Here is a 122,667-nt window from a genome sequence, read left to right on the forward strand (position 1 = left end):
ACCCTGAGCATTTTGGTTATTCAGAAGAAGTTGTTTAAAGGTTTTTTAATACAATTGACCCCTGTGACCTTGAATATAATTGAAGGTCATTCATTTGAACAAACTTGGTAGCCCTTCACCCAAGCATGCTACTGGCCAAATATCATCTCCCTGGGCATTTTGGTTATTGAGAAGAAGATGTTTAATGTTTTTGACATATTTGACCCCTGTGACCTTGAAAATAGGTGAAGGTCATTTATTTGAACAAACTTTGTAGCCCTTCATTCAAGTTTGCTTCTGGCCAAATATTGACACCCTAGGCCTTTCGGTTATTAAAAAGAAGTCGTTTAAAGTAAAATATTGACGCCGGACGACGGACGGACGGACGGACGGACGGCGGGACGACGGACGCCGCGCCACGGCATAAGCTCACTTGGCACTTCGTGCCAGGTGAGCTAAAAAGCAGGTTAACAAGATTTTTTTGTATGTAAAGTTACAGGATATTTTTAATAATCAGTAAGACATTAACACAATTTTGGTATAGTATTAAAGATTACTGAGGTCTCTTGATTGTATCAGATCCTAACACAATGGAGTAAATCTCTAAAACCTTTTTGTCCGCATATATTGGTATGATCAATAAATATGCAAGACCACACACTTGTGTTTTTCTAACGAATCAGAAAGCATGAGTTTATTGCGCGGACGAATATATACGTCCGTGCAATAAATGAGTGCTTTCTGATTCGTTAGCAAAACACAAGTGGGTGGTCTTGCTTTTATCACATTCCTTCCGTATTTGGTAGATATTGATATTGTTTGCCATGACAACGGGATTCCCATAAAAAGTGTTTCTGACTAGTAGGTAAATACAACATTCCGTATTGCACATATGCAATACAGAACGTTGTATTTAATGGTCTGAAAATTGCTTGTATTACTATAACAAGATTCAACAGGTATGTGATAAAAATATATGTATCATATGTTCAATGTAAAATTATTTTAATTACCCCAGCATCTGATTAAGAAATGTGAAATGTCATGATTGGCTCAACAAATAGCATACATATAATTATCTTCATAAAACAAGGTTATTGAGAAGAGAAAGTAATATGTCTGTGACAGTTTGGAGGACACAGTCTAGAAAAGACACACGAGTTACTACCCCTATCTTCTTATACTTACATAGCCGTTTTCTACTAGTTTGTTGAGCATTATAACAGCCTTAGATTTGTGTTCCCAAACCATCTGCCAGAAATGGCCAGATGTATGTTCTAATGGACCCTGTAAATATAAAAGTTTATCAAATTAGGAAAGAAACTATAGCTCCCACACATTTAAATTTCCAACAGCCCTTTCTCTGCTCTACTCCAATACTAAATACACTATAACTTAACAGATTCTAGCCTTGATTTATATCAATACTAGATACACAGCCTAGTTAATCACAGGTTAATTCATCACAGGATTGGACTAGATGATATATATTGGTCTATCAGTGTATAGACTGAAAACTGCTTCACCGTATACAGAGTGCACTTTGGTCTATGAATCAATAGAACAATTTTTTAACCTTGTCCAATCCTTATAGCTTAAATTAGAATGGCATACTTTTGTATAAAATGTGTGTTGTTTTCAACAAAAACAGTATTTTTTTATAAATGGTGCAATGATTTTTATGCAGATAAATCAAAGGCTGTGTTTTGACACGCCAATATAGTTAAGCCAGAGCTTTCAACAGGCTTCTTTTCATGTACTCTCTCAAATAATGATGTTTATAAGACCATGTCTGTATATATCTTTATTACTCGTCAGGAAAATGTTTATGTCATTTGTTCTTAAATCCAGTATAATGCTCAAATTTCCATTATCAATAGACACGGTTGCAGGTGATTACTCAAAGAGTGACAGATGACGTGTGGTCCTTAAACAGTGGTCCCCATACCTAGGTTAAATGTGGCCACCCCTATTCCGTCTTTGCTTATTGCAGAGCTATCTTCTCTTGTGAGCAGGTATTGATTGTAACATCATTGGTTTGCATGAGAAAATTACGTCATTTTCTCAAAAATTGATGACGTTACTCTTACAAACAAATGACGTAACAATCAATACCTGCTCACAAGTGCAGATAACTCTGCAATACGAAAAGACAGAATATAGTAGCCAGGGGTTGATCAACAGGGATCACTCTACACAGGTAAAACAGTGACACCCATAAATCAAAACCACTGGTCTATAAACACAGATCCTTTGTGCAGGAACATTACCTGGGCCAGTATGTAGTGTCGACTGGCCTCCGTCACCTCTATAAGGTTAGCGTTAATGTAGTCGGTGTCCCCACGGTGTAGAACGATTCGACTGTGGTCGTCTGTAAACAAGGCATTAATCAAACATATGAAACATCTATATATATATTAACACACATGTCAGAAATGTTAAAATACATGTACTCTTCTTTGCCTTAACTGACATCATAATACTGTCATAATGATAAGCCCATTAGGTTAATGTTGATGACCAAGATATGAAACCAACCTTTCCCCAAAGGTTGAAATCCCCCATCTTACCTCCAAAAGATGAATGATGCTTTTCCTACTAACATGATGAACCTTTCTTAAAGGCAATGTTGATGCTTCTGGACAATACACCGTTGATGTGATGTGTATGCCTTACTGACATTGACACCCCTAAGCTAGAGTGAAACAAGGGTATCTCACACTGGTCATAAATAGTGGATTCACCTTTATACCTTATCAGATGGAAATTTCAACACTTCCACAAGGTTAGACATTACCTGTTTTTTACTTGATAGATGACAGGACAGGACTAGTTAAATAGATTATTTACTAGTCCTTTGTCAATTTAACTGGTCCAAGATTTCCTGATAAGGAAACATCACGATCTACAGCATGAAACATCAAAATTGATTGACTGAAGGGGTCTTAAAATAACTACTGCCATAAAAATATGTTGAAGTTTTAGGAAAATTTTGACAAATATCATGCAATATATCTTATTTTAACCAGTTTTCTAAATTTTTAAAGGGAATATTCTTATTTTATGATCAAATTTTTCACAAGTCCAAAGGACCAGTTAGGTTAGGTAATTCACTAGTCCTTGCTGAAATCTACTAGTCCAGGACCAGCGGCCTAGTCTTAGTGTCGACCCCTGCATCCGGTCTGGGAGAGATGTTTTGTCTTTCCATAGAGTAAAGACCAGGGGATTTCTCAATCATAAAGTATGCATGTTGCCACATCAACAATCATGATCAGTGATTTTTGTTTGCTCAGTTTTAATGCCCAATACAGGCTGTTTCCCAATCTAGAAAGTGCTAGAAAACTTTCAATACAAGTAATTCTATATTTTCCGAATTCATAAAGCCATTAAATGAACAGGTCAAATTTAAGTAACAAAAACACTGATGATCACAGAAGGTAACTTTTTGGATTTGCTGGAAACTGTATACATGTGCAATCAACATTTGAGTTTCATGAAATCACCACTTGTATATAAGTGGGAGATCAACAATTGTTCCACAATTTTAGAAGAATTACAGAAAAAAATCTTCATTATAAGTAATATTCTTAAATATCTTGTCCTGGACAAAGCCTCAGGCTAGACATTTAAGAATCTTACCCGTCGGTATAAGATTTTTCTGTTTTACCTCCAAGGTGGGGAACGATTCTATTATTCCAGGGTAAAAGAAATACCTGTCAATGCTGACAGATTCTGTCTCTTGGATACTTGCCTAAACACGAATTGAGCTGACACTTACATGGACTAACATCCCGATACCGGTTTTTATTACGGTTCACAGGTTTCTTGGCTTCGAAAGTAGAGAAGTCTTCATCAATAGCTCGCTCAGCAGCTTCATTCTTTACTTCCTGAAATTACAGGAAAAACATATGCATATGTAATAAGATCTATAAATAAAACACTGAAGACTAATAATAGGCTTTTTCATGAAATATTTAGTCTTTTTTCTCTCCTTATTTGCAATTATTATGATATGAATTATTTATTAGTAAATAGTAGTGATGGATTCTATTATTTTTTTTTTCTTTTTTGATTTACAATTATTTACTTTCAAATATTCTTTAATTCCTGAAATCTGGGCCCGGATTTATCTGGTTCCCAATGTAACTTCCTGTTTGAAAAACAGAGACGTTTTTTTTCAGGCCGAAACAATGTCCCTCTAGTTAACTCATTCAATATCATTTATCTATTCCTATTTCATGTTTTAGCTATAGTTTCAGTTATTTTCATCAGCCTTTAAGTCTTAGAAATTGTCTGAATTGATATGGATAGACCACTAATATTCAACCAACAATTTTCCCCTCAAAACGAAGAATAAAGATAATTTTCGTGAATATTTGTTTGTTTATTAATTGTTTGAATGTTTCTCACTAAATTACAGCCAGTTAAGTAAATTATTCATTTTGAGAAACAGAGAAACACGTGCAAAAACATGTTTTATATACAATTCTAATGCACTTGTCCGGTCACGTGGGCTAAGATTTTGCACTTGCCAAAGTGCTAAAACTGGTTGTCCCGGGCGTCGGGCGAGTGGAATTTTACACCCCTGTAAAAGTGCCTGATGATCAAAAATTGGTCTGGGTGCTATACATCTAGCTAAAATGTAGATTAATGTTTCATATTTATATTTATGTAAAAATGATTAAGGCTTTACAGAAAATAGTATGGGAAGCTTGTTCTTATTTTGCTTATTAACCGATCAGGAACTACAGTTTAATGAGTTTGGAAATGTTTCACAAAACAAATGCTAGCACTTATAACATTTGTATTGTGAAACATTTCCAAACAATAGTTTGTGTTGCACTGTATATGAATACCTATTGTTGGGATGTAAACAGGAAACATAGTCATGTTTAAACACTTGATGTGCTATGCTTATTGTATATCAAATTAAGGAAGTTAAATAAATTCATTGCTTCTGTAACAGGAAAGGGAGCAGTGTGCTTCCATCGGGGATCGAACCCATATACTTCCCAGTCGCAATTAAAATCTGCAACATTTATTAAAAGCACATCCAGATGCAATTGTATAGAATAAAGATGGTGAATGGGAATTCGAATGGGTCAGTTTCTGTAATTAGTTTTAAAACGAAGTTAGGAACTTTATAACTTACCTGTAAATTATTGTATGGGATTATAAATTAATCTGAGTTAGAAATTATTTACTCTCTGACTTGAGAGAATGCGTTGGAGTTCAAGTGCATCCTACTTAAAGTCAGTACAGTATGCCCATAATTCTGTAAAAATGTGTGCCCACCGAAGGTGATAATTGACAAATGAGTTTGTTATCGTCCATCATTTACGTCAAACATTTTGTAACTTGACCCACTAAAGCAGATTTAATTCATTCAATATAAAAGTTCAACTGAGCTGGTGACCTATGCATATATATTATATGTATAAACACGTTTGACGATTGATCATAATCTTGGGCAAATCGCAATCACAGAAAATGTCTCGTATTGTATTTCAATGTTATACAGAAAGACCCATTAACACACTACATTTTACCTGGTATATCGGTTGCCAGAGATTGTGCTGATCATATTGAGCAAACTCCTTTTCCACTGTCGACAGCATACTTCACTGTTGTTGATAACTTGAAGATTTCGAAGAAAGTTATCACACCGGACGCGTCGCCATTTTACCTACAGCGGAAATAGGATTGGCGCATTGAATTCTCCAAAATTAACCAATCAAACTCAAGCAAATTCGACAGTTCCTTCTATTTGTACTTCCTGTTCTACTTTCACTTTCTCGGGATAGGAATACAAATGGTAGGGAGAGCCTTTATTTTGAAACGAAAGAATGCTGAATGAAGTATTTATTAATTTTCACTCTTCATGTATGGAATATTATGTTAATATATATGATTCAATATGATCATGCTTTGGTCGTTTTCATCAAAACACTGCGATTGACCTATTTAAAAATCCGGACTTGAGAAAGGCTAGGTAGTACGCGTATATATACGTTTACCACGAAATTAGATTAGTTATCTAAGTCCGTGATAGTACATGACATTTGGCTTATTTTGCACCATGTATATTGATTTACAAACAAAACTTACTGCCCCATTTTTTTCCTGAATCATACAAGATGTTTCAATTTATAAGATATGGTGTTTAGATTAAGTAATGACGAGTAGGCTAGAAAAAATGAAGACAAAATGTTAATTTGACATTTTAATTGCAACTTTTTATGGCTCCTTAAAGTCGCCATAAAACAGCCCCAACTCGCATACACAACAAAAAAACGCGAGGGGGGCACTCACCCCCAAAACTACCGCTTCCTCACTACTGCAACATTTCTCTAAAATATTCTTTATTTAACGTAAAATACCAAAATTTCAGTTAAAACATAATATACAATTGTGAAATATATGTTGAAGTCCTTTTTAAAATGCACAAAAACAAATTACGATGCTTTTTATGGAATTTTTGTTTTTTGAAATTTGAATGATTGAAAATAGGCATAAAAAGAAAACAGACTGCAGCTAGGAATCGAACTCGGGCGACCTTTACATTCCAAAGCAAACCTATTACCATTCAAGGTTTCCATCAAGGAATTATAACTGCATGAGTATCATAGAAAAAGTAACATGGATATCCTGGACCGCAAAGTCTATGCAAACCTGTACAGGTGTAAATTACTCCAAGCCAGAACAATCGTTTTGATTGCTTCATATCTATATATAGAAGGGAGAAGTAAAATATCAAGTGAAACTATACTTCGCTATTAATTATGACTGATGTAGTGATACCCTTACCTTTACTGAAAATAGGGCCAAAAAAGTACCTTCAATACGGATCAAATGCCTTTTGATGAACAGAAATTGTTCCGACTTTTTATATTTGATTTATTTATTATTTTTTGACGACTCTACTGTTGTATTTGACAATCCAATCGTGGCCAAGAGATAAAAATAGAAGGTAAAAAAAAACTAAAACAAAACTAAAAAAACACCCAAAGATTGCTAAACAGTTTCATTTTAGTCCTACAAGGTTGGTTCATTTAAACACAAACAAAACAAATTAAAATTAGTCGTCAAGCTACAAAAAAATCACTAGGGTCACCTAAAATAGTCAATTCTCTCATTTCGAATTTTTAAAATATACTTTGGAGTTCGGTTCTCTTTTAATATCTATTTAAAAATTATTGTATCACATCTGTTGATCAACATGTGTACTGCGCCGAACTTCTGACGCAAATGATGTGATACAGCTGTCACAGAAAAACATGGCAAAATACAAGAGCAGAACCACATCTACCGGGTAATGACATTTTTTTACACACACACAGTCCAATTTCGATAGGTAGTTCAGATGTATGTGGTACATGGTGTTAATTAGTTGATTAGGATTTTAGTTTATAATATGTTTTTAATAAGATTTTACCCTTTTTTCTCTCTTGGTGCTAAGGAATACTGTTCATATTTTAATTATTTATTCTTTCTGTTTAGTTTTCTTTTTTTCACAGTAAATATATGATTTTTTTTATAGCTGTAGCGGAACTGGACTGACCAGATGCAAAGGTGTCGGTCCGACGCTGTAGTTATCATTGTCAATGTAAGTGTCGGTCCGACACTGAAGTTATCATTGTCAATGTAGATGTCGGTCCGACGCTGTAGATATCATTGTCAATGTAGATGTCGGTCCTACGCTGTAGTTATCATTGTCAATGTAGGTGTCGGTCCGACGCTGTAGTTATCATTGTCAATGTAGGTGTCGGTCCGATGCTGTAGTTATCATTGTCAATGTAGGTGTCGGTTCGACGCTGTAGTTATCATTGTCAATGTAGGTGTCGGTCCGACGCTGTAGTTATCATGTCGGTCCGACGCTGTAGTTATACATCTAGATGTCGGCCCAACGTTTTACTGACGTTATTGAAACAATACGTCGGCCCAACGGTGCACCGACTTTGTAGAAAACAATACGTCGGCCCAACAAGGCACCGACGTTTTTGGTTTAAACATATTTAATTTACATACAATGGGAGCTAGGCACAAATTTAACAACTTATATTAAGCCCTTTCCCTACAATATATTACTATAAATTATCAAGATGGCATATTACGTATATATTTACATTGGCTTTAATTGACAGGCAGAGAGGTGGTGATGAGGGACAGAGAGAGAAGAGAGAGAGAGAGGGGGGGGGGAGTGTGGGGGGGGGGGGAGTAATCCTTAGAATAACAGCATAGTCCAAAATATAATAATATAAGCTGACTTCCGTAATTTATTAGGTAATAAAATATCAGTGTATCCCCGATCATGTGATTTTTCCTTCTCCAAGCAAACGGAACCAGTGATAGTCTCTTCACTATTCACAACTTTCTGCTATTCAAATGTTCATCACATCCCGTGCCTTGTAGCTTTCCCCTTTACACTCAGTTCTTGCTGGTACCTCCGTCTCCACTAGTCCGTTTGCACAGAGAAATATTAAGCACATGGCCTAAATTTCATTAATATTAGAAAGTCAGATTTGAAAAGAGAGAGAGAGAGTCGGATTTGTCGGTAAACATGAAGGAATGCAAGAAAATATACTCAAAATCTGTTAGTATCTAGAATAAGTTGCTGCGTCTGTTTGGCTATTAGGATGTACCGTATAGTAGTAGCTGCAAGTTTAATTCTCTGATTCGCATAATTATTACTAGTAAAAAAGAAGTGATATGTATCTTCGATAGGATGTCCACATTGACAGTGCTGAAAATCTATTAAATTAGCATTAAATAAGTGATTGTTTAAGGTACTAGATTTATTTCTTAATCTGGTGTGTAAAATATTACTTTTTCGATCACCAATGAGATAATATATAAGGACTTCTAATGTGTTTAGCCTAGGGGAAAAGACAAATTTGTTAATTGAAGTCGTGAATTAGGTATACAGTAATTTCCAGCAATACGGAGGTTATAATAACGTGTGTGTTTTCTGAAACTGTAGGGGGAAGTAGATTCTTATGGATTTTGTAAAACAGTTGTAATTTCCGCCGAGCTCTACGTTCAGATAAAGTTTCTAGACCAGTTTCAAAATAAAATGATTCTCTACCTGAGTAAGATGGTAAACCGATGATAATCATTACAGCCTCAAGCTAAGTTTTTCTAATTTGTCTGCGTCACCGAGAGTGCACCCATCCCATACCTCACAACCGTATTCTAATAGAGGAAGAATGTACGATTTATACATTTTACTTAAAGTTCTTCTAATCAACATAAATTTCAATTTAGGTAAATACAAATATTTTCAATATGGGTACTCCACTTACAATTTTCATCCTAAATTGCTCCAAAGTGCCTATGCCTGTCAACAAAATCAACACTTACGTTATTAAATTTTTAAATCGATAACATACTCAAGTTCAAAGTTAGAGGTCAGTAAAGCTTTCGTGTTTTTTTTGCAGGATTGAATTTAACCAGTCAAATTTCAGCCCAATTTTGATTTTTTCCCAAGTCATTGTTTATCTTAGTTTCGATATTCTGGGGAGATGCATTAGAACATAATAAAGACGTTTCGTCAGCAAATAATTTAGACAAGCTTTCAAGATTATCAGATATATCATCAATATATAAAATAAAAAGTAAAGGGCCTAGTACTGAGCCTTGAGGTACTCCAGCATTAGTAATTTTAATAGAAGACTTATCATTGTCATTAAAAGCTTGCTCTCCTCTATTACTTACACAATTACTTAACCGGGCTAATAACTTTCCCGATATACCATAACTAGCTACTTTCAGTCCCTTGTGCCATACACGATCGAATGCTTTAGAAATATCACAAAAAAATAAACTTTTTTTTTCTAAATTTTCGCATAAAGTGTGATAAATTTCTATTATCTGATGAACAGTAGAGTGACCAGGTTGGAATCCAGATTGGAATTTATATATTAATGAATTATCTAACAAATAGTTGTTTAAATATTTTACAATCAAGCGTTCAAAACCTTTACCAACAATGCTTAGTAATGCTATTGGTCTATAATTAGCAGATTCATGTTTATCCCCCTTTTTAAATAAAGGCATCACTAAAGCTTGTTTCCACTGTTTTGGAAAGATACCAGTATCCAAAGAAGATCTAAATATAATGGATAGAGGGAGAACTACTGAACTTGCTGTATTTTCAACATATTGTGGCTAATGGTGTCGCTACCCACAGCTTTATTAATATTTAAAGATTTTAAAATGTCTATGTCATTCATGTGGAACGGTATGTCAGATAAAGTTCTACTGTCGGTACGTCAATGTTAGTATCATCGATTGTCGAGATGGAAACAAAGTAATCATTTAGAATCTTAGCTTTGATATCGTTTGCCATTTCTAATTTTCCTGTTTTGTTTCTAAGGGGAGGTATACTATTGGAAGTTTTTATTAATCTGCGGACAATTTTCCAAAAGTTTCTGGTGTTCGAATAAGAGTATTGACCTAAAATGCCATTGATGTCCGCGTAAAACAAATCTTTTGTCTTTTACTTAAGATTATTCACATGATTCCATCGTTTCCGAAAGTTAGTCAAGTTATTTGGAGAACGATTAGATTTGAATACGTGCAATAGTCTGCTTCTTTTCCTGATTAACCGTAGTAAGTTATAATTAAACCGTGGTTTGTCATTAGGTCGAATCGTCACTAATTTTGTTGGTATGCACTCCCTAGCTAGGTTAAAAAAAAACCGTTGTAAATATTTCACACTTATCATAAAGGGAGTGCACCCGCGAAAACAAGTCTGTCCAATCTGTCTCATCTAATTTGTGGTTAAATAATTCGTAATTTGCGTCACTATAAAGAGTTATTTTCCTTTTATATATCCTTTCAAATTTGTCCCAACAGTCAATTCCACGGTCGTCTCTTGGTGGTCTGAAATGCCCTTGTCTATGTCTATTACGTCAGCGAAAGCAAAGGGTCAAGCAAGGTAGAGCGCGTGCGTCCAATGCGCGTCGGTTCGTTAATAATGTTTGACAAGTGATCGGAATTTATAATATCGTAAATTACATGAGTGTTTTCTACAACTGAAAGATAAACATTTATATCTGCCAACTATCACAACATACGGAGTTTCGTGTAAGGCAGTTTCCAGAGAGAAACGAAAATGATTCCAGAAGAGAATGTGCTGTTAGGAGGTCTATAGAGTGTACACAAGAGGTGTTCCTTATTACGAAACTGGATCTCTGTCCAAACCACTTCACCCACCGCAAATTCCAAGTCAGCTCTACGACGGGTGCATAAAAGACTGAAAGTGTGAACAGATATCCCCCCACCCGGAGACCCACGGTCTTTGCCTCGTCGTCTGATATAGATATATCAAGGTGAGTCTCGGTGACACAGACAATATCATAATCAGTCGCTACATGTTCTAAATACGACAACTTATTTCTTAGACTGCGAATGTTCAAATGAAATATAGAGATATCGTTACTATGATTTGTAGGGCCTGGGTTAGGATGAACGTCATGACAAGATAGAAGGAGGAGATGATGTAAGAGAAGGAAATTTGAGTGGCACCGACGTTGTAGAAAAAAAGGTTGCACCAACGTTGTTAAATACCAAATTTAAATGATAGACATTACAATGTATAAATAGTCTGCAACGGTATCGCTCCATACCCATTGTATCAATTTTGTTAAACGGACCAGGTGAATTAACGTTTTGTTGTTGGCCCAACGTGCTACCGATATTGTAGAAAAATGTGTCGGCCCAACGTTGTATGAACGTTTTATCACATAATGTATTGTGTTTTCCTGCGAATATGATTAACCCATGTAATATGACCTATCAGCCCTGTGATTGGTTGAAAATTGCAATTGTTTCCACTGTGACGTCACGCCTAGGACAAGTACATGACGTCATATACTTACGCACTGGAGTCAAAATGGCGGCTTTATTACATTTCAAGGTTGCATGAAAATTGTCATTTTACGCGAATAAATGCCACAAATCTTGATTATGTGATAAAAATAATCTTACACTTGTTTTCATTTCATATGAAATTTATGAAACTCGTCACGAATTTTTCATTTTAGCTCGCCAGAGGCTCGCTTAATTGAAACATTCTTAGACTCGTTTATGAAATCTCATATGAAATGGAAACTCATGTAAGATTCTATTTATAGAAAATAATGTGTCGGTCCAACGTGATAACGACGTTATAGAAAACAATACGTCGGCCCAATGCGGTACCGACGTTGTAGAAAACAAGCGCACTCGTGATATATTCCTCCGCCACCACAAACTCATGCGATCCGAATACTCAGATCAACACATATGTGTGGTATTGCCTATTTATTATACACTTAGCTTGAGGACCACTTGAAAAATGTATCATTAAATGCACTTGAAACTATTTTTAAACAGTACTTTCCAGATACACAAAATTTACATTCATAGCCATCGAGTATCGTGATAACAAAATTTCCTTATGTGGAATAACAAGTAAATCCCAAGTGATAAATTAAGACGTGGAACTGAAAGATTTTGAAACCTTAAGGAAGAATACTTATTATCAAGTCAATTATCATATCACAATTTAACCATCATTTTATCTCATTTCCACACCAAGAAGAATTATTTAAAAATAAATCATGGTTGTTTGTTTGGTCAGGGTTTAACGTATTCGCAACCGCCAGGGTGGTATGAGGACGGGCGCCGAAGGAAACAGAAAGAAGATGAAAAAAAGAAGACAGGAAAGATAGGAAACGAAACAGATCCTTAGTGTTGCCATGGGGACAGCAGATCAAGTTTGGCCTATTCTTTACCCTAACCTTCACGGGTTAAAACAAATTATGGAACAGTAAATCAGGCAAAACAGAAACAGGGGTTATTATCCAGAATTATTCTGAAAGGGAGGGGAGGGGGGCTTTCAAAACGATACATTTACAATTAATATATTGACCTGGATTTGGAAGGTGTATATAGAATAGAAAAGGAACCGCAGCTGGTTGTGGTCCTGACTGTATTTTAAAACGCCATTATAATTGTAAACCTTTTTTGGTGGAATATTTGATTTAATTTTAGGAAGTCTGTTTAAAAGGTTGAAAGCTTTGGAAATACTGGAAATACAAAAAGGAATTTGATTCTTTGAGTGAATAATGAAAAATATATATTAAACTTGGCCATATCTTTATCATGCTGCACCTCTCGGAACCCTGTGTTGTAAAGTTTGTCAGTCAGCACTCGACATCTACCACATAAATTGCGATATTCTGTGGAAGTCCATGTAAACCGTATGTAGAGGAATTAAGAATGCTACTAACAAGAAAAAGAAAGCTCATGATTGAAAAATCGAAATAGTCACATTTATAAGTCATGGTAATGTAAGCTGCAAGTTGTTGTCTTTAATTATTATCATGTACATTGTAGTTACACACGGTCAGAGAAACCAATACGAGATGGTACCGGACCATCTTTAGAAATTCGACATGACATTTCCTAACCTGTTACAAATACTTAAATCTATAATAAATATAATGGCTTAATAAACGCTGGAGGAAGCGGACTGTGAAAAAAATCTTTTAAAAATGAAGTTAATTTTCCCGTGAGATCGTTTCATGTAGTTATTGTCATTTCGGTGAAAAATAATGGTAATGTTAGATCTTAAATGGATACTTTCATTGCTTAGGTCGATTCTGAAAAGTTTGAGCGGGAATAACGTGAAACAGCTACAATAATCACAATGTTAATTTTAAATGTTAGCAATTAATCTCTATATTTTAAAACAGGATTGGAATCATTTTCTAGAGAGCAAGAATGAGCTGTCATCTGACTTTAAATTATCTATCAAGTTTATCCTCCTTACAATATGTTGGGACCATGTGCAAACTTTAATTAGATCAAAGAAAGATTTTGATTATACATTTTTATTACAGAATATTGACATTGATAGGAAATGGCTTCATAAATTGTAATAAATTGTGCCGAATCTTTTGTTCCCATTTGGAGATTTTTATATGTTTAAAGTTTAAAAAATACCATGAATGGTTCCAAGTTGTGCCGTAATATTGTGGGTGGTGCATCGTCCAAAGTAGTAACAGGTATATATATTTACATTCTTGATGTGTGTTCTGTACATGAATCTACCAACTGAAAACAACTGCCATTAGACTATGAAAAAATACTACAATTATGACAAATCTGATACTATCTGGATTTGTTTATGCAAGATTTATGAAAAGTGGGGAGGTACTCACTGTCCAAGAATGACATGAGTGGATCATTCTAAACGGATGTGTTAGTAGTACTTCAAGTAAGTATGACGGATCTGTAATCGTGTACTGTTTATAAGTTAGAGATGTACGTCAGCATTAATTGCGGTTTCGGTGATTCAAAGATGAACACCGGTAAGAAATGTTTTTTTATTTCTGACCTGGTTTACCTATATTATATTTAGAAATAAGGAAAATATCATTTTATTGATTAAAAGGTCGACCATTTTTTTCTTTCTAATATTGGTTCATCATGCCAGGCCGGTACACCATGCTTTTCTGTTATCTCCTGGCTGCATTTTTCGGAGGTAATTTATTATATACATTTTTTGTAATATATCGATTGATGTCTGTAATTAACATTGACAATCTACGAAAGTAAATGTTAACACAATACATTTCATTGGAGTTCTGTAACATTACATTATCATTGATTAAGTTACGCTCTTACTAATAACATTTTATTATTTCTTTAAACGTACTTTTACAACAGTTATGAAACATTTTTTTGGTTTGTAAATTTACATTAATCACTCTTGTTTGTGGCCACCCGACCACACATTAAACAGCTCAATAATGTTTTTATTGATAAGGTTTGACACTGTCATTTCTTCTTCCTTCGTTTTACCAAGACACTGTGGCTCATTTCCTCACTTTTGCCAAGGCATTGTACACTATGACTAATTTACTTATGCATTGTAGTTTGATTCCTTTAATTTACCAGGCAACTGAAGCTTATTTCTTAAATTTTACCTGATTTTACGTTATTTCCTTATTTTTACTAATGCACAGTAGGCTAGTTTCACTCTTCAGTTTTGTCAATCGGTTAAAGCTTATTTCAAAGATTTACCCGGGCATTTTACGCTATTTCCTATTTTTACTAATGCACAGTAGGCTAGTTTCACTCCTCAGGTTTGTCAATCGGTTAAAGCTTATTTCAAAATTTTACCTAGGCATTTTACGTTATTTCCTTCTTTTAACTAATGCATAGTAGGCTAGTTTAACTCCTCAGTTTTGTCAATCGATTGAAGCTTATTTCTTAGTTTTTACCTTGGCATTGTATCTTTTTTCACAAATGCATTGTAATTTAATCTGTTCTTTTTTGCCAATCTATTCTGGTAGTTCTCTTCACTTTATATAATGGTTTTGTAGCTTTCTTTCTTAGTTTTACCAAAGTATTTTAGCTTATTTTCTCTACTTAAACAAGATTCTGGTTTATTTTTTCCCATTGACCAATGAATGGTAGTTTATTTTCTGTTTTATCATCGTATTTCAGCTTATTTCTCTGATTTCCCTAGGCATTGTAGCTTATTTTTCATAACAGTAAAATGTGCTTTTGAAAATTGCACCATTTTATTTCTGCCCAGTATATTAAATTAAAAATTTATATTATTTTTCGTATTAGTATTTTGCAATATTTTCTTCCTTCAGTTATTAAAAATTCAATTCTACTGCAATCTGCTACTGCAGATAACAATAGTTTATCTAGGGAACAAGAAAATGGGACCGAGCACAGAATCTGAGATTGGACATGAGAGCGGTTTCATAAAACGGGACAAGATGACAAAAAACTAGTCATTAATTAACATGGAAGGTTTTTCGAATACGAGTAGCTATACCTGAAATAAGATAGATTCCATAAATAATATATTATATAAACAAATATAGCAGCCTATTATTTAGAAATAACTATACGTACTGTCTGTTATTACTTGAGTTATAATGTTGTTACTTAAAGTTGTATCTGTTATGAGGAGAGGTCCTCCCTCTATTATTTATTTGTGAAATATCCATTTATTTGGGACTTTTAATTTTTTTAAAGCAACACTGTCTACGGAACGGAAAATTTAAATTAAACACATAGTTTCCCGTATTGTCTTTCAAACTATTATATCTTGGATATATGGACTCTCAGTCTTCAGTATTGCAGATGTTTTCTTGAGCCGATACAAACATGTTTTCCAAATATGTTTATATAATGAATTCCTTTATCAATTATTTTAATAACACTTTGAGGAGAGACAGGAAATAAGAAATCAACATTTGGCGTAATTTAATCATTTAAGATGTCTTGAAAATTTTAAGAAGTTTATGTATATTGAAATCTTTCCAGAACAATGAAAACTAGTTTGATTCATTTTGTAATCTGAGCCTTCTTCATTACATTTGTGTTTACAATTATTTTTATTACGTTCAATCTTTGAAATAAGTTAAGTAAAGAGCATAAAAGGACGCATGCATTACTTTTTTAACTAGGGTTTCTAGAATGCATGATACTTATTCTCAAGGAATATCGAAAACACAAAGGACCTACACCATTTCTAGATATTATAGTTTTATTGTTTAATATAGAATGATTATGTTTATTTACTAAAGTTCAAATCAAAATGAATTTGATCAGTCCCTAATACTAGTATGGAGATATAAAACATATAAAAATCTCGTTCACTAAAATCACAACACTTAATTATGAAATTGTATGTAACATTATTGTATAATATCAGATTTAATAGGTATAGGATAAGATGTTGTATAGCAGTAAGTATCAAGATAAATAGTTACTTTCTGTTTCATTTTCCTTATACTAACTGCTCTCCTCAATAACTATGGTATCTTTTAGTTTGCAACAATGATGACTCATTCAAATGAAAAATAACACTACATTATGAATTCATGACCTAAAAATAAATGGGAATCACCATTATTTTAAGCTGAAATGATTCATTTCCCTATAAAAATCCTCTGATTCATTTTTTACACAAAAATATGATGAAAACGTTTTTCAAAAATTTGACTCAGTCACATTATTTTTCGAATATATATATTCTAATTTTTCATGTTAATATGAAACAAGCCACGCCACAGAAGTATATATATATATATATTTTTTTTATTTTTTTTTCTTTTTTCTTTTTTTCATAGAAGTATATTATTGAAATATTCTTTCTGTTGATTAAAAAGTGTGGATGTAGTGAGACTAACCAAATTATGTTTTGTTATCGCACCATAGCTGATGTGATGATAATGACAGAGATAACGTTACATATCTTCATTGGAATTGGCTCAGAGAAAATTTGGTATTACTCCGTAGTTGAGGATGTTGTTATTTCATAAGTTATGATTTTTGTTCTTCAGTTAACGATACACCAGGAAAATGTTTTAGCCGCCAACAAGTCCTCGTCTACCGTACATACCATTCTGATAAATATCAGTCATGGTTATAAACGTGGCACTGGTCCTATCCTTTGTTCTTCAGTATTCGGGGAGAAAACTCCTCTCAGATTATTGAATAAGAAAAGTGTATACTTTTCCATTATTGTAATAAAATAACTTGTAAACCTGCAGGACAGTTTTTTCACTAAAAAGGATTTTTTAAGTCTTTACATTGCACTGGGTTCAGTAATAAACGGGTTTCAACCTATTCTTTTGACATGTAAAATGTATTTATTATTTTCAACTGTTTCAACGGTTTGAGACTTACATTGGAAACTTATGAAGAGCATCTATTTTTTTCTCCAGTGAGGATGTCGGTCGGGCTAACCCATTTCTGTGATAAGACCAACTACAACTTAGACGAGCAGATATGCTGCGACTCCAAACTATCTGACCGTAAGCAAGATGGTCAAATTATCCAATGTTGTAATGGTAAGTTGAAAATGCCTCTCCTAGCTGAAATTCTGATATAAAGAGATAGAGTTCTTATACACTCAATGTATGTTTCCTATGACAATGGGGTACGGTTTTCGAGTTTGTCTAAAATTCAATACTGTATACATAGCAAGTAAGAAAATAAACGTGAAGAATTGAAATATAACTCTATATATCAGTGATGCCATAAACAATTACAGGGAATCTCACTTCGGTGAAACCGAAGGGATTCTTGGCTAGTACCTTCATTTGTTTGCGATATTGGTTAGCAATTGTCATACTGTATTTTACTATGCTAACTTTATATTAATCGTGTGTCGTCACTGAAACAACACTGACAAAACAACACTCTATGTAACGTAGCCTTTTTAAAAAAATGTGTCATAACCACTTCACGTGCTCTAGTTATATTCATATAAGCACAAAACTGCTTTAACATGGGAGCCAATAGGGGAAATGTTGATTTGCCGTTTCCGGTGTTCATTCAATAATTCTGTTAACTGTTTTCATCTATTTTGTAAATCTGTTTTTGGTAGGGTTATATAGTGTCAATGCTAATACTATCTCAGTTCATAGATACATATAGTCAACACGTGTTATAAGTTACTTATACTAAATGTTTTCGTGTGATATACTCTGATAAGTACATAGTATAATTGCTATTTTTAACTTTTACAGCCAGCGGCGAAACCTATAAAAATGAAAGTGAAATTTGCTGTGGAAGCGTCTACAATAAAACGGTGTTTGAAAATCAAAACTTATCTTGCTGTAATGGAACACGTTACCAGAAAGGAAAAGAGATGTGCCTCGGCGGTGAAATAAAAGGTTGGTTTATTTCTATACTCGTACTAGTAAATTCCAACACGACATCAGTCAGTTTTGGTGTTTAATATCTCCGTAGTTGAGGATGTTGTTATTTCATAAGTTATGATTTTTGTTCTTCAGTTAACGATACACCAGGAAAATGTTTTAGCCGCCAACAAGTCCTCGTCTACCGTACATACCATTCTGATAAATATCAGTCATGGTTATAAACGTGGCACTGGTCCTATCCTTTGTTCTTCAGTATTCGGGGAGAAAACTCCTCTCAGATTATTGAATAAGAAAAGTGTATACTTTTCCATTATTGTAATAAAATAACTTGTAAACCTGCAGGACAGTTTTTTCACTAAAAAGGATTTTTTTAAGTCTTTACATTGCACTGGGTTCAGTAATAAACGGGTTTCAACCTATTCTTTTGACATGTAAAATGTATTTATTATTTTCAACTATTTCAACGGTTTGAGACTTACATTGGAAACTTATGAAGAGCATCTATTTTTTTCTCCAGTGAGGATGTCAGTCGGGCTAACCCATTTCTGTGATAAGACCAACTACAACTTAGACGAGCAGATATGCTGCGACTCCAAACTATCTGACCGTAAGCAAGATGGTCAAATTATCCAATGTTGTAATGGTAAGTTGAAAATGCCTCTCCTAGCTGAAATTCTGATATAAAGAGATAGAGTTCTTATACACTCAATGTATGTTTCCTATGACAATGGGGTACGGTTTTCGAGTTTGTTTGTCTAAAATTCAATACTGTATACATAGCAAGTAAGAAAATAAACGTGAAGAATTGAAATATAACTCTATATATCAGTGATGCCATAAACAATTACAGGGAATCTCACTTCGGTGAAACCGAAGGGATTCTTCGCTAGTACCTTCATTTTGTTGTGATATTGGTTAACAATTGTCATACTGTATTTTACTATGCTAACTTTATATTAATCGTGTGTCGTGAGTTCTTATACACTCAATGTTTCCTACAACAATGGGGTACGGTTTTCGAGTTTGTTTGTCTAAAATTCAATACTGTATATAAAGCAATATCAGTAAGAAAATAAATGTTAAGATTTGAAACATCACTCAATATATCAGTGATGCAATGTAACGTAGCTATTTAAAAGGACATTCGTCATGACCACTTCACGTGTAGTTACATTCATATAAGCATGAAACTGCTTTAATACAAGAGCCAATAGGGGGGAAATTGATTTGTCGTTTCCGGTTTTCATTCAACCCGTTTAAATGTTTTCTTGTGATATACTATGATAAGTACTTAGTATAATTACTATTTTTAACCTTTACAGCCAGCGGTAAAACATATAAAAACGCAAGTGAAATTTGCTGTGGAAACGTCTACGATAAAACGGTGTTTGAAAATCATAACCTATCTTGCTGTAATGGAACACTTTATCAGAAAGGAAAAGAGATGTGCCTCGGCGGTGAAAAAATTGCAGTAGATGGTTGGTTTATTTCTATACTCTTACTAGTAAATTCCAACACGACATCAGTCAGTTTTGGTGTTTAATATCTCCACAGTTGGGGATGTTGTTAGTTCATAAGTTATGATTTTTTGTTCTTGTGGTAGCCGGTATATCTTATCAGGCTATTTGCCTAAATACATTTAACAAATATAGGATTGACCCGCATCCCATCGCATTTATGAAACAATATACCAATTATTTGAGATTTTATCAACGTTGTGCAGTGACTATTTATAAAGCATCTCTAGAAGAAAAAAATCATTAATCAAATATTAACTTGATAAATATGAATAATATGGGTTATTGTTTTACAGGTAATAGACCAGGCTTCAGGGATGATACGAGGATTGATATGATTGAACGACAGCTACAGAAAATTGACGAAGTCCAAAAAACACTACACTCATTGACTGGTAGTGTTAATTTGCTGAAAAACGAAATTTACAGCGTTAAAATCATTTGCAGATGGTTGAGTTATATTGGGTCATTAGAATACCACAAGCGCATTGCTCGTAAAAACTGAGATTGCACTAAAGATCAATGAAAAATAACATGACGTCGAAGACACCGAATGTAAGTTCGGCATCAACAAAAACACAGAATTGACAAATATCAACATTTTCCCGGGAAGAGCACTCCCTATGTAACAGTTTCTGTTCCCTTAATCATTTGTATTTGGCGTGAAACTGTTCCAATAATTCACACAACCTTAGGGGACGTAAATTTGCATTAAAGAGTTTTCAAAGTACCATTCATATTTCTACGACAAGGCAGGATACAAGTTTATATTGTTTGGGGCAACGTATATATCAACGGAGAATTGTATAGTGTCTACAGGTCCATATTCACACCAAACAAAATCCTCCAGCGGTGATGTCCAGACATCTGATACAAGACGATTTAAAGATCGCGTGCTTATTCTTCACCATAACTGCTTCTATTTAGTTCTATGGTTGTGTATGTTAAATAGCTGTGTGTATTATGTACATGTGGCACATTTAGATAATGATGGCAATATATGAAATTATTTTAATGAGAAAGGTAAACATCATTAGGAATGTTGAATTTGATAAATGTATGAAAAAAGATTTAATGATTTTTTGTAAATGCTCAATAGTAATGAAATAAAAATTCTAAGAGATAAACGATTTTTTCTCTCTCACTATTTTGGTTATTGCACGCTTACTAAACTATGTCTAGTACTGTGCATATTTCTCACTCGAGACTTTGATTGCATACGAATAGTTAGTAAGGGTACTCCTGGAGTAACCAAGTCGAAGGAGTTTTACATTGTATGTTACATTGTATATAGAAAATTGAATAAAATAAAGTTGAAATGTATGCTTCATTTACTTAATATTAAATCACTCACAAATCATTGGCTAGAACTGTATGCTAAATAGATGGTAGACCCTATACCAGACCCCGACTCATTATGTACGATAGATATACGCATGGAAGGTAGACCATATACCAGACCCTGACTTATTATGTACGATATTCATACGCATGGAAGGTAGACCATATACCAGACCTTAACTCATAATGTATAATAGATATACAAATGGATGGTAGATCATTCACCAGACCCTGACTCATTATGTACACTAGATATACACATGGTGGTAAACCATTCACCAGACCCTGACTCATTATGTACACTAGATATACATATGGATAGTAGACCATTCACCAGACCCTGACTCATTATGTACACTAGATATACACATGATGGTAGACCATTCACCAGACCCTGACTCATTATGTACACTAGATATACACATGATGGTAGACCATTCACCAGACCCTGACTCATTATGTACACTAGATATACACATGATGGTAGACCATTCACCAGACCCTGACTCATTATGTACACTAGATATACACATGATGGTAGACCATTCACCAGACCCTGACTCATTATGTACACTAGATATACACATGATGGTAGACCATTCACCAGACCCTGACTCATTATGTACACTAGATATACACATGATGGTAGACCATTCACCAGACCCTGACTCATTATGTACACTAGATATACACATGATGGTAGACCATTCACCAGACCCTGACTCATTATGTACACTAGATATACACATGATGGTAGACCATTCACCAGACCCTGACTCATTATGTACACTAGATATACACATGATGGTAGACCATTCACCAGACCCTGACTCATTATGTACACTAGATATACACATGATGGTAGACCATTCACCAGACCCTGACTCATTATGTACACTAGATATACACATGATGGTAGACCATTCACCAGACCCTGACTCATTATGTACACTAGATATACACATGATGGTAGACCATTCACCAGACCCTGACTCATTATGTACACTAGATATACACATGATGGTAGACCATTCACCAGACCCTGACTCATTATGTACACTAGATATACACATGATGGTAGACCATTCACCAGACCCTGACTCATTATGTACACTAGATATACACATGATGGTAGACCATTCACCAGACCCTGACTCATTATGTACACTAGATATACACATGATGGTAGACCATTCACCAGACCCTGACTCATTATGTACACTAGATATACACATGATGGTAGACCATTCACCAGACCCTGACTCATTATGTACACTAGATATACACATGATGGTAGACCATTCACCAGACCCTGACTCATTATGTACACTAGATATACACATGATGGTAGACCATTCACCAGACCCTGACTCATTATGTACACTAGATATACACATGATGGTAGACCATTCACCAGACCCTGACTCATTATGTACACTAGATATACACATGATGGTAGACCATTCACCAGACCCTGACTCATTATGTACACTAGATATACACATGATGGTAGACCATTCACCAGACCCTGACTCATTATGTACACTAGATATACACATGATGGTAGACCATTCACCAGACCCTGACTCATTATGTACACTAGATATACACATGATGGTAGACCATTCACCAGACCCTGACTCATTATGTACACTAGATATACACATGATGGTAGACCATTCACCAGACCCTGACTCATTATGTACACTAGATATACACATGATGGTAGACCATTCACCAGACCCTGACTCATTATGTACACTAGATATACACATGATGGTAGACCATTCACCAGACCCTGACTCATTATGTACACTAGATATACACATGATGGTAGACCATTCACCAGACCCTGACTCATTATGTACACTAGATATACACATGATGGTAGACCATTCACCAGACCCTGACTCATTATGTACACTAGATATACACATGATGGTAGACCATTCACCAGACCCTGACTCATTATGTACACTAGATATACACATGATGGTAGACCATTCACCAGACCCTGACTCATTATGTACACTAGATATACACATGATGGTAGACCATTCACCAGACCCTGACTCATTATGTACACTAGATATACACATGATGGTAGACCATTCACCAGACCCTGACTCATTATGTACACTAGATATACACATGATGGTAGACCATTCACCAGACCCTGACTCATTATGTACACTAGATATACACATGATGGTAGACCATTCACCAGACCCTGACTCATTATGTACACTAGATATACATATGGATAGTAGACCATTCACCAGACCCCGACTCATTATGTACACTAGATATACATATGGATGATAAACCATTCACCATACCCTGACTCATTATGTACAATAGATATACATATGGATAGTAGACCATTCACCAGACCCCGACTCATTATGTACACTAGATATACATATGGATGATAAACCATTCACCATACCCTGACTCATTATGTACAATAGATATACATATGAATAGTAGACCATTCACCAGACCCCGACTCGTTATGTACACTAGATATACACATGGTGGAAGACCATTCACCAGACCCTGACTCTTTAGGTGCACTAGATATACACATGATGGTAGACTATTCACCAAACCCTTACTTATTATGTACACTAGATATACACATGTATGGTAGACCATTCACCAGACCCTGACTCATTATGTACACTAGATTTACACATGATGGAAGACCACTCGCCAGACCCTGACTCATTATGTACACTAGATATACACATGGATAGTAGACCATTCACCAGACCCTGACTCATTATGTACACTAGATATACACATGATGGTACACCACTAACCAGACCCTGACTCATTATGTACACTAGATATACACATGATAGTAGACCACTCACCAGACCCTGACTCATTATGTACACTGGATATACACATGATGGTAGACCATTCACCAGACCCTGACTCGTTATGTACACTGGATATACACATGATGGTAGACCACTCACCAGACCCTGACTCATTATGTACGCTAGATATACACATGTATGGTAGACCACTCACCAGACCCTGACTCATTCTGTACACTAGATATACACATGGACGGTAGACCACTCACCAGACCCTTACTCATTAGGTGCACTAGATATACACATGATGGTAGACTATTCACCAGACCCTCACTAATTATGTACACTAGATATACACATGATGGTAGACCATTCACCAGACCCTGACTCATTATGTACACTAGATATACACATGGACGGTAGACCACTCACCAGACCCTGACTCATTATGTTCACTAAATATACACATGGACGGTAGACCATTCACCAGACCCTGACTCATTAGGTGCACTAGATATACACATGATGGTTGACCAGTCACCAGACCCTGACTCCTTAGGTGTACTAGATATACACATGGACGGTAGACCACTCACCAGACCCTGACTCATTATGTACACCAGATAAACACATGATGGTAGACCACTCACCTGACCCTGACTCATTATGTACACTAGATATACACATGTAGTAGACCACTCACCAGACCCTGACTCCTTAGGTGTACTAGATATACACATGGACGGTAGACCACTCACCAGACCCTGACTCATTATGTACACTAGATATACACATGATGGTAGACCACTCACCAGACCCTGACTCATTAAGTACACTAGATATACACATAATGGAAGACCACTCACCAGACCCTGACTCATTATGTACACTAGATATACACATAATGGAAGACCACTCACCAGACCCTATACACATGATGGTAGACCATTCACCAGACCCTGAATCATTAGGTACACTAGATATACACATGATGGTAGACTATTCACAAGACCCTGACTCATTATGTACACTAGATATTCACATGATGGTAGACCATCCATCAGACCCTGACTCATTATGTACACTAGATATTCACATGATGGTAGACTATTCACCAGACCCTGACGCATTATGTACACTAGATATACACATGATGGTAGACCACTCACCAGACCCTGACTCATTAAGTACACTAGACATACACATAATGGAAGACCACTCACCAGACCCTGACTCATTATGCAGACCCTGACTCATTATGTACACTAGATATACACATAATGGAAGACCACTCATCAGACCCCGACTCATTATGTACACTAGATATACACATGATGTTAGACCATTCACCAGACCCTGACTCATTAGGTACACTAGATATACACATGATGGTAGACTATTCACCAGACCCTGACTCATTATGTACACTAGATATTCACATGATGGTAGACCATCCATCAGACCCTGACTCATTATGTACACTAGATATACATATGGATAGTAGACCATTCACCAGACCCTGACTCATTATGTACACTAGAGATACACATGATGGTCGACCATTCACCAGCCCCTGACTCATTATGTACACTAGATATTCACATGATGGTAGACCATTCATCAGACCCTGACTCATTATGTACACTAGAGATACACATGATGGTCGACCATTCACCAGCCCCTGACTCATTATGTACACTAGATATTCACATGATGGTAGACTATTCACCAGACCCTGACGCATTATGTACACTAGATATACACATGATGGTAGACCATTCGCCAGACCCTGACTCATTAGGTACACTAGATATACACATGATGGTAGACTATTCACCAGACCCTGACTCATTATGTACACTAGAGATACACATGATGGTAGACCATTCACCAGACCCTGAATCATTAGGTACACTAGATATACACATGATGGTAGACTATTCACCAGACCCTGACTCATTATGTACACTAGAGATACACATGATGGTCGACCATTCACCAGCCCCTGACTCATTATGTACACTAGATATTCACATGATGGTAGACCATCCATCAGACCCTGACTCATTATGTACACTAGATATTCACATGATGGTAGACCATTCATCAGACCCTGACTCATTATGTACACTAGAGATACACATGATGGTAGACCATTCACCAGACCCTGACTCATTAGGTGCACTAGATATACACATGATGGTTGACCAGTCACCAGACCCTGACTCCTTAGGTGTACTAGATATACACATGGACGGTAGACCATTCATTAGACCCTGTCTCATTATGTACACTAGATATACACATGATGGTAGACCACTCACCAGCCCCTGACTCATTAAGTACACTAGATATACACATAATGGAAGACCACTCATCAGACCCCGACTCATTATGTACACTAGATATACATATGGATGATAAACCATTCACCATACCCTGACTCATTGTGTACAATAGATATACATATAAATAGTAGACCATTCACCAGACCCCGACTCATTATGTACACTAGATATACACATGATGTTAGACCATTCACCAGACCCTGACTCATTAGGTACACTAGATATACACATGATGGTAGACTATTCACAAGACCCTGACTCATTATGTACACTAGATATTCACATGATGGTAGACTATTCACCAGACCCTGACGCATTATGTACACTAGATATACACATGATGGTAGACCCCTCACCAGACCCTGACTCATTAAGTACACTAGATATACACATAATGGAAGACCACTCACCAGACCCTGACTCATTAAGTACACTAGACATACACATAATGGAAGACCACTCACCAGACCCTGACTCATTATGTACACTAGATATTCACATGATGGTAGACTATTCACCAGACCCTGACGCATTATGTACACTAGATATACACATGATGGTAGACTATTCACAAGACCCTGACTCATTATGTACACTAGATATTCACATGATGGTAGACCATCCATCAGACCCTGACTCATTATGTACACTAGATATTCACATGATGGTAGACTATTCACCAGACCCTGACTCATTATGTACACTAGATATACACATGGATAGTAGACTATTCACCAGACACTGACTCATTATGTAGGCTTTATATACACATGGATGGAAACCATTTAACATATGTGTATATGTTGTTCCTTTTTATAATCATGCACGATAAACCGATAAGTTGTAGAACCTAAGGAATGAGGAACTTTAACTTGAACCAGGTTTTTACTAATGAACCATTAGTATATATAAAATAACAGTTGACCAGTGACACAACTAGGGTAAGTATTCACATTATATGTTATACACTTGACAAAAATGAGATACATACATTTAAAAAAAAAAAAAAAAAAAGCTATATGTTATTCAAAATCTATCGATAGTAGAGCTATAATTAGAACATTATTCAATATTCAATATCATTATATCGCACATAACATTCTAAACATGAAACATGTCTTATAAACATCTGTTTATAACTTCCTGTTTCATATAATAAACATAGTATATGCAGACGTATTTCATAAACAATATGTCTATTAAGCGTCATTTTAGATATTAACAGAAAATGCTGAAAGCAAATATGTCTTATGAGCCACAGTTCTATATCTGTAATAAATACTAAAGCATAGTATATAAATCGTATCTCATATACCAACTAAAACTTCCTGATGTGTGTACTAAAGAATCTACACATAAACATGTCTTATTCGCCACATGTCTATATCTTCCAAATATGTCCTTGCTAACCACTTGTCCCTAACTTCCTTGTTCCTGGTGTAAGTACTAAACCTTGTACATATACTCATGTCTAATAAACCTTTTGTCTCTATCTTCCTTTACTTATATTATGATCTTTATTGAAAAGTTAACGTGAAAAAAACACCTTTTGTCTCTATCTTCCTTTACTTATTTTATGATCTGTATTGAAAAGTTAACGTGACTAATAGTATGAGCTATATTGATACGTTAACGTGAAAAAAACTTTTGTCTCTATCTTCCTCTACTTATATTATAATCTGTATTGATAAGATAACATGAGAAAACAACATTTTCATAATTGCTGTACAGTCACTCAGTCGGTGAGAAAACGTGTATATTTTGTATATGTATAATAGCTAAGCACTGGTGCAATTAGTATTTAAAATTGATCCTGAATGAAACGCGGTGCGACTTAATAGGATACCTACTTCCAAAGCAATGAAAACACATATTCATGTTGCACGTGACCATAGATAGTTTGTATACTTATTTAATATCGTGATATACATTTCCAGTAGGTCATTTTGTAGGTAAGAGTACGTCATCGTTGTATTAAAATTACATAGACTGTAAGGAGCAAGTCAAAACGATTGCATATATTCTATAGAAATAAAATGAGTGGGCAATTATACTGAAATTTGTTTAAATATACCGTATTTATCCGAGTCAGTCACGTATCACAACTTGTCGAAATAATATATTACAAATATGAAATAGTTCTAATTACGATAACTTAATTACATGTTATATATACATCATCAATATAGACATAAGTAAGATTCCGAGGACAAATATCATTGGTACAGCAAGACCCTGCTATATTGCAAAATAGTGGCATATGACACTAAGGGCTCTACACCCGAGGTATTACGGTATATATATAAACGATGTAGATGATATCAAAACTTAACTGTATATAAACATTGGTAAAGGGAAACAGACATTGGATTATGTAAGCTATAAGCGAGATGACAAATGAAACTAGGGACACTATAATGAGGTATTACGGTATAGTTATAAACGATGTACAAATGAAACAAGAGCTCTACACCGAGGTATTACGGTAAAGTTATAAACGATGTACAGATGACAAATGACACTAGGGGCTCTACACCGAGGTATTACGGTATAGTTATAAACGATGTACAGATGACAAATGACACTAGGGCACTACACCGAGGTATTACGGTATAATTATAAACGATGTACAGATGACAAGTGACACTAGGGGCACTACACCGAGGTATTACGGTATAGTTATAAGCGATGTACAGATGACAAATGAAACTAGGGGCACTACACCGAGGAATTACGGTAAGGTTATAAACGATGTACAGATGACAAATGACACTAGGGGCACTCCACCGAGGTATCACGGTATAGTTATAAACGATGTACAGATGAAAAATGACTCCATGAGCTCTACACCGAGGTATTACGGTATAGTTATAAACGATGTACAGATGACAAATGAAACTAGGGGCACTACACCGAGGTATTACGGTAAGGTTATAAACGATGTACAGATGACAAATGACACTAGGGGCACTACACCGAGGGATTACAGTATAGTTATAAACGATGTACAGATGAAAAATGACTCCATGGGCTCTACACCGAGGTATTACGGTATAGTTATAAACGATGTACAGATGACAAATGACACTAGGGCACTACACCGAGGTATTACGGTATAATTATAAACGATGTACAGATGACAAGTGACACTAGGGGCACTACACCGAGGTATTACAGTATAGTTATAAACGATGTACAGATGACAAATGACACTAGGGGCACTACACCGCGGTATTACGGTATAGTTATAAACGATGTGCAGATGACAAATGAAACTAGGGGCACTACACCGAGGAATTACAGTATAGTTATAAACGATGTACAGATGAGAAATGACACTAGGGGCACTACACCGAGGTATTACGGTATAGTTATAAACGATGTACATGGTATGAAATCACTGTATTTAAACGTGGGTAAAGGAACCTAAACTTTGTAATAATATGTCAGTTGTAAGATTGAAAATGAAACTTGGGTCACTATATCGAGGTATAATTGAATGGTGATAAACGAGGGTCACTATATCGAGGTATAATTGAATTGTGATAAACGAGGGTCACTATATCAAGGTATTATTGTATGGTGATAAACGAGGGTCACTATATCAAGACTTCGTTGTACATAAACTTCGGAAAAGGAAAAGAGACTTTGGAATATATAAGCTGTAAGTGAACTGGTGTTCCAGCGGTTTACTTATTAAAACGAGTGGCATACATTGATATTTTCCCGTCGGTTTGTTCAGAGACAATAAATACATTTTCAAGAACTATCAGATCTGTATTATTGTTAAAGAATCACTTAGCTTTCAGGGTCGTTCCGGCAGGTGTTAGGATAAACAAGCATGCCTTGTTAACATACCAGGGTTAAGCCGTACTTTTTGACGGCCAATATTGTTGCACTTTTGACAGTTCAATATATCATGAATATGATATTAATATATAATAACCACCCTGACCTGAACCAATGCATAATCTTATATTCTCAAAGGCCTCAGTGCTAAATCACAAGGATAGTTTGTACAGCGACACAACATCAATATACACATTAGCCAAGACACACGGTAATCGGAGCAAGTACTGAATATCCCATTCTGTTCTATATAGATAACCTATCTTGAGATCGCTATGTTAATTATACACTGACTGTATATGAAATGCTTAGCTCATTTCCGTCAACAGATTTCCCAGAAACGTTTTTCTTATTCCAAGTTTTCCCTGTACAAACAATAAGAGGCTACGGAAGGTTTATTATGTGTCCAAACAGGTATGTATCATTTCATAAACACAACGACAGTGCGTCCGGGTTATAACGTTACAGTTCCGTTGGTGAATTGTTTTTAAATTGTATTTACGTTTGTGGAGCACATGTTATAGATAATGACTATTTAATTTTGTATGTGATCATTCTCGTGGACCATCACGACATGTTTACAGTTAGTGTAAGAATTGTTTATCTCCTTTTATTTCCATTAACTCATTCACCCCTGAAGACACATTTGAACTCTTCCAATTCTAAGGTTAGAATAGTCCATTACGAAATTTCAGGGGCGAATGAGTTAATAGTTGATATATACTATGACGAAAGTAGAAGACAGTGTCATCATTGGGAAGATTTGTCTGTTTAGTCGGTTTAAAGTATCCGAAACCTTTCACCCTTCAATATCAATAGTTAATAATGACTAAGTCGGTGTAGGGTGTCAAAAGAATTATTTAAAAGACTTAAGAAACCTGAAAACAACACATGAAGATTTATTTTGAGCCACAAATCTATTAATTATATTTATAGAAGGCCTGTTTTTACTGGTAAGCTGATGTTAGTTAGATAAGAGCCCTATGCAAAACATATCATATATTGGAATGAAAGGTTCATAATATTGTTTTGTCGGTGATGTAATGTGTAGAAGAGGTATTCATATGTTGATAAGGGCGTTATTAAGGACAGCCGAAGGGGCAGAGCATACGTTTTGAACCATACAAAAAAAAAAAAAAAAAAAAAAAAAATTTAAAAAAAAAAAAAAAAAAAAAAAAAAAAAAAAACTATTCACATAGGAATATATAACATTATAAACAAACAGAACTACAACAAAATCTGATAAAATAAAAATAGCAGGCAATTTTATAAAACGAATATGCGATTTTAATAAATTTTCCTGTCAATCATTTAAACAAACAGGCAATACTGTTAACGCCCATATTTTAGAGGTAGCCTGATTTTAGAACTTTTTGCTCTTTAATCATTGCGCTAAACCATGAATGCTAATTGGGATTCTTGTATATTATTCTCTATTGCATATTTCCGGGATGCCACAATTCATAAATGTCCTGATCTATTAAATTTTGATACCGTGCTAAAATAGGTACGTTTAAAATATCATAAAAAAATAACATGTGATTTACAAAACGAAAACAAATTATGAATAAAAACATTCAATAATCTAATCAAACTGGATATTAACAACGGGCATTCTACATAACGAGCAGTGGACTATTTAAACAAAAAAGGTATATCATAAAACGAACTAGTGAATTTACAAAACGATTTTTCTTACATAGTAGTGTAATATCGACATTGAATTTTATTTCATCGACAGGGGACGCTGTTTTGTCGAATTGTAAGATGTTTCTGATGTTTCAGATTAACGTCGCAATGATGCTATTTCCGTGATGGTAGTGAAGTTATACATTTGGAATACCAAATCCTCGTGGGGTCATGTCTCCATGGCCCTTGGGGACGGGGCTTACATCAGTTGGAGACCAACGTATCAGCTGGAGAAAAGTCCAGTTTCTGTAAGTATACATTGCAATTATATTTGATAAAATCACAATTCCTATCTTTGTGATATGCATTTGGTAGACATCTGTCTGAAGCAATTTTCCTAGCGAGGAAGTGATTCGTGTAAAAGTATTTAATTGTAACTGTTTGACTAGAAGATCAGCAAACATTCTCTTCCCTTGAACATTTTGGATTTAGAGTTTTGAAGGTTTACGTGGATGTTACTGACAAAACTGATATATTTGAAGAAGAAAAAAATGCATCAAAAATTTAGACACAATATGTATAACAATATGTAGCCACATTTGCAGCCTTTATGTTTTCGTAGTCCATCTTTATGTCTTTGAGGTAGTTAAGGAATTGTTATGAGTCCAAGTTATCATATGCATATCTATACAATTTCTACTCTTCAATTTTAAAACTTCCTCATTGTTTCATATAGTATTTCGCTGCTCTCTATATATTTAATTGCAAATTATTGACGTTTCATGGTTGCCAATTTGCTGACTGCTAAATTGCAATGTCAAGCATTTTAATGTTTATAAAGACAGCGTGCTATCCTCCAGGTAAAGAACATTATTTTGATAACATATTTCGCGTCTATATATAGAAAATCCTCCTTTTTTATGAGTGATATTTCAAATAACCAATTTCAGTATTTTTCAAGCAGTTTTGATTCATATAATTTTGTCCACTCACAATGACATTACATGAACCTGGACTTAACTTTAAATAACAATAATTTGATCTTTTGTTCGGCACACATCTTACAACGTGATCTGGTGTTTTTCTTTCGGTAATGACCTTGGAGATACATTGTACTTGCATAACTTTTTACTTCTTTTACAGGCGACCGAGTGGGTGATAGCACGTGACCAACAAACGATACAGGATGATATTCGTGCCGAGTTCGGAAAACTTCCCGTCCATGCCATCAACATTACCGACGAAATATTAGATGAATATAAGGTTAAAAGGTGGTGGTTAAAGTTCAAGGCTAACAACAAGTACAACCTTCTCACGTGCAATAGTTCCACCGTCGTTTATTTCGCCCTGAGAGAAGGTGGGGCTCTAGATCACGTGATTGACCGCCAACCAAGATGGTGGACACCAGAAGATATCAGAGCTTTCGGAGAGGCAATTTGTTACGGGTACAGAATTAAAGTAAGGGTGGGAGTTGTGTTCTCACCGAGTGATCAACAGTTCGTGTCACACCTTGGAAAAGTGACGTCAGCTGGTATGGTGAACTCTTTCCTGTCTACGTAACAATAGGCCCCCGCCTAAACATATTGAATGGTACATTTCGTGACTGCTGTTAAATGTTTACTTTGCTTAACTCTTGGTATCTACGTACTATTGAATTTAATAGATGCCTCCATCTTCGTATTTCTAGCGATTGTTTTCTTTTCATCGAAATGAAAAAAAACATTCAACGTTTATTTAAAACCATGCTCATAGCTGCTGGTATCACATGTAATTTCAATATTTTTTACTTGTGTCAAATGTACAATGTATTTTCAATACAGCTATTTGTAGAAATGTGGAGAGCAATTGGCAACGACATTACCTTTTCTGTTGTCTGATTAGTGTAAAGAGATAAGTGTTCATATTACTGTATACCTGGACATTTTCGACGCAATTTAATTTTCGGATTTTTGCCCTCCGCAATAAGGGCGAATTTATCTTGACATCGAATATTAGTTGTAAATAAGGACCCGTAGTTATGAAACCATTCCCATATTTTAACTCAGATGCTGTGCTCATGCTCATATTCTCGTTCAGCTGGAAAAATATCTGTGAAAATTAAAGCTATTCCAATTTTTCTATACGGAGATCGACATTTGTTTGCGTTTTAAATTTGTTGCAAGATCTCAGTGAGTTTCAAGACCGTTAACTTGCACACATTACCTAAGTTTGGGCAAATGAATAGATATTTGGATACGGCGGCATGTTGTCATGGTGACCGTTGAATATTCTTTGCCTATGCTCAGTTGTCTGCGTTAAAAACTCAGCTTTTTAAATTGTTGGTCAAAAAGAGTCTCGTCCCGAAATGAGAACTAACTGAGTATGGAAACTCATACTCAATCTGTAGAGACATACTAATTTGTTTGTTTATTTATTTGTTTGTTTGTTTGGGGTTTAACGTCCCTGAAACAGCCAGGATCATATGAGGACGGGTGCCAATAAGGAGACATGACCCGAAACAGTTAGCAGATATAAAAGAAAGATGACGGGAAAGATTGGAAACGAAAAAGATCCAAGGCGTTGCAATGGGGGCAGCAGATCAACTTTGGTCTCTTCCACGTCCTCTTTGTAGAGGACACAAAAGAAAAAACCCGATTCTGCGTTATACGCCTTTGATATTAGCAGTTTTTAAAAGTAACCGTGAACTTTTGTTAGAAGTTTATTAACATGAATTTGTTTATTCAGTGTTTCTGCGTCCTCGCAACAACAAAGTCTAAATAAAACGTGAAGATAAAAAAAACATGACGACACACGTACCGTAAGGAGGATCGTTCCCGGTATCACATAAGTGGTAGTGAGAATCAGCCGAGCACGGAAGGAACATCCCCGGTATCACACAAGTGGTAGTGAGAATCAGGCGAGCACGGAAGAAACATACCTTGTATCACACAAGTGGTAGTGAGAATTAGCCGGGCACGGTAGGAACATATCCGGTATCACACAAGTGGTAGTGAGAATCAGCCGAGCAAGAGAGGAACATACCTTGTATCACACAAGTGGTAGTGAGAATTAGCCGAGCACGGGAGGAACATACCCGTTATCTCACAAGTGGTAGTGAGAATCAGCCGAGCACGGAAGGAACATACACGGTATCACACAAGTGGTAGTGAGAATCAGCCGAGCAAGAGAGGAACATACCTTGTATCACACAAGTGGTAGTGAGAATCAGCCGAGCAAGAGAGGAACATACCTTGTATCACACAAGTGGTGGTGAGAATCAGCCGAGCTCGGGAGGAACATACCTTGTATCACACAAGTGGTAGTAAGAATCAGCCGAGCACGGGAGGAACATACCTTGTATCACACGGGTGGTAGTGAGAATCAGCCGAGCACGGGAGGAAAATACCCGGTATCACACAAATGGTAGTGAGAATCATCCGAGCACGGGAGGAACATACCCGGTATCACACAAATGGTAGTGAGAATCATCCGAGCACGGGAGGAACATACCCGGTATCACAAAAGTGGTAGTGAGAATCAGCCGAGCACGGGAGGAAAATACCCGGTATCACACAAATGGTAGTGAGAATCATCCGAGCACGGGAGGAACATACCCGGTATCACACAAATGGTAGTGAGAATCATCCGAGCACGGGAGGAACATACCCGGTATCACAAAAGTGGTAGTGAGAATCAGCCGAGCACGAGAGGAATATACCTTGTATACATACCCGGTATCTCACAAGTGGTAGTGAGAATCAGCCGAGCACGAGAGGAATATACCTTGTATACATACCCGGTATCTCACAAGTGGTAGTGAGAATCAGCCGAGCACGGGAGGAACAAACCCGGTATCACACAAGTGGTAGTGAGAATCAGCCGAGCGCGGGAGGTACACATCCGGTATCACACAAGTGGTAGTGAGAATTAGCCGAGCACGGGAGGAACATACCCTGTATCACACAAGTGGTAGTGAGAATCAGCCGAGCGCGGGAGGAACATACCTTGTATCACACAAGTGGTGGTGAGAATCAGCCGAGCACGGGAGGAACATACCTTGTATCACACAAGCGGTAATGAGAATTAGCCGAGCACGGAAGGAACATACCCGGTATCACACAAGTGGTAGGGAGAATCAGCCGAGCACGGGAGGAACATTCCCGGTATCACACAAGTGGTAGTGAAAATCAGCCGAGCGCGGGAGGAACATACCCGGTATCACACAAGTGGTGGTGAGAATCAGCCGAGCGCGGGAGGAACACATCCGGGATCACACAAGTGGTAGTGAGAATTAGCCGAGCACGGGAGGAACATACCCGGTATCACAAAAGTGGTAGTGAGAATCAGCCGAGCACGAGAGGAATATACCTTGTATACATACCCGGTATCTCACAAGTGGTAGTGAGAATCATCCGAGCACGAGAGGAACATACCTTGTATCACAAAAGTGGTAGTGAGAATCAGCCGAGCACGGGAGGAACATCCATTGTATCACACAAGCGGTAATGAGAATTAGCCGAGCACGGAAGGAACATACCCGGTATCACACAAGCGGTAGTGAAAATCAGCCGAGCACGGGAGGAACATACCCGGTATCTCACAAGTGGTAGTGAGAATCATCCGAGCACGAGAGGAACATACCTTGTATCACACAAGTGGTAGTGAGAATCAGCCGAGCGCGGGAGGAACATACCTTGTATCACACAAGTGGTAATAGGAGGATCGTTCCCGGTATCACATAAGTGGTAGTGAGAATTAGCCGAGCACGGGAGGAACATACCTTGTATCACACAAGAGGCAATGAGAATTAGCCGAGCACGGAAGGAACATCCCCGGTATCACACAAGTGGTAGTGAGAATCAGCCGAGCGCGGGAGGAACACATCCAGTATCACACAAGTGGTGGTGAGAATTAGCCGAGCACGGGAGGAACATACCCGGTATCTCACAAGTGGTAGTGAGAATCATCCGAGCACGGGAGGAACATACCCGGTGTCACACAAGTGGTAGTGAGAATCAGCCGAGCGCGGGAGGAACACATCCAGTATCAGACAAGTGGTGGTGAGAATTAGCCGAGCACGGGAGGAACATACCCGGTATCACACAAGTGGTAGTGAGAATCAGCCGAGCAAGAGAGGAACATACCTTGTATCACACAAGTGGTAGTGAGAATTAGCCGCGCACGGGTGGAACATACCTTGTATCACACAAGAGGTAGTGAGAATCAGCCGAGCACGAGCGGAACATACCTTGTATCACACAAGAGGTAATGAGAATTAGCCGAGCACGGAAGGAACATTCCCGGTATCACACAAGTGGTAGTGAGATTTAGCCGAGCACGGGAGGAACATACCTTGTATCAAACAAGTGGTAGTGAGAATTAGCCCAGCACGGGAGGAACATACCCGGTGTCACACAAGTGGTAGTGAGAATTAGCCCAGCACGGGAGGAACATACCCGGTGTCACACAAGTGGTAGTGAGAATTAGCCCAGCACGGGAGGAACATACCCGGTATCACACAGGTGGTAGTGAGAATCAGCCGAGCCCGGGTGGAACATACCCGGTATCACAGAAGTGGCAGTGAGAATTAGCCGAGCACGGGAGGAACATACCTTGTATCACACACGTGGTAGCGAGAATTAGCCGAGCACGGGAGGACCATACCCGGTATCACACAAGTGCTAGTGAGAATCAGCCGAGCACGGGAGGAATATACCTTGTATCACACAAGGGGTAGTGAGAATTAGCCGAGCACGGGTGGAACATACCCGGTATCACACATGTGGTAGTGAGAATTAGCCGAGCGCGGGTGGAACATACCTTGTATCACACAAGGGGGAGTGAGAATTAGCCGAGCACGGGCGGAACATACCTTGTATCACACAAATGGTAGTGAGAATCAGCCGAGCACTGGAGGAACATACCCGGTATCACACTAGTGGTAGTGAGAATCAGCCGAGAACGGGAGGAACATACCTTGTATCACACGGGTGGTAGTGAGAATCAGCCGAGCACTGGAGGAACATACCCGGTATCACACTAGTGGTAGTGAGAATCAGCCGAGCACGAGAGGAAGATCCCTTGTATCACACAAGTGGTGGTGAGAATCAGCCGAGCACGGGAGGAACCTACCCGGTATCACACAAGTGGTAGTGAGAACCAGCCGAGCACGAGAGGAATATACCTTGTATTACACAAGTGGTAGTGAGAATCAGGCGAGCACGAGAGGAATATACCTTGTATTACACAAGTGGTAGTGAGAATCAGCCGAGCAAGAGAGGAACATTCCTTGTATCAGTGGTAGTGAGAATCAGCCGAGCACGAGAGGAACATACCTTGTATCACACAAGTGGTAGTGAGAATCAGCCGAGCACGAGAGGAATATACCTTGTATCACACAAGTGGTAGTGAGAATCAGCTGAGCACGGGAAACACCAGCGACAGAAGTAGGGATTGAATCAAGTCAGTAAACCAGAAAAAAAATCACAACATTACTCAAGTGATTGCATTCAATGGAACTTTATTTCTGTAGTGGATTGCTGTCGTACACAATAGGGTTCTAGGTCATATGATAATAACAAAGGGAAGCAATGGATACAATGAGAAGAAAATCACATGCTTACATGGAATCAATCGGGAACCGTAGGTAATTTCCGTATTTTCTCGTTTACGGAGAGTGTCGACGGTTCCCGATTGACACGGAATGCGATCAGACACCATTTTCACATACTACAAAGCTTGACAATCGTCGTTCGGTTAGACATGTATTTTTTAATGTGACACATGTAAAAGTATCATAATTAACCATCTTCTCGATTAATTATATAGCTCGGACCATCTTGACTCACATTCACTTTTTACCGTTCTGTTTCACATACAGCTTGTTACAATGAGTACTGGAAACCGGGATTTCAGTATCATCACATAAAATCTATAATTCCTTTGTTTTGTTGTTACTCTGAACTCGAACACTCATCATCAATACCTGAACCACCTCCTTTGTTATAATTATGTACCTGAAGGTTCATCTTCACATATGTAACCCCTGTCTTTGTCAGAGTTATGTACCCGAAGGTTTATCTCACATACGTTACTCCAACCTTTAGTTTTTGTTACTCTGTACCCGGTCGTCACATCCGCTACTCCACCCCTTTGTTAAATGTTTGGAAGCGTTTGACAAGTACACACTATCATTGCATATATACGTTTATTGACCACAGATGATCATATACATATGTTTCTTTTTTCAAATTTCTATCAAACCTTTTACAACAAATAATTTTACGGCAATGTAGCAATAGTACTTTATTGTCTATCTACCGTTAGTGTTGAAGAGATTTTTGCCCCGAGACTCTAATCATCAGCAGTCGTTAACAGGCTATACAAAGATAGATTTTTTCCTAACTAATTAAAAACAATTTCAGATTTTATCCTCAGCCAAAAATGAAATTATAAGTCCAAAAATATTAAGTTAAGGTTAAAAAACTGAACTGGACCTGATTGCCATGTGAATTTGGCGTCATTTTCACGTTAGGATATTTTTTCTTGAAGATATTTTGTCTGTGTATAGCTTCAACGTCAGTTTGAAATAAAGTCACAAATACTGAATACCAAACAAAAGTAGGCCTGCTTTCTCTGCTTCATACAATCCCGATATTCAAAATGGTAACGTTCACTTGTATTACCAGTGGAATTATGACAAACTAGAAGTTTAGCTGTTTGATTGGCTCCAGGTGAAAAAAACCTTAACGAATCGCAAGGCTGATACCCAGTCTTTAAGGATTACAGAGGAGCGACATCCACTTCAAAGTCAATTTTACCGTTACAGTGTTGCGCGATTCTTTCGATATTTGTATAATCCACAAGGCACACAGCATCTGATTTCGTGTTGACATATTTCAGAGGTGTAGAAAACGTAAGACAGCGTTACCTCTGGAGTGCCGAATATGTGGTTCATATAGGGGCAATGCTGTTATATTAACCTAGAAAAATAGCAAAACATTTACCAGCTCATCAGCTATGTATTAAGTACTGAATACTGATATATCTCTCATTAATAGCTCTTTTTAAAACACGTTTCAACACTAGTAAAAACGGCATGTTTACCATCGATGTCTTTTGAATTATTTTGATACAAGCAGTTCCTTCCAGCAAAGGTAATGCTTAAACATCTTATAAATTCGTTACATGCCAATGTACTATAGATAAAGAACTGAAACATAATATAACTTTGACTTAAATACTTTGTTGTTATTCTTCCGGAATGTTGACGTTCTGTCAGGCCAAACTTTATACTTGCACAAAGAAATGTTTTCTTCGTCCATACCGCTAGTAACACTCTCAAGTTACATGTAAAACGAAGATTTGAAAATGAAACCGCCAAATAACTTCTCTCATCACGTTTGTTCATGAATTAAACCCTCGATAACAACAGGTACTGTGTTTTACACTAAACCAGATCACAAAAGGTGCTTTCATGACTAAATTACTTGATTTCGACAATTGATGAACATTTCGGATATATCGTTATCAAGCGCCCACACTCGTACGCATTCACAACATGCTACACTTGTAATATCACGTGACTTTTTTTTTGAAAAAGGATTTCCTGTTGATTTAAATGATAGGATCTATGACTCTTGAACATCACACATTACAACGCAATTACACTAAATCCTAAACTCTACCTTAGCACATACAGGTTATGGGTCATTACAACGTGTCATGTGTCCACTTGGTCGTAGATGATCAGTTTCTTATTGAATTGAGTGGGTAGAAGTAACACATATCATAAACTTCATTTTTGGATGGCTGGGATAGATTTCAACCCTTTCATCCCCATGTAATTTTAATAGACTTTACCTTGCATTGATCTGGATGAGTCAATTATGGTCTAAAGTGGTGAAAGTGTTAGGTATGACATTGGATATTGACTTAAGATGACATTGGATATTGACTTAAGATGACATTGGATATTGACTTAAGATGAACTGAACAAGTATTGCATGAAAACAGTCATACATATATTGTTTGTTAGTCCTTAACATTTGCATTGGGATACAGGGCCTTGTGTTAACTTGGAAGGCAAATCCAAACATCAACTGAAAGTATATACAAAATGAGACTATTCCTCTGGACAAATGTAGAAAAACTATAACGAAACACAACAATTGGTTGTAGTTTTAATATAGGATGTATATATACATATATTAATTACAATGGCCAATGCAACATGGCTTATACACGAACTCTTCGAACAAAGGTGCCATGCCGAAACGGACCAAGTTTGCATGGCATATTTTCTTCGGAAACGGCGAGGGCTGAAGTGCATCCTCAAAATTTAAGAAGTTACGCTCACTTACGTTAACCCTTTCACCCCTATATAACTTAAGTAGTCTCAACCATGCACTGATCAGGACAAGTCTATTATGGTCTACAGTGGTGAAAGTGTTAAATGGAAAGAACGTTTAGAGAATGGCGTTCAGAGAATGGCTAAAGTCATGATTGTGTGTGATGTTACCCAACGATCATTCTTATCTGTAGTGAGTATATGGACTTTCAATAGAATTCAAGAATAATGTAAACAAACAATATCTTTTAACATCACCGATAAAGTATTTTCTTAACAACACAATTATAAAAAAACCCAACATAAATGACAACAATTGAATATAAAACGAATAATTTCATTGAAAAACTTAACACTCAATAATTAAAATCTATCAAACACAACAGTCTATGACATGGATATACCCATGCATTTCTGATACATTTCGAATAACGTCAGAAATAGGTCAAAGGTTGGAGAAATATATCATCAGAGGTTAAACAACATCATCATCGCAATCCTGTTGTAATGACCAACTGAACATGATCATTGATTTTAAATACATCTTTATTTCTAAAAAGAATTTAAAACATTTGCCACTATTTTTCTTGCATATGTAAATTACCAAATGTTCTTAAAATAACGTAATCATTTGATTATTATGTTGTTAAATAACGCAAAACCAAATACTTAAGACATCTTTACGAGTAAGGCAAATATGCGGTTAAGGAACCTTCAACTTTGCATTGTCTACGGCAATATAGTGGTATACAGTTGAGATCCGTTAATCCAGCCACCAATACGGTCGTTTTACTATACAAAATTGTTCACTCAGGTTTCACTACAATCAATGCAGTTTTTAGGCGACAGATTATCCTTTTTCTGTACAAAATTGTTTAATAAAAGTTTCACCGAAATCAATACAGTGTTTGAGGGGACAGATTGTCCATTTTTATCTGATCTATCCAAAATCAGTGCCGAATTTTCGCAGACAGATTTTCCCATTTCTTCACAACGTTATCACTTTCAAAGTTTATATCAATTTTTGCTGGAAAGGAATGTGGCTGGATCATCGAGACTCCCCCATACGTAATGTACACATACTACCTCTACATTTAAGGTGATACACATGGGATAGTAATGGTATCTGGTATATAACACTAATGTAACATGGTGATGATTACATAACAGCGTCAACAGGTATACTAACTACTCATACAAACATTCGATCAACCTTCATTCGTCAACAGACTCTCCGCTATACTATATACTAGGTACATCTCATAATCACTCTACTACTGTGTGTACAAGTTATACGTTCAGCACATTAAAATATGTTCGCGTTCGGCGACCTACTTTCATTTTACTCTTACTAATATTCGATAACGATCAAACCGTTTAAACATTGCACATATACAACAGTTATATAACTATATTGCACCAAAAAGCAATTTTGTTTAAACACCTTAAATTCTTGTGGAGAAAAAAGAAATAACTTTACAAACGGAATCTCAATTTTGTAAATAACTAGATATATCATTAAATTTTATTTCTAGCGAATTACTGGCAAAACTTTAAGGCCTAATAGCATAAAGTTAATAGTCTACAGTTAAATATTTTCATAACTATTACACTGACTATTTTCTTCAAAAAACTATTTTTATTATAATACTAAAGATGCTATGTGATAACGGTGTCACACATGTTGAGTATTTTTGCTTCCACTGCAACTTTTGCAGCACAAGAAAACAATCAGGGCAAGACAAAATGAAGGACATGGTACACATATATATTTTGTCTGTTTGTAAGGGGTTGAGACAGTGAGATACATTCTATTTGATATAGATATATATATGTAACAAGCCTGTCTACCTACACTGCAGGTACTATCACAAATATACAATATTGCAATGTCACCCTTTTCAACCAGTGTAACCAAACCGAGTGCTACATCGTCGAGTCCCACGTGGCTGATACCACATGCCTAGATGTATATTTGTGAGACCACATTGGAAAGGACCTTTATAGGCTTAGCCAATTTGTTGAAATGAAATACCTAGCTATCCCTACAATTTGTATAAACGTGTTCAATATTTACCGTTCGTATGAAACGTGTGTTGACCCCGAGTATTCTAACTACGGGAGATGAGGTTCATTGGTGAATTAAATACCAGGATGAGTATATATCAACAATGTTGTGTTCAGAAACACATACAAAAATTGCACCAAGTATTTACCCTCGTCAACTGTAAAGTCATGAAATCCTATTTACAGTTTAAATGGTCAAATCATGCTTCCTTTATATATTTTTTAAAATTACAGATCAACGTAAGACACATACATGAGACTGCACCTATACAAGCTGGTGATTAATACAGTATGTCAACAATGAGTACCACTGCACCATAAAGCGGTGTTGTCCTTGTAGGACGCATCAGTGATGTTAGGGCCCCGAAAGATGGGAAGTCCAAATCGGTGTAAACTACTGTATACAGCCATTGCACTGCACATGAACTAAGAGCTTACCAACACGTTGGCTGTATTTGGTCGGGGCTTAATAAACAATTATCTGAACGTGATATTTCGTGTATAGTAATCTATAATAGTTGGAAGGTTTTATAAGTTTTCAGCAAAAGACAGCTGTAAATTAAGGTACTCATTCGTTGGTGTTCATTGATATGTCATTACCTGCCTCGGAGAATATTTGATCGAGTATAAACTACATTTAATTCCAACGAATATCATGTAATCAAAACGGATGCATCATTGTTCCTCAATAGTACCCTAGATCAACTGTATTCTAGATAAAATGTGTTTCGTTTGTATAACAACTAGTATATATAATCGGTATAATTACCGATGCTATTTATAGGATAACTTGATAGGCAAAACTGCCTTTTTACGAGAGGTTCAGATTAAATTGTTAGACAATCTCTTAGATTATAAAAACAGCATTGAACACCCATACTCATGTAACTATGAATTACCGTGCGCGGTATAGCAGATTATAAATATACACATTTTAGTTAAATGTTTCAATGAACTTGACAAAATAATGTCCTACTCTTTGCTTTATTTATTTAAGTATTAACCAGTGTATATTATTTTACAATTATGATTAATTCATCATTGAATCTTTGTTTCAGAACAATATGATACTGCTTTTGATGCGAATCCTTCTTCAAAGCTTCAAAAAACCACCTTCAAAAACAGATCTGAACAGAAAAACTTTATACCCGACGCCAGGTTCACGAACATTTTTTTTTTTAAAGAAATTCCTAAACTTAAGTATTTCCATGGAAAACAATGCTAGAATTAAGGAGATGTTTTTTATCTTTTGTGTTTTCCTTAGCTTTGAACACCAGTATTTCCTTAAGTTCAGGAACTTTCATGGTACTAGAGAACGTCAAATCAGCTACAGATATGTTTTTGCCAGAAAACTGCAAGAAAATACACTTAGGGTATTCGTTCAATGTAAGCTGTAACCTTCATAATGCTACCAGGATATTTTTCTCATTCATCTACTGGATTACCCAGCTGATAGTTGAACAATCGGATTCCTGTTATGAAAGGAAGTTTAAAGATGACAAAGAGCTATGGCGGGTTGCTATGCCTATATCCCTAAAGTTGAGACCGCTAGTGCGCGCGTGCCACCGTGTACTGTTATGACGCGTCCTCGGGTATTTTTTTTATACAGTTAGCTCTATCGGAATCCGGTGTCTAAGAATTGATTAATGTACACAGCCGAATTCAGGGCCATGGCTATTGATACATGCGTGTCACGATAAAGACTCAACAAAAAGCTTATTTCGCGTTATTTCTAAGAATTCAACAAATGGTTTGCTGTATGTAACACAAGATGGTACAATCATTACCAACGAATTTTGAACGGATCTAATTTTCATTACTACTGCCTGCGTTAGTTTTTGCTTGGCCTTTTTTATTCTAACGCAACAATCCCACGTTTTTATGTTGTATTTCAGCATAATTTGTTCGTGTTTAAATAATAGAAAAAAATACTAGTGCCAATTGAAGGGTAAAACAATTCATAAATATATTTTAAAACGATGTTTTATCTACAAAGCGTAGCTGTATTGTTCACGTGTACAGTAATTTCTTGACATGATTCCATAGAAGATAAATCAATAGGTATGTAATTGAAATATAAATAAAGTGTACCATTGATTTGAAAAATATTTTATTACTTAATTAAGGAAAAAGATCACATGCCTAAATGTTAAAAAAAAGGAACCTGAACGTGGATTCGAACTTGCACCGTTCACTTCGTCTGATCACAAGTTAACTGCGTTATACATTCGGCTACTACATCGGACATAGACGAAGATGCGAATACAAACTGTTTCAACCCAAGAAACACCTGTCGCTTTTTAAGAAACTCGCTCAACCCTGTTTTTCATTATCTTAAGCACTTTCCCAAAGGAGGACCACTTTTCCTGAATAGATTTGTTTTTGCATATTACATAACGGAATAATAAAGCTTATTCAAAAGTTGGTCCTCGGATGGGAAAGTGTTGAAAGTGTTTTTTTGAAGTCTGGGGAAACCCCATCACTTTCATAGAGATAGTGAATATGGCTAAATTTGCGATATAATATTAAGTATATCTAATATTTCAACAGTTCAAAAATTCAGTTTCAATTGGTTTAATTCTATGCATTTTCGCTGCTAGAAATTATTTACTCATTAATATTTTTTCCGTTTTCATAAATGCCGACTTAGGGAAATATGGGCGGTATTCCGCCATAGCTCTCTTAACTTATCGTAATTTAGATTAATGCAGTATGAAAACAATCAGTCAAAACTAAAAATATATTTCTAACATAAATACTATATTCCTAAAATAGCATTATCTGAATAAACCGTCAGATATCTAACATGAGTCATGAGACGTATATCATACACATGAGATCAGTTACAACTTATACATCTGGGATGATTGCGTTGCTATAAGATGGGGATTATTTATAGGCATGAAACACCAGTATATACATATCTTTTAAGACCTAAATATTCCCAAAGTTTTATGTTTCCCTCAATTTTTCCACATTTTCTCTCAGCATTTGAACTTGTTCTGAAATGAAAAATAATAAACAAAATATAAGCTTTTGTCTTTTAAATGGTAGATTTACTATCAAAATTTCCATGTTCGAAAATCAAATACTAGTACTACAGATGGTGCATCATAAATATGTAATTGACGTGCATAGATAATCATATTTATTATGTTAACAATTATCAATTTTCTCTAAACTTAATGAATTTTAATATCATGGTATTGAAAAATAATACATTTATGTCATCACTACCATATAACTGTGGATAAATATCCTTTAGCATGGTTAGAGTTATACCCCCTTACCTTCTTTCAGATTGGCAATGGTCGATTGTTTCCTGAGGAACTCTAAGCACAGATCCTTGTTTAACCCAAAAGATCGCATGTTGCATGTGAATGTCCTGTGAGAAAATTATTAACATTAGAGATCCATCAATCAAACCAAAAGAATTATTTATATTGATTATTTAATGATAATGAAGTGATTTAAAATCATTCTAACTACTTTGATTCTGTGTCATTCGTACGGTTTGTTTCCATTAACCGGTAAAACCACAAAGCATTCATATCTGTGGTTTCTTGTACAATGTATCAATGATTTTAACAAATCAATGTCGATATTTTCATGCTTATGAAGGTTAAATTCCGGCAGTGACCTTGACAAACACTGAAGTTGATCATGGTTCTACGTCAGCCTTGGTTTATCATTGAATTGCAACATGATGACCATGCTTATCCAGATTACCATATTCTGAACTGACCATGATTGAAATAATTATATTAGAGATGAACACAGTTCATTATTTTCTTTCTACATGTGTTTAAATGGTGGTTAGCCATAATTCCAGAAAATAAATATATGAAATATTTAAACCCTTATATATGAAGAAACTGCCGATTTGATATTGCTGTAACTATAAACTTTATTTCATAAGTAGTGGTGATGATGACATGAAACGTGAATTATGAAGAAACTATGAAACAAACTATTGATCTTACTTTTGATACTGATATAAGGTATTAAAAATTCGAGTTAACATTGGAGACTTGCAGGATTTAAAAGAAAAGGCATTTTAATAAGAACACTTCCCTGTATAAGCCATTTCATATGGTTAAACCAACATATTACATTTTTAGTCATGGCCTAGTTTTTTTTCACATGAAAGCATTTTTTATATACTTTTCTTATTTATCAAGCCTCAAACCACGGTTTATGGACAAATATTGACCAACCAACATAAATTCCACTAGGATATATATTAGACTTCAAGATTTTTTAATTCACTCCAGGCACGCATATCATATCGTGTGTAACAGGAGGTCTATTAGGTGAGTGGGTCAGACCTTACCCAAGCTGCCCAAAGGTGATGTTCTCCTGAAACTCTTGGTCATCAGTTTGAGCTTGGTCTGTTCCTTGGCTGTCAATGAAACAATGGGAAATGTTACCATCACCCAATGGGTTTTTTATTCACCTCACGTCCCAGACACATACTTTTTGTCAGCTTTAATTAAACAGAGCTTTTATCAAATCCCCCCAGAAAATTTATTCAACAAATGATCTAGACCAATATTTCTTTTAAACAATGAGAGCTGTGGTCACGACCCTATGGAAATTTTATTCAACACACATTGCAGACACATAAGTTTTGTCAGTTTTCATTGAAACAATTGAGCTGTTATCAAGTCCAAAGGAATACTTAATCCACACAAATTCTAGACTGATATTTGTTGTTCATTTCAATAGACAATGGGAGCCATTGTCCCAACCCAACGTAATTTATATTCAACATGTTTTTAGATAGGTATGCTTTGATAAATCATGGGAGCCGAAAAAACAACCCAATGAAAAGATACATATATTTTGTGTTTCCTTCAATGAAAAACAGTAGCCATTATCATCACTACCAGACAGAACTTGTATTTAACACATGTTTTAGAGAGATATGTTTTGTTAATTTCAATAACTAATAGGAACTGTAATCACAACCCAACAGAATATATAATATCCCATATCTGTCAGGCTTAAGTTCCCATTCAATAATTGCCCTATCAACGGTCCGTTTTCAACATTTTGTATGCACATTACATAACAGCAAAGCCAGGGTAATTTTGATGGTTAATATGATAAATACAGATTAACATATAATTCATGAGGCTACGTCACTGGTATCCATGCAATTACTGTCCTTAACGCGGCTTGATTTCAACAAAATGTATTATGCATATCCATATTTTAATTTGCATAACATATTAGCAAGTCCTTCACTAATTATGACTATACCAAACCTGAAACATTGACCACAGCACCAACGTACAATGTCCTGGATTTGGTTTGGTTTGTTTGATGTTTTGTTAGCTTCAGTATAGTCTAAACCAAAAGATAGTTGATTTTTTATTATTTTTTGTATTTCACAAATTTAAAACGTCAACATATACATTCTTTGCTATTTAATGATCGTCATTAATTATGAATGAATTTAGACAACCCTCACATTTTGCCATTGGGTTTGATTTTTTTTTTTTTTAATTTTGATTTTTTAACATGTCACAAAAGATGGCCAGACTTGATCCTGGTTTTTGGAAGGATGGAATAAATAAATAAATGGGCAGTGTATTGTAACCACATTAGTCCCTACAGATGTCTGGATAAAACAGTGTGTATCAAACATAGATTCATAATAGACAGGAAAGTATATTTATAACATGGTCCTGATGGTCAATAAGCACAGGACACATGTTGTTCTGAGAACTTGCTTACAAATGGAAATTAAACGACCAGAGGAAATATAGAGGAAAGAGATGCCACACTTTAATGTATTCTCTTATCATTACAGATTGAAGTCCATCAGTTACATGACTGGTTTGACTCCACTTCTGGTTGTAACTCCATTAGTTTGAAGGACTATTGGCTATTTACCTTGTACACATGGGTTGCCGTGCACGCTCACACTGAACGGCATCAAAGAAGGCGGCATTCCAGAATCGTAATGACTGCCATATTGGTTGTTCTCGCAGAAAGCTGTACAGGAAGTTACGTCCACTCACATTACCATGGTGACCTGCATCATTATAAAAAGTCATTCAATTTAAATATATTTTTGTAAGATTTAGATGGAATTACAAATAAAAACAGTTTGGATGCAATTTCAAGGTCAGGTGATGACGTTAGCTGTAATCTATTAAACATCACTAGATAAGGTGATGAAAAATAAATAGTGGGCAATCGAATAAGAGTCCCACAACCATAAGATGCATGTAAAAATGTGTATATATATGTATATATAAGATGGCTATTAGTGTACCAAATGGCATGGCATTGCAACTGTATTACTGTAAAATTTTGGGAGATGTTTCTTTGATCTGTCTAATATCATTACTTTCATTTTCTGTTACTGTTACCTTAATTGACCTTTCTGATAATGTCACCTTAGTCTTTTCACTACTTTCACCTTTAACTTTTCCTTTCTGTTACTGTTGCCTTGACCTTTCTGTTACTGTTGCCTCGACCTTTCTGTTACTGTTACCTTGACCTTTCTGATAATGTCACCTTGGTCTTTTCACTACTTTCACCTTTAACTTTTCCTTTCTGTTACTGTTGCCTTGACCTTTCTGTTACTGTTGCCTTGACCTTTCTGTTACTGTAACCTTGACTTTTCTGATAATGTCACCTTGGCCTTTTCACTACTGTCGCCTTTTATTTTGACCTTTCTGTAACTGATACCTTGACCTTTCTGATAATGTTGCCTGTTACTTGATTGTTTCTGCTGCTGTTACCTTGACCTTTCTGATAATATTGCCAATAACTTGACATTTCTGATGCTGTTACCTTGACCTTTCTGATAATGTCACCTTGGTCTTTCCACTACTGTCATCTTTTACGTTGACCTTTCTGTGCCTGTAACCTTGACTTTTCTGATTGTCACCTAGTTCTTTCCACTACTGTCGCCTTTTATTTTGACCTTTCTGTAACTGATACCTTGACCTTTCTGATAATGTTGCCAATAACATGACATTTCTGATGCTGTTACCTCAACCTTTCTGATAATGACACATTGACCTTTCTGATAGTGTTGCCTGTTAATTGATTTTTTCTTCTGCTGTTCTTATAATGTTACATTGACCTTTCTCTTGTATAACAGTTGAATAATTTTACTATTTTTCTTAAAGATTTCAGCAGTAAATATAAGCCATACCCTAACAAAACAGTGTCCAATCTAAAGGTTGACAGTTGTCATTACAAGCTCTCCATTTGGAACAACAGCGTCTACTGTATTCAATTACAGAAGATGGATGGACTCGAGCTACAAAACTGACTACTGCGGTGGCCTTTGTGAAGGTATGTGACCACGACAGAGATCAATAATAGACCATTTTGATCAAATTTCTAGAAATAGTGTTGTATTCTCACTTTCATAGAAGAAGGTAAAGCACATGTTCATCAGGGACTTTGCAGGTGAGAAGTCTTCTGCCTCGTTACACTCGAACAGGACAACAGCAAAGTACTGCACCAACTGGAAAAATATCTGCTCCGATACATTCTTATTGTGTACTCTCTGAAACAAATACAATACAAAATTAATTGAACTTCAATTTAGTTTAACTTAGTTCATTCTGAATGCAGGCATATCTGCCTTTATATTCAGATGATTAAGTCCCTATTAAAGAATCAGAAACTTTTTCTTCAGATTAGTTGTAAGACTTTGTGTAACATTAGTAAGTATCAATTTATCATCCTTGATAATTGAACTTTGTCCTTATTTTAATGCCCAATATTAATGTATGTCCTTGTTTTTGAACTTTCACCTGACCTTGATACCCAATAATTCTCTATTATTTGTATAATACAGTCTAGGATCCATCATTAAAAATTATCAGATCTGTCTCGAGCCTATACGGGAAACATCTGTCATTATTGTCAGTCTGTTGGTTATAAAGTATGTATGAATCATGCTTTTAACCCATAATAACCCTTACTTAGAATAATCTTAGTCCATCAGCTTTGATGTAAAGCTATATAAAATAGGAATTTACTATCTAGATTATATATTAATAACTGAACAGAAATTTGTTAAAAATTGATGGCAATACAAACAAGAGGCCCATGGGCCTTAACGGTCACCTGATATATTTATACAGAGAGTTAATTTTTGTTTTTAGCATGAACAGAAATATTATTCAAAGTGACAAAAAACAATAAAAGCACCTTATTCAATATCTAGCATGCAGATTTAAGACTGAAAGTATTTGAAACTAGCACCTCTGATTCTAAACAAGGAAAATGAGGAAATTTTAGCACACAGACTCCATTGGGCCCCATCCTACAGCCCTTGGGGGTAGGGATGGCCCAAAATTTTCAAAGTATCAAACTGTCAACTAAGGGGTTATAATTCCAATCAAGTTATCGTTCAACATGTAATATTCAAAGTAATTCATTTGCCATTATAAACCATAACAAATTTTGCACCCCCCTCCTCCTTCCCCAGGGGAAAACGTGAGACCCTAGGGTCATAAAATTCACAATTTTGGTAGAGCACCTAAAAACCATTCCATCTATGAAGAGTATTTGATTCTACCATATCTGGTCTTGAGAAGAAGATTTTGAAATTTCAGTCAATTCGACCCTTTTTGGCCCCACCCATCAGCCCCTGGGGTTCAGTCAGGGCTGATATGTGCATACTATCAAACTGCTACCAAATACTGATAATGCTAACCTAAATTGAATTACTTCCAATGGCAATTAAACAAACGTTGGTCCAAAATGTGATTTCCCTATATAAACTATAGTAAAGTTTATCCCCTCCCAGGGGGAAACGTGAGACCCCAGGGTCAAGAAATTCACAATTTTAGTAAAGCACCTTAAGACCCTTCAATCTATGAAGAGTATTTGATTCTACCATATCTGGATCTTGAGAAGAAGATTTTTGAAATTTTAGTCAATTTGACCCTTTTTGGCTGGCCCCTCAGGCCCCTGGGGGCTGGGGACCATATAATTCACAATTTTAGTTGACCTTTGGCCATGGAAAGTTTCTGCAAAATTTCATTGAAATTGGTTCAGGGGTTTTGGAGAAGAAGTCGAAAATGTAAATTGTTTACGGACGCACAAGGACACCGGACGCCGGCGGACAAAAGGCGATCGCAATAGGTCACTTGAGACTTTGTCTCAGGTGACCTAAAGTCTCAAGTGACCTAAAAAACAACTGTTGGAAATGACTCTAGTCTACTTGTACAGTAAGCCCCCAATAGAATGTCCCTCATGCGACTTGCCAATCTGGTTTTGGGTAGGGTGATACTTCTATAGGGCAACAATTTTGTGTTAGAGTAAGGTTTATATGTAAGGCCACCATCTCGTATTGGATACGGTGCGGTTTATATAGGGCCATCATCTTATATTAGATAGGATGAGGATTTATATAGGGGGCGCCACCATTTCTATCATAGAGTGCAATAGAAGGAGAAAGCTGTAACACAAATGTCCATATATAAAAACATGAATGTCCATTTCTTCTTTTTCTTTGATTTGTGAAAGACACTGTTCTTTACTCTACCATTAAATTACCAAGCACGGAAAAAAGACATTAAATGACTCAATTTCCGTCGAGATGTTTTCTTCGAGAATCGGTATCTTGTATCGGTGACAAGTGATCAGAGGCGGTCTGTCTGTATTGTCTCAGCATTTAATTACATTGAGTTACAGAAAGAATCAAGATGGTGTGTTCTGTCTGTTTGGACTGTATCGTCAAGGAAATCTCTACGGTGTCCACGGCCACTAGTGCCCTTCTCTGTGGTCAGCCAAGGGATAACTTTCATCTTGGGAAACCATTTTGATTAGTTTAGCAAAATAAGGATACCATTCACAGCTGCCAACATTAATTATCCTTACGCATATACGCTGCCTTTCTAGACTACTGGGAGAAAATTCTTACTAAATACCAAATCACCATGGTAACGCACATCACGGTTGGTGCAAAAAGTATGAGATACTGCTTTTATTTCTATGATTCTTTTACAGCTACACTACAGAAATAGGATAGCAAGATTTAAACATTCTGATATATTCATCACCGGAATAATATGGGCCGTAGCGAACTTCCGGGATATACTGATACATGTACAAGTAATATCATATGCTAGAGAGCAACACTAGCCAAATATAAGAATCACCCACCTGTGAATTGACATATCTTGCAAACCACAAACGGCCAGGTGCAAACTGTAATGATAAATAATAACATACACCAATGAGAATATAGATAAAATAGTAGCTAACAATCAGTTAATTTATATATGAGTGATGTATTGATCCCCTGTATAACAAATATAATTACTATTAGTATAGGGGAGCTCTGTATGTGGTTCATGATGGGACTTCCCTTGGAAGCACTGGATACAATTTTTTCTTTTTAGTACAGTTCACAGACCAGTTTCTCTAAACAAGTTCTCCAATTAATTTTTACTTCCTACTACTGGTAGCTATTCAATAACACAACATGAGTGGTGACTTATCCTTTCTAATGACTGCTATGCAAGCTAGCTTGCTCTTGAAGTGCACTCCTATTCAGGATAAATCAATATACACACGACTCCCGAAAGAGACTGCATGGTTATTATATCCGGTCGTTTTAATTTCCAAGATAACTTTTTACAGTAATCAGAACCTGCTAACCTGTAGAAAGTGTCAGATGTTTTTAAAAATGTTTAACCTTTTCTGAAAGCCTCTAGTGCTGTCATTTTGTCTCAGTACCACAGGGCCTACAGCAATTAAGTGATGGTCTGATTATTAAAAGGCTTGCACTAATTAATGGAGACGTCAGTATTACAAGGTTTACATCAATTAAGTGATGGTCTGATTATTAAAAGGCTCCCACTAATTAATGGAGACATCAGTATCACAAGGTTTAAATCAGTTTAGTGGAGGTCTCAGTATTACAAGGAGAAGCTTACAATTTAAGTTAAATCTACCAGATATGTATCACTAATTTGAAATAATAATTGATAAAATCGCCTTCACAAACACCAGGTTAGGTTTAAAATTAGGTTAAGGTTTAAAGAGCTTATCTAAATACATGTATGACCTGTTGTACTTTTGGTTAACTCACCTAACAAAGCTAAGCATGACCTGTTGTACCTGTAATTAACTCGCCTGACAAAGCTAAGTATCACCTGTTGTACCTGTCATTCACTCACCTGACAAAGCTAAGTATGACCTGTTGTACCTGTAATTAACTCGCCTGACAAAGCTAAGTATCACCTGTTGTACTTGTAATTCACTCACCTAACAAAGCTAAGTATGACCTGTTGTACTTTTGGTTAACTCACCTAACAAAGCTAAGTATGACCTGTTGTACCTGTAATTCACTCACCTAACAAAGCTAAGTATGACCTGTTGTACTTTAGGTTAACTCACCTAACAAAGCTAAGTATGACCTGTTGTACCTGTAATTAACTCACCTGACAAAGCTAAGTATGACCTGTTGTACCTGTAATTAACTCACCTAACAAAGCTAAGTATGACCTGTTGTACCTGTAATTAACTCACCTAACAAAGCTAAGTATGACCTGTTGTACCTGTAATTAACTCACCTAACAAAGCTAAGTATGACCTGTTGTACCTGTAATTAACTCACCTAACAAAGCTAAGTATGACCTGTTGTACCTGTAATTAACTCACCTAACAAAGCTAAGTATGACCTGTTGTACCTGTAATTAACTCACCTAACAAAGCTAAGTATGACCTGTTGTACCTGTAATTAACTCACCTAACAAAGCTAAGTATGACCTGTTGTACCTGTAATTAACTCACCTAACAAAGCTAAGTATGACCTGTTGTACCTGTAATTAACTCACCTAACAAAGCTAAGTATGACCTGTTGTACCTGTAATTAACTCACCTAACAAAGCTAAGTATGACCTGTTGTACCTGTAATTAACTCACATAACAAAGCTAAGTATGACCTGTTGTACCTGTAATTAACTCACCTAACAAAGCTAAGTATGACCTGTTGTACCTGTAATTAACTCACCTAACAAAGCTAAGTATGACCTGTTGTACCTGTAATTAACTCACCTAACAAAGCTAAGTATGACCTGTTGTACCTGTAATTAACTCACCTAACAAAGCTAAGTATGACCTGTTGTACCTGTAATTAACTCACCTAACAAAGCTAAGTATGACCTGTTGTACCTGTAATTAACTCACCTAACAAAGCTAAGTATGACCTGTTGTACCTGTAATTAACTCACCTAACAAAGCTAAGTATGACCTGTTGTACCTGTAATTAACTCACCTAACAAAGCTAAGTATGACCTGTTGTACCTGTAATTAACTCACCTAACAAAGCTAAGTATGACCTGTTGTACCTGTAATTAACTCACCTAACAAAGCTAAGTATGACCTGTTGTACCTGTAATTAACTCACCTAACAAAGCTAAGTATGACCTGTTGTACCTGTAATTAACTCACCTAACAAAGCTAAGTATGACCTGTTGTACCTGTAATTAACTCACCTAACAAAGCTAAGTATGACCTGTTGTACCTGTAATTAACTCACCTAACAAAGCTAAGTATGACCTGTTGTACCTGTAATTAACTCACATGACAAAGCTAAGTATGACCTGTTGTACCTGTAATTAACTCACCTAACAAAGCTAAGTATGACCTGTTGTACCTGTAATTAACTCACCTAACAAAGCTAAGTATGACCTGTTGTACCTGTAATTAACTCACCTAACAAAGCTAAGTATGACCTGTTGTACCTGTAATTAACTCACCTAACAAAGCTAAGTATGACCTGTTGTACCTGTAATTAACTCACCTAACAAAGCTAAGTATGACCTGTTGTACCTGTAATTAACTCACCTAACAAAGCTAAGTATGACCTGTTGTACCTGTAATTAACTCACCTAACAAAGCTAAGTATGACCTGTTGTACCTGTAATTAACTCACCTAACAAAGCTAAGTATGACCTGTTGTACCTGTAATTAACTCACCTAACAAAGCTAAGTATGACCTGTTGTACCTGTAATTAACTCACCTAACAAAGCTAAGTATGACCTGTTGTACCTGTAATTAACTCACCTGACAAAGCTAAGTATGACCTGTTGTACCTGTAATTAACTCACCTGACAAAGCTAAGTATGACCTGTTGTACCTGTAATTCACTCACCTGACAAAGCTAAGTATGACCTGTTGTACCTGTAATTCACTCACCTGACAAAGCTAAGTATCACCTGTTGTACCTGTAATTAACTCACCTGACAAAGCTAAGTATGACCTGTTGTACCTGTAATTCACTCACCTGACAAAGCTAAGTATGACCTGTTGTACCTGTAATTCACTCACCTGACAAAGCTAAGTATCACCTGTTGTACCTGTAATTAACTCACCTGACAAAGCTAAGTATGACCTGTTGTACCTGTAATTCACTCACCTGACAAAGCTAAGTATGACCTGTTGTACCTGTAATTCACTCACCTGACAAAGCTAAGTATCACCTGTTGTACCTGTAATTCACTCACCTGACAAAGCTAAGTATCACCTGTTGTACCTGTAATTCACTCACCTGACAAAGCTAAGTATCACCTGTTGTACCTGTAATTCACTCACCTGACAAAGCTAAGTATCACCTGTTGTACCTGTAATTCACTCACCTGACAAAGCTAAGTATCACCTGTTGTACCTGTAATTCACTCACCTGACAAAGCTAAGTATCACCTGTTGTACCTGTAATTCACTCACCTGACAAAGCTAAGTATCACCTGTTGTACCTGTAATTCACTCACCTGACAAAGCTAAGTATCACCTGTTGTACCTGTAATTCACTCACCTGACAAAGCTAAGTATCACCTGTTGTACCTGTAATTCACTCACCTGACAAAGCTAAGTATCACCTGTTGTACCTGTAATTCACTCACCTGACAAAGCTAAGTATCACCTGTTGTACCTGTAATTCACTCACCTGACAAAGCTAAGTATCACCTGTTGTACCTGTAATTCACTCACCTAACAAAGCTAAGTATCACCTGTTGTACCTGTAATTCACTCACCTAACAAAGCTAAGTATCACCTGTTGTACCTGTAATTCACTCACCTGACAAAGCTAAGTATCACCTGTTGTACCTGTAATTCACTCACCTAACAAAGCTAAGTATCACCTGTTGTACCTGTAATTCACTCACCTGACAAAGCTAAGTATCACCTGTTGTACCTGTAATTCACTCACCTGACAAAGCTAAGTATCACCTGTTGTACCTGTAATTCACTCACCTGACAAAGCTAAGTATCACCTGTTGTACCTGTAATTCACTCACCTGACAAAGCTAAGTATCACCTGTTGTACCTGTAATTCACTCACCTGACAAAGCTAAGTATCACCTGTTGTACCTGTAATTCACTCACCTGACAAAGCTAAGTATCACCTGTTGTACCTGTAATTCACTCACCTGACAAAGCTAAGTATCACCTGTTGTACCTGTAATTCACTCACCTGACAAAGCTAAGTATCACCTGTTGTACCTGTAATTCACTCACCTGACAAAGCTAAGTATCACCTGTTGTACCTGTAATTCACTCACCTGACAAAGCTAAGTATCACCTGTTGTACCTGTAATTCACTCACCTAACAAAGCTAAGTATCACCCGTTGTACCTGTAATTCACTCGCCTAACAAAGCTAAGTATCACTTGTTGTACCTGTAATTCACTCACTTGACAAAGCTAAGTATCACCTGTTGTACCTGTATTTCACTCACCTAACAAAGCTAACTATCACCTGTTGTACCTGTATTTCACTCACCTAACAAAGCTAATTATCACCTGTTGTACCTGTAATTAACTCGCCTGACAAAGCTAAGTATCACCTGTTGTAACTGTAATTCACTCACCTAACAAAGCTAAGTATCACCTGTTGTACCTGTAATTAACTCACCTGACAAAGCTCCCCAAACTTGGCTTTCTCTGTCTGTGCTATGGAATGACTGGAAAGAAAAGATAACAATTACAACCTTTTCACCCAATGAGGGCAAATTCATCTTAACAGCGAATATTAATACCCAACATACAATAAAGAAATAACATGTGAAGGGCGAAGTTAACACAGGGAGAACCTGGCATTTATTAGAAAAAGGCGAATATTTGTCCTGGCACACATGTCCCAGTATTCAGCACAATGCTGCTAACAAAACACACCAGCATCTCTGGGATTGTTTGGAGTCAGAGAGAGAGACAAAAAAGTTAACCCAATCATTGATTATTCATTGAGTCTGACACTTCCTCACAGAAAAATGATCCAATTTGTTTGATGGTAACCCAGCAGCAGGGTTTTAGATGAGGGACCAACATAAAAGGTGTTGTGATTGCCAATATGAGGTGTTTTTTTTACACTGAAACTCACATTATGGTATTTTATTGGTGATAAGAAAAGGAGGCCTGTGCATGAAAACATTTCAATAGTAGGGGGTCACTGGGGCTTATTACCGGATATTAGCCTTTGTTTTACCAGTCATAGGCCCCGACTGGACATCGTGGTCCGCCATTTTGGTTCTGATATCACAGCTCAATGTAATATGTTACACATATGCTGTCTCTCTCCAAGAAATGTAGTACTTCTTATATTTATTTTCTTCAAAAGAGCCTAAGATTTAAAGGGGTTATATTAAGTAAAATGACAACCTAAAAATCCAGTCTATACTGAAAATATGTATCTCCTAACGAAAGTGTATGTGGTTGACAATGACATGACCTGAAGCCAACGTTCAGTGTGGTCAGTTTCATCTTTTGGGAAAGCCGTTAATAAAAATAGCTACGACCGAAAAAGTGCAACATCCGGGCCTTTCAGTGAGAAGTAAATTAACATGTACAGTACTACGCTGTCGGCCGACAACACAGCGTCTGTTTCGAGTCTGAGTCCACACAAAGTGCATTCTTGAATGTACACAATACATTGCAAGTAAGAATTATAAGTATCATAATATATACCTCTAATCAGATATTTCTGTTCATATTTGGAGTTGAATAAAAACGAACAGGTTTAATTAGAACATGCATGCACCGTGAGGGTGCCGCAGGGAGAATAACAGATCAATCGATAATTTATAACGATGTTTCAGATTAAGGTGATGTTGGAAGATGATTTTGATTCAGGATCAATGCATGTGCTTGTATTCCAGAGAGGCTAAGTGAATAAAGCGAGAAGTTACCTTCCCTCCTCAGCTGGAAAGACATTTTTGTTAGCTAGAAATACAGCTTTACATTTAAGGATTTCCCCATTAGATCTTTAAAGTAGCATTGTACTTCTTAGACATATTTAGATTTTGTCACACATTTCCTTCCCTTGAACATTTTTCAAAAATAGGCAAATATGCTAACCATACCTTTATACCAAGACCATAAGAGTATATCTTAACTCATTCATCCCTACATATTTAAACTGGACTTGCCCAGTCTTAGATTTGGTAAGGTTCAAACGAGACTTTAGGGATGAATGGGTTAAACTTTAAGTTCACCCGACCTATCTTCCATGAGAATTTCTTTAATTACGTTACATAGAATTGTCTTCCCACACTATAATATCCATTTAAATTTTATAAACACTACACTGCTACATAGAGTGCCCTCCATCCCAAACTTGCTGTGTGTGCATGTTTGGTAGTACACTAACTCATGCCTCAACTATGCTTTGCTCCACAGCCATCGACCAAAAGACACCAGAGGAGATTACATGTTATACAAAACATTACACTAGGATACACTAAAATTGATTTTATTACAGCCAATGGTTCTTATCTGGCATTAAACATGCAATTACTACATAGCTGTTTCTTCTCTTCATGCAATGCTCAACTTCAAAATGGCTGTTGTTTATATCAAGGTCAAAGCATTATTGCTAGCAATGTTACCGAGCAACATTAAAACGAGTTGGGGGTGTCCGATTCCTCGTCTTCAGTCCCACCTCTGCAGCCAATTATGCCTATTTAAATGGCATATTTGTAAAAGAAGTGTAGGGCAATTTTCTAAAACTGCAGATTAGTAGATCAATACACGTTTGAAATAATACGGCCATTTTATTCATGACTGCTTTTGGAATTTGAATATTTGGACAGTTATCCTAAAAATGTCAAGGAATACAAGAAATATCCTAGTTTCCAAAAGTCTCCAAAAGAATGTCAATACCCAAACCCATCCTGTCCAATCACTAAAGACGTTCTTCCATTGTCTGTAGTAATGGCCAACTAAGGATTCACAAAGATTTCTACTTTACAGAAATATCAGCCATACCATTACATCAATTAATTGGTCTCTATCACTACATATAATTTTTATTTGTACAGTCCCCTCCCTTACAAACATAATAGTAATTTATTGGCCCATCTCCTTACAGACATTAGAGCAATTAATTCAGTCCCTCACCTACAAATATTTTAGCAAAGCTATTGTTTGTTCTTTTGTTCATTTGATAAAGTGACGGTTAATGATTGTGTATAGGATCCTCCACAGTGACAGTAAATGATTGTGTATAGGATCCTCTACAGTGACAGTAAATGATTGTGTATATGATCCTGTACAGTGGCAGTAAATGATTGTGTATAGGATCCTGTACAGTGACAGTAAATGATTGTGTATAGGATCCTCCACAGTGACAGTAGATGATTGTGTATAGGATCCTCTACAGTGACAGTAAATGATTGTGTATAGGATCATCTACGGTGACAGTAAATGATTGTGTATAGGATCCACTACAGTGACAGTAAATGATTGTGTATAGGATCCTCTACAGTGACAGTAAATGATTGTGTATATGATCCTGTACAGTGGCAGTAAATGATTGTGTATAGGATCCTCTACAGTGACAGTAAATGATTGTGTATAGGATCCTCTACAGTGACAGTAAACGATTGTGTATAGGATCCTGTACAGTGACAGTAAATTATTGTGTATAGGATCCTCTACAGTGACAGTACATGATTGTGTATAGGATCCTCTACAGTGACAGTAAATGATTGTGTATAGGATCATCTACGGTGACAGTAAATGATTGTGTATAGGATCCACTACAGTAACAGTAAATGATTGCATATAGGATCCTCTACAGTGACAGTAAACGATTGTGTATAGGATCCTCTACAGTGACAGTAAATTATTGTGTATAGGATCCTCTACAGTGACAGTAAATGATTATGTATAGGATCATCTACTGTGACAGTAAATGATTGTGTATAGGATCCTCTACAGTGACAGTACATGATTGTGTATAGGATCCTCTAAAGTGACAGTAAATGATTGTGTATAGGATCTTCTACAATGACAGTCAATGATTGAGTATAGGATCCACTACAGTGACAGTAAATGATTGTGTATAGGATCCTCTACAGTGACAGTAAATGATTGTGTATAGGATCTTCTACAATGACAGTAAATGATTGAGTATAGGATCCACTACAGTGACAGTAAATGATTGTGTATAGGATCCTCCACAGTGACAGTACATGATTGTGTATAGGATCCTATACAGTGACAGTAAATGATTGTGTATAGGATCCTCCACAGTGACAGTACATGATTGTGTATAGGATCCTGTACAGTGACAGTAAATGATTGTGTATAGGATCCTCCACAGTGACAGTACATGATTGTGTATAGGATCCTATACAGTGACAGTAAATGATTGTGTATAGGATCCTCCACAGTGACAGTAGATGATTGTGTATAGGATCCTCTACAGTGACAGTAGATGATTGTGTATAGGATCCTCTACAGTGACAGTAGATGATTGTGTATAGGATCCTCTACAGTGACAGTAAATGATTGTGTATATGATCCTGTACAGTGGCAGTAAATAATTGTGTAAAGGATCCTCTACAGTGACAGTACATGATTGTGTATAGGATCCTCTACAGTGACAGTAAATGATTGTCTATAGGATCCTCTACAGTGACAGTAAATGATTGTGTATAGGATCATGTACAGTGACAGTAAATGATTGTGTATAGGATCATGTACAGTGACAGTAAATGATTGTGTATAGGACCCTTCACAGTGACAGTAGATGATTGTGTATAAATGATTGCATATAGGATCCTCTACAGTGACAGTAAACGATTGTGTATAGGATCCTCTACAGTGACAGTAAATGCTTGTGTATAGGATCCTCTAAAGTGACAGTAAATGATTGTCTATAGGATCCTCTCCAGTGACAGTAAATGATTGTGTATAGGATCCACTACAGTGACAGTAAATGATTGTGTATAGGATTCTGTACAGTGACAGTAAATGATTGTGTATAGGACCCTTCACAGTGACAGTAGATGATTGTGTATAAATGATTGCATATAGGATCCTCTACAGTGACAGTAAACGATTGTGTATAGGATCCTCTACAGTGACAGTGAATGATTGTGTATAGGATCCTCTACAGTGACATTAAATGATTGTGTATAGGATCCTCCACAGTGCCAGTAAATGATTGTGTATAGGATCCTCCACAGTGACAGTACATGATTGTGTATAGGATCCTCTACAGTGACAGCAAATGATTGTGTATAGGATCCTGTACAGTGATAGTAAATGATTGTGTATAGGATCCTCCACAGTGACAGTATATGATTGTGTATAGGATCCTCCACAGTGACAGTATATGATTGTGTATAGGATCCTCCACAGTGACAGTACATGATTGTGTATAGGATCCTCTACAGTGACAGTGAATGATTGTGTATAGGATCCTCTACAGTGACAGCAAATGATTGTGTATAGGATCCTCCACAGTGACAGTACATGATTGTGTATAGGATCCTCTACAGTGACAGCAAATGATTGTGTATAGGATCCTGTACAGTGATAGTAAATGATTGTGTATAGGATCCTCCACAGTGACAGTATATGATTGTGTATAGGATCCTCCACAGTGACAGTATATGATTGTGTATAGGATCCTCCACAGTGACAGTAAATGATTGTGTATACGATCCTGTACAGTGACAGTAAATGATTGTGTATGGGATCCTCTACAGTGACAGTAAATGATTGTGTATATGATCCTGTACAGTGGCAGTAAATGATTGTGTATAGGATCCTCCACAGTGACAGTAAATGATTGTGTATAGGATCTTTCACAGTGACAGTAGATGATTGTGTATAGGATACTCTACAGTGACAGTAAATGCTTGTGTATAGGATCCTCTACAGTGACAGTAAAGGATTGTGTATAGGATCCTGTACAGTGACAGTAAAGGATTGTGTATAGGATCCTGTACAGTGACAGTAAACGATTGTGTATAGGATCCTGTACAGTGACAGTAAATGAGTGTGTATAGGATCCTTCACAGTGACAGTAGATGATTGTGTATAGGATACTCTACAGTGACAGTAAATGCTTGTGTATAGGATCCTCTACAGTGACAGTAAATTATTGTGTATAGGATCCTGTACAGTGACAGTAAATGAGTGTGTATAGGATCCTTCACAGTGACAGTAGATGATTATGTATAGGATCCTCCACAGTGACAGTAGATGATGGTGTATAGGATCCTCTACAGTGACAGTAAATTATTGTGTATAGGATCCTCTACAATGACAGTAAATGATTGTGTATAGGATCATCTACAGTGACAGCAAATGATTGTGTATAGGATCCTGTACAGTGACAGTAAATGATTGTGTATAGGATCCTCTACAGTGACAGTAAATGATTGTGTATAGGATCATCTAGGGTGACAGTAAACGATTGTGTATAGGATCCTGTACAGTGACAGTAAATGATTGTGTATAGGATCCTTCACAGTGACAGTAGATGATTGTGTATAGGATCCTCCACAGTGACAGTAGATGATTGTGTATAGGATCCTCTACAGTGACAGTAAATGATTGTGTAAATGATCCTCTACAGTGACAGTAAATGATTGTGTATAGGATCCTCTACAATGACAGTAAATGATTGTGTATAGGATCATCTACAGTGACAGTAAATGATTGTGTAAAGGATCATCTACAATGACAGTAAATGATTGTGTATAGGATCCTCTACAGTGGCAGTAAATGATTATGTATAGGATCATCTACTGTGACAGTAAATGATTGTGTACGGAATGAAATTGTTCATAAGTGCTTTATCATGGCAACATGCACTCCCTCTATCTTCAAGTATTTGTCAATGGAAGAAAAACAATTAGTTAAAAATCATGTATTTCATTATAGATGAATTTATTCTTTTGATGACAATCATGTAAAACTGTGATTAAGATCATCTTGTATGTCTCTGACAATTATTTCTTGATATTACAATGAACAAATGTTAAATATATTGTGATACGGAAATTGTCATATCTGATGACATCTTGCATTGTGTGAACCTTTCATCAATTTTAGTCTTGATGAGAGTTATTCAGGTTTTATAAGCTGATATGGTTGTTATATAAAAAAAACACAATAGAATTTATAATATGTAGATATTTTTAGTTTTTCAAAAAAACTGTTTTGAATTTGAGTAAAAACTTCGTTCCATGAGTGAAGTTAAGGCTAAGATAACTAAACTGACAAAACATCACACCATGATACGTTATTCTATTCCACAAGGGATCGTGAGAACCCGTAAGTTACACTTTGTTGTCTTCACTGCTCTTTTGTTCCTCAAGAAAGCAACCATTACCTTTAAATTTGAGGTTTTTTTCCGTAGCCTATGGCTCATTGTATTTCAAGGTTGGCTTTCTAGTGTTTGACTTACACAAGTAAGGGGAAAGTAATCTCTTTACGGTTTTGTTCACGACAAATACAGACCTACAATAAAAAAAAAAACATACCGAAGATTTTCTGAGCCTACGTATTGTCAAGGCATGAAGCTTCTGGTGTTGACTGAGAAAGTAATGTAACCTTATTAAATCTCACCCTATATATAACCTGGAACCTGTATAAACTAAACTTCAAACTATATGCCATAAAGTTTTATTATACTGCCACCGTTTGTTTGGAGAAGGCATTATAAAGGATTTCCTCAGAAAAGAGACAAAGAGAGACTGAAATAAGATGGCAGTAAGTGAGATGGCCAATGAAACAAGGGACGTTATATTGAGGTTATGCTGTAAAGATGTTACTTTTTACAAAAACACTAATTTCAGGTTCTGCCAAATGGACAGAAAGGGTGTAAGTTCATCTATGTTCTACTGTATAGAAAGAATGGTGGTCGCCTTATGTAGGTTATGCTGAAAAGACAGATGTGAAAGGGTGGTCTTCACTAGTAAACTCCAGATCTACTGAGTAGACAGAAGGGGTGGCCTCTCATGGCAATTTCTATACTATTATTGTCTGCACTAATAAAGGACTAGGTTTGAAGCCTATGAAATATTTATGTTTTTTGCTTTCATGCTCAGAAAATGCATTATCAAGCCAACAATGGAAGAAGGCTATATTTGGCAAGATTGTTTGAATACATTTGGATAACAGTTTTTTTGAGCTTTCAACCCCCATATGACGCACTATATCCAGATGTAATGGGTTCCCCGTAGTCAGGAAGCTACACGTATGTAACACTGAGTCCCGACGGCAGCCTCTAGAGACACAAACATGGCTGCCACTGTCGTGTGCCTTCCCCATCAGATACTGCACCGACAACAAAAACCGCCTCAAAACTATTATACGCTATTCTTAATTAAACTCGTAAATGACAAGCACTTGATGAGCGAGCAGAGTTCCGCAGTGTCAATGCAGTCACTATCAGAGCCAGGTTGACGTGGTCTTTACTCTGCAGGAAGTGACTGTGCCACAGGTCAGCAAGCATCGTGGGTAATTACGGGGAGAGCAGTAATGACAAGGGAGGGGGTTGGCTTCTTGAGGAGATTCACATGGTCTTCCCTAGCAACTATGGGAGTTTTAGTGATCTCTAAATAGGGAAACCATATAAAACAGAAATTGATTAATCACCATAGTTCAACATACCAGCTAATTGTTATTCTATTATGGAACAGCAACTTGTACAGAGAGATCTAATTGAAGGAAAGTGCCAGATGTAGGGTGATATGCACCAGTTGTAGGGGGGTGATATGCACTAGTTGTAGGGTGATATGCACCAGTTGAAAGGTGATATGTGCCAGTTGTAGGGTGATATGCACCAGTTGTAGGGTGATATGCACCAGTTGAAAGGTTATATAATAATGCACAAGTTGAAGGGTGATATGCACCAGTTGTGGGGATATGCACCAGTTGAAAGGTAATATGTGCCAGTTGTAGGGTGATATGCACCAGTTGTAGGGTGATATGCCCCAGTTGAAAGGTTATATGCACCAGTTGAAGGGTGATATGCACCAGTTGAAAGGTTATATGTACCAGTTGAAGGGTGATATGCACCAGTTGTAGGGTGATATGCACCAGTTGAAAGGTTATATGCACCAGTTGAAGGGTGATATGCACCAGTTGAAAGGTTATATGCACCAGTTGAAAGGTGATATGCACCAGTTGAAGGGGGATGTGTGCCAGTTGTAGGGAGATATGCACCCGTTGGAGAGGGATGTGCCAGTTGTAGGGATATATGACAGTTGTAGGGTAATATGTGCCAGTTGTAGGGGAAATGTTTCAGTTGTAGGGGTATGTGTCAGTTGTAGGGTGATACTTGCCAGTTCTATGGGAAATGTAATAATAATAATAATTTGAGGTTCTTATAAACCGCTTTATCACAACCAAGTTCGTAGGTCGTCTCATAGCGGTTCACAAATCATTATCCATGGTTATAGTAAATATTCTTGCTCAAAGATACAAAACAGTGCCATGCTGTGACTCAAACCCGCAACCCTGTGGTCACAAGCCTGGGGTCCTACCACTAGACTACAGTGCCTCCTATAAATGTACTAGTTATAGAAGGTATGTGCCTATAGTAAGGTGATATGTGTCAGTTGTAGAGGGGAATGTGCCAGTTGTAGGATGATATGTGCCAGTTGTATGGTGATATGTGCCATTTGTAGGATGATATTTGTCAATTGTAGGGTGATATGTGTCAGTTGTAGGGTGATATGTGCCAGTTGTAGGGTGATATGTGCCAGTTGTAGGATGATATTTGTCAATTGTAGGGTGATATGTGTCAGTTGTAGGGTGATATGTGCCAGTTGTAGGGTGATAGGTGCCAGTTGTAGGATGATATGTGTCAATTGTGGGGTGATATGTGTCAGTTGTAAGGGGTATGTGTCAGTTGTAGGGGGGTGCCAGTTGTAGGGGGTGTGTACCAGTTGTAGGGGGTATGTGTCAGTTGTAGGGTGATATGTGAGTTGAAGGGTGATATGCACCAGTTGTGGGGATATGCACCAGTTGAAAGGTGATATGTGCCAGTTGTAGGGGGATAGGTGCCAGTTGTAGGATGATATGTGTCAATTGTGGGGGGATATGTGTCAGTTGTAGGGTGGTATGTGTTAATTGCAGGGTGATATGTGCCAGTTGTGGGGGTATGTACCAGTTATGGGGGTATATACCAGTTGTAGGGGGTATGTGTTAGTTGTAGGGTGGTATGTGTCAATTGCAGGGTGATATGTACCAGCTGTAGGGTAATATGTGTCATTTGTAGGATGATATTTGTCAGTTGTAGGGTGATATGTGAGTTGAAGGGTGATATGCACCTGTTGTGGGGATATGCACCAGTTGAAAGGTGATATGTGCCAGTTGTAGGGGGATAGGTGCCAGTTGTAGGATGATATTTGTCAATGGTGTGGTGATATGTGTTAGTTGTAAGGGGTATGTGCCAGTTGGAGGGGGGTGCCAGTTGTAGGGGGTTGATATGCACCAGTTGAAAGGTGATATGTGCCAGTTGTAGGAGGAGATGTGTCAATTGTGGGGTGATATGGGTCAGTTGTAAGGGGTATGTGCCAGTGGTAGGGGGGTGCCAGTTGTAGGGTGTGTGTTCCAGTTGTAGGGGGTATGTGTTAGTTGTAGGGTGGTATGTGTCAATTGCAGGGTGAGATGAGCCAGCTGTAGGGTAATATGTGTCATTTGTAGGATGATATTTGTCAATGGTGTGGTGATATGTGTTAGTTGTAAGGGGTATGTGCCAGTTGTAGGGGGTATGTCCCAGTTGTAGGGGGTATGTGTTAGTTGTAGGGTGGTATGTGTCAATTGCAGGGTGATACGTGTAGGGGTATGTGTCAGTTGTAGGGTGATATGTGTCAGTTGTAAGGGGTATGTGCCAGTTGTAGGGGGGTGCCAGTTGTAGGGGGTGCCAGCTGTAGGGGGTATGTACCAGTTGTAGGGGGTATGTGTCAGTTGTAGGGGGGGTATGTGTCAATTGCAGGGGGATATGTGCCAGTTGTAGGGGGGTGCCAATTATGGGGGTATGTACCAGTTGTAAGGGGTATGTACCAGTTGTAGGGGGGTGCAAGTTGTAGGGGGTGGGTGATATGCACCAGTTGTGGGGATATGCACCAGTTGAAAGGTAATATGTGCCAGTTGTAGGGTGATATGTGCCAGTTGTAGGGTGATATGTGCCAGTTGTAGGGGGGTGCCAGTTGTAGGGGGGTGCCAGTTGTAGGGGGGTGCCAGTTATGGGGGTATGTACCAGTTGTAAGGGGTATGTGTCAGTTGAAGGGTGATATGTGTCAATTGCAGGGTGATACATGCCAGTTATAGGGTGATATGTGTCAGTTATAGGGTGATATGTGCCATTTGTATGGGTATGTACCAGTTATGGTGGTATATACCAGTTGTAGGGGTATGTAACAGTTGTAGGGGGATATGTGACAGTCAATGGGTGATATTCAGTTGAAGGGTGATATGTGGCAATTGCCGGGGGATACGTGCCAGTTATAGGGTGATATGGATCAGTTATAGGGTGATATGTGACAGTTGTATGGGTATGTACCAGTGATGGGGTGGTGTACTGATATGTGTCAGTTATAGGGGGAGATGTGCCAGTGTTATATGCACCAGTTGAAGAGTGAAATGCACCAGTTGAAAGGTTATATGCACCAGTTGAAGGGTGCTATGCGCCAGTTGAAAGGTTATATGCACCAGTTGAAAGGTGATATGCACCAGTTGAAGGGGGATGTGTGCCAGTTGTAGGGAGATATGCACCCGTTGGTGAGGGATGTGCCAGTTGTAGGGATATATGACAGTTGTAGGGTAATATGTGCCAGTTGTAGGGTGATAGGTGCCAGTTGTAGGATGATATTTGTCAATTGTAGGGTGATATGTGTCAGTTATAGGGGGAGATGTGCCAGTGTTATATGCACCAGTTGAAGAGTGAAATGCACCAGTTGAAAGGTTATATGCACCAGTTGAAGGGGGATGTGTGCCAGTTGTAGGGAGATATGCACCCGTTGGTGAGGGATGTGCCAGTTGTAGGGATATATGACAGTTGTAGGGTAATATGTGCCAGTTGTAGGGTGATAGGTGCCAGTTGTAGGATGATATGGGACAATTGTGGGGTGATATGTGTCAGTGGTAAGGGGTATGTGCCAGTTGTAGGGGGTATGTACCAGTTGTAAGTGGTATGTGTCAGTTGAAGGGTGATATGCGTCAATTGCAGGGTGATACGTGCCAATAATGCACAAGTTGAAGGGTGATATGCACCAGTTGTAGGGTGATATGCACCAGTTGTGGGGGTATGCACCAGTTGAAAGGTAATATGTGCCAGTTGTAGGGTGATATGCACCAGTTGAAAGGTTATATGCACCAGTTGAAAGTTGATATGCACCAGTTGAAGGGGGATGTGTGCCAGTTGTAGGGAGATATGCACCCGTTGGTGAGGGATGTGCCAGTTGTAGGGATATATGACAGTTGTAGGGTAATATGTGCCAGTTGTAGGGGGGTGATATGTGTCAGTTGTAGGGTGATATTGATATGTGTCAGTTGTAGGGGGATATGTGCCAGTTGTAGGATGATATGGGACAATTGTGGGGTGATATGTGTCAGTGGTAAGGGGTATGTGCCAGTTGTAGGTGGTATGTGTCAGTTGAAGGGTGATATGCGTCAATTGCAGGGTGATACATGCGAGTTATAGGGTGATATGTGTCAGTTATAGGGCGATATGTGCCAGTTGTAGGGGGATATGTGCCAGTTGTATGGGAATGTACCAGTTATGGGGGTATTTACCAGTTGTAGGGTGTATGTGTCAGTTGAAGGGTGATATGCGTCAATTGCAGGGTGATACGTGGCAGTTATAGGGTGATATGTATCAGTTATAGGGTGATATGTGCCAGTTGTAGGGTGATAGGTGCCAGTTGTAGGATGATATGTGTCAATTGTAGGATGATATGTGTCAGTTGTAGGGTGATATTGATATGTGTCAGTTGTAGGGGGATATGTGTCAGTTGTAGGGTGCTATGTGTCAGTTGTAAGGGGCATGTGTCAGTTGTAGGGTGATAGGTGCCAGTTGTAGGATGATATGAGTCAATTGTGGGGTGGTATGTGTCAGTTGTAGGGTGGTATGTGTCAATTGCAGGGTGATGTGTGCCAGTTGTAGGGGGGTGATATGTGTCAGTTGTAAGGGGTATGTGTCGGTTGAAGGGTGATATGTGTCAATTGCAGTGTGATACATGCCAGTTATAGGGGGATATGTGTCAGTTATAGGGTGATAATATGTGTCAATTGCAGGGTGATGTGTGCCAGTTGTAGGGGGGTGCATGTTGTAGGGGGGGGCCAGTTGTAGGGGGTATGTACCAGTTGTAGGGGGTATGTGTCAGTTGTAGGGTGATATGTGTCAATTGCAGGGTGATACGTGCCAGTTATAGGGTGATATGTATCAGTTATAGGGTGATATGTGCCAGTTGTATGGGTATGTACCAGTTATGGGGGTATATACCAGTTGTAGGGGTATGTAACAGTTGTAGGGTGATATGTGACAGTCAATGGGTGATATGTGTCAGTTGTAGGGTGATATGTGTCAGTTGTAGGGTGATATGTGTCAGTTATAGGGTGATATGTGCCAGTTGTGGGGGTATGTACCAGTTATGGGGGGGTGTACCAGATTGCATATTGGTTACTTTTCTAAACTCCCTAGTTCACTGTGATTGAGGCAGGAATTTGACGAGCCTAGGATCAGGTGCATCTTGTTAAATAGATCTCTGATAAAATCAATCGTGAAACATTTGCCAAATATCAAGGACAAGGTCAAAAGTTCAATAATAGGACTGAAGGGGAAATAGAATTTTTAGCTCATTGATTAGTGTTTACAAGACAAGATTGGGTCTTTGTCTGCCACAAGCCCGTTTACAATAAACATTGCATACTCAGTGCCAACTTTCCCTATCTAGGAGGGAGACTCCCAATTTTGGACCCTTATATTAGTAATTTCAACAAGTGAATTTGCTAAATTATTCCTATACTCTAAAATTGAATGATTTCATCTGAACGAACAACTCAACATATGTCATTTTAAAGGATTATTTTGTCCCTAGGGAGTATGCTTTTGAAAATGCAGAATCTCCCCAATGGAAATTTCAAAAAGTTGGCAAGTATGACATTGAACTGTTGTTTCTGTAAAAGAACCAAGAGTGGAGACCTAGAATATTGTCATTCTGAGAACTTTAAGAAACTAGTATTATGAATCATTTTCTAACAAGGTGTCATGCCTTTATGGAGATTTTACCTGACCAAAGGGGAATGCATGTAAATCCCCACCCCATGGTGTATATTTGAACCATAATACATATACCCGGACCATGGGGTAGGGATCTGTGCCCTGCTCTTTTTTTCTTCCTTTGCATGCATTTCTATATAGACTGAACCTGCATATTCAGTAAACTTTAGAATAGAACTGGATGTCTACTACGACAGTGTTTGTTTTAGTTTTGGTTTGTTTGTTTGTGTTTTACGTCCTATTAACAGCTATGGTCATTTAACGACATGTTTTGGTGGTGGAGAAAAGCCGGAGTTCCCGGAGAAAAACCACCGACCTACTGCCAGTACCTGGCGACTGCCCCATGTAGGCCTCGAACCCGCGACCCAGTGGTGGAGGGCTAGTGGTAGCAGAATGTTAGACACCTTAACCACTTGGCCACCGCGGCCTTTTTTTTAGACAAGTTTTGCTGTTGCAGTATATATATATATAATTGTCATTGGAAAATTCTGGAAAGCAGTGTCTGCAAAGAATCATGTTATAATTTCAAAAATATCAAGATCACGCCAAGGTGAAAAATGACTTGCTTTGCTCTATCTGGCTGACAATGTTGTATAAACGCCTTCATTGAAAGGATTGCAGGCTTGCTGCATTTCTATATCAATTGTCAATAAGTCTCCGCTGAAGGAGTGGCCATCGTGATACTGTCGATCAGGACTTCTGTGAGAAAATCAGCCATTAAATGAACAACGTAATTGTCTCCTCAAGCAGCAGAACGGCATGTACAGCAGCATATAACGGCTGAGTGTGATGGCTAAGTGTGATGCATACATTGTTTCTATACTCTAATGGGAAATAATTTTAAACTGCTGAGGTTTTGGGAAAGTAACTGTGACCATGTATCCAGACAGAATTCTTCAATACATTATGGATTACATATCAACCATCCCCCGATCAATATTGGTTATGGTGTGATTAAAATTCCTCAGAAAATGACACGTGATTGTTTTTATTTTCCATCTATATTTAAATCTCTCCTGATGTATAAGGGAAACTTATAAGGGTCAAAATGGAGCTAACATACAGAATGTATTATAAAAACAAGAGGCCCAGAGGGCCTGTATTGCTCACCCGGATAATAATACAAAACATCCCTACAACAGTACTGAAGAAGAAGGACTTTAAAGATTCAAACCCTTTGGGCCCCGTAACACTGTACCCAGAGGGGCCACCCCCTATGTTTATACAAAATTGAGTCCTTTGGCCCAAGGATGCTCCAGACAAAATAAGGATAAAATCCCTTCATCCCCATGGTAGAAGAAGAATTTTATAGGTTTTACCTCTATTTCCCCTATTGGGCCCCACTCCTCTGCCCCCAGGGGGGGGGGGGGGGGGGGGGGCGGCACACCCATCGTTTGTACAAAATTAAGAACCCTTAGCCTAAGGATGCTCCAGGCCAAATTTAGTCAAAATCTACTGGGCTGTTCAGGACTTATTAGTAGCATTTTAAAGGAAAAGTTGACGGACGGACGCTGCGGTACGGCATAAGCTCACCATGGTCCTTTGGACCAGGTGAGCTAAAAATAACATGTTCAAATTAATAGTTATTTATAAACCAGCTTACATAAAATCAAGAGCCAGTTTTTCAAGACCAATAAGCTACATGTACCAGCAAAATCCTATTTTTGATATACATTGTATATCTGTACAAAGTGCTTCTCAAAACCTTAAATATAAAAATATACTCTGTTATAAATTGTCGCAATACCATTACAATAGGTGAGAGATATAATCAATGTTTTCTACTGATGATCTTCATACAAGCAAAATTAGGTCAAGAGTGCGTTTTTTGGAATAATTATGGTATCAGTAATGCCACACTCTTCCACCCCAGAGTGATCTGCCATGTCGATTTTGTGATGCTTCATTGAATCATTGAAAGATGTGCTCCAGACAATGTCCTTATTTCATACCCTAAATAGGTCAATAAAATCACAGCATCCTACTTTTGTTATGCCATATTCGGCCATAATCCAATTCCAGTATGTACAATCGTACCAGCTTTGTTGACCCAACATATCAGGTTCATAGTTATGCTCTTGACAAGATTGTCAATTGATTTTGAAAACAAATCAAGAAATAGGTCGCGCTGATTTAATTTTGGTATTGGATACTTTGTCATCTCAAGATAAAACTCCATACCAATTTTGGGTGATCTATATATATATAAAGCAATCCTACAGATTATGTGTCAAAAGGTTTTTTCTGATGTCCTCAACAGATCATTGAGTAGATCACTAGGAATCATTTTGTTACACGATACTCAGACATGTTATAATACCCTCTGGACAGGGTTTGCCTCTGATGTATTTTATGTGTCAATAAGTAGGTCGCATTGCCCTACTTTTGTTATGCAGCCCTTATTTCAACATCTCAAGATGTACATCCGTGGTATTCCCAGTATATAATAAATCCGGTCTCTTTAGCGCTCTGCCTTTCCGAACTTAATTTAAATATAAAAACTTTGATCAGTTTAACAGCCATCACTGAGACAGGGTGCAAGATCATTACTGTTATTCTAGAGGCAAAGCACACAAATTGTAGTATTGCCTTATCGTTTTATAGAAAATCAATATGAGATTGTAAACCAAATTTATCAATAACACACGTCATATAGAGACAAACAGTACCGTTATGACATCAATGAATTGTATAAGTTTCTACCACAAAAAGGTATCGGGAACACTATCCTGAATCAATACTTAAGAAAAATGTACGAACACATCTCATTCGGCAAACCTACCCATGACTAAAACATGTGCGAGGATCTGTCCATGGCGGAATCTCTTTATGGATGGCGTTTTATCCCAACTCCGGAAATGGAATATTTCCGATTATCCGTTTTTCTGGTCGTCACTAGCTGACAGCCAATATGTCCATGAACAGATTGCATTTCCAATAATCTTTTTGCGGACAATGATAAATATTAGCACTGATAGATGGCTTATATGTTTATTGTGTATCAGCAGTATATTGCTGAATATCAGCCTGAACATTGGGTACATCACATGATTAACACTGAAAGGTTTTTCTTCTTCTCAATCTTAGCATTCACATACAACTGTAGGTCCATATAAGTCAAGGAGCTTCAATGACAGTGGGGTTGTTTTTCTTTCAGCATGATATTGTATCAAATTGTTTTTTGAGACAGGAGCATTAATTCTTTTGACAGGATCCCTTATAGTCTGCATGCACACTCATTGGCAGGGAAATTTGATGTCAAACAAGAAATGATTTGATTTTCAATGTCCTTCTATAACAGAGGTTATTATTTTTCCAATGCCTCCCCTAGGACTCCAACCCAGAACCTCTGGTTTACTAGTATAACATTCTACTGAATTAGCTAAAGAGAATTCTCCCTAGCCAAGTCAGTAGGAAGTGGCTAGTTTTTGACTACAGTGACAATTTATTACTCCCCCTCCAGGAAAGAACTCGTCCAAGCTTTCCTAGTGTCACGGCGATTCTTGTGAAAGTTCATTTGTTCAATGGTATTCAGGACAGTGTATGACTTATATGACTGTAAGATATACAGAAAGAGGAAGTGAAAATGTAGTTTGGTTTGATGTAGAGAGGTGGAGGGGGCAGTAAGAGAGGGAAGGAGGCCCTCTGGATCTACCCCTGGTGTTGGTTTGTGTTTAATGTTTGTTTAATCGGTTTATAAAGGTATTAAGGTACACAATACCAGTAGGTAGACAGATGAATCCTGTGTAGCTGTAGAGAAGTGACCTCTAATCAAATGACCTCACTCAGATGATACCCCACTGGTCACATCAGTCAGACACAAAACACACCTGTTCTTAATGTTCTGGTACCACCAAGGGAAGCAACAGTTCAGTACTATATGTAGAACCCAGACAGGAGATCAATCAATTAACCTTAACACTCACATTGGTGACCTTGGTTTTCATGCTGAAGGTCTCTCAGATATTTGTAATGCAATCATTCTTACTAGAGCATTGTATCGAGGGAGGGGGCCCCGGGGTAGGCAGGTTTATGTAAGTATCCAGAGTTAAGTAGGGTTCAGCTTAGCATCCAGAGAAGGGTTAGTGTGGTTTTTATAAGTATCCAGGGTTGGTTAGGGTGAATGTTACTATCCAGTGTGGTGTGTAGGTTAGTATCCAGGGAGGTAGGGTTGTGTTAGGTAAGGTATCCAGGGTTGAGCATGGGTTAGTATGGAGGTTGGGATGGATACTATTGAAACAGGATAGAAAAATTCACAGCTAGACACAGAGATTTGAACCCAGGACCTCCGCAAACTCTAGATAGACACTCTAACAAATTGACTTAGCTACCAGGTCACCAGCAGTTGTCGAGATCTCCCCAAAATATAACGATCTCGGTACTTGAAACAAGGGGTTGGGATTACGTATACAGGAACCACTTTAACAGGAGAGAAAAGCGCACAGACTGAGATTCGAACCCAGGACCTCTGAAATCTAGACTGACACTCTAATCAATTGAGCTACCTGGTAATTTGTGGTCGACCCAGTCCAGTTCCACTACATTAGTATCTAAGGTGGTGCAAATGTTTGTATGCAGTATGAGTTAGGGATGTGAGTGGGTGTATATTAGAAAATAGGGTAACCACAGTACTTTGGTAAAGGTTATAGTCTCGGTTGAGAGCAATGTATGGCTGGATATTGTGAAAGATTACTAGGTAATGATGGATGGATGGAAAGGTGGAGGGATGGATGGTTAGTTTGATGTTCCATGGATAGATCCTTATTTGGAGGTATCGGGGAGGGATATTTCGGGAATGGATGGACTTTTGGTGAAAACTTTTGTTACATAATGGTCATGTAAGAATTACTCAGAACAACATGTTGTATGATACATGTGTATATGTATCATATAAACTTCATCAACATTCATGAATGTCATTAAACATGAAAAGAAATAAATCAACAGATTCATGTACACTATTGTCTGTTTCATGAATATACATTGTCCAGCAATAAAATTGCAAAATTATCTTTAATGTGGGGAAACAAAACTGGAATAACAGTGTTTTCATCACGGCACAAATCATTTGATATTTTTTTCAACATCCTCCAGCGTATAAATGTTTGGTTTGTGTTGCATAAATACATATTTACATAGAGAAGAAAGTTAATGTTAATGTTACTGTGTTTCTGTTCAAATCTGAAGGACAGAACCCGGGTGATCCCCAAATTCCTAGTCTGCCGCTCTACCAGCTTTCCAATTAAAACCAGTTATACATGTATATATGTAGGGATAAATACAGTATGTATAAATTCTCAATTGAGACTGTTAGATTATATCAGCGTATACCTGCTGACCTGGAACTTGACCTTCGTTATATAAAGTTTTGACACTCTCACTGAAATCACTTAAACCTGTTTTATCTGTCAAAATGCTTTTAACATTCTGAGAACGGCATGGAGTATTGTACCTTTAAAGTTCAAGGGTATACAGTATCTATGACCTAACCCTCTATATCATGTGCTCAACCATCTGTTACAAGACACAAAAGGTGAATAGCAGACGACACTTGTCGGCAAGTTTTGAAAATAGATCACATTCAACAGAACAATGATTTTACAACAGAGAAATTGATTAAAATTACCAGTAGTAGTGTTAACCTGTATACCTAGTCTGACAGACTACATGTACAGTGTATATACGTAGCTCAGAGAGTAAACTTTTAAAAGTTTTAGAACTAACACTCTTTATAGATGAATGGATCAAGACAAGGTTTTTGTAGTAATATGTGGCAAGTTGTATAAATTGTCATATCAACATGCCCTAGGCTCTATTTCAATGGATACATGGCAGTTTGTAATATTAATTGATCAAACAGCCTATTTTCTTTCATTGACAATCTAAAAATAACTACAAAAGCACAAAATATAGCTACTGAAAAGCAGTCTCCATTGATAAAACCTAGCTATTTTTCATGATTTTGCAAAAATTACTATCAATACCTATATTGATACTTTAAAAGGCGATCTGTGTATGTAAAATGTATATACCTGGATTTTACCTGTAGAACCTACCTGTCCAAATACACTAACATTGTACAAAACTTACCTGATGTTGAAGATTTTCTCCACAAATTGTTTCATAAAGCTCATGCATTCCAGTGTGATATCGTCCGGCTGGCTCTCTATACTGTAGGAGGAGCTCCAGGAGTTCTCTGACCCCATTGAGCCTGTCCTGTGTCGTACCTGATACCCTCCAAAGTCGTTCTCTGACGACTCAACACTGGTCTGTTGGTCGTAGCCTCCCCAGTCAGAGCTGTCTACACTACATGTACTCTGGTCGAGGGAGACTCGGTGGTTTGTCACGTCCTCGGTGTGGGTGGTGTTATCTCTGTTGGTGGGCTGGATCTTTTGTTTGTTGTTTAACATATCTTTTTCACTTTCCTGGTCATCGTCAAAGGACATCAGGTCTCCAAGAGGGATCAGACTCCTCCGATTTGCACTCTTTGAATCCGGTTCTACCAATGCCCCCACCTGATCTGCAGCCTCATCATTTTGTTCGACCTCCTCAGGAGGCGAAACGTAATCATCAAAAAGCATTTCATCCACTGTGCTCGACCTACGCTTTGTCGTCGTAAATTTTGGTGCTCTTTGTCGAGGTGCATTTTTACGAGAATTTTCTGAAGGTGTTGATTTTCCCGAATCAGGTGAAGATACACTTGCAGATGATGGACTTTTTATGTGTCCAGGGCTTACTTTTTGTCTTTCGATGAAATTTGATTGGTCGACATGTACATCAGCGACCACTTGGTGGTTGTTTCCATTATTAGATTGAATGTTATCTTTTTCGTTACGTTCATTTGCACTTTTTTCTATGAATTGATGATCGTACCGTGGTTCGGTGGTTTCCCCTGGTATTTTACTTGTCGGAGAGTAGAGTGGTTCCTCGAAGCTCATGTTTATATTCGATAAAGAGTGGTTATCAGCGTTTCCACTACTGTCGGAATATCCCGAAGAGCTGTCGTGTCGATCCCGCCCATATTGAATTTGAACACTCGGGTTTATAGTTGAGGCAATAGAAGTTACTGATTTTGTGTCATAGTTATCCTGTTCAGGAAACAACAGATCTTTTGATTTCTCTCTAGGTGGTGTCGGGAGAAATGTGGGACTGTTTTCACCACTGCTTGAATCATAACTACTACTTGAAGACTTCGTTAGACGTGCACCAACATTTTCGATCTTTGAGGAAATGTTGTTCAATAATCCATTCTTTTTTGCAACAACAGAGCTGAAAAATCTAGAAGTTCCCTCAGAGATACTTGACGACGAAGATCGCTGTTCTTCATCGCTACTGCCTCCTTGTGATAAACGCCTCCGCAGGAAATCCATGTTGGCAAATTAAGATCAAGTCCAACTGCTGTGTCTGAGCCTCTTTAACTTGTCAGCTTAGCTGTAGCAGACATCTCCCGTGTCATGTCTGTAAACAAAAACAGCAAAATTTCAGTCCAAAAGTGAGACATGAGCATTTCAGGAAATCAGACTACACATAACAGCTATCACATTCAAAATGAGAACTGACAACCTGTAGTATATATATCTGTCCCTTTGTCTATGAATTTTGTAACAAAACATCACAAACCTATAGAAACAGGAGAAATCCGGTGAACTGTAAATCAGTTTTTGTGAATACATATTTTTGTGATCATTCTTTACACAACTTATTTGTAAGAATTGTGAGAATAAATAACAACAGCTAAATGTCAATAATTGATTTTGCCTCCAAATTAACTTTCATGAGATACCCAAATTTAGGATTAACTCCCTTTGTGAGTTAAGGAGATAAAATATGAAAGATAAACAGTGAACGAGTTGTACACCAGTCAATGGTTATCACTAACCTGTTATTCAATACTTCCAATGTTTAACATAAACTTGACACTCATTCATCTACAAATAATCAATCTTTGATGTGAGATTTAACTTGATTTACTCCCCCCACCTTAGTTAGGTCATTTAATTTAACAAATTTGACTGTGTGTTATATCCCTCCAAGCTGCAAAACAAGAGCTGATAGAGAACAACACACCGTCACTGTACCAAAATCGGGACAGTACCCAAAACGGGACACTTATGGGAAAACGGCACAAGAAACTGTCATTCAATGCAAAGAAGTAATTTTATGTATACAGTTTTCATTTGATAATACTTTTATGACAATTTAACTGAATGTAAGCTTTATTGGCTGCTGATTATTGTTACATGGACAATTTACAGGTAAGAATAATGACCAAAACAAAACATTCCCGGTTTCCGTACCGTGCGACGCCATTTATTTTGATATCATTTTCAAAAGTCTATTTTATCAGAACTAATGCTAGTTTGGAGATGAAATTTAATTGTAACCCTGTTAGACTCTAAAAATATTTGAAATATGTCTGCTTTACTGCTGATATTGATTGTTTATCCTTAAATCTAAGCCGAAATACCGAAGTGTCCCTTTCAGGGTACAACTATGCCGGTTCAAGGGCCTATGTAACCCTGGTGGTGTTTCGCAGTTTATTTATAGAACCATGCACCTGAAATATCAACTTGTAATAGAAATGAAAAGTGGATAGTATCTATTTATGAAAAATGAACAAACATTTTTGGAACTGATAGTATGGTATAAAGAACATTGATATTTATCTAAAAAGTGTCCCAACTTGGGTACAGTGACGTTAGCTCTCCTTTTTATGCCCCCGCCATTAACTGGAGGGGCATATATAGTGTTGCCCATGTCCATCCCGTCCCCTCCCATCTCGTCGCATCGCGTCCCGATTCAATGTAAACACCCGTCCCATCGCGTCCGGTCCCGATTCAATGTAAACACCCGTCCCGTCGCGTCTGGTCCCAATTCAATGTAAACACTTAGCAACTTCATTCTTTGACAGATATTGGTCAAACTTTATACAAAGGTCAAATATGGGCATACCTCTGACATCCAAGTGTTTCAGGGTTCCAAGGTCAAGGACAAGGTCACTGTTGCTATGTATAGAAAATCATCAAGTGATTCAATTTAAACTCTTCACAACTTCATTCTTTCACGGATTTTGGTCAAACTTTATACAAAGGTCAAGTATGTGTTTCAGGGTTCCAAGGCCAAGGCCACTGTTGCTATATATAGAAAATCATCAACTGATTCAATTTAAACATTTAGCAACTTCATTCTTTCGCGGATTTCGGTTACACTTTATGCAAAGGTCAATTATGAGTATACTTCGGACATTGTTGTGTTTCAGGATGGTAATAACATACAGAAAAAACATATAAATATTAAAATCAACTTATGAAAGTGGTTGTAACTTTTTATAGAACACTGAAACTAATTTCACATGGCAGCGGGGCATTTATGTCTTACAGACATTTTCTAGTCTTGACATATTTTAAATTTATAAGTGTATCCGAATAGGTGAGCTCAAAATTGGTCAAGACAAACTTTAGAGCCCTTCCCACCAGCAAGATGCAGGCCCAATATCGTATTACTGTAGACCTCATGGATCTTCTTCAGAAGTACATTTCCTTTTAAGTCGAGGTCATCAATTTGAACAAACATGAAGCGCCATTTTAGAAAAATGAAATCAAGCTTTTCACTTTGTCCCTATGACAAACAGCCATTTGAGGATATGAAACAGCATTAATTTTGCTTTGTTGCAGCAAAATGCAAAAAAGCAAACATGGCCCTAATTAGCCACCATACAAGACACGACATACCATCTAATATGTTTTGATAATTATATGTAAACGTGACTTGCTTATTGTATGCTTGTGGTGCGGATGCAATATGACACTATTATACTATTTTTGGAATGTGTATAATAGATCAATGTTTTTTTACAAACCTGCTTGTCACTTGAGAAAGTCTATCACCAGCATAAACAAAACTTTACCCTTTATTCAATATTTCATGTACACATGCCCACATATAATCACATTACTTTATGATTTTTTCTGGAGGTCTTCATGTGGGAGGAAACCGGAGTACTCGGACAACACCCACAAGGTCCAGCAGGTGACCCGATACCTTTTACCATCCAATTAAGAAATCAAACCCTTGCCATCTTAGTTAAAAGCAAGTACGCTATCCACTGCGCCACCCAAAACACCCTATGGTCATGTGGCGCATGATTAGTTCACCTTATGTTTTCATTGTACTTAAAATATACTTAAAAGTCACAGATTCAGATTATAAAAAGGAATTTATTTGGACGACTGAATCGCCACTAATCCAACGCACCGCCGGGCTGCGGACCCTTGGTTAATGGTTCTTGAATTATACAAACAATTATTACCTTACCTGTACAACAGATGTCTCCGACCTGAATAAAACTAAAATCTAAGCAGAGAGTCTCCTGAATTCAATTGATTCTACAGAAGTGACAAATTCCATGTCTTTATAACCCTATATACCACAGACTTACCTGATACCTATATAAAGACTCCAATACTGACCTTTCTCCAGTATCCTATTGATTTTAGTGTGGTGTCTATTTATTCCTTAATCCTCCCGTGTTACTATTGGAAAGGCAAATGTCCTTACATGACCCAAGCACCTCAATATGCACTTACATTAAGACACACAATCACCATTATGATAATGATTACATATATATATGTAAGTCAATGGACACAGGATGTTATGAAATATGAAAGTGCTTGCTGTTGGCAAGATTTTCCAAGTTACACAGAAAGTTCACAGCACAAATTCAGCTGTATAAAACAAAACAAGGCAGGATCTTCAACTTTGTACATAATTAGGGTAAATGGTCTTTGTTTCCCTCACCAGTACTCATTAAGAAGTAAATAAGAGGCCCATGAGGTCTGTTACGAGCTGACCTGTTTTATTTGTATCAATTAACTCATTCACCCCTGAAATTTCATAATGAACTATTCCAACATTTGAATTGGAAGAGTTCAAATGTGTTTTCAGGGTGAATGAGTTAAATAGGTCAATTGGCTTAAGAAAAATTTGATTGTACCCCATCCTTTTTCTTAAGAGAAGATCAATTGCTCTTCATCTTATTCAAAGTGAGACTTTCCTTGGTCCAGGAATGATTCAAGCCAAATTTAATCAAATATACCTAACTTTATTTGATAGAGGTGGTTGAAAAAACAATCCCCCTTAACACACAAAGGTCTTCCCCTATTAGTTGTGATATTATGCCCAGAGAGGATCACACCTTTGATATACTAATGAATTCCCTTGGCCCTGGCTTCTTACCAAATAAAGTTATACTTTACTTCATTACTTTACTTTACTGAGTTGGCTGTTAAAGATTTGCCGCTATTTCCCTTTTCAGGCCCTGCCCCTCTGCCCCAAAGAGAAGCAACAGGGGCATTACAATTCATATATACATTGAAATCCCATGGGCCCAGAGATGCTTCATACATAAATCTGGTTAAAATTCCTTTACTCATACTTAGGAGTAGTCTTTTAAAGTTTACACAAAATCCCTTTATAAGGCCTCTCCTCTCTACCTCAAGAGGGCCACGTCACTCTTCACTTACACGTATGATAAAATTCCTAGGCCCAGAAATTATTAAATTCCTTTGCCCAAACTTGTAGGGTCACATCTGCCAATCTGACCCCATAAGATCCACATGATTCAATTGCACACAATGAAGTTCCTTGCCCTAGGGATGCTCCACACCAAATATATAATCAAATTCCCTCAGCCATCCTGGACTAGTAGTCTTTTTGCTCATTCACCGCTACATATTTAAACTGGACTTTCCCAGTCTTTGATTTGATAGGTTTCAAAGGTAACTTCAGGGGTGAATGGAATAAAGAAAAATTGGCATTGGACTAGTAGACTGACAGACAAACCGTTAAATTCTTGGCTATGGCATAACGTCACAAACACTTTGCGATAGGTGAGCTTAAAATGTGTCAATTTGATATCATGGAGACCATCTTAAATCCGACATTGAGCCAATAGCCATGACCTTGACCTTTAAACTGATGATTTTGTGATGAGATTTTGAGTAAGTTATTTTCGGTGCAGACAGATGAGGTGAGGACTATCAGAAACACAAACCACATAAATCGGATAGAGAAATGGCCGGAGGTATCAATAAGTCGGGCACTGAGACAAGAAACAGTTTCAGCCTGACTCATTGGTACTAAGTGTGCAAATAACAATAATTCTCATGGTCTACACCACGGGACCAGGATGGTCATTAGGGACAAACTGGTGATAAATGTAATATATGGATGAAGTACAAACACTCCCGGGCAGACAAGAGTACAAGAGTTTTTTCTCATCTGCCGCTTGATTAGGCTCTCTACAACTGGCCTGCTATAGCGCTCAGTTTAACTCATTCACCCCTGCAGACACATTTGAACTCTTCCAATTCAAATGTTGGAATAGTTCAATATGAAATTTCAAGGGTGAATGAGTCAAATCACAGCATCATCTACTGCTAACACATGTCATGAGTATTTTATTGACAACCAGAACTGAGTTGATTGTTTATACCCTCCGCCATGAAATGGGTCAAATTAAAAGATATATTGCAATGCATACTAAGTACAATGGGTATGAAAAGTCTGTACCAGCAGTTTTATAGATATATGGCAGATTCAAATTGTACACAGGATTACGGTCACCTTCTAGCTTTGTGCTAGAGGGAATTTCCCTTTAGCTCAGTAGTAGAGCGTCCAACTATAGTAAGTCAGGGATCGTGTGTTTGGGGATCGTGGGTTTGATCCCTGGTGGAAACACACTACTCTCTTTCCTGTTATAATTGGTGTCCGAGGCCCTTCCTGTGGTGACAGGGAGTTAAAACCTGGGATGTTGTGTTCGAGGGCAAACACATTTAAAAAGGGGGGAGTATTGTGGCGGATTTTAATTGTACACAGGATTACGGTCCCCTTCTAGCTTCGTGCTAGAGGGCTTTTCCCTTTACCTCAGTGGTAAAACGTCTGACTAGGAAGCAGGGATCGCAGGTTCAATTCCCAGTGGAAGCATATACCACTCTCTTCCCTGTTACAGATACAACAATATCTAACTATAAATGTCCTAGCTCACACTATTCCAATGAAAGATAAATGTATCATGCAATCATTGGCAGCTTACTTGAATCCTGAAAACCCCTGAAAGTGTGTTTTTTGCAAAAAGTCTGTCCCTTATCGGCCAAATAAAAGTTATAAATATAACTGTCTCAGCCAATCAGAGGCTACAGCAGTCATCTTGAATCATGATTGAAATCTAAAAGTTGGTAATTCAACATAAGTCAATAAGATTCAACAGTTTGGAAATATGTTTTATCAAAGTTTTACTTTATACACAACCAATGTACGTATAAAACGTGTAACAACGTTCAAGACCCAATGGTCCCTATACACAAAGGGCAATCACTCTAGATAAAAAAAGGAAAAGGAAAAATAATATCAGATGTACAACTACATGTTACCAACCATATACTTTAGGATTTCATTAATTTAGCTTAGCAGTTTAGGAGGTGTTTTCTGGACAAATTTTTATCCAGGAATAGTTCGACAAACAAATGGACCGATGGACAGATGGGCCGATGGACAGATGGGCCGATGGACAGAAGGACAAGCTGATTTCAGTCACATCGCCACTAACTTAATTTGGGAGGGGGAGAGGGGGGGGGGCAAAACTTACCATAGGTTCGGCTCTGTTGAAATTTAGATAATGTCCCCTGTGTCTTCTGAAACTGAATAGGCTTCCATGGAAACTGTACCGCTATTGACTTTAAATAGAATCTGTTTTACTTTGTCTTAACTTTTGCTAAACAGATATCTGACTCTGTAATTTATTTTGAGAAATTAAGAAATAGATTTTTCCTGTTATAAACATCAGTAAAGGAACACTTGTAATAAAATACGACATCTAAAAGTTACTTGTGAGTTCTGAAAAGATTATTTATTGATACTCTATCCAAAATAATCAGGACATTTTAAATATTCATACAACTCTTTGTAACTCAGTTGATGAGATAACACAAGGAATTAGAAACCTAGTAACTAACACACGGAGACAAGTAGGTGTTACAATGAATATTGTATTATTTTGAAAGGTTGCATGTTCTTTCATCTACTAGCAGATTCTTTGTAAGCTGAATTGCTGCTGTGTCATGTCATTGCCGATTGTTATCTTTGTACAACAATGTTTAACAGATCATCTCCGTGACCTACAAAGGATATGATTCGACCTCATTTCAGATATACTTATATATATATATCCCAACACATGCTAACAAGGTGAAGGTACCACCTCTAAAAACATTCTAGAAAACTCACGCCCTAACAATTATCGTTGTTTTATAAACCAATATTTTTTCAAAGGCAATTAAGCAGTCAAGAACCAATGTAACATGTTGCATAACACTTTAAAACAATTTGATTGGTCAAGTTACCTTACGATGGTTCTGAAAGCAGGCTCTATCATGCCTCTATGTTACATACCCATATGTGTGGGAAGCAAATTAGTTTTTATTATGATAATGGCGGCTAGGATGAACATGAATTTCAATGTAGTTGATTCAGCAATGATCAAGATGATATAATATATAAAAAAAAAATGCAGGCAATTCCAGATATCCTAGGCACAGTTTATAGGTGCCCTGTTAAAATGTATAAGTCATATAGTTTTGTGTTTAACAGATTAGCTGATTACTGTGGACCAAGCGATCCATTAATTCTTACGCTGCAACTCACAATAAACAACTGGACATTGTGAAACAGCTAGGTGCTCATGCAATGGTCGATGGTGAAGCTACCCATCAAATGCAAAACAAGTCTCAAACAAAAGGTTTCCTGTCAGACAAAAATCGAATTACATTAATCGTAAACGCTTGGTTCAAGAAAGTCCATGAAAACAAGATTATGCGGATCACTGGGAATCGTTTATCTTCAGAGCATAAACAACTACCGCCATTCTTTTGATCTACAGCTACAGCCATTGAGAAAGCAATGACAAACACACAACACAAACATTTTTAGACTCATTTTAGCTCCTTCCATACTAGCACAGAATGTCTCCCCGTATTTTCTGAAGAATAACTCTGTTACATTATTTATTAATTTGGAGATGTGGACAAAACAACTCCTTTGAGAACGATGTCTGTCAAACCTGTCATCCTACGCCAGTTTGAACATTTCTTGGTGGCAACATCTTCGGTGGAACATAACACATCACTGCAAGATCCAGAAAAGGCGCTGTTAAAGGTGCACAACCACCAAATGCTATTAAACACATCAAATTAAGTGTTAAAATATCCAAACTCTTATTAAAATTAGTTATCATTCCATTTTTTGAATGAATCGAAAACAAGCCGTTAATCGTATTTAGTGGAAAGCAAGGAGTGTGTATGCAGTTATTTCCTTCCCTTGGTAGTGATAATTTGTGACGACCAGAAAAGCGTGCCAGCTGTCAATTTGTCCGGAAAATGTAAACAAACATGGTACTCTAGCTGTGCTGCACTGAACTGTAAAAGAACTTCCAACAATGGACGGGAAATCAGTATGTTCCTTGTTCCCTCAGGACAAAAGTGCTGAGGACAACATCCACCATCCACAGGCCAGGACAACATCCACCATCCACGGGCCAGGACAACATCCACCATCAATGGGCCAGGACGACATCCACCATCCACAGGCCAGGACAACATCCACCATCCACAGGCCAGGACAACATCCACCATACACAGGCCAGGACAACATCCACTATCCACAGGCCAGGACAACATCCATCATACACAGGCCAGGACAACATCCACCATACACAGGCCAGGACAACATCCACCATCAACAGGCCATTTATGACAAAAACCCTGACTAAATTCACCGTGAGAAATCCTGATGTATGTGTGTATAACATCAGCAAAGCATGACGTCAGATGTAAACACAAATTAGCAGCACAATTCAAAACACTACTAATTTATTGATTTCTTAGAGATGTTGGTAATGAAGAATTACTTAATGCACTAAACATGGATATTTGCATATTACTAACAGACTTTTTTATTTTGCAATTTGGTTGTGTATTTGGAAATCTTGTGGACATGGTACATTGCTGCTTTAAATGATTTTTGAGGGTCATTATAAAGACGCCTTGCATTTATTGTCATTTTATGTCATTTTATATGACATTTATGAAATGAGTTAGGAATGTTTCAATTTTGCAAGGCTCAAACAAAAAATTCCTAACTCATTACATAAATGTCACATCAAATGGAAATTAACGTGAGATACCGCAATATGCTGAAGCAAGTCGTCAACATTAGCAGTTCAATATTTTTTATCACAAAATGTACTGGTAATGAATTGCATGACTCTCAAATTTGTGTTATGAAATATTTATTATTGTGCTGAAAACATATAACAGAACATTTTCTACACCTCATACAAAATCATTAACAAGCACCATTCTCCTTACTGTACAAGTACAAATGTTTACACAATGTAAATGCTAATATTTTGACTATTTAAGATATTTGTTGTGCAAAGTTAATATTGAAAATGCCGCTGCAATAGATATATTGTGTTTACACGTTTGTGTGTGTACTAGTATCAAGGTAAGGAAGGCAACATCATAGGATAATTCCTAGTATTTTTTACAATTTCTATGGAACATATACAATGTGTGTGTATTAAATTTTGCAATTTCAATGTGATATTTCAATGTTGACTGTGCAGTATAAGCTAATGGCCCATATCCTTTTTAATCACTGGTGTATATAAATTTATAAACACAAAATTGTGAAAATTTCCTCATTCAGAAAATTTCCACTGTATGAAAAATTCCACTTTATTCAAATACTTCAAATTCTCTTTTGCTTTTAGAATTTTTAATTTTATTTTAATTCTCCAGCAATAGTTATGAGGGGTTGCCAGGGTTGAAGGGTCCTGGGTTCAATCCCCAAACAATGAATGCCCTCAACATGGGAAGGTTTCCGCTTGCTATACCTCTTTCACTCAGTTTTTACTCATAATTGGGTTTTTTTTGTTAAAAATTTCATTAATACGACCATTGAATTCTTCATGTCGATATGATGATGAAACAACTTTTGTCAGACTTGCTGATGCCATCCACATGTGCACAGAGACAAAGCAGGATATTCAGAGGACCATTTAACATTAAAATGTATTCATGAACTAATTGTACCATCCCAAAGTACGTCATTACCCAGTCATTTATACAATACATTGTCGTAGGACGGTAGAAAGACAGGACATGTGGGCGTTACACCTCCGTATCTACAGTTGTTCATTGTGGACGTCACAGCGATGATGTTCACATAGTACCATTTCAGAAGTCAAGTGATCTGCGTCCATAACTCATTCAACCCCAAAATTTCATAATGAACGACCGACCCAGTGGTGGAGGGCTAGTGGTAGCAGAATGTCAGACGCGTTAATCACTTGGCCAACGCGGCCCCGATTTAGTGTTACAGACCCTATACAAACATCTGAGTAAGGTTATATTAATAGATTAAGTGTGACCGACCCTGGACAAGGACCATGAACACTGAGTTAGGTAATATTGATGAGTTGAGTGTGACACTAGGACTATGAGCACTGAATTTTGAAATATTACTGTGTCATATGTGATTTACCCTGGACAAGGACGGGACCATGAGCACTGAATTAGGTAACATTGATGAGTTTAGTGTGATTTACCCTAGACCAGGACAACAGCACTGAGTTAGGTAATATTGATGAGTTTAGTGTGACTGACCCTTGACCGAGGAACACAGCACTGAGTTAGGTAACATTGATCAGTTTAGTGTGACTGACCCTTGACCAAGAACCATGAGCACTGAGTTAGGTAATATTGATAAGTTTAGTGTGACCGACCCTTGACCAAGGACCATGAGCACTGAATTAGGTAATATTGATGAGTTTAGTGTGATTTACCCTAGACCAGGACAACAGCACTGAGTTAGGTAGTATTGATGAGTTTAGTGTGACTGACCCTTGACCAAGTACCATGAGCACTGAGTTAGGTAACATTGATGAGGTTAGTGCGACTGACCCTTGACCAAGGACCATGAGCACTGAGTTAGGTAACATTGATGAATTTAGTGTGACTGACCCTTGACCAAGGACCATGAGCACTGAATTAGGTAATATTGACGAGTTGAGTGTGATTTACCCTAGACCAGGACAACAGCACTGAGTCAGGTAATATTGATGAGTTTAGTGTGACTGACCCTTGCCCAAGTACCATGAGCACTGAGTTAGGTAACATTGATGAGTTTAGTGTGACTGACCGTTGACCAAGGACCACAGCACTGAGTTAGGTAATATTGATAAGTTTAGTGTGACCTACCCTTGACCAAGGACCATGAGCACTGAATTAGGTAATATTGATGAGTTTAGTGTGATTTACCCTAGACCAGGACAACAGCACTGAGTTAGGTAGTATTGATGAGTTTAGTGTGACTGACCCTTGACCAGGTACCATGAGCACTGAGTTAGGTAACATTGATGAGTTTAGTGTGACTGACCGTTGACCAAGGACCACAGCACTGAGTTAGGTAATATTGATAAGTTTAGTGTGACCTACCCTTGACCAAGGACCATGAGCACTGAATTAGGTAATATTGATGACTTGAGTGTGATTTACCCTAGACCAGGACAACAGCACTGAGTTAGGTAGTATTGATGAGTTTAGTGTGACTGACCCTTGACCGAGGAACACAGCACTGAGTTAGGTAACATTGATCAGTTTAGTGTGACTGACCCTTGACCAAGAACCGTGAGCACTGAGTTAGGTAATATTGATAAGTTTAGTGTGACTGACCCTTGACCAAGTACCATGAGCACTGAATTAGGTAATATTGATGAGTTGAGTGCGATTTACCCTAGACCAGGACAACAGCACTGAGTCAGGTAATATTGATGAGTTTAGTGTGACTGACCCTTGCCCAAGTACCATGAGCACTGAGTTAGGTAACATTGATGAGTTTAGTGTGACTGACCCTTGAACAAGGACCACAGCACTGAGTTAGGTAATATTGATAAGTTTAGTGTGACTGACCCTTGACCAAGGACCACAGCACTCAGTTAGGTAATATTGATGAGTTTAGTGTGACTGACCCTTGACCAAGTACCATGAGCACTGAGTTAGGTAACATTGATGAGTTTAGTGTGACTGACCCTTGACCAAGGACCACAGCACTCAGTTAGGTTATATTGATGAGTTTAGTTTGACTGATCCTTGAATAGTGGCCCACGAGCACTTTGTTTGGTAAAATTGATGAGTTAACCAAACTTGGAAGGTTAAATCAATACGTCTCTAAAGGTGGAGTCAGTTAAAATCCTTTACAATGGAGTTATTCATTACAGACCTGCAATGTCGCAGCTAACGATTTTAACTTGGTTCAGGCAACAACCAAAAAAAAGTAGAGATTGTACGACTTTTTCACTCACAGCGTGGTACTAAATAAATAAATATATACACAACATTTCATATAGCCCCCTATCTAGCAAGAATAAGCCACTCTAAAGCGCTAAACAGTACACAAATATACAATATATACAATCAATACAATTATTATATACATCAAATAATATATTTACCATTACAATTTTGAGGAATTTGCAGGAGCTGCCTTGTCAGGTGCTTACTACTCATCCTATGCCACCTAGCTAATATCTCCCAATGTGTGTATGCCTGCATGTGTGCTGGAGATGCATTGCGTTCTGTTTGTAGTGGGACCATATGCTTCCAATGGCATCTTTTATAGTGCCACCTCACTTGAATGTGAGATAGTAAACTGTCATACCAGATTTTTTATTGTAATGAACAGAAACTGATACCTTGCTGTATAGAGTACAGTTTCTATAAATCCTTTGCATTAACTGTAGTTACTGATTGTAGCAGTAACATTTTTTAACATTTTCAGCTGAATATCTTCAGTATATAGCACTGTGTTAACACTGTTAGCTAAAATCTTCAGTATATAGCACTGTGTTAACACTGTTAGCTGAATATCTTCAGTATATAGCACTGTGTTGACACTGTTAGCTAATATCTTCAGTATATAGCACTGTGTTAACACTGTTAGCTGAATATCTTCAGTATATAGCACTGTGTTAACACTGTTAGCTAAATATCTTCAGTATATAGCACTGTGTTAACACTGTTAGCTGAATATCTTCAGTATATAGCACTGTGTTAACACTGTTAGCTGAATATCTTCAGTATATAGCACTGTGTTAACACTGTTAGCTGAATATCTTCAGTATATAGCACTGTGTTAACACTGTTAGCTGAATATCTTCAGTATATAGCACTGTGTTAACACTGTTAGCTGAATATCTTCAGTATATAGCACTGTGTTAACACTGTTAGCTGAATATCTTCAGTATATAGCACTGTGTTAACACTGTTAGCTGAATATCTTCAGTATATAGCACTGTGTTAACACTGTTAGCTGAATATCTTCAGTATATAGCACTGTGTTAACACTGTTAGCTGAATATCTTCAGTATATAGCACTGTGTTAACACTGTTAGCTGAATATCTTCAGTATATAGCACTGTGTTAACACTGTTAGCTGAATATCTTCAGTATATAGCACTGTGTTAACACTGTTAGCTGAATATCTTCAGTATATAGCACTGTGTTAACACTGTTAGCTGAATATCTTCAGTATATAGCACTGTGTTAACACTGTTAGCTGAATATCTTCAGTATATAGCACTGTGTTAACACTGTTAGCTGAATATCTTCAGTATATAGCACTGTGTTAACACTGTTAGCTGAATATCTTCAGTATATAGCACTGTGTTAACACTGTTAGCTGAATATCTTCAGTATATAGCACTGTGTTAACACTGTTAGCTGAATATCTTCAGTATATAGCACTGTGTTAACACTGTTAGCTGAATATCTTCAGTATATAGCACTGTGTTAACACTGTTAGCTGAATATCTTCAGTATATAGCACTGTGTTAACACTGTTAGCTGAATATCTTCAGTATATAGCACTGTGTTAACACTGTTAGCTGAATATCTTCAGTATATAGCACTGTGTTAACACTGTTAGCTGAATATCTTCAGTATATAGCACTGTGTTAACACTGTTAGCTGAATATCTTCAGTATATAGCACTGTGTTAACACTGTTAGCTGAATATCTTCAGTATATAGCACTGTGTTAACACTGTTAGCTGAATATCTTCAGTATATAGCACTGTGTTAACACTGTTAGCTGAATATCTTCAGTATATAGCACTGTGTTAACACTGTTAGCTGAATATCTTCAGTATATAGCACTGTGTTAACACTGTTAGCTGAATATCTTCAGTATATAGCACTGTGTTAACACTGTTAGCTGAATATCTTCAGTATATAGCACTGTGTTAACACTGTTAGCTGAATATCTTCAGTATATAGCACTGTGTTAACACTGTTAGCTGAATATCTTCAGTATATAGCACTGTGTTAACACTGTTAGCTGAATATCTTCAGTATATAGCACTGTGTTAACACTGTTAGCTGAATATCTTCAGTATATAGCACTGTGTTAACACTGTTAGCTGAATATCTTCAGTATATAGCACTGTGTTAACACTGTTAGCTGAATATCTTCAGTATATAGCACTGTGTTAACACTGTTAGCTGAATATCTTCAGTATATAGCACTGTGTTAACACTGTTAGCTGAATATCTTCAGTATATAGCACTGTGTTAACACTGTTAGCTGAATATCTTCAGTATATAGCACTGTGTTAACACTGTTAGCTGAATATCTTCAGTATATAGCACTGTGTTAACACTGTTAGCTGAATATCTTCAGTATATAGCACTGTGTTAACACTGTTAGCTGAATATCTTCAGTATATAGCACTGTGTTAACACTGTTAGCTGAATATCTTCAGTATATAGCACTGTGTTAACACTGTTAGCTGAATATCTTCAGTATATAGCACTGTGTTAACACTGTTAGCTGAATATCTTCAGTATATAGCACTGTGTTAACACTGTTAGCTGAATATCTTCAGTATATAGCACTGTGTTAACACTGTTAGCTGAATATCTTCAGTATATAGCACTGTGTTAACACTGTTAGCTGAATATCTTCAGTATATAGCACTGTGTTAACACTGTTAGCTGAATATCTTCAGTATATAGCACTGTGTTAACACTGTTAGCTGAATATCTTCAGTATATAGCACTGTGTTAACACTGTTAGCTGAATATCTTCAGTATATAGCACTGTGTTAACACTGTTAGCTGAATATCTTCAGTATATAGCACTGTGTTAACACTGTTAGCTAAAAATCTTCAGTATAGCACTTTGTTGACACTTTTAGCTGAACATCTTGAGCACAGCACTGAGTGAGGTATTTTAATCAGACCAGATGCATTTTGTCTTGAGAAGTCCGAGTATCTTCTGACTCTTCCAATGGACCATACACTATAACAGATAAGTGGGTAGTGTAGTCTCAATATCCTCTGACCCCTACCACCAAGAAAGGTTAGAGATACTACGATTGGTCAGGTATTACTGTCTGTCTGTCAATGTCTCTCTGGTCAGGTTACTCCGAAAAATTTAATCATATTACATATATGTGAAAGACATAATGCTCTCAATCTGAGTATGATTTTCTGTAGTGTCACAGACTCCATGCAGTCTCCTTTGTGATTGACATTACAAAATGTATCCCTCAATGCCGTTATTCATAACAGCAGCCAAATATGTTCTCTTCTCTCCTACCCGATAAAGCACCTATTATGACATCGGATTAAAATACAAAAATGTATATTCACTCGGATATGAATGAAATAAATGCATATTTTTGGGTGTTTTATTTTGTCTTTTGTTATTTATAAATCAAAGCAATGCATGGCAGCAAAATAGAAATAGTAAGATCAAAGCTCGGAGTACTAAGTATTGATTACAGTGGCTGAAAATTAATATCATCACACAAACAGCTCCCAAACAAACATATCCCTCACAAACCTCATAAACGTCTCTCTGTATCAATAAGGCTGAAATGGAAAACAATAATCCCAAATGCAATAAAGTCAATAAAACAAAATACCATTGACACCCTATACTCAAACACCACAAGTGATATTGGCTTCTTCCATCTAAATCAATTCATAAAGCTACGTCGCCACCTCCACTCATATCAAGGCTGCAGCCATATCTACGATTATTTCAATCAATAGGTACACGACAATTAATTGGCAGGCACCAGCCAGAGTGGTATGGGTCGTTAACAAATACGTCAGCATTAGACAATGATTAATTTCTGTAGCGTATAACGCGATAATTGGTCCATAAAACCTTGCTTTATCCAATCACTGATTACCATGTTTTCAGCCAATCAATGCTTGAGGGCCATTTTGTCAGCAAACGGTTTGTATAAAACAAGTCTCTGGTAGCAATATTATGTCGCCCTGAAACTTAATGAAGTAGTCCTGAATGGGAATTAATGAACGTCTTAACGTCATGTGTTCAAATAATCCCGTAACTTGTGCTTCGGTATCATGAAACTGATATTGATTTTTGATAAGGTTAATGAGAGTATTGGTGTAATATTGACAGTTCAGGCGGTTGTGTCAGTTAGCTCGCACGTTACATGGAATCCATTTATAAAAGATCGCCATGGAGATGGGTACGATTACAGTAAATGTAAAATCAACATTGTGTCTTGGTAAATGCAATCATATTTCAATAATAAACAATATTTATTTTTTATTAATGTAAGAAAAATTACTGTTATACCTTCAGTCTGAAAATGAATGAGTTTGTTAAAGAAGCACACACAAAAATGTCATTCATTACATTTTGATGGACACATGGTAGCTGAAGAACGGTAATGGCCTTTCAAATGATATAAAACACTGCCAGCAACCTGACTTTAACATGTAATTTGTTTACATTTTATCAGCAATTCTAGTAAATTGAGATTAATTAAAACCAACCAGGAAATAAAAAAAATAGAAAGCTGCTCATTTTCTGATGTAACCATAACAAATAGGTGTTGGCAGTGATTACATGGTCAGGTCTAATACATTGGTTACAGAACTCTCTAATGTATGGAGATAAAAACACTTGACTCATTAGCCGAAAGCCTCTACAGATAGATTGGACCACTAGTAACGCGCCATTGTTCGTTTGGCCAATGGTCAGTTGTATAAATCACAGCGAAATGTGATCAAAACAGAATTAGCTCTGCAGTAAGAGTAATTGTCCATTAACAAGGTTATCTAAAACGGTGAACGTTTATGGAAATAAAAGGGCAGAGGTGTAACATTTGTAATTTTAAGAGTTCACTGCATAGAAACTCATACTAATAATAGTATGGTAATCTCATACTTTTGGCAAACATATGATTATAAGAGGTTGATCCATTCTTTTACAAATGATATAATTGTTTACTGAGAAACTTTCTATTACAGCAAAGCAATTCCTTAACAAGTGTAGTGGACCAGGACTTGGTCGTTTGTCAGCGACCTGATCGTTGGTAGAGCTTCTGTCTAGAGTTCAGAGGGCAAATCCCGGTCTGGCCATGCATTTTTCATCTTCTGTTACGTTTCGCACCCAACAAAATATACCCACAAGAGGTGGCATAGAGTCTTGTGTGTCTTCAGGGTCAAAGACTTTAAATATAAACTTTATTCATTTTACAACTATTATGAAACAAGTTATGTCAACTTATATTAATCACTCTTGTTGGCCCGGATGTTAGCATTTGGAGGGTCTTTGAATGCGGTAGGAAACCCAAGTACCCGGAGAAAACTCACGTGGTCGGGCAGGTGCAACCCCATACCTTTTCACATCCGATCGGGGAATTAAACCCCGGCAACCTTGGTGAAAGGCGTGGGAGATATCCACTTAGTGCTACCATACCACCTAAGATGGCTTTGTTGAAGGAGGAATGCAGCTGAACTGGACTGGGTTGTTTGGCGGCAACCAGGTAGCTCAATTGGTAGAGTGTCCGTCAAATCCTGATCTGGCCGTGCACATTTCTCGTCTGTTACACGAGGTATCAGTCAGCAAAAATAATTCCCCCATCAGTAACAAAGGATGCAATATGGCTTTTATTTAAATGCTGAAGTATTACGTTGCTTGCAAAAACAATTTTCTATTTATAGTACATTGTAACAGTGACCTTAACCTTTGACCTTCGTACTTGAAAAGCAATCCCAAGCAAGCACTTTTGGTACAGAACCAGTGTTTGAATTGAAGCGGAAAACACATTTTCTATTATTGATAACAGCGAACCTAATCTTTGGTGAGGATCAAATCACTTTATGAAATTTGAGTAGATTTGATTTGGCCATCAGTAACTTATTGACAAGTTGTTCAGCAAAGTTTGGACATACGAACAGATGAGTGTTACAATAACCCCTCTTATCTTGGTCAGGGTTAATAAGCATGTTTTAAAATCATGCTTTTTGCACATTCAAGCATAAAGAAACCTGTCTTACCTAACACCCAGTACAAAACACCTGTCTCACCTGACACCCAGTACAAAACACCTGTCTTACCTGACATCCAGTACAAAACACCTGTTTAACCTGTCATCCAGTACAAACACCTGCCTTACCTGACATCCGTGCAGTACACACACCTGTCTTACCTGACACCCAGTACAAAACACCTGTCTAACCTGACATCCAGTACAAACACCTGTCTTACCTGACATCCAGTACAAAACACCTTTCTAACCTGACATCCAGTAAAAACATCTGTCTTACATGACATCCAGTACAAAACTGACATCCAGTACAAACATCTGTCTTACATGACATCCAGTACAAACACCTGTCTAATCTGACATCCAGTACAAACATCTGTCTAACCTGACATCCAGTACAAACACCTGTCTAACCTGACATCCAATACAAACACCTGTCTAACCCGACATCCAGTACAAACATCTGTCTTACATGACATCCAGCACAAACACCTGTCTAATCTGACATCCAGTACAAACATCTGTCTAACCTGACATCCGGTACAAACACCTGTCTAACCTGACATCCAGTACAAACACCTGTCTTACATGACATCCAGTACAAACACCTGTCTTACCTGACATCCAGTACAAACACCTGTCTAACCTGACATCCAGACAAACATCTGTCTTACATGACATCCAGTACAAAACTGACATCCAGTACAAACACCTGTCTTACATGACATCCAGTACAAACACCTGTCTTACCTGACATCCAGTACAAAACACCTGTCTAACCTGACATCCAGTACAAACACCTGTCTTACATGACATCCAGTACAAAACACCTGTCTTACATGACATCCAGTACAAAACACCTGTTTTACTTTACCTCTAGTACAAATACATGTCTAACCTGACATCCAGTACAAAACACCTGTTTTCCTTTACCTCTAGTACAAATACCTGTCTAACCTGACATCCAGTACAAAACACCCATCTATAACCTGACATGTAGTAAAAAATATATCTCTCAAAGCCAATGTCATTTACAAGAAAACCTGTCTAATGAGAGGTCCAGTACAAAGTAACCTTTCCAATTAATCTAATGCCAAGTACATAGAAACTCTCTTGACCAATGTCCACTACAGATTATGCTGATAATAATGTGACAGAGGTCATTATTTTTTCAAAGCCTCCACTAGGAGTTGAACCTTGACCTCTGGTTTACTAGTCTTATGCTCTACCCAATGAGCTAAAGAGTAATTGTCCCTAGCCGAGACGATAGGAAGCGGCTAGTATTTTACCAGAGTGACATTGAAATTTGCAGAAATGAAACCAAGATAATTGTTTGTAACATGAGTAAGGCATATTGACTTGGAGACACTGAATTGAATTCACAAGTACATTGTAAATAAATAAGCCAACAGGATGTAAATGGTTGTTTTTACAAAGTATACTTTCTTTAACTGCAATACAGAACTATTTGAGACAAGAAACGGATAGTCATCTCAACTTCAAATCCTGACAACCACAATCCGTTGCAAAGTGGGTAAAGTTCCATGGTACTCTTGGTTTTCAAATCAAATGAAATTACACAATACTTTTTTTCACTTTCTCTCCTAAAACAGCAACTGTGATCCCTATATGCAGAAGCAGTGAGATTTAATCAGTTCTAGAGCTGTGCTATCGACACATTTTGAGTTAATTTGAGCCTTTTCTATCCGATTTCTCCAAATAACGTTTAACTTCAGGCAAACATTGCCAAAAATGTAAAGTATGTTGATCTCCTTCAATGGCATCGATTTTCCCTTCAGCTCATTATCACAAACAGTTGACAAAAGTGGCTCAATGTAAGAATATTACATAACAGATTCACATGCCAGTAATTGTTTTCCTATGCAAGACCATATACCACATAGAAAATAATATTTAGAAAAGAATACTACTTGTACAGGACCGCGGAGTAGCTAACGCGTCTGAGTGTTTACGATCACTATAGCCCTCTCCTAATGGGTTGTTGATTCCAAGCCTATGTGGGGCAATTGCCAGGTATACGTACTGGCCGTAGACCAAATGGGATTTTCTTCAGGTACTCTGGTTTTCCTCATCTACAAAAACCTGGTACATCCTTAAATGACCATAGCTGTTTATAGTATGTAAAACACAAGCAAATGAAACCAAACCACTTTGTACCTTTAAGCAACGTTTTAACATCAGCATGATTTTTCATCCTCCTTTATAACGCTAGCTGTTCAAACAAAGAAACTGTTGAAGAAATTAACATGGAAATGCTCTGCATCACAAGCTAACATCTATCCATGACAGAGAGTGCTCAATAAGATCATCTCAACACACAGTTAATACTACGCTATGGCAGTGATATCATATCGTTCTCAGTCCTACTCCGTGATAATCTCACTCTGTGAGTGTGATTAGTCCTATGCTGTGATAACATCTTGCTCTGTGATTAGTCCTATGCTGTGATAATATCTCGCTCTGTGATCAGTCCTACGCTGTGATAACATCACACTCTGTGATCAGTCCTACACTTTGATAACATCTTGCTCTGTGATCAGTCCTACGCTGTGATAACATCTCGCTCTGTGATCAGTTCTACGCTTTGATACCATCTCACTGTGTGATCAGTCCTATGCTGTGATAATATCTCGCTCTGTGATCAGTCCTACGCTGTGATAACATCACACTCTGTGATCAGTCCTACACTGTGATAACATCTTGCTCTGTGATCAGTCCTACGCTGTGATAACATCTCGCTCTGTGATCAGTCCTACGCTTTGATACCATCTCACTGTGTGATCAGTCCTATGCTGTGATAACATTTCGCTGTGTGATTAGTCCTATGCTGTGATAACATCTTGCTCTGTGATCAGACCTACGCTGTGATAACATCACACTCTGTGATCAGTCCTACACTGTGATAACATCTTGCTCTGTGATCAGTCCTACGCTGTGATAACATCTCGCTCTGTGATCAGTTCTACGCTTTGATACCATCTCACTGTGTGATCAGTCCTATGCTGTGATAACATTTCGCTGTGTGATCAGTCCTACGCTGTGATAACATCACACTTTGTGTTCAGTCCTACTCTGTGATATATCCCGCTTAGTCCTATGCTGTGATAACATCTCGCTCTGTAACCTGCGCTGTGATAATATCTCGCTCTGTGATCAGACCTACGCTGTGATGTAGGGATAGCAGCACACTCTGATGAGAGGTGTAAATATTTGATATAATAATCTCCACCTGCAGAAAATCTGTGAAGCCTGCATGTCTATCGCACATTGATCTCAATTAGGGGTCTCCGAGTCACCAACATCACCTGACAGTGAGGAGGTTCCCCTACATATCAATAGGACATGGGTATACAGAAGGTTCTTTATTGATTTGTAATTTCTTTCCATTTTCAAGAATTATACAGGAAGTTCCCATGTCAGCATGAAACATGTACATTACCTTGTATGTATAATTCATAGAGCTCCTACTGTGTTACGATATACTGATGTACGTAGTGGAACAGGACTGGGGTCGCTAGCCCGCGATCAGGTAGGTCAATGTTACAGTGGAACAGGACTGGGGTCGCTAGCCCGCGATCAGGTAGGTCAATTGAGTAGAGCTTGCATCTAGAGTTCAGAGGGTCTGGAGTTTGAATCCCGGTCTGGCCTTGCATTTTCCCTCTCCTGTTATGCCCTGGTTTGTAAATAGTGTTGTATGAGAAAAAGGAGGGAGGAATGTAGGGAAAGTGGACTGTGTTGTTTGACAGCAACCAGGTAGCTCAATTCGTCAGAGCATCTGTCCAGAGTTCAAAGGGTCCTGGGTTTGAATTCATGCATTTTTTCCTCTCCTGTTACACTTGTTTGATAACATCTCTCAACTTTCAATGTATGCTTCCTTACCGTATGTGGCATACATCTACTTTGTAAAAGCATTTCATGCTATTTCAAAGTCTATTTAGACTTTTGTTAAATTAAGTGATGACAGAAATGAATGGTATAAACCACTATGGATTGGTATAAGATCCAGTAGTAGACACTTAAGGAGAATGGTACCACTACACCACTTTTAATCACATGTAAGAGTTCCACTACAGAACTGTTTTTTAAATCCCTTCTATACAGAGCATGGGACTCTAGCTTTATTTTCACACCGAAACAAATATTGAGGACAAATCCAGGTTATCTCATAATTTTTTTTTGCGAAATAACATGACAAACTGCAAATTTTGAATGAGTGATACATTACTTTTGCGGCAGATTTTGAATGTACAAAGGATTACAGTCGCCTTCTAGAGAGGGAATTTCCCTTTAGCTCAGTGGTAAAGAATCCGACTAGAAAGTTTGGGATCCCAGGTTTCGATTCCTGGTGGAAGCACCCTTAACTCTTCTTCCTGTTACACTTTATTGTTGAACACTCTGAATATTAATGTACATTTATTTCCCTGTAACAATTGCCTTATTGACGAAACTGGCAAACTACCATGCATTCATATTGGTATTATTCAGGCCATAGGATACGCATGCAATTTCATGACGGAAGTAATTTGTCAAAAGTGAGTTATTATATTAGGACAGAAAGATTTTTTTTTTTTCATTGTCATGTTGATGTAACAGGAAACAATTAAAACCTGCCACACTACTTCTGTCCCTCTTAAACATGTGTACCCTTTTAACATCAGAAAAAAAACAGTTTTAACTTCCTGTCTCCACAAGGAGGGCCATGGATGCCATTTCTACCAGGAAAGTGAGTAGTACTGTGGATAAAACCAGCGACCAATATAGGTTCCCAGTCTGCCACTCTACCAATTAATCTAAGGGAAAATAAATTCCTTCCAGTACAAAAGTAGAAGGTGACTGTAATTGTCTGTTCATTAAAACCTGCCACACCCAAGTGCAGTGACTCAGAGACATCTATTTACAATGAAGTGCTGATCGATGCATTATTTCTGTTTGCTTCTGCCATTACTGCCGTCATAATTTGAAATTACGTATTCAGGAGAAGACGTTGCTAGGTTTTGAACTATTTGTCCAATCTATTCGTATTACAATATGCAATAAAAACGATTTAAACTAAGTGCTGGTGCATATCATACTAGAGTACTAATTAATTTTCATGGGAGATAACTCTAACACTGCTTCTAAATATAACATTTTAGATATCTTATATCCCCTATACATTTTTAATTATTTTTGCTGCTATAATATCTTGATCTTTACCGACACAGCTTATTTAGTTTTGTACAAACATTTCTTCTTTTGTGTTAATTTTAATGCATGAGGCGCTATTAAATGATATCATTTGTCTCACAGAAGCAGACAGGATTGCGATGGCCATTATCATGAATAAGCTGAGGGTCAAAATCATCACACAGTAAACTGTAGAGGCTTCTATAGCAAAAATAAAACATATAGTGAGTACAGTTTGAAATTTTGATTATCTTAAAAATCCCAAGTTTCTAATGAAATAAGTTTTCGTGTTGACTGTATGATGCAGTGTTAACTGTATGATGCAGTGTTAACTGTATGATGCAGGGTAATTCATTTTTGGCATACTTTCACCTGTGTGCGTGCATGTTACATACATCACTGGAGCAGAAGTGTAAATACAGCTTTATTTGGAGTAACTAACTAAGTCAGACATTACGGTAAATACAAAGCAGCAGAAATCCTTGCCTGCTGCTGTATACATCATAATATGACACCCAGACCATTTCCTTTCAGTAAAGCTATTTCCTCCGTGAAATTTGTAGAGGAAGTGCATCCGTGGCAGCTAGAACGCCTGACATTTCCGTACGACGACAGCTATGTAAATAGCTATTTGAGTATCAACTGAATTTCATAACGTAACCATCTTTAACTACCGGCTTTGAAAGGTCACCAACAATCGAAAACAATTTTATGTCCATCTGCACAAGGGTAAGATCCGATTGGTCCCTATACAGACCGTCACTCAAACACATTATCGTACACGCGTTGTCATGGTCTTATGGACGGTTTTTTTTATAGACAGGACATCTTTGTACAATTTAGGTAATATCCATACCCATTAGATAGGCTGGCAAGCCACACTTGTCTACATGTCTGAGTGTAAGGTATTATATAAACTACAATAAATCATAGGTTTACATATCTGGCTAGAGACTAACATAAGGTATAACATCAACTACAAGGGTCCCAATGGGCCTGTATTATTTCTACCTCCTAGTCATTACTATTTCATTATTTATTTGCAAACACATCTCATATCTGTGCCACTCAGTTGGGTTCAAAAACAAAATTATTTTCAACATGCAATCTGGATAGCAAGCAATGCAAGTGAATAACTGAATTACAGTACATATATAGTTACCCAACACCGCATATCTCTTTGTTGTAACTACAAAGTAGTTCGTAACCACCATGAAGGTCAATACTAGAGACATATATATTGTATTTTGTAGCCTCTATGAAGGTCAATACTAGAGACAGATATATTGTATTTTGTAACCTCTGTGAAGGTCAATACTAGAGAAATATATATTGTATTTTGTAACCTCTACGAAGGTCAATACTAGAGACATATATACTGTTTTTGTACCCTCCATGAAGCTCAATATTAGAGACATATATATTGTATTTCGTAACCTCTATGAAGGTCAATACTAGAGCCATATATATTGTATTTTGTGCCCTCCATGAAGGTCAATACTAGAGACATATATATTGTATTTTGTAACCTCTATGAAGGTCAATACTAGAGACATATATATTGTTTTTGTACCCTCCATGAAGGTCAATATTAGAGACATATATATTGTATTTTGTACCCTCTATGAAGGTCAATACTAGAGACATATATATTGTATTTTGTAACCTCCATGAAGGTTAATACTAGATACATATATATTGTATTTTGTAACCTCCATGAAGGTCAATACTAGAGACATATATATTGTATTTTGTAACCTCTATGAAGGTTAATACTAGAGACATATATATTGTATTTCGTAACCTCTATGAAGGTCAATGCTAGATTCATATATATTGTAGCTGTACCCTGGAGGTTGGTACTAGAGACATATATATTGTAGCTGTACCCTGGAGGTTGGTACTAGAAAAATATTTAGCAGTTTGTACAATCCTACGGAGCTTCACTAGCAGGTCACTGCTTCCTGTCCTACTTATACAAGACACACATGGAATAATAGGAATTTATCGCCACTTGGGTCTCAGAACGTTTCTTCTGATCATTAGTTCTAAATGTGATCAGAAATCCCAAGAAACAACTTTGTGAATTCCATTAGCTTCACTTGATTCGTGATGGGGGAAAGCAAAAATCAACATTTAGTAAACAAGATTACGAGAAAGGAAGGTAGGTCAGGTCTTGTATTGATTGTCAGATTGATTTTCCCTGTAAAACAAACTTCTGTAGGCTTATGTTATTGATGAAACTTTTTCAGAGAAAACATGTTTTTGTTAGAATATTGTAGCTAAAGTGAATAACTCTTTCACCACTGTAGACCATAATGGACTCATCCATATCAATGCATGGTAGAGCCAACTAAAGTTATATAGGGGTGAAAGGATTAAGTCTACCAACTTTTAGATGAAGGATTACATCTGCTGGTCTGATCCTACACGGCTATGCTTCCACACGACCAGTGTTTTCTTTGACTTATGGGACACAGTGAAGGATAACATCGCTATGTTTGAAGATCACACATCACAGTGTACTACAACAGGAACACATTGATAGTGCTTAGTTTCATGAGTATATCTGTTATATATCTCCACATGTAGTCACCATCCTCTCAATGAACATGTATACAGAAACTGTAGACATGCTACAATTCTCTATATTCAATTTTTATCATATTTCTTTTGAATTTTAAAGAGCATCATGACACCAGTTTAATAACAAAGAAGAGTTTCACTTCACAATTTTCTAGAGTAATCTCCCTTATTTACAGAAGACAGATTAACATAAAGGATTTTTTCTGGCATGGAGTTACTTCCCTTGGAAAAGTGTTCATTTTTCATTTTGATTCAATGCATTTACAATTCTTGGACAGTTCATAATTTATTCTCTGAGAGGAAACCATAAGTGTTAAATACAAACCCTATAAAGATGTTCTTTTTCACTGAAATCCTTCATCAAAATTTCTACAAAACATGTACACGAGTATCTCCCTTTTGGTTATAATGCTTGCTTTTGGCAATTGCCAGACACTTAGTCATGTAGATAAAAGAATTACCCCACAAATTACACAGGAAATTCACTTAAAATCTTCTCATCATTTCTAATCGGAAAAGATGCCGAAGCTTGGTATGTCACTGAGATCAGGAAATCTAAAGAGGCATGCTTTTAGAGCCCAACATGGATTCATTTGCGTTCCCGGAAAACCCCAAAACCTCCAACCTGAAGGGTACTTGGTGCAGTAGTGTTCCACACTGACAATGACAATTTCACATCGTCCATGCACAATCAATTTCAAGACATTTTCTTGATCAATAACATGATTACTCTCAATTTATGGAGAACATGGAATTTCAGATGTATTGATATTTCTACCAAGCCGCTGACATCCTCTTCATCTTAACAAACACTACTGTAAGAAAAATGATGGCGACCTCTGTAACCTTTGCATAAACGTTAAAATTCCATGTCAATTAATCTGCTTTAAACTTGTGCTCAATAAATCTCTTGGTCTATTTATTTTAACTAATAAGAATGCATTTTTTTAATTTAAAGATAAATTCTTAGCAGCACAGAAGTTAGCTTAATTGAACTACTTATGAATTGAACCTGGCAATAAAGACTGCCATAAAAAATCAGCAGAGCCATATTGATCTGCTTCCTCGCTGAGCTCTTACCATTAACCATTAAAATTTTAAACTGAATTTAACATCGGGACAAGATTTACTCCAATAAAACATTCTGTAAGAACCTGAAGAATCCAAAAACAAAGCCATTCTATAAAGCTTTCTCATACAGACTTTTGTTAGTTTTTGTGAAAATTGAAGTTGACAGATCTGACACTTAATCTCATTTCTAGATATATTGGATAATGTGAGTGGTTCCATGACGCCAAGGTTTGTTCGGAGCGAGCACTGAGGTGTGCCGCGGGTTGATGATGCAGTAACGAGTTATCAGGTCAAGGTCTTACCTCAGACGGCTCTATTAATCTTTTACAATTATGGCACTTTTCTATCTTCAATACATATATATCTTGCCTATAATTTCACAATTTGGACCTTATTTCTTATAATTTCGAATCACTATAGAATCAAGTGGAGAATGAAGATCAAGGTTATGTTTTAGGATAGGTCTTTTGTTATAGTGGTACATGTAACAGTCTTATGTATGATGATTAGGACTTTGATGATAAAACGGTGAATGACTTGAATGTTTTATGAATAAAATGAATAAAACTCAGGTTATTATTAATATATGGAGGACACTGCTAAAAATGATTTAAAAGCGAAATAACTCGGATACAGTTATAGATATGATGTGTAAGGTAGCATATATGACCTTAAACAGCAGTGTTCCCTTTGAATAATCTACATATATAACAAGACATCCTTGATACTCCAGGGGCTGCAGAGAGTGCAAGTGGGCATAACCCCGATAAAAGGAAAGTAATGATTTAACGTACTTAACCAACAATTAGCCCATGCCTGGTAATAAGCCCATCCATATCTATTGTAGTTCAGTAAAATACCAACAAATGTTATTTAAATGCCCTATAATAATTAAGCCCACTTTCCTATTTTGTGTCCGAGAGTATGTGTTGGTCCCATTAGGCTAATTAGAGGATAAATATGATGGATATCAGTTTCAAAAAAAAACCACAAAAATTACTATAGCAGCTAATTATAATACACTTGATGGGAAGTTTTTATTTGTTTTTTTTATTGTTTAAAAAAATAATAGCTGAAGTACCGTCTAGACTGGAAATATATCTAGTGATGACACGCATGCAACTTCCCTTCAGATAATTCTAAATAAAGTACGTTTAGGCGGCACCTTATCTTTTAATGTGACACCAGTCCTATATACATTATTATGTACTACTAAATGCAATAGATACAATTTCTGTTTATTCAGTTCTGAGTACTTTTGGATCATTTTGAAATCAACTTAAGATTTACTTTTTTATTGCCAAAAATCTTAAGTATAAGTGTGGTATCATATGTCCTATTTCTGAGAAGAGATTTCCATTGAACTTTTTGCGTATATATTTCATGGCGCAGTTTCTGCATTTTTCTAATTCTTAAACTTTGCAAAATATAATATTTTCCCTTATTCACCTATCTAAAGATTGGCATTTAATTAATGTACTTGTGAATCAACATTTATTTACTCGCACAAGGTCTTAAACAAAATATGTGTAATTTTCACTACACACTACTTAAGGTTTAAGTTTTTATTGGTCAAAATGCATCTGAATTATCTCCCTTTTTAGAGCTCTGTACAGCTCAATGTATGTCCCTGAGCCAAAATTAAACTTGCTCCCTTATACCGCTCCATTTAGTTTATAAACATTTTCTCACACTCTTTTTCTGAACCAGCATCTGAGGAGACGCTGTGAGGCAATATTGTATATTTATTGAATATTGTAAGGCATCAGCTCCCCAAACAGCCCTGTAGGACCAGATAACCAGCTCAATTGTAACTGTCATGACAAAACTGGCTCACTGCCAAGACCTCACTCAGCAAGAAGTGTGGCCATTTTGTCTTTTCCAGCTAATCAATATACAGAGCAGCATTTGACCTCTATATCCAATCAAATGTTACAAAGTCACCTTGTTTAAATCTACAATTTAGGTACAGCCATGATTGTACCACATCATAGTGTTATGATCTGAATGTCAAGCCTTGAAGTAAAAAGAATAGTCGTTTTAGTATTTTGAAATTGTAAAAATAAAATAAAAAATCTTTGTAAGATTTTAAACTTTTGATATTTAAATGAACTTCCAGTTGAGAAAGCAATTCGAAATTAATGATAAATTAAAATAAGATATGAGAGAAATACAACAGGTTTGCACTCGGGGATTAAACCCTCCTACAGGTGTCTTTATTAACAATTTAAATCTTCCCATAGACGTCCATAATATTATATCTATATGTGTCTTTACTAACAGTTTAAAACTTTCTATAGATGTTTATACTATATTGACAGTTAAAATCTTTCAAAAGATGTCTACACTACTTTTTAAACCTTCATATGGGTGTTTGTTTTAACAATTAAACCTTCCTATGGATCTCTACCTGAATAATTTATAACCTTCCTACGGATTGGTTAACTTTCGCTTTTTTACATTCTCTGAAATGAGGGCGAATTTATCATGACAGCAAATATTAGTACACATTATTCTGTGTATAGTAATTACATGTTAAAACATAGTACATTTTGTAATTATATGTTAAGGGCAAAACTAACACTTAAAGGTGAATATGGGTTTTACTGGTGAAAGGGGAATATTTGACTGGGCGAATATATAGTAAACAGTAAACCTTCTTATGGACATCAATAGTATTTGTCAAAAGCTTCCTAAGTGTCTATATGTTAGTTATTAAAACTTCCCTGTAGTGCTTATATAAATGCTTAAACCCCTCTTATGTCTAAATCAATCTTTTAAACCTTAGTGTGGCTATCAATGGTATTTGTTTAAATCTGTCTGCATTGATTTTCAAAACTATGGATGTCAATATCAAATACCTTAACCTTCATATGGAACATATATAAATTATTAAAACAGTTTCATACGACAGCTTTTGCAAACAGTTCGCACATGTTATGGTGAGATCTTACTGACATGGTGCAAGACAGTTACAATTTTGAAAGACACATATACATTGTTCTATAACATTATTGAGCTTTATAGATTGTTTAGGCTGATAATTATAGCCGACATGGATTGTCATGTCAAAGATCTCTGTGAATTTTGACCAATCACTGCTATTCAATGATGGATGAGTATTTTCTTGGAAAAGTAATTTATTTTACCCTATTTCGTCTTTGCGTATTACAGAGTTATCTTCTCTTGTGAGCAGGTATTGATTGTTACGTCATTGGTTTATGTGATAAAATTACGTTGTTTTTTCAAAAATTGATGACGTTACTCTCACAAACCAATGACGTAACAATCAATACCTGATCACAAGAGAAGATAACTCTGCAATATGCAAAGACGGAATTTCTATTTCATTAATGAAGATAAATCTAATTTCTGTGGAATTTGGGTCAAAAGAACAAATAGTGAAAAGGTCCCACAGGCTCGTGTTAGTCATACAACATTTTATAGCTGTATTGGACCTTTACATAGTGAGGTACAGCAATACCACAGAGACAGATAGTAGTCCAAAGGGCTATACAGGATGTCAACTGTCAAAGGGAGACAATCTGGAATTATCTTTAGAGTTCAGTCATGTTGTGGATATTTATGAACTGGTATATATCAATGTATGTTTAAATAGTGAAAAACATTGCTGCAATAGTCCAACAAAACTGTTGTTTTGTAAATACTTGGAAAATATTTGGATGCATTATATAGTTAAGTCTTGTTTACCAAGTCATGACTAATTTTGTCCTATATCCAGCTAGCGTTTAGGAAACAAATCAGTCTATTCATATTCAAAATTATACTTATCATTCAGCCATCTGACTATCCACGATTTTTTGCTACGAACAATGACAGCTGGATTTTTGAGCTTTAAAACCGATGTATACCTGTGAGGAACAAACAACTAAACTGATGAACAAGATGGTTATATATTCACAAAGGAAAGATAACACATGGTCATGATCAGACGGAAAAGTGTGCATTACACATTCCTTTTACCAAGGTCAGTTAAACTTTTGTCACCAGACCTAAACAACGTTAGTCAAAATACTCCTTCACAACTACACAATAAACAGTGAGCCCCCTGCCAGAAGAGCCTGTATGGTGTCGAGCCCCTTACTAGCCACAGGTGATTACGTTGTACAGATAAAGACCTCTATAAGTCTACATTATGTTTCCAGTTCTGAGTTTGACAGCAGTACTCTAGGAGAGTTCTGTTTCTATGCTCAGCACATCAACTTCGGAACTCTAACTTCCAAGTCCGGAAATAGATCTATCCAAGATATATCTCCTGAATTCTTAGAGTATCTCATACAATCTCAAAATTTAGAAATTTTATATCGAATATTTGAAAAGGTTACTAACTCACTTTGACAAAAGAAGAAGAAAAAAGGAAAAATGGGTTTCAGGCTTCAATGACAATGGCCCTTTCTAACTCTGAATAATTCATGAAAAATCTAGACAGAAGGTATGCTAAATGTCTCCACCGCCATCAATTAACCTTCCTCCATACATTAGAGAGTTCTCCCATTAGAGAGTTCCATCTGACCTTGAACGAATGATAAATGGTCTGTGCCATGAGAAGAAGATCCTTACCGGGGAGTGGTAAACCTGCCATTAGTGTGCTCGCTCAGAGATCAATATGCACAACAATGCTGATTGATGAATCAAGGGTCCCAAACATGTGTACATAGTGGATACTATAAGTAGGCAGGTAAAAAATCTATACTTCTTACCTGGGGGTGGGTGTTATTCATCGCTCACTGAGAAGCCCACTATGGGTATACAGAGCTGCACCTGCAGTCTCCCACACCACTATCATTGATCATTACATTAGGACAGCAGTAAGTACAGCCATCAGTAGAGGGAACTCACCACTGATCAATAATCACTTTATCATTAATTCATTAGCAAGCTCAGCGAAAGTGTTTTTATTGAGTTATCAACTGCTGTACAAGACATTGCCCCTAAACAGTAGTGATGTTAATTAACTTTTTAAGTTGCTTTCTAGTATACTGGACGAGGTTTTGGGTACTCCCTTCCCTGTTGTCTAGTATACTGGACAATGTTTTGGGTACTCCCTTCCCTGTTGTCTAGTATACTGACAAGGTTTTGGGTACTCCCTTCCCTGTTGTCTAGTATACTGGACAAGGTTTTGGGTACTCCCTTCCCTGTTGTCTAGTATAGTGGACAAGGTTCTGGGTACTCCCTTCCCTGTTGTCTAGTATACTGGACAAGGTTTTGGGTACTCCCTTCCCTGTTGTCTAGTATACTGGACAAGGTTTAATGCGGCGTTCACACAGTGTCGATTATGGCTCCCGTTTGAGATCAGCCAGCGCTACGACACGAAAAGCAAAAAAGTCGGATTACTATCCTCAATGATCTCGAATGTCCTATCATTGTCTGAACGCAGTCGTATATGTTTGTAACAGAGTCCTACTGATCGGGAGGGTCCGGAGAGGTCAGCCCAGCACTCCCGACAGTTAGGTGCATCCCGTAACATTCGGGAAACTCCGATTTTGTCTAGTTGGATTATAATCGTGATTATATCGTGACAGATTCTGCTGTATCTGATCAAAATCGAAACAATATCCTGTGTTGTCTGGACGGTGTCTTGACTGTTTCCTGTAGATCGGGACGCTGTTGTGATGAACGGACAAGATTTGGAGAATGTTTTCATTGCCGTTTCTTGCCAATTAAGTCCAGATTGCGTCCAGATCTTGCCGAATGCGTCGGTTCACAGTGAAAAGTGTCCGATCACTGTCTGATCTCTGTCGGATTGTATTTAGGAGAATCGGGACGCTGTCAGGACAGAATAGGGATGCTGTCAGGACAGATTCAGTCGTTTTTTACCATGCGGAAGATACAAATCAGATCAGTTTCAGACTGTGAACGGGAAAATCAGGACGAATTTGCCTGGAGACGGCTGATTGGGACGCTTCCTGAACAATATCTGATTGTTGTTGTGATTAAATAAATATTTTCACAAATTTGTGAATTTCCTGCCCCGAATCACAGGATCTTGATCAAACTTTTGACAAATTTTAATCGGGAGTGGTCCAATCAAGGATGGCAGTAAAAATCCTGAATGTGTGACTGAGGCCTTAGGTACTCCATTCCTTGCTCCATAGCATACTTGACAAGATTTTGGGTATTTCCTTGCCTATTGTCTAGTATATTTGACAATGTATTTGTAATTTTGTAACTGATTGGTGGTTCAAGGCAAAGAAAAATAAAGAAAGAAAGGAGCAAAAAAATATTTTTGTTCCAGCAGAAGTAAAAAAATATAATGAATAAATATTGCTAAACATAACAAATTTTACAATTTGATTTAGAAAAAATAGGGTCTTGGGTGTGCCTGAAAATGTATGTGCAGTCTAAAACCTTAGAAAGTATAAAGATAGAGTTAAGGGATTTACGATAACATTTCTTTAAACTGACACCTCTGTTCACCAATTTCCCCTAACAATGATATCTATGTAGACCAAAATCTCTTAATATTGACATGTTTGAACATCAATACCTTTGCACATTGACACATCTAATCAATAATAAATCTGTACACAAACACCTCTGAACAATGCCTTTTCTGTACACTGACAAATCTGACCAATGTTAACGCTGTACACTAAAATACACTGAAACCTCTCACTAATGACACCTCTGTATACTAATATATTTAAACAATGAAACCTTGTTCACCTAAACCTCTGGTTAATGATACCTCTGTACACTGACAAATCTGACCAATGATAACAATGTTCACCTTAACCTCTGGTTATTGATACTCCTGTATACTGACAAATCTGACCAATGATAACTCTGTACACTGACAAATCTGACCAATGATAACTCTGTACACCTAAACCTCTGGTCAATGATACCTCTGTACATTGACAAATCTGACCAATGTTAACTATGTACACTAAAATACACTGAAACCCCTAACTAATGACACATTTGTATACTAATATGTTTAAACAATGATAACTCTGTATACCTAAACCTCTGGTCAATGATACCTCTGTACACTGACAAATCTGACCAATGATAACTCTGTACACTGACAAATCTGACCAATGATAACTATGTACACTAAAATACACTGAAACCTCTCACTAATGACACCTCTGTATACTAATATATTTAAACAATGATAACTTGTACACCTAAACCTCTGGTTAATGATACCTCTGTACACTGACAAATCTGACCAATGATAACTATGTACACCTTAACCTCTGGTTAATGATACTCCTGTATACTGACAAATCTGACCAATGATAACTCTGTACACTAACAAATCTGACCAATGATAACTATGTACACTAAAATACACTGAAACCTCTCACTAATGACACCTCTGTATACTAATATATTTAAACAATGATAACTTGTACACCTAAACCTCTGGTTAATGATACCTCTGTACACTGACAAATCTGACCAATGATAACTATGTACACCTTAACCTCTGGTTAATGATACTCCTGTATACTGACAAATCTGACCAATGATAACTCTGTACACTGACAAATCTGACCAATGATAACTCTGTACACCTAAACCTCTGGTCAATGATACCTCTGTACATTGACAAATCTGACCAATGTTAACTATGTACACTAAAATACACTGAAACCCCTAACTAATGACACATTTGTATACTAATATGTTTAAACAATGATAACTCTGTATACCTAAACCTCTGGTCAATGATACCTCTGTACACTGACAAATCTGACCAATGATAACTCTGTACACTGACAAATCTGACCAATGATAACTATGTACACTAAAATACACTGAAACCTCTCACTAATGACACCTCTGTATACTAATATATTTAAACAATGATAACTTGTACACCTAAACCTCTGGTTAATGATACCTCTGTACACTGACAAATCTGACCAATGATAACTATGTACACCTTAACCTCTGGTTAATGATACTCCTGTATACTGACAAATCTGACCAATGATAACTCTGTACACTGACAAATCTGACCAATGATAACTCTGTACACCTAAACCTCTGGTCAATGATACCTCTGTACATTGACAAATCTGACCAATGTTAACTATGTACACTAAAATACACTGAAACCCCTAACTAATGACACATTTGTATACTAATATGTTTAAACAATGATAACTCTGTATACCTAAACCTCTGGTCAATGATACCTCTGTACACTGACAAATCTGACCAATGATAACTCTGTACACTGACAAATCTGACCAATGATAACTATGTACACTAAAATACACTGAAACCTCTAACTAATGACACCTCTGTATACTAATATATTTAAACAATGATAACTTGTACACCTAAACCTCTGGTTAATGATACCTCTGTACACTGACAAATCTGACCAATGATAACTATGTACACCTTAACCTCTGGTTAATGATACTCCTGTATACTGACAAATCTGACCAATGATAACTCTGTACACTGACAAATCTGACCAATGATAACTATGTACACTAAAATACACTGAAACCTCTCACTAATGACACCTCTGTATACTAATATATTTAAACAATGATAACTTGTACACCTAAACCTCTGGTTAATGATACCTCTGTACACTGACAAATCTGACCAATGATAACTATGTACACCTTAACCTCTGGTTAATGATACTCCTGTATACTGACAAATCTGACCAATGATAACTCTGTACACTGACAAATCTGACCAATGATAACTCTGTACACCTAAACCTCTGGTCAATGATACCTCTGTACATTGACAAATCTGACCAATGTTAACTATGTACACTAAAATACACTGAAACCCCTAACTAATGACACATTTGTATACTAATATGTTTAAACAATGATAACTCTGTATACCTAAACCTCTGGTCAATGATACCTCTGTACCCTGACAAATCTGACCAATGATAACTCTGTACATTGACAAATCTGACCAATGATAACTATGTACACTAAAATACACTGAAACCCCTAACTAATGACACATTTGTATACTAATATGTTTAAATAATAATAACTCTGTACACCTAAACCTCTGGTTAATGATCCATCTGTACATTGACAAATCTGACCAATGATAACTATGTATGCCTAAACCTCTGGTTAATGATACCTCTGCACACTGACAAATCTTCCCAAATGATAACTCTGTACACTAAAATACACTGAAACCTCTAACTAATGACACATTTGTATACTTACATATTTAAACAATGATAACTCTGTACTCCTAAACCTCTGGTTAATGATACTCCTGTATACTGACAAATCTGACCAATGATAACTCTGTACACTGACAAATCTGACCAATGATAACTCTGTACACTGACAAATCTGACCAATGATAACTCTGTACACTAAAATACACTGAAACCTCTCACTAATGATACCTGTGTATACTTACATATTTAAACAATGATAACTCTGTACACCTAAACCTCTGGTTAATGATACATCTGTACATTGACAAATCTGACCAATGATAACTATGTATGCCTAAACCTCTGGTTAATGATACCTCTGCACACTGACAAATCTTCCCAAATGATAACTCTGTACACTAAAATACACTGAAACCTCTAACTAATGACACATTTGTATACTAATATGTTTAAACAAGGATACCTATGTACACATAAACCTCTGGTTAATGATACCTCTGTACACTGACAAATCTGAAAAAAAGATACCTATAAACAAATATCTTTAAACAATGACACCTCCGTATACTGACATATCTGACCAATGATATCTGACAATACATAAATACCTGACTAATGACACTCAGTAACTGTATATCTAAATATGATAAATCTATACAAAAATACCTCTTAGCAATGGCACCTCTGTATATTGACACATTTGAACTATGACACCTCTTTACAGTGACACCTTTGTACAGATAAACCTATAATGCCATCGTGATACATTATAACTCTCTTGACTTTTTTTACAATAACATACGGAATAAATAAACAATGTCTGTCTCCATCACAAAGTTTATTTTTTGGTTAAATATTATCAACCAGCCATCACTCAATTGTTTGCCAAAGGTCTTTTGGTGACATTTCTATGACCTTTGGATGTTTACAAAAACATATAAACATGATCTATGGTGATTATACAAACATTTTTGTGACATTTCTATCACGTTTCGATGTTCACGAAAACATAAATCGTGGGTCTAATGACTATATAAACATGCACGTAAAATCTATATTCAGAATTCGTTTCCAGGCTCCAAGGTGTCAGGATGAAAAACCTGGATAGTTTGAGACCACCAGATTGTATCCAGAAGGCACAACCTCCTGATTTATGTAAAATCAATGTAAACATTATTTAAGTACCAATCAAAGCTCTACCTGATTGCTGAGTCAGGTATCAGTCCTACCACAGCCTGCTCAGGTGGTGGTGAGGGTTTCAGACAAGGTCAATAATTTTCAATTAACATCAGACCTCTATGGTCTTAGAAAAGAAGCAGGTTTGAGTTTTTGAATTTATCCATAAGACCCAACTTAGATTAGACCATTATGGTCTGCAGTTAGGGTCTGAACTCTCAATATTTCTCTATAAGCATCCATTTGTGTCAGACCGCTATGAACTGATAAGTTAGGGAAAGATTTCTGGCATTGTCTATTTTGGGTCACCTTTGTCCAACTGCTATGGTCTTAGAAAAGAAACAGGTTTGATTTTAGAATTTGCCAATTGGAGTCATTTTGTGGTCTTAGATGAGGACCAGACTTCTGGTATTTGATGTTAAGGATCAGCTTGTATCAGAAATCTAATTATAATGTGTGAGGTTATTCTGTGTTAACTCATTCACCCCTGACATTTCGTAATGGACTATTCTAACCTTTGGATTGGAAGAGTTCAAATATGTCTTCAGGGGTGAATGAGTTACTGGACTATAATTTTTGTCTCACAAAATCCATGATCTCATGATTTGGTCACTAGGCAGCAAAATGGAAGCTCGTCTAATTCTGGTTTCTGGAGTGTGATGTCCATTCTAAATTCTAGATTAACATCTTAAGTTCTAATTAAACTTATAACGTTTGACTTTTTAAGCGATACATCAAAATGATGAGCTAAAAGCAAAACAAAAATTAACATTTGTGAAGTCAAGTATCTTATCTCTGTACCAAAGATGGTGGATCAAACCAACTCTCGGAGACTGATATCCAATTCCTTTTCTCACTAATCATTTTGCCATGTAACAATTAATCCTTTTGAAAATCTACAAGTTGATGAAACCGACAGAAAAGTGAGATCTCCGTATTATTTTTTGACACTGAAGTGTAACAGCTAAGAAAAACTTGGATAGTTACTGTAAGTAGTAAATTTGGCCTTCGTAATATTGACATCTGACCTAATTATTTATATGTTTATATATATAGGATCTTACATGAGTTTCAATTCATATGAAATGAAAACGAGTGTGAGATCCTTTTTATCACATAATCAAGATTTATGGCATTTATTCGCGTAAAACAATAATTTTCATGCAATTTTGTAACGTAAAAAAGCCGCCATTTTGACTCCAGTGTGTAAGTCTGGGTTGTCATGTACTTGTCCTATGTGTGACGTCACAATTGAAACAATTGAAACTTAAAACCAATCACAGGGCTGATAGGTCATATTACATGGGTTAATACGCAAAAAATATGACACAGTACATTATGTGATAAATAGTTATATTCACTGGATAACACAGTACATTATGTGATAAATAGTTATATTCACTGGATAACACAGTACATTATGTGATAAATACAGTGTGTGTATGACTAACCAAAATGAAAATAATGTGGGAAAATGCCAGAAATGTTTTTAGATTATCAGCCTCTATAACTATGAGAGCTCAAACTTGCTGAAAACTTAACACTATAGCTACACCTTATTTACATTCCAAAAAACGGAATCTTGAAATCTTATAGATTTGATAGATTTCTTTGGAAATGTCAGATACATCTTATGTGACTCATCATTATCACAACAGAGAAGCCCTCTGTGAGGATGAGCAAGTAAACTGATGGTAAAATGGCACCGTTTCAGTAAGTGAAATGATAATCACTGAAAAAGGTGTCCACCAGAAGAAGTCTCCATGAACACCAAAATTATATCAAGAACTATTTGCTAGACATGTATTCACCCAACTAATGAGGGATTTCTCAAAAGATACTAAATTCAGCCATCTTCGCTTTCATTGTTGAGGAAAGATTTCAGTCCAATAATATTTGGTTTAAATGCTACATTCTATACACAAAAAGGAAATGAGAAAATTTAGGAAATAATACCAACATGATTAATTCAATCAATTAAGATCAATCCCTGATATACATGTCCATGTGTCCTTGATGTGTCTGGCTGTGTGTCCCTGATGTGTCTCAGTCTGTGTGTTCCAGATGTGTATGTGTCTTTGTTGTGTCTGACTGTGAGTCCCTGATGTGACTGGCTGTGAGTCCCTGATGTGACTGGCTGTGAGTCCCTGATGTGTCTGGCTGTCTGTCCCTGATGTGTCTCAGGCTGTGAGTTGAGTCCCTGATGTGTCTCAGTCTGTGTGTTCCAGATGTGTATGTGTCTTTGTTGTGTCTGACTGTGAGTCCCTGATGTGACTGGCTGTGAGTCCCTGATGTGTCTGACTGTCTGTCCCTGATGTGTCTCAGGCTGTGAGTTGAGTTTCTGATGTGTCATGCTGTGTGTCTTTGATATGTCTGCCCATGTGTCCTTGTTGTGTATATTCCTGATGCGTCCTTTATCTATGACATATCCCTTAAGTGTCTTTGCACTGTACCTTTTGACTGTGAAATGCCACATTCTTCCCTTAGTCGTAATATTAGCCTAGTAATGGTTTTAGCCAACAAGATTATTTGTTTGGGATACCTCTGATCATCTTCATGTCCTGAACCAACATTCATTTTTACTTACATATAGTTATGTCTTCCTGATGAAGAGATTTCTTCCCATTGTAGATGTGGCAGTGCCACTATGATATTCTCTATGGTGTATTTGTTGTATTTCAATGTACATACAGTATATGAACAATGCAATACTATATTGTAATAATGCTAACAATGCCTGGAGATAGGGGCACGGCAACAAGACACTCGTTATCACATTATTGCTCAATATTACCCCCATGAAAACACTAATCTAATTGCCGACCCCTTCCATTATGTCTAAATTCAAGGTCATAGCAATGATTTCCACTCATGGGACATTTCACATTAGCACAGACTTACCGTTACCAGAGCGAGCACGAGAAACCTTGTAGACAACGCTGAAAAATTGTCACATCGGTTGTAAATGAAATTAATTAATAAACTTTACTGTAAAACGAATACAAATTCCGAAATTACGCCACTACGAAGTCCTTACATCCATAATTCTAGGAATAAGATATTCCATTTACATACACTGTATACAAACACATGACCAGAGGCAGTTGTAGCCAATCCTCTGAACCCTTGACTCAATACATCTCAATTCATGGTCATCAATGAAAATGGTTTGCCCTGAGAGTCAATATACACATTCTGCAATCCCCTTATCATTCTCATTCAGCAGTGTGTCTTGGTCTCGGAACAACGCTGCTCTGAGATTTGCTTTGCTCTCACAGCCCAGGAACAAATTCCAATCGTAGTCACTGGTGAACATTAAATGAATGGCATTTGACGGTATCAATACTAACCGTGTGCTGGGCTCCTTCTTCCGTAGTAACTTGAATTCAACTTGTAAAGCTACATCATGATGAAAGTGGGCATAGCAAAGTTATAATGATCGCTATGACACAAAAACAAGACTGAATTCCTCTGCTGTGTGTGTAGTATTGGGTATATTCAGCATGCAGCCGAATTTTTCTGCAGATTCTAAAAAGAAAGGAGAATAGTGATAGAGTGAATCAATAGGTTGTATTGACCAGACTCAGCTACACGCTGCTGTGGAGTAGTAGTGTTCTCCGCACCTTCAGTAATAGTATACAGCACCACCAGTAATAAGTACTGGTATACAGCACCACCAATAATAAGTACTGGTATACAGCACCACCAGTAATAAGTACTGGTATATGGTACCATCAGTAATAATTATTGGTAAACAGTACCATCAGGAATAAGTACTGGTATACAGCACCACCAGTAATAAGTATTGGTATACAGCACCATCAGGAATAAGTATGGTATACAGCACCACCAGTTATAAGTACTGGTATACAGCACCACCAGTAATAAGTACTGGTATACAGCATTGTCAGTAATAAATATTGGTAAACAGCATTGTCAGTAATAAGTATTGGTATACAGCACCGCCAGTAATAAGTACTGGTATACAGCATTGTCAGTAATAAATATTGGTATACAGCATTGTCAGTAATAAGAACTGGTATACGGTACCACCAGTAACAAGTACTGGTATAAAGCACCGTCATTAATAAGTATTGGTATACAGCACCACCAGTTATAAGTACTGGTATAAAGCACCGCCATTAATAAGTACTGGTATACAGCACCCTCAGTAATAAGTACTGGTATACAGCACCCTCAGTAATAAGTACTGGTATAAAGCACCGTCATTAATAAGTACTGGTATACAGCACCCTCAGTAATAAGTACTGGTGTACAGCACCGCCAGTAACAAGTACTGGTATACGGTATCATCAGTAATAATTATTGGTAAACAGCACTGACAGTAATAAATATTGGTAAACAGCACCACCAGTAATAATTCTTGGTAAACAGTACCATCAGGAATAAGTACTGGTATACAGCACTGTCAGTTATAAGTATTGGTATAAAGCACCGTCATTAATAAGTATTGGTAAACAGCACCACCAGTAATAAGTATTGGTATACAGCAACCTCAGTAATAAGTACTGGTATACAGCACCACCTGTAATAAGTACTGGTATACAGCACCCTCAGTAATAAGTATTGGTATACAGCACCGTCAGTAATAAGTATTGGTAAACAGCACCACCAGTTATAAGTATTGGTAAACAGCACCACCAGTAATAAGTATTGGTATACAGCACCCTCAGTAATAAGTACTGGTATACAGCACCACCAGTAATAAGTACTGGTATACAGCACCCTCAGTAATAAGTATTGGTATACAGCACCACCAGTAATAAGTACTGGTATACAGCACCCTCAGTAATAAGTACTGGTATAAAGCACCGTCATTAATAAGTACTGGTATACAGCACCCTCAGTAATAGTACTGGTATACAGCACCGCCAGTAACAAGTACTGGTATACGGTATCATCAGTAATAATTATTGGTAAACAGCACTGACAGTAATAAATATTGGTAAACAGCACCACCAGTAATAATTATTGGTAAACAGTACCATCAGGAATAAGTACTGGTATACAGCACTGTCAGTTATAAGTACTGGTATACAGCACCACCAGTAATAAGATTTGGTATACAGCACTGTCAGTTATAAGTATTGTTATGCAGCACCCTCAGTTATAAGTACTGGTATACAGCACCGTCAGTTATATGTACTGGTATACAGCACCACCAATAATAAGTACTGGTATACAGTACCATCAGTAATACGTATTAGTACACAGCACTGTCAGTAATAAGTACTGGTATACAGCACCATCAGTAATAAGTACTGGTATACATCACCATCAGTAATAAGTACTGGTATACAGCACCATCAGTAATAAGTACTGGTATACAGCACCATCAGTAATAAGTATTGGTATACAGCACCCTCAATAATAAGTATTGGTATACAGCACCCTCAGTAATAAGTATTTGTATACAGCACCGTCAGTTATCTCAGGGTCTCTGCACCCCTGGAATAATGTTAAAGAATTGTAGGCTCTGATTTTTTCTGCCCTGTGGATGGTACAAGTAGACTAGTTTTATTCTTTGATGAAAACCAAAAGAAGGAAGACTTCTATTTAATAGGGAAAGTGTATGTTTTATTTATCGCTCCAAAATGATTTTGCACCATATTGAATTATTCCAGATGACTTGAGCCTTTAGGGAATGTCATACGGAAATTGTTAAGTTTAAGTTGGGAATGCATGCTTCATGATTTAACAGGTTTTTGATGACGTCACAATATAATTACCTAAACAACCAAAATGTCGTTAAAGCAATCATTCAACTAAATCAATCATACAGGGTGTTTCACATCAAGAAACTCCCACCAGGAAACAGTGTGTATTAGGACTGGTAATTACGGACATCATTTATTAAACGAACAATTATAAGGATGTAAATGTGTTGTTCCAAGATGCTGGACATCGTACTGAAAATGTTTGTGAAGGGGTGGGGGGGGTG

General features: G+C 37.1%; 5 protein-coding genes across 8 annotated transcripts in view; 2 read left to right on the top strand and 3 right to left on the bottom strand.

Annotated features, from left to right (window-relative positions):
* Positions 1–5,666, bottom strand: part of LOC110466768 (tyrosine-protein phosphatase non-receptor type 1-like) — a 14,400-nt gene extending 8,734 nt beyond the window's left edge. Inside the window, exons 1-4 of the mRNA XM_021523516.1 lie at positions 5,529–5,666; positions 3,758–3,866; positions 2,250–2,350; positions 1,168–1,266 (exon numbers count right to left, since the gene is read on the bottom strand). Of these exons, the coding sequence (XP_021379191.1) occupies positions 1,168–1,266; positions 2,250–2,350; positions 3,758–3,866; positions 5,529–5,597 (378 nt within the window). The 5' untranslated portion in view covers positions 5,598–5,666. The remainder of the gene's footprint in view (positions 1–1,167; positions 1,267–2,249; positions 2,351–3,757; positions 3,867–5,528) is intronic.
* An 8,302-nt stretch (positions 5,667–13,968) lies between these two features.
* Positions 13,969–21,505, top strand: LOC110466742 (galaxin-like). 2 transcript variants are annotated; one of them, XM_021523465.1, is made up of 6 exons: positions 13,969–14,245; positions 17,724–17,849; positions 18,531–18,677; positions 19,183–19,308; positions 19,988–20,143; positions 20,479–21,505. In XM_021523465.1, coding segments are annotated over exons 1-6 (765 nt in total). In that variant the 5' UTR covers positions 13,969–14,244; the 3' UTR covers positions 20,688–21,505. The 2 variants fall into 2 exon arrangements, with proteins under 2 accessions (XP_021379140.1, XP_021379139.1); XM_021523464.1 differs by lacking the exon at positions 13,969–14,245 and adding an exon at positions 14,470–14,512.
* Positions 21,506–21,825: 320 nt separating this feature from the next.
* On the bottom strand, positions 21,826–23,817 carry LOC110466809 (uncharacterized transmembrane protein DDB_G0289901-like). The gene has a single exon (XM_021523569.1). The coding sequence runs from the start codon at positions 23,815–23,817 to the stop codon at positions 21,826–21,828; it is 1,992 nt and encodes a 663-aa protein (XP_021379244.1).
* Positions 23,818–27,447: 3,630 nt separating this feature from the next.
* On the top strand, positions 27,448–34,301 carry LOC110466816. Of its 3 annotated transcripts, none has more exons than XM_021523579.1 (3): positions 27,448–27,640; positions 32,334–32,485; positions 33,321–34,301. In XM_021523579.1, exons 2-3 carry the CDS (start codon positions 32,363–32,365, stop codon positions 33,735–33,737), a joined length of 540 nt encoding a protein of 179 aa, XP_021379254.1. In that variant the 5' UTR covers positions 27,448–27,640; positions 32,334–32,362; the 3' UTR covers positions 33,738–34,301. The 3 variants fall into 3 exon arrangements, with proteins under 3 accessions (XP_021379254.1, XP_021379256.1, XP_021379255.1); XM_021523581.1 differs by lacking the exon at positions 27,448–27,640 and adding an exon at positions 28,118–28,138; XM_021523580.1 differs by lacking the exon at positions 27,448–27,640 and adding an exon at positions 30,834–30,962.
* Positions 34,302–45,987: 11,686 nt separating this feature from the next.
* LOC110466790 lies at positions 45,988–120,239 on the bottom strand. Its single transcript, XM_021523547.1, has 9 exons — positions 120,056–120,239; positions 78,185–79,552; positions 58,481–58,529; positions 53,722–53,766; positions 50,965–51,109; positions 49,474–49,615; positions 47,906–47,974; positions 46,863–46,957; positions 45,988–46,574 (listed from the first exon to the last, which is right to left on the bottom strand). The coding sequence occupies exons 2-9, from the start codon at positions 79,462–79,464 to the stop codon at positions 46,525–46,527; spliced, it is 1,875 nt and encodes a 624-aa protein (XP_021379222.1). The 5' UTR covers positions 79,465–79,552; positions 120,056–120,239; the 3' UTR covers positions 45,988–46,524.
* Positions 120,240–122,667: the final 2,428 nt, after the last annotated feature.

The sequence above is a fragment of the Mizuhopecten yessoensis genome, unplaced genomic scaffold (assembly GCF_002113885.1).
Source record: "Mizuhopecten yessoensis strain PY_sf001 unplaced genomic scaffold, ASM211388v2 scaffold11145, whole genome shotgun sequence".
Taxonomy (NCBI): Eukaryota; Metazoa; Mollusca; class Bivalvia; order Pectinida; family Pectinidae; genus Mizuhopecten; species Mizuhopecten yessoensis.

Coding starts and splice junctions, on each gene's coding strand:
- LOC110466742 (XM_021523464.1), top strand. CDS start 14,476: ATGCTTTTCTGTTATCTCCTGGCTGCATTTTTCGGAG. Junction 17,850..18,530: donor AATTATCCAATGTTGTAATG/GTAAGTTGAAAA, acceptor TAACTTTTACAG/CCAGCGGCGAAACCTATAAA. Junction 19,309..19,987: donor AATTATCCAATGTTGTAATG/GTAAGTTGAAAA, acceptor TAACCTTTACAG/CCAGCGGTAAAACATATAAA.
- LOC110466809 (XM_021523569.1), bottom strand. CDS start 23,817: ATGAGTCGGGGTCTGGTGAATGGTCTACTATCCATATGTATATCTAGT.
- LOC110466816 (XM_021523579.1), top strand. CDS start 32,363: ATGGTAGTGAAGTTATACATTTGGAATACCAAATCCTCGTGGGGTCAT. Junction 32,486..33,320: donor TGGAGAAAAGTCCAGTTTCT/GTAAGTATACAT, acceptor CTTCTTTTACAG/GCGACCGAGTGGGTGATAGC.
- LOC110466790 (XM_021523547.1), bottom strand. CDS start 79,464: ATGGATTTCCTGCGGAGGCGTTTATCACAAGGAGGCAGTAGCGATGAA. Junction 58,530..78,184: donor GAGAAAATCTTCAACATCAG/GTAAGTTTTGTA, acceptor TTTTCTTTCCAG/TCATTCCATAGCACAGACAG. Junction 47,975..49,473: donor CGGCAACCCATGTGTACAAG/GTAAATAGCCAA, acceptor TTTCATTGACAG/CCAAGGAACAGACCAAGCTC.